General features: G+C 41.7%; 2 protein-coding genes across 10 annotated transcripts; one reads left to right on the top strand and one right to left on the bottom strand.

The window, feature by feature from the left end:
• Positions 1 to 23686: 23686 nt before the first annotated feature.
• ppp1r3aa (protein phosphatase 1, regulatory subunit 3Aa) lies at positions 23687 to 36278 on the bottom strand. 3 transcript variants are annotated; one of them, XM_035995863.1, is made up of 5 exons: positions 36049 to 36278; positions 31460 to 31515; positions 28536 to 28594; positions 28327 to 28418; positions 23687 to 27764 (listed from the first exon to the last, which is right to left on the bottom strand). In XM_035995863.1, exons 1-5 carry the CDS (start codon positions 36064 to 36066, stop codon positions 24519 to 24521), a joined length of 3471 nt encoding a protein of 1156 aa, XP_035851756.1. In that variant the 5' UTR covers positions 36067 to 36278; the 3' UTR covers positions 23687 to 24518. The 3 variants fall into 3 exon arrangements, with proteins under 3 accessions (XP_035851756.1, XP_031140735.1, XP_031140736.1); XM_031284875.2 differs by lacking the exon at positions 36049 to 36278 and adding an exon at positions 29466 to 30339 and having other exon boundaries at positions 31460 to 31529; XM_031284876.2 differs by lacking the exon at positions 36049 to 36278 and adding an exon at positions 29466 to 30339 and having other exon boundaries at positions 27642 to 27764; positions 28245 to 28418; positions 31460 to 31533.
• foxp2 (forkhead box P2) lies at positions 34649 to 141087 on the top strand. 7 transcript variants are annotated; one of them, XM_031284805.2, is made up of 20 exons: positions 34668 to 35049; positions 36296 to 36431; positions 44059 to 44125; positions 44852 to 44917; positions 77862 to 78048; positions 96651 to 96740; positions 107255 to 107392; positions 109225 to 109314; positions 111143 to 111329; positions 112533 to 112818; positions 114679 to 114783; positions 121097 to 121184; positions 122982 to 123065; positions 126729 to 126939; positions 128074 to 128177; positions 128360 to 128461; positions 130977 to 131098; positions 131394 to 131463; positions 132418 to 132743; positions 137329 to 141087. In XM_031284805.2, exons 5-20 carry the CDS (start codon positions 77872 to 77874, stop codon positions 137471 to 137473), a joined length of 2325 nt encoding a protein of 774 aa, XP_031140665.1. In that variant the 5' UTR covers positions 34668 to 35049; positions 36296 to 36431; positions 44059 to 44125; positions 44852 to 44917; positions 77862 to 77871; the 3' UTR covers positions 137474 to 141087. The 7 variants fall into 7 exon arrangements, with proteins under 7 accessions (XP_031140670.1, XP_031140666.1, XP_031140667.1 ...); XM_031284806.2 differs by lacking the exons at positions 36296 to 36431; positions 137329 to 141087 and adding an exon at positions 134076 to 135917 and having other exon boundaries at positions 34659 to 35049; XM_031284807.2 differs by lacking the exon at positions 36296 to 36431 and having other exon boundaries at positions 34666 to 35049; positions 128101 to 128177.
• The last annotated feature ends 3092 nt before the right edge of the window (positions 141088 to 144179 follow it).

Here is a 144179-nt window from a genome sequence, read left to right as displayed (position 1 = left end):
GAAGAGTATGACATTTAGACCTTGTGTGTTTGTGTGTGTGTGTGTGTGTGTGTGTGTGTGTGTGTGTGTGTGTGTGTATGTTTGTGTGTGTAACTGGTTTGTGTGCGGATATATTCATAGCAAGAGAGTGCTAAAACCTCCCTAGCCTTATTTCCAATGCCCAAATGTCAGTGAGTAAATGGCACATATTTCAGATTTCTCCTTGAATTCCATTATATATCATTTCACAAATTACTGTGCTATTATAAAGGACGGCCAATGCCCTCATTGCTAATGAGCTCTTTAGGGAAAGCAAGCCTCAGAAACAGACAAGGATTAAATAAAAATAATACCTTGTAATATACTCAAAGAAAAATGCAGCTTACAGGTTGGAAGGGAACACTTCAGAAACTGCATACATTGAGAGCACGATACAGCAAGTGCATCTAATTTATTTTCAAACCATGTTATGTATTGATAAGGGATATTTCTGTCATTCCAAACAAGATCCAAACTAACTCCGAACAGTGCTGTATTTCCTTTTTTAATAGAATATGACAGAATCTAACCCCTTTAATCATCACAATATTTTGCATAATCCATATTGAGTTATTGGTAAACATTTTGTGATTTCCTTCTTGTTATAAAGTTACTATATGCGGAATGGGGAGGTATTTACCTTTCTAGGGCAAAGTCACATTTGAAGTAACTGAACTTTGGCAAAAGCAGCTCTCCAAAGCTTTCATCCAATAATTATGTTATTGGTGAAAAAAAAAATAATAATAATAATAATAATAATTTAAGTGGAAAAAGTAGCAAAGTATTTTCAACTGCAGTATTTTAGAGACTCATTTCACACTACAGTTATTAACCAAAGATTAATGCCTTTCTTTGAAAGAGAGCCATTGGCTCAGGGTCACTGCCTTAGTTTAGTTTATACCTTTCATCCAGGGGCAAAGTATTACATAATCCTTTCTCTATCTGCCTCACATTGGACAGGCCTGGGCCTCTCCAGATGTCTGTGTCTGCATTTGTTTCACCATGTGCGTGCCAGTGTTCTTGTTTGGGTATATGTGCATGCTTGGACATCCACTGAGGCTACATAAGGTTCCCTAAGATGATGTCAGGAACACAGAGAGATGACTGATGTCAGGGATTTAATAACATAATCCCCACAACCTTATCATAACAGCAGGGTAGATGTCTTTGGAGTCTCATTTAAAAACAACAGAAAAATAAAGCCACACTATTTGTTTCCCCCTCACTTTCTTCTGCTAATTAATTTTCCCCTGCTGTCGCTGTGCCTTCATTTGTATGGCGTTGCCATCTCTGCCCGGAGGAAATATTTACAATGCAAAGAAATAATGACTCTTACTTTGCTTTGTCTGGTTAGTTTGTAAGCACTTTTGCTCCAATCTATACAAACATGATTTTGCACACAAGGCTTACATAGATTTTTGCAGAGTCCTGGCATTGATTGGAGATGCAATTTGCCAACCTCTGAAATCCTTCAGGCCAATTTCCATATACTTCTTGCTCGAATAACAAACAATGCAAACAATGAGTGGGGAGTGGAATTTGTAACAATTCTGTGCAGGAGAGAACAGTTTGTAGACAGAAGTGGAGTCTACTGCATTAACATAACAAAGCTGCTGTAGTGTCGCCTGTAGCCCTTACTGTGGCCTATAGTTTTATTCCTGCACAGCTGCATTGACATACATGTTATCATTGGTCTGCAATGACTTTTAAATCAATTAATACAGAGTTTGGAATGCTATGATTAAAATTGAAAGTAAACCTTATTAAACATTGTCGAGCTTGGGTGAATTATGCAGACAAACACAGCCTTATTGCATAAGTCATTATACAGCCTGAATGCCTGCAACCTTTTGATGCCAAGTGTTTGTATTATATAAAATCACAAAGCAGGCATGCATTCACAGAGTGGCATTTTCCTTCCCAAGAGTCATTCATTTGACACTGTCATGCATTTAATTCTTCTCACATGTCTGGGCCTCACTCTTGTGCCAGGCAAAATGAACCTAGAGAACATTCTTAGCCAACAGCTGTTGACCTTCCATCTGACCTGGGAGACTTGTGGGAACCTCTGGCACTCGGCCGAGTCAGCACACACTCACACACACAAACATACATCCACGGTTTGCACTTTTTTTCTGTGTGGGGAGAGATATCAGCCTGACTGAACGTTATTGAGACCCAGAGGACTACATGCACTCAGGCATGCACACACACACACACACACACACACACACACACACACACACACACACACACAGACAGAGGTACCTAGCGGAGTAGGCCGCAACCTTGAAAAAGCTCTGTTCCCCAGGGAGTTTCCCTGAATGGCCTGTTTGCAAGAGCAGAACAATTGCTCGTTCACTCTATCTTTTCATCCTTCCCTCCCTCCATCCTTGCTATCTATCCAGGGAAAAGAAAAATTGAAACCTTGATTTATGAGCCATGAGTTCAGTGGACAGATGTTTTCCTGGGACACTTCATTGGGACACTGGGACATATATTATGTAATAACAAAATACGGAAGTAAGGAAGCCAAGGAGGAACAAATTGTACTGCTGAGATTAATCTCTGTATATCATTTTAAAATAGATTTTAACTATTCCATAACTCAATATTGTTTTTGAACATGAACACAGTGAGATTTTTCCATATTCCATTTTATCGGTTTTCAGACCAACCAATAATAGCTGCTATTCATGAACACTGCCAATGGACTGTTTACCAAACCCCTGCCTCCCACAACCCAATTTTTCAATCGTAGCTTAGCGAATGTAACTCTGCACAGCTGGCCTTTTTGTTTATTTTGGAATTTATACTTTTATTTTTTTTATAATTTATTTTTTTGATACTCGGTATATAAAGAGTTTGGAGGGTTGTGTCCACGTGCACACCAATCGGGACATCAAACAGGGCTTGAGCACCTGCCCTTTTTCTTCCCTTAGAGAAGTGCCCTTATTTTGGGTGCTCTTTTAAAAAAATAAATGAATAGCCTATATATATATATATATATATATATATATATATAATATTCCTGTTTGCGCACACTTCCCTGTCAAACAAATATATTTATTGAATAAAAAATCTAAATATCAGGTCGGGAGATGAGACTTTGTTGAGCCCTCCCTCTCTCTCTCGCTCTCTCTCTCACTCTCTGCATCTCACACACACACACATACACACACGCAGCAGCTTCCAGTTCGTATCCCAGACAGCTGTGTTTCTCTTGGCTTGTGTTGAGGTGAGTGGTGATGAAGTCTAAGCTACCATTGCCTCGAGTTACAGATAATTAGCCAAAAGACAAAAAACAAATATAGTTAACTTGTCATGCCAACATGCATGAGCTACTAGCTAATGTAATAAGTTAGCTAAGGTTAAGCTACGGCATCATACAGATGCAAACAGACGCAGAGTAGTAGGTCTAAAACAAACTAAATGTGTATTTTGGAAGTAAAAGAAGACATGGAAGCAAAAAAGACCAAAATCTAAAAAATTGACCACTACATTAAAAAAGTGTCCTGCGTTAGGCTCTAACAATACATTTATATTTTATTTTTTTCATCATTGTTTTTTTCCTGTACAATTAACAAAATAGCAGCAACAGCCTCAGTTTAGTGTAAAGATTTTTGTTGATTTTGAGTGTTATTTATTTCAATAACATAAAAAAAAATGTAAATGATGTACTGCCATGTGCAAAATAAACAAACTATAAGTGAAACTATGTCCCTCTCCTTGGTGCAGTCAGTTATTTTAAATATATACTTGAAACTAGTAGCATAGAAAACATGAACATTGTGGCAGAGTTTCCTTTGCTGTTGCCTGCTCTTGTGATAAACCTGGTGAATACTAAAGAAGACCATGGTCTCTGTGTGAACTGATTACTTTATACAATTGCGTGAGTGTGAGGGAATTAAAATCAATTGGTAAGGAAGTCAGAGTATGTGTATTATTGTGTATTTGTGTATTAATTATTTGACTGTTTTTCGCTTCAGCCCCCTGCCCCCCAAAATGTCTGTGCACGTCCCTGGTTGTGTCCATTCTTTTTTGTGTGCTAAAAACATTTAAAAAGTCAGCTGGATACAAAGTTTTCAATCACTGGGAGAGTTTTAACAAAGGCCTGTGCTAGGCAATTACCGCTGGCAAAATCTGCAAGCAACAGTTAAACTACATTTAACTGTTTGCTGTAGCCTGTAGATTGACAGGTATACAGTGGCAACAGTAACCAGTTGCAGTGTTTTTCTTTTTTTACAAGCTTTACTACATGACTGCAAAATACACTGACTGTTGTATAGGCCTACATGACGACGAAACCCGGCAAGGAGGAAAAACTGTGAGGAGGATCTGTGGTTCCGCCACCAGCATCGATATCTTCACCCCATTCACATCGCTAAGCACCTTTGTAAAGGGTTCATCTCAAAAAGTAATGTAAGGTTATCTCCACCAAGGTACAATCCCAGCCATAATGAGACTCAAGCACTGCACAGAATAATAAGGGGTGGAATGCTAAGCTGGGCCCTCAGTTGGCAGCAAATCAGCTCTTACTCCCACATTTGCCATGTTAAGTGATGTCTTGCTGAAGAGGCTTGTTTGACAATCCTCATATCACGGGGTAAGACATTGGAGGGAGATAATATAGCTGCTGATGAGATCTGATCAGTCAAATGCAACATAATATATCATATCTACTGTAAGCCTTTAAAGCAGTCAAGGATCTTATTCTAGATTTGCCTCTGCTAGCTTTTGCATGATTCTCCTCTTTCACCTTTTCTCTACTGTCATGTTGATTTAGAACACATTCATGCTTCAGCTGTGTTAGACCACAGCAGAATGAATAAGCCCTCACTCGAGCTGTGATATGTTCTTCTCTCTCTCTCTCTCTCTCTCTCTCTCTCTCTCTCTCTCTCTCTCTCTCTCTCTCTCTCTCTCTCTCTCCCTCTCTCTCTCTCTCTCTCTCTCTCTCTCTCTCTCTCTCTCTCTCTCTCTCTGTTGCTGGCTAGGTTCTGTCCTTGGCTCAACCTGCCCCCAAAATGAGTATACATTTGCATGCATTAGGGCTCTCCTGTGGCTTGCCTTCTACCCGCTGAGCCGTCGAGTCTGATTAATGATCCGAATGTGCCACTTCTCACAGCAGCCGAGCAGACCGCCTGCCTGCTCTCACATCAAACATCCAAATGCGGGCAAAAATGTAGAATTTAATTTGCTACGAAAAAAGAAAAACAGATTCTTGCCTACATGCATGCAAACACACACAAATACAATATCTAACAGCATGAATGCACTTTTGTATGCTCACATGTATGCACATATAAGCATAAATATGTATGTCATGCAGGTACATACTGTACATCTCACAATTTGCATATTTAATTCCTGTGCTTTTTAGTAGTAATAAGAGAGAGTAATTAATCTTCACTTTCTGTATGAATGAACACACACTCACCTGCACAAAGGGCTGCCTCAGGCCATTAAGTTTTGAATATGATCACATAACTTTTCAATGATTCCTTGGGATCAGACCTTCATGGCAAGGGGCAGCAAAGTCTCAAATGCACTGCAGCAGGAGAACAGCGCTGGCCATATTGTACACTGGACAGAAGCCTGTAGCCTACATGTCATTTTGTAAAAACACATTGAGCATTAAATCTCTTTGATTCAGGGTGCTTGGCATTGAGAGTGGATGCAGCTGGAGAGTGAGGGGCTGGCGAAAGTCCAACAGTGCATTCGACCAGTGTACCATGACACAGCGTAACTGAGAAGAATGACATTTAAAGGGACTTTTTAGCCGTATTCACTCCACTTTATAAATTAACAGCCTGTATTTATTAAATAGTACATATTGTAGATCCCTTTTTTTTCACGATTCTTGCATGAACATTACCATATGATATTAAAGAACATAACCTATACGGTCTAGTCTGTAATACATGTAGATCCAGATTGGGCTTTTGAAATTTTTAAAACCATATCTAACGATGATACAAAACTACTAATACAATGTTAAATGTACAATAGCTGTATGGTGTTGAAGCTAAGAGGGAATTATATTACATTGTGAGCAAAACGACATGGGGAGTGTGGACCATGTCTTTGTCTTTGTTCATGTGTGTTTGCCTTATGTCTGTAGCAGCGTGGGTGAATCCTGACAAATTGACCAACTATGGCGGTCGTTTGGTACAGCCGCATGCGCTTCTGTGTTTATTAGCCGTTTGACATTTATTCCAAGGCAGAGGAGAGGAGGATTAAAGGGAAGAGGGAGAGTGAGAGAGGGAGGGAGATGTGAAGGACTTATGGTGAGGAAGGTTGGGGGTAGCCGTGGAAACCCTCCATGCGTGAGCTGCCATTGGCGGAGCGCTCGCCGTATTCCTGCTCAGGATTGCACTGTCTGGTGCATAGAAGACACCTCTCACGTTCTCTTCCTCCTTTCTCTCCTTCTCTCTTTTTCTCTTTTTTCCTGCTCTCTGAGTCAAGCTGTCTCCCACAAGCGATGCCCGTTTTCAAAATGAGGGCAGAGAGAACAAGAGAGGGAGGAACACAGATTTGAGAACAGAAGTCATGTATAAATACATTTCTTTTTTTAACTCGCACACATGCCAGTCTGTGGCTGTGTTTGTGGAGGTGAATGAGTGTTTTGTTTAGTGTCACTACCACAATGGTCACATCTCATTTCCCCTGTGTTTACATACATGTACAGTCCACTCAGCCTGTCAGGCTTGTGATCTCTCTCCCCTATCTCCAGTGTCACAAATACTGCCTGGTGAGCTTGGACTGAATTGAACCCTTTGTAATAGCAGTAAAAGTACTGTCTGTGATAATTTATGTGTGTGTGTGTGTGTGTGTGTGTGTGTGTGTGTGTGTGTGTGTGTGTGTGTGTGTGTGTGTGTGTGTGTGTGTGCGTGCGCGTGTGTGTGTGTGTGTGTGTGTGTGTGTGTGTGTGTGTGTGTGTGTGCGTGTGTGTGTGTGTGTGTGTGTGTGTGTGTGTGTGCGTGTGTGTGTGTGTGTGTGTGTGTGTGTGTGTGTGTGTGTGTGTGTGTGTGTGTGTTGGGCATGCTATTTGGTCAACACATATGCCAGTGCCTTCTGTGTATGTGTTTATGTGGATAAATATGTCATTAGAACAAAACAGCCTACTTTTTTATCATTACCTCCTCCATTTGCATTGGTGAAGGAAAAAAATATAAACACGGGTATTTCAGTCCCCATAGCTGAAAATAAAGTTGAAAAAAAGGAATTCAGCAGACTAAAATGGTCACTTAAGCCTGATGCACACTAGGATTTTTTTTAAATCTTAACTGATTTAAAAAAAAGTGGGAGACCACAGACGCAATGACACATTTAAATAATTTTTTATTATTTCTTTGAATGCACACACCAGACGATTCAGTCAAGACACAGGACCACGCTTGGCCTTCTCCTAAACCAGGGGTCTTCAATGTTTTTTAAGCCAAGGACCCCTTAACTGAAAGAGACGAATCAGGTTGCCCCCTACTACAGATACTGTGTAAAATGAAGAGCATATTAAACTGGGCCTACAATAACGTGTAGGTGGCCTAAAGCCTTCTTATACACCTTTTTAGTACATAGAATACTAAGCTTATAAAATATTAATTGTTGGCATGATTTTATAAATCATGTTTTAATGTTAAACATACATATGGCACAGTGAATCCTTAGGATTAACTATCTGTGGATGGCTACCTTAGAGACTACTTTACCCATAGGCCAGTAATCCTATCATCAATGTTTTTTTTTTTCCCACACATAGGCCGATTTATATTTGCTAATAATATGTTGGATTCATGTTGACAAAACATTATGCAAATTATTATACATTATACCATAATTTGGCGGCCCCCCTGCAGTAACTCTTAGGACCCCCTAGGGGTTCCGGACCCCCTGTTGAAGATCTCTGTCCTAAACGATTTCATAGCGCCGATTAATGGGCGTTGGGATCTCACAGAAACTCATGTCATCAAACATGACTTCAGAAGAAAACAAACATGGAGGAGACTGTAATCGTCAGATAGTTGCTCTTGTGTGTGCTACATTTTGCACCGAAAAACAAAAAAGCTGCCCGGCTCACGAGACAAAAGTTCTATTTGCGCTGTTGGCAGCCATGTTTCTGCTCTACATAAAGTAAGTACGCAACATCTGGTTGGTGACACTTTCCGGTCAGCTCGCTCTCATTATTTATTGCTGTTCCTTTCCTTTCGCTTCTTTCTGTCAAGCCCTTACACTACAGGATCATTTGGGCAGATAATATGTTCAGAACAGCCTTGAAGGGGGAACACCCCTGCGATTGTCAGGAGGGGCGAATCGGACCCAAAATCTGTCCAATTATCCTCTAGTGTGGGGCCAGCATTAGCTGAAATTGGTGACTATAGAGCGTTGTCATGGAAATAGGCATAGGTACAGTGCATGAGACTAAAATTGATCTGTTACCATGGCAAAGGCTTCATTTAGCCGAGCATTCCAGTCGCAGTTGTTTTAATCATGAAGCGCTCTGAAAATGCATGCCTCATAGTGCCTTTCACACATAAAACACACCCATTCCCAGTGATCAAGTATCTGCTACAGAATAATCATTATGATCCCGCACGCAGGATCCTTTCTGTCCATTCTAATTCTATGAGATGAACCTGCTAATCTTTGCTATCCTCCTTAATTTGCATCAAAGGCATATTTGATCAAAGGATAATTGGAATGGCACATCATACAAGACCTTACACTTTTATCATTATCTACTCATCAGAAAGGGCTGAAAAAAGAGGTGTTTGTAGTACAGCGAATGAAAGGGAACCTGAGGTCGTTGTTGATTCTGATGCAAGGCTTTGAGACTCGACCTGCCAATCATCTAAGGGACCTGAGGAGAAGTCAAAAGTCGTAGCCACCTTCACATTCCTTCATCACTATTCTGTATGTATCAGCTGCATTTTACTATGCTAGAAATGTTATGTTATGCCTTCAGCATAAGGGAATGCGAAGATGATTCTATGCATCTTTTCTTCTATTCCACAGATGGAACACTTGATGGTGAGGAAGAAGGACAAGACCTCTGTTACTGTAATTGAACCCAAAATGTGTGTAATGTGTCTTGTGGGGTGTATTGTTAATGTACGTGTGTGTGTGTGTGTGTGTGTGTGTGTGTGTGTGTGTGTGTGTGTGTGTGTGTGTGTGTGTGCGTGTGTGCGTGTGTGTGTGTGTGTGCATGTGTGTGTGTGCGTGTGTGTGTGTGCGTGTGTGTGTGTGTGTGTGTGTGTGTGTGTGTGTGTGTGTGTGCACACAGAAAGCAACAAAGCCTGCAGGAAGAAATAAATAAAGTAGGACTGGAAGAAAGAAAAGCAGGGAAGTGTGTGAAATCCAAGCATCTCTATTTCTATCGATTCAATGCAAAGACAGTCGCCATGGCAACACAGCAGTCCCAATGTAAGCGGCTTTTTCTCTCCGCCCCCTCTTGCTTTGCTGGCCGACAAGATATACAGGCACCCGCCGACGCTGGGTGATTATGATATGTTTTCTCTGAACAAGTGTTTACAGGCAGGCTGCATAGCTATCCATTCATTCCCATAAGTTAATCATTATTCATTCAGATGCAGCTTCTAATATACTGCTCCTATACTCAGAAAGGGTGTCAGTCTTTTTATTAAACCAGAGTTCACAAAGGGATATGAGGAACTAAAGTATACTCGGGGCTCAGTTGTGTGTCTGTGTGTTTTTATTGTTTGTGTATGTGTGTGTGTGTGTGTGTGTATGTGTGTGTGTGAGAGAGAGAGAGAGAGAGAGAGAGAGAGAGAGTGGAGAGGCAGTTATTCACATAAGCTGACAGCAGCAGGCTGAGGTGCTCTCGCCTGTCACTCAAACTAAAATCAATTGGTCTAAAAAGCAATGAGGGAAACTGGACTAAGGCAGGCTGCTCTCTCTCTCTTTCTCTCTCTCTCTCTCTCCCTCTCTCTCTCTCTCTCTCTCTCTCTCTCTCTCTTACAAACACACACCATATCCATTCCAACTCTCCTTTTTCTTTTTCTTCTACTGTATGGTCACACACATACCCCCACTTACAGTATACCACATACACACACACACACACCCATCTCACATTTCACTAGCCCCGTAGCTGGTGAACCATAACAGGCCTGTCTCCGCTTACTCTCTCCTTGTTAGTAGAGAGAGGGAGATTTAAAGAGGGAGAAGAGAGAAAGAGAACTACTATATTTTGGGCGGCACGGAAGAAAGTCTGTACGTGTGCATGCAAGTTCATGCACCTCAAGGAGAAAGATAATGGCTGCTTCCCATAGACATCATATCAGCTCAGTGAACAAAGACTTGATATACTTTAAGGGATATCCATGATAAAAAAAAAACTAAATATTGATGCATTCTATGTCCGTCCTTCTTTTCTATATCTGACTCTACGTCCTTGCAGACAAAAACCTCACACAGGTCAGAGATTGCTCTAGGAACATGTGTTACTATGGTAACTATAGGGCATGGGTGGCCAACCAGTTCAGCATAAAGAGCCACAAAAAACCCTGCAGTATAGCAAAAAGCCACACAACACATGCACATCCACACTACAACAGCAACAGTGACTTCCAGGTCTGATGACACATATTACATACGATACATAGCAGTTTTCATAGTTTTTTTTTCTTACTTAGATTGACTCAGTGGGAAACCTGACAGTCTTTGTTATCCACAATCCTTTTCAGGTCTTGCTAGAACTCGGTTGTGCCACTCGAAGCGACTCTTTCACTCGTTTGTCACTAAAGGGGCTTTCAAACAATCTGATTCAGCAGTGAAAGGGTTAATGAGGAAGGTGATCTGTGGCAGATTTTCTTTCCTCAGGTTGCAGAATTTGTCCACAAAAGTCTGCTGCATTATTTTTTATTTTAAAATAATTGGCAAATGTATTGGCAAGTGCATTCCATTTTTTTTGCACTTATCTGAAATGTTTCAAAAAGTAAAAAAAAAATAAATAAATAAAAATCCACCAATAACACAGCCCCCAGCCACACAGTAAGAGCCTCAAAGGAGCAGGCAAAGAGCCGCATACGGCTCAAGAGCCACAGGTTCGCCACCCCTGCTATAGGGTATGGTAAACCGTCCTGCCTCCTCTAACATCAGCATGCTAACATGCTCTGCAATGACAATGTTAACATGCTAATGTTTAGCAGGTAATGTTTACTGTGTTTACCATTTTAGTTTGACCTGATGGTGCCACTAGATGAAAAGTTAGGGAACTACCAAAGTCAGTCGTATTCATCCTCTGGGGACCATGTCTGTACAAAATTCCATGGCAATCCATCCAGTGGTGGTGGAGATATTTCAGTTCGGACCAAAGTGGTGAAAGGACTAACATTGCCATCCTAGAGCCCCCCCGCTAACACGGCTAAAAACTAATGGCAGGGTTTTTATAAAATTCACTTTAAATATCATGGTCCACTAAGGATTTTTTTTTTTGGTAATCCCCTTAAAAACATTTTTTTCCGGCAACAACAAAACCTGATCAAGCATTTGCCATGACATTTGTTGACATAATTTATGCGCCCCAGAAGATTCAGAATTTCCACTTTGAACAAGTCATCAGCTTTTCTTAGGCACCGTACAGCATTGCCATGAAATCTTTGTAAAGTGGATAAAATATTTTGATTTTAATGAATGCATGGCCTTTAATGTAGCAACATAAACGTGTTTTGCCTGTTTCTTGTCTATGTTTCCTATCTATCTATTTTAAATATAGAAAAATGTTTATTGTGTCCAACACTTTCATATAGGGTGTAATAAATATTTTGCCTCTCTGCCCCTACAACATGTACACGTGGGACAGATCAACAATCTGACAAAAATCCAGAGAAGCAAATATTTGCTTTTGAGTAAAAGACATTTAGCCAAATTGCTTGGTAAAAAACAGGTAATTACACAGACACAAAGAGAATTGTTCGTAGGCGAGAAAACTATTCATCACTTTGTGAAAGGATTCATTCTCAGATGAGCTTAAAAAATGAACAGGATGATGAGGTTACAAGAGTTTGTCTTGTTTTTCAAAAAGTATGGATTTTAGCTCCAGTGCCTGTGTGCGATTGTACACTAAATCATTTTCACAAAATAAAAACACAGACTTTCACAACATCCAATGAACTGCGATGAACTCCAGTAGCAGCAGAGAAATTGCTTTTTGTACTATAATTTGGCAAAAAACAGCAACTTTATTATCTATTGGTCTGTTGTAAAGGACACCATATTATTTGTATGTGCTGTGAAAGTACGGCACAATCTCTCTCTCACACACTCATTCATACACTCACTGATGAGGTAACATATCACTATATAGAAAATGTCCTTTCCTATCGCCTTGTTAGCTCTGGAGGCATGGTTACCAGCTCTCATGTTGTACTCTCAGTATGTGGCAGCGTGCATAAACCACAGCAGAGTGTGTGCTGTGTGTGTGATCTCCCATTGGGAGACCTGTAGGGAGAGCATGAATCAGACCCAGGGGACACGGGGCTCAGACAGGGCCTTCTACAAGGCATGTGTGTGTGTGTGTGTGTGTGTGTGTGTGTGTGTGTGTGTGTGTGCGCCTGTGTGTGTGCCTGTGTGTGAGTGTATGTGTGTGTGTGTGTGTGTGTGTGTGTGTGTGTGTGTGTGTGTGTGTGAGATGTGAGGTAGGGGGCAGAGGATGAATGCTTTTGACAAACATCTAATAAATCAGTGGAAAGAAAAGCATCAGGATGGGAGTGCGTCAATTGGATACCAAGACTGCTCTGGTTGATTGACAATGCTTATCACCAAAGTCAGTTGGCTTCATCCAATGAGGACCATGAATGTCCGAACAGAATTTCAATACAATCCGTCCAATAATTGTTAAGAAATTTCAGTCTGAGGTTAAAAAAATGTTGTCATCATTTTGTTGGATTTCTTACTGTGTTTATAGAACCCAGTACTTAAGAGATTTGAGTCACCATTACCCAACATTGCCATTCTTCCTGATAGGTGTATAGTAAAGGTGAGAGCTTATGTGCACAATGTTCAAGTGTGTGTGTGTGTGTGTGTGTGTGTGTGTGTGTGTGTGTGTGTGTGTGTGTGTGTGTGTGTGTGTGTGTGTGTGTGTGTGTGTGTGTGTGTGGATAGATAACAAATGTACCACAAGATGGATTCCATGTCCATGCAGCGTTAAACACAAGGTTATTAGACAGCAACTTGCACTGAGGACTTTAACACTGGGTAACACTGTACATGTGATTTAAGTCACACACACTCACATGCACCAAACATATTGTCATACAAATACACACACACATACTGTACAGTCTTACGCTGGTGATTTACGATAGCGGAGCTGTAAAAATCGACCGGATTCAGGGTCACCTCATACTCAGAGGCAATGTACCCATCTCATCCCTCCATCTGTCTTATCCTCCTTTCTCAACATCCTTTAAAATCCCCCTTTTCTGACATCCATCTGCTCTAACACCCCACATCTCCCATGTTTCCCCCCTGATTTTGTTCTTTCCATTTTTTCTTTCTTTCCCAACTCTTTCCTATTCTTTACCTCATTTTTCCACATGGATTGCAGATCCTCATAAATTATGTCTTTAGTTTACATCCTTCTGTCACAATCCTCTATCCCCAGCCCTCTCAATCCTTCTCCTCAACCCCTGGTAGTCTGTTCCATCTGTGTCTTACTCTCATCCCTTGTACATCGTTAACCTCATATTGCATGTGTGTGTGTGTGTGTGTGTGTGTGTGTGTGTGTGTGTGTGTGTGTGTTTGTTTGTGTGTGTGTTTACAGTAGCTATAGAAGTCTTGCGTGTCAAGTCAAGAGCTGCTGGGCGAATCAGTGGGAGAAAGGGAAGGTTGAAGAAAGAAATGGTGTAGTTGAGGAGAGAGGGAGGTTTGGGGAGGTGAAGTAGGGACACAAACAGAAAGAAAATTAGAGGAAATAGCTGGCAGCAAGAGCATCAAAAAAATGATTGGTGGTACGAGAGTGGACAAAATATTCCCTTTCAATATAAGGAAGTTAAACGTTTTAGTATTAATTGCACCACTGCAACACTTGTTGCTAAAAGTGATAGTTAAATTCACAATTTACTACAATGCCTTACACTGGGGAAAAAGTGCAATTTATGTCAATAGCATGATATGATTCAATCCTGCAAAAATAGCCTGCATGTGATGATCCTTGCAGAGTGGAATGCAAGGGTGAAATTAGGTAGCAACAGCAGCAACAGATGGGAAAAAAACAAGTTGAAATGAGGAAAAAGATTGACAAAAGAGAAAAGAAGGATTATGCTCATTGTTTTCCTCAAAAAGAGAGACAGATAGAGTGAGAGAGGGAGAAGGCTCCGTGATGAAAACCCATACGTGTGAGCCTTGCTGCCAACAATATGTTGGTTCTCAGCATGGTGCGTTTTTGTGTAATCCTAACTGCCCACACACGGCCATATAATACAGTACACAAGCACACATAGAATAAACACACATACTCTGCACATTCTGCAGCATTTCACACACCCATACAACCCGACGCCCACACATGCGAAAGGCATCGTTACGGGCACAGACGCACATGTGAAGTGAGGCTTTGCGCACACGTACACAAAGGGGTGCACAGAAACACACACTCAATATGGTACACAGGCACGAAACATGACACAGTTTACCTTGGCTTCAGACTCACTGAATGAATCACTCTGAAATCTGTCCCTTCTTTCCAAAACTCTCAGCCTCAAAATCACAATCTACTGTAAAGAGCAGGCAACAAAATCAGTGGATGATGCTGCTTTGTCTCTTTCACGAGTCATACAGAGGACAGAGGGTATTATACAACAAAAGTGAAAAAAATCTCCTTTTTCCAAAAATGATAAATGCATTGTTTAATTAATTTTTAGTGAATATGAACCAAGTTGTCAGTGGCATTTTTATCGGCTACACAACAGAAATGTGTGTCTTGGGCACAATGTATGGTTTCAAATATTCTCAAGAGGTTCAGAAACGTACAAGTGAATGACAATAGCTTTGCAGGCCCTTCCCCATGCAATTCCCATTTTACTACTTACTCTTATGGAAGCCTGAGGGCCTTTGAAATGAACAGACAGCGTAAGCTGTGTCTGAGTGATTTAACCCTTTTGTAAGACCAGCATCACAGACGGAATGAGGAAGGATCCAGAGAGAGAGAGAGAGAGAGAGATAGAGAAGGAGAATGAAAGTGAGTTATATGGTTCTGTCAAATGTTGCTCTGACATTTAGGTCAGGCCAATGCTCTAAATGGCATGCGGACAGATTTACTGAGGTCTTTCAGAGAGGCCGACTGCTTGTCTTCTGACTGTCACACACTGGTCATCGCTAAAGCTTTACTTAACCCTTTGTTACCTTTACTTACATGTCAGTGTAAAGATGTCTTTTTTCCTTCATTTATCTGAACGGACTCCTGAATAGCACTTTCTGAATCTAAATATTAGTTAAGCTTTGTATTAATTTGCATTACAGCTTTTTAATAAAGTGATATTGTTGCTCAGACAGTAGGATGCTCTCTTGGGATGTGCTGGTTTTGCATTCAAGTTGCAGGGCTGTGATAAGGTTCAGATCCTTCAGTTGCACAGTTGCTTTAAAAATGTTCACTCAGTCTAAAGTTTCTGTTCTTAAACTTAGGTGCTGGCAAATGTGGAGCAGCAAGCCTAAACCCAGCTAAACAGTCACTAGACTGAGATACATGTACTCAATGTAGCTGTGGGGACATACATTAGCTTAAGGGTTGTTTTTGCAGTTGGGTCAGTGGGACACAGATTAGAATGCTTAATATTTTATAAGCTATAACAGAGTGCAGTGAACTTTTAAAAGAGATAGATCCGTCCTCAAGTTTTTGTTTATTGGAGTAAGCTTCTACCCCAGTTCACTAGACACTACATTAGCGTTAAGTCATCAGTCAAAATGCTGGTGAAAACAGGCCTTTTTTTGGAAATGCATCGCTATAGAAACCGCTTTGGCATAATTTACTTTCTGCCAGCTGTAAAACACTGCAAGTGGAAAACAAACTGAGTCACTGTGGGCTGTGGAAGCTGGGACTGGACTAACCGAAGAGCACGAAGTAGATCAGAGAGTGCTTTGTGTGTGCCTGAAGATTTCTACTAACTCAAGATAGCCTATTTAAACAATGTTGACATACAAATAATGATGCCCTCTATGATAGTTCTGTGTCCATTACATTAGTCTCATATTTTCAACATCAAGATCTAATAGTGAAGAGATAATTCAGTGAAACTATTTCTAATTTGTTTCTTTGGTAGATGCAATGCAACATATTGACTAAACAATCATTAAAACAACATACAAGCAGAGGCTGAAACTATCATGAAGGACTATATGCGCAAAACCTAGCAGAATTACTGGGAGCTAAATGACACAGAAAGACATCTTTACGGTATTCAAAAACATGTAGGCGCTGGTGTAATACGGAGCGGGAGCCCAAGGGAAGAGATGGTCATTATCTGTGTGACATACAGGATTAAATCAAACACTCAATAGAAAAGGCAAGCACCCTACTGGACTATGCACATACTATATAAACAGGAAACTGTCAAACATGTACTGATAGATTGCAACAGGTACCATAAAGAAAGAAGAAAATTAATTTCAGGACTAATTGATTAAAAAACCAAAACACAATATTGCACTGGGGAATCTATTTGGAAAGACATCATGGAGAGTACGTAATCGTCTAATTAATTAGATTTATTAATTAAGAGTAACAGGAATAATAAAGAAATTTAGCTGTTGCTGTTATTTGTTTTGTTTTATGTTATTTCCTGCCAATCCACCGCTCCACATTCCAGTCCAGTGGGTTGGCGCTATTGCACCTATAAAGTGGATGTCAACCACCATTTAAACTCAAAGAAGAAGAAGAAGAAGAAGAAGAAGAAGAAGAAGAAGAAGAAGAAGAAGAAAAAGAAGAAGAAAAAAGAAGAAGAAGAAGAAGAAGATGGAGCAGAGAGAGCTGCATAATGGGTTGTTGGTAGCCTCAGTGTTGCTAGGCTCATGAGTTTCTGCCCTGTCTGTTTACAGTGTGTCAACTCCAGTTAGCTAGCCCCCAAAGCTCATGCTATGTGTTTTTCTGGCATGAGGGAAATAAGTTGGAATTGTCTTCTGACTTTTTTTACCATTTAACATTGTGCAAATGTTAACAAAGAAAATCTTTCTGTTGGGCCCAAAGTGCCCACATCCAAGAGCTTGACAGGACAGCTGCACTGTTTAAAGGTAGGATTTATACTTTATTAGAAGTACTTTCAAACCATACGTTCAAATTTTTCAAGAGAAAAGGCTTCAAGTGTGAAGACAAGCTTAACCGATGGGTTCCAGTCCAGACACCGGGCTAGCCTAATAACAAGCACCTGACTCCACTGATCAACACACATTTTCTGCTTATTGAGATGGTAAAATACAAAAATGATTCTTCTTCCTGATGACATGCTAAAACTAGTAACACCTTTGCGTTTCCTACAACAACAGGTCAATGTCTGCTGTAAAAAAAAGGCCAACATTAACTGAAGATTCGTCATTTAAAGGTATTTGTCCATATTTTGTCTGAGAGACTAAAAATTGCAACATGAAGACTTCACAAACATCTACTAGTCAGGCATTAAACCCATTTAGCTGTGTTGGCATTAAAACCGTCAATAGTAAACTAGAGAGAATCATAGTTTAAAAAAAGGATAGGGCATTAGTGTAAACCGCCCTAGAGGGTTCATACACAGACTTCCTATGTTGCCATCCTAAACATACACAAGTAGGTAAATCACAATAATAACAGTAAACTACAATGTGTTGTCTTTTGAATGTGGCTGGCTAAAATGTCAAAATGAAGTAAAATGCACTAACTTATTAATGCAGGCAAGAATAAAGAGGGAGTTTTGGAAGAATCTATACCTGACGTAGCTGAATAATCTGCATGCTGTATGTATAGGATGGATGTTTGGGCTGCTGACTATGTTTCAATATTGTTTGCTTTTGAGAGAAAGAAGTTAAAAAAGTGGGTTTCTGGCTTTGAAAATATTAACAAACAACATCTAGTGGCTGTGATGCTTGCAGAGAACAAAGAACTGCCTGGCACCGGGGTTTTTCTTCAAGGAGAGGGCCACCGAAGGGAAATCTTCTCAGGAATGGCATGTCTCCTTGCATTAGTTAGCTGAGTTGAAAACAGCTCACCATGATTCACTCCTTACAGCAAAAAAAAAAAGTCAATTTTTTACAAGCCACTTCACCTAGCCCTTGTGTTTTTTTCCAAGCAAAATGGGGTGAGATTATTTAGGCCAAAAGGAAAAAAAAAACATTTAGCGCATAGTATTTGTCATCCACTGCAGCTATCCAGAACCATGTGGAGGACATACTGTACAGAGCTCTCACTCACCCCTTCATCACACTTTTCTCTCCCTTAGTGCAATGCACTTTGTGACTTTGTTTTTAAAAGTGTTACATAATAAGTTTTCATATTATATGATTCCCTTTCTCAATGACTCATTGGGTGCTGCTGGGTACCAAAAGGTTCTCACTTATGCACTCTCTCCTTGTCACTCTCTTCTTACTATTACCTGTTTGGAGCCGTGACTAAATCTGATTAAAGCTCATGTTACAGTTATACAGCATTCCTCATGAGCGAAATATCTGCCCCTCCTCCTCCTCTCCTGCTTGTCTTCCTCCTCATTCTTTTCCCACACCTCCTCGTTGTGATGAAACAAACCCCACCAACAGCACTAAAGATGACAAACAGCTCTGTCATCTCATGGTAATGCTGCAAATGAAAGCAAAGGAAGTAATGAGTGCATAAAAGCACACTATATATGTGGAACCTGTTCTCTAAAAGTGGAATATATGTGTTTTAAATGCAACAGTAAATAAATAGTTTGGGAAATGAATTGAAATGAAACACATGTGTGGCTGTAATGATTGATAGTATGTGTCCCCCATCAATCAGTTGTACCTATCTTTAATCTGAACACATAAAATGTTAATAAACAGCTTTAGCCTTATGGTACCACTCCACTGCTTTATTCTCAGATGAATCCTCCAGCAGTCAGTATACTGCAATTAGTGTTGAATGGGAGGTGACGGTGTCCCACGCACGCACAGCTTTCAAATGCCAAGTGACAACAGCAGAAAGCCTGGCTGTCTCAGTGATGCAAGAGCCAGCAGACATCTGGCAATGTTGAGTTGCTAAGGGTAGACCGAGAAGGAGGCAAGGGATAAGGGCAGGCATGTAGGTCTGGTGAGAGAGAGAGGCTAAGATGGCAGGAGGGGGGGAGGTCTAGAGGAGATGAAGCTGGTAAGGTTGAGGGAGTGGAGCACAGAGCGCCGACAGGGAGGCTGCAAAGAAGGCGGAATGGAGAGATGGATGAATAAAAAGTGGTTCCCCAGACCGGGGAGAGTGCGGACGATGCAGTCTGTCTGGTCTCCAATCTGTCAGCAGACTGCCTCTGTTCCCCTCAGGCTGCCCAACACGGCCCTGCCTCATTTTGCGCTCTCATCCACTCACATCCCATGTCCTCATGCACCCTCTTGTCCCCGCCAGTGCACTTCCCTGCATAGTCGTTTTGCCAAAGGGCTACAAAATTGATTGTTATGCATTTGTTGCTTTCTAGGTCAGACTACTTATAGAGCAAAACTACATCTTTAAGTTTAGGATTATGCAGATGGTGTCAAATGTCTGCTTAAGGTGATCACACAATTCCTATATTATTTTAGTATCAACCAAATCCATCAGCCATGTTTTTTTTGTTTGTTTTTTTTGAGCATGTAGTGGATTCTTTGAAAAGTGGAGCTGCATTGTCATCTGCTGGAAGAAATGTAGCATTGCACCTAATATGTATGTATGTATGTATATATATATATATATATATATATATATCTCTTTTTTTTTTTTTTTCCACTGTAAGATGTTGGTGTACACTTAGTGTATCCAAAGTGTGTAAAAGTGTAATGACAAGATGCATTTTTTTATTATCATGGGTTGCCTTAGCGGTAGTAGTAGTGTTCTCTATATATGGAGCATAAATACTTTTTTGAACTACCTTTAAATCCATCCTGTACCCTTTCTTTCTTTTTTTTCTTTGCTGTTTAATGAAATTCCCCAAATGATCACAAGACAACTGTCGGAAGAAACAGTAAACACTTTAATCTCTAGAAGCTTTGATGACTGATGTTGGACCACAGGCAGCTTGTGTAGAATACTGATACAGGAATGCACTCCTGAGAATATCTCTCACATGATAGTGCGATCCTTATTATAGTTTGCCTCTCTGCCCTCGCATACGCACGTACACAGAGACATGTCATACCAACACAATCCTGTACATACACGGCATTACTGTGTAATGTGAGAATAAAGCATGGCGCATGGACATATGATGATAGGCTCTCATTTTAGTCAAGACTTTGATCACAAGGTTCAGGGTGTGATCCAGAGAGTCAACGTATCTCCCTCTGCCACCTCAGGGACCCCCAGCGGCCTCATTTAAACCAGGGTGGAATATATCTGAGGCTTTTTTTTTTTCTTGCTAAGAAAATATATCAATTAAAAAATGATTTGAATCGAATCAAGTTGTGGGTTTTAGCACCCATTTTTCCTAAAATGTATCTAAGAAAACTGTCCTTGTGGGGAGACAGTTCAAATTTCTTAAAGCGAATGAAAAACTTTCACTGAATGAAGTGCCACAATAGACATATAGAGAAGTAATTCTGCCCTTTTTTATGTTAATATCTTTTTGGTAAATGGTCAGCATTTATATAGACCCGCTCTATGCCCGCAAGTATATATAATTATAAATAAAGTAAATATAAATAAATTATATATTTATATTGCTAAACAGGTAAAAAGGCAGATAGAGTAGATGGCAATTTACCGTAGTTGCATGATTTGTGGATAATAAAGTTTCCTAACAGCTACCGAACACCTCACTGCCCTAGTGCAGCACTGATTTCTTCATAATCTTTCTGTTCATACATGCTGGCATGCAAATTTAGTCAATATAACCAATAGCCTTGCACCTCAGGCTAACCTCAGCTCATCAAGATTCTGTCCTTGATTCTCACTTTCTTTCTGTCACTGCTACTTTTTGTCTGCACACACTACATTAACTGTGCCAGGTTTGTACTGTGCCTCCTTTAGAGCAGTGCCCTATCAAGAGTAGCCTTCTGCTGTGCCCACACTGGCTTTTGGGCAGTTTGCTAAAGTTGACAGCATGGGATTGGAGCCAGCTTACAAAAGGTCAACATATCCCAGACAGGATCAAGTGACTTCTGACTATCGCACACAGTGTCACACAGGGAGACTTCTCTGCTTGTGGTGGATTAGCAGATAATATGTAAAGTGACACAACAGCCTCACCAGCACGGAATCGTCTGTAAAAAATATAGTAGCAGAATGAGAGTTGAGACTATTTATGTTGTCATTATTAGTTGTGAAGTGCATTATATTGTTTAATGCATTTCTGAATAGCCAAAATTTGCTCAAAAAATATTTTAATGTATTTTTTTTTCAGTACCATATAATCATGTTTTGTGTATTTTTATGCTTCTTCAGGGTTGGACGTGGCTACCATTTGGCATATTGCCATCCATCATATGCTTGCTGGACTGTTTTTCTCATCAGTAGATAAAGATGAAAGCATATGTAAGTAAGTACACACAACTGACAGACACTTTACCAAAACACCCATGGACACATGCATACACACAGAACTATTTCCACCCACTCCACGTTCTTGCAGATGTAGGAAAGTCTATTTCAAAATGTATTTAGTTACTGACAAAATAAAAAACATTCTTCTCCATTACTTTAACTCATCAGTGAAATATAATTAACTTAAAATTCCTGGCTTCGCAATGAACAGGCACTTTATATACTACATTGTGGGTGTGTAGAGTTAGCAACACATCTGAATTATCATCAAGGTTAACATCAGTTATCATAATTGAAAGGCCTTGTGTCCCTTAAAACATATATACAAAAACATTTATACAGTGTGCATATAATGCAGTTCTTGTTGTGGACACTGGTTGCACTTGCTAATCATCTGGTCATTTGTGTGTTACCACATGGACAACATGCTATGTCAAAACCATAGACTGTATATATTATACTACTACTACTACTACTAATATATACAGTCTATGGTCAAAACGGAAGAGTTTCCCAAATGGCCTGTATCCATTTAGAAAGGCATGTGGTAAAAGCAGTAAATTGGACATCCAATGTCAAAAGCCTGAATTTGATCCTATTGAATTACAGTATTAGCCTTGTTATATAGTGCTTTTAGTACATGAACAACATGAGCAGGGATGAAATTGACAATTTGCTATGTGAATTTCACTTAATTCCAACTCCTGTCTGCAGGCACTAAAATTGAAACGATAAATGACTCCTTAGAGACAGAGGCAAAGATGGGAGTCTGGTGTTCACTTTAAAGGCAGACTGCTCAGGTTCAAAGAGTTGATTTATCTAATAATCAGCATGTAATTCTGCTGAAACATCCTAAGATTATATCCTTCAAAGATCGCCATATTTCTGACCTTTTTCCTAAAGCTGCAAGTTCCTCAAAATGACTAAATTACCTTTTTATAGCAATCTCCCAAATCCAAGAACAAAGAACTGCTGACTGTTCCTCAGGTTTGCGAAGGGTGTCATCTCAAAGTCAGTGACTTATCTTACTGAAAGAGTATGTGGCGGTTAATACACAGTCTGAACAATTGCCAACAAGGATTGTAGTATGACCTTTTCCATTCACACTACAGTACATGTGACTGTAGATGCATACTGACCAGAGCATTCATTTCACTTATGACGTCTCAAAACACCATTGTATACCTTGTCTCCAAGGTATGGAGGGTCTGGCTAGTCCAGACAGCATTCCGGGATGGGAGAAAAACATGCTCTGGTTTATTGGCATTTCTTTAAACCAATCACAATCGTCTTGGGCGGCGCTAAGCTCCGCACTAAGCCGCTGCAAAATGGCCTCGGGAAGGAACTTGTTTTGGTGGAACATGTGTATGTTCAAAAGTTGTTTTAGTCGTGCGAGAGAAAACTCAGATTGGACAGATAGTCTAGCTAGCTGTACGGTTATATCCAGAACAAGTTGTTTACAGACTTATAGAGAAAGTTATTTTTAAAGGGTAATAATAACCTTGGGGGCTCTAAAAAGGAGTGAAATAAAAAATGATAAGATGTTAAAAGTAAAAGCTAAAGAAAATAAAATGGATAATATACTTTTTACATGCATGTCAAATACATTATAAAGCAGGCAATTTAACAAATTGAATTTGACCGTATCTGAAATTAGACCCTAACAACAGTAGAATCTTGCAAAAGGACTAAAAATGATCCTGTGTAATAAATAAAAGTTGAGTATAATGATAAAAGAATATGTGTTAATATGGGTAGATATTGTGTGCAAATAGATCTAGTTACTTTCTCTGCATTCATCAATAAACATTTTGATCTGAATCCAGTTATTTCCTGTTAAGTACCATGAAATAAATGTACAAATTGTTCCAAACTTTCCCTGCTGGTATCATTTTTTTCATGAGTGGGGCAACATTTTTTGTAACATTTAAAATATTGAATCTAAAAAAGTACAACATTACATTTTTAACAAAAAATGTATACTGGAAAAGACGAAAAAAAAGTTTTAAGTTGTTTTTCTTTTATTGAAGAAACGCAAGGAAAGAGAAATGTTTCAAATCTCCAATGCCCCACTGTTACAGACATCCTTTGTCTACAAGCATCAAACACATACACACTTTGTTCACATTTGGTGCATTGTAAAGTGGTATTGGGCCCGTAAACACTGCAAATATACACACATACACATAATTGTTTACACTCAATCAACACATTGAACAACACGTGCTTTCCCATAAAAAAAATCTAGTAGTTTTATTTAAATTTTAACGTTGAATTGCTCAAATTATATATTTGATATATTTGTTTGTTGATTTGATTACCAAAAACAGAACCTCTTCTGATTCACTAATTCAGTGGTTCCCAATTCTGGGTTAGGGACCAACACACGGGGTCGCAAGAAAAATTTAAGAGAGCCACAAGACATAACAGGAGAGGAATAAAGTGGAAAAAAACACATTTCTACTGTATCGAAATTCACTAACGAAAACACTCTTGTTGGTTGGTCTGGTTGAACTGGTTATAACTGGTAGACTTGCAACAAGTGACAAGGTGTCACAAGTAGACACTGCTTTGTTTGAAGGGGTCACAGGTGGAAAAAAGTTGGGAACCACTGCACTAAACTTAGAGTTAGAAACAACTAAATATAAAAACACACGGCCAAACACGCTACGAGTGATATGTGTAGCATTTTGTTTTAACGCACCGTTCTTGTAGCCTCCAATCATCCTCACAATGGTCTCACCAGTCTGAATAAACAGTATAAAGATATTGAAGGCATTACAGTTCGTTTAACAGTGATGTACTGATGTTTAAAAATGCTACATACAGCACTCTCGGCCTATCCCACCATCCCCTTGTTTGTCGCCACTCGATGTCTCTTCGACTTATAAAACCACCAGCACAATGAAAATACGTAGAGCGCAAATAATGCTGGGAAATCATACAGGAAAACAATTAGGAAGATTCCAACAATTAGAAGTCTGGTGATGTGACTGAGGGTGTATAACACACTCCCCCATACAACACTATCGGACTCTTTTAATTTGTCAGAGTACGAACTCAGATTTTTGTGAGATGGGTGGGCTGATCGACTAAAACTCTCCCTGTGGGCGACTACACAGTCTTCTATTTGTCTACCAGTCTCCGGAAGGGTGACTGGTCTTTCTTTTATTTGAGTGAAGTCTTCCTGATCCTTTGGAGAGCTTTGGGCTGATTCAGTCAATGACTGAGCAGCTAAAATGGGGGTGAGGTCTTGGCCGAGATGAACACTTGAATTTAAATCTGTCTGTGATTCTGAGAGGAAGTGAGTTTCTTCTGCTGTGGTGAGTAACTGACTCTCCTTTGGGGAGTATTCCTTGCTCCTAGTGGCTATGCTTTGCTCTAGGCCTTGACCAAGACTTAGGTTTTGATCTGTTGGTAGTTCTGTCAAGGAAAATACACCTGAATCAAAAGCATCATTGAAGTCATTCTCAAAAAGAGGATGGCAATCTTGTGTAATATCAGGTACATCTGCCAGCTTGCCCTCCGTTCCATCAACAATATCTGTGTCTCTATTAGAGGCCTGTTCTTTCTGACCGAACACCTCTTCCCAAATCCCCCTAACCAAATCTTCTCCAAATCTTTCTATGACCATCTCCTCCAATCCCGACTCTATCACTTCAAGTGCTGCAGTATTTTCTGCTGTAATAGGGTCTTTTGTTCCCTCTGACATTTTTTTATATTCAACATGTGGAGAGCACTCAACTTCTGCTGACAACTCCCGTCCTTTCAATTCAGCTGGTGCGTTCCTCCTCTCCCCCTGAGGGTTCTCCACATTACCCATCAACTCCCCCAGCACTTCTATTTTCAGCTTTCCAATACTCACCCTCTCATCTTTGTCTCTCTGACTCATATCTTCCTCTGTTCTTTCTAATGTCTCAGGTTGGTGTTGAAGTTCTGTTGAAGTGTCTTTCTTTGCAAAGTTCTTCTTCGCCGTAACTACTTCTGGGCTTATTTCACGACCTACGTCCTCTTTCTGACCCTTCATATCATCCTGGGTCCAGCTCATTTCTACCACCTCCATGGGCTTTGGTCTGCATTTATCTGTTGGGAAAGGCCTGCATGTATATTGGCCAAATTGGAAGACCTTTTTCATTTCCCTTGATTCCACGTTGTGTCTTATCTGTGCTGCTGGGTTTATTTCCTGTTGCTCCTCAATTATTCTATCACAACTCAAGCTTTTTCCTTCCTCAGTCATATTAGAGACTAATACACCTATTTCAGAGTTCAGTACATTTTCCTGTATTTGTGTCAGTGTTGAGTCATCCTGCTCTTTCTGAATGCACACCTCTTCTCCTGCTTTGATTGGCCTTGACTGTTTATTAAGTACTTCGGAAATTATTGCTGTGTTTCTCCTCTGCCATGATGAATTACGTTGTAAAGCTTTGCCATTATGTTCCTCATTTAATACCTGAACAGTTCCCACTTCTGCACCAATTAGTCTCTTTGTTTCATTGTCGCTTGTCGTACAATAGGAAGGTTCCACCTCTGTCTTTTTCAATACTTCCAAGTTTTTGTTATTTGATGCAACATCTTCGCTCTCTGATTCATCCAATTTGAATTCACTTGGAATTATTTGGCTTTGCTTGACATTTTCCTCAGACATTTGGCTTGCATTGGATTCATCTGCATTTGTCTGTGCAAGTCTTATTTCATTTTCATCGCTCTCATCCTCCTGTAATGGATTTTCACGGTTTTGCTTCAGCCTGAATTCCTCATGTTTCTTTTCATCTGCACACCACTGGGAGATTTCACACTCTTCTGTTTTGTGTGGCCTAAATATCTCCTCATCTGTAGATACTTTGTTTTCCGTACATTCATTCATGATCCCTTCCTCCACCCCTTGTCTGGATGTGGAAAAGACAAACCTCTCCACATCCTTTCTCCCCTTTCTGATTGTCCCCCTAAATGCCAGCGTGTCATCCGTCACATTGTGTGCGTCACCTGTAACCTCCCCTTTCCTGCTGGAAGAAAGACGCTCATCCAGCCTTGCTCCCTGTGAGATGCTATCAACAGCGGTGGCATTCTGAGACTCTGGCATTGCTGTCATATCTGTTGTCTGTGACTCCCCTGAGCTTGTTACTAAGTCAGCTGTGTGTGGTGTGAAGGGCTTATTTCTTCCTATTCCTTCTGCTCTTCCTATTATTCCTTCACTTTCCTGCTCCCAGATCGCATGCTTGTGACACTCAGTTGAACTGTCAACAGAGCCCTCGGACACAGCCGTTGCCCTCTTGAGGCAAAATGCCTGCAGAGTGTCTGTTACAGAGTTTGTCTGTGACCATTGGGATGCATCTTGTGTCGCTGTGTCATTTCTTGGGCTGCTGACACACGCCTCTGCTGGCTGGTGGTTTTCGGCGTTCAAGGTAACATTAGCCAATGATATTTTGCAAGTGTCTGACAGCAGCTGACATACAGCTGAGGTGTGTGCATGTAAGGTGGTGGGTGTATCCATGCCCACCTGAATTTCATACTCTTCACTGTTTGCTGCACATTGGGCATTGGGCTCTTTATCATTGGAGGGAGACACAGACGCTGCTGTCTGCAGCCACTCTGACTCTGGAACACCAGAATGGTCCGTACAGCTCGGCCCATTAAGAAATGCCTGCCATACATCGCACACCGAAGTTTCTTTATCGGTGGTATCATCTGTACCGTTACGACAGGTCTCCCACATATCATTGACAGAAGGTGCATCTTCTGTATTTTCCTCTGACGCTTTTGACAAGGTCTTTTTAGCTCTTCCAGGCCAGACGTCATGCATGTCAGCAGCCCCCCACTGATGGGCTCTGTCATTGTTCCAGTCCAGTGTAAGCAGAGGAATCTGGTGGTAGGTGAGCACCTGTGGACTCTCGTTGGATTGTTTCTTTTGGCATTTATGGTGAAAGCTGGCAGAGTCACCCCACGGAGTTGGCAAAGGCTGAGCAACTTTCTGGCCATTGGCTGAGTCATGTGAATAAGCCTTTGGTACTTGTTGCCTCCTTTGGGAGAGGAAGTCCTTCACACGTGCCAAACGTTCTGCTCTGTGTCTGCTTTTTATGCTATCCACCTGTCAAAAAGGCCAAAGATCAAGCCAAGTGTTAATGCTTGAACTACTTGAACTATAACCAGAGGCTACCAGTTTTGTTAGTCTTTAAGATCATCAGCTACTTTCCAAATACTGGCTTGTTGACAAAAATGAATGCAATGGCCCATTCATTTAGTATTCTTTGATATGTAACATTAATGTGAATCCTCAGCACAGCCTATTTTTGTTTACATCATCAGCTTTACTGCACCTTTACAAACAGGTTGCATTTATTAATAATGGTTTGCACATTTCAGACATGCTCTCATGTGTCAGGTTAGCTGACTTTCCATATCCTTCTGGGGCCCACTGAACACTGTGCAGTATGACATGCATCGTTGGCTCAGGCATCGTATCTTTGCAGGAACAACACACGTACTTTCTCACTTTGTATTTACAGTATATATCTGCAGCTAGAGACTAGCATTGATCGTGAGTTGTTTTGTTGCAAGCAGTATTTACTTCTGGGTGGTGTTGGTGTTTCATTTTTTTCCCAGACTTCAAGAAGAGTCTGTTCCTCCAAAAGATGATAAATGAACCTCACCAAGGGTTTGTGTTCTTCGTGGTATAGTAGTGATTGTATAGCGGTGCTGTCCTTTCTGTTAGCCTCTTCTGCTTTATGTGTGGCCTCAGCTTCTGCAAGAAAAGGACAAACACAAGGGTCAAAATTTGCTTGCACGCTTGCGTATACACACCCCTTCATTATATATATGTATACATGCACACTTACATAAAAACATTAAGTGTACACACCTGCAGCAGCTGGTGATGTGTCACTGGTCTCCATGGTCTTTTCCTCTACTCTTGCCCTCCTGTGGTTCAAAATGAAGTAGGAATAACATTACATAAGCTCACATATGTTTTACAGCTATTAAATCACATTCCGTTTCAGTGTTTCTTTCTTAGCTTTTTATATTCTGCTGTATTTTGAGGGGCTTCATTCCAAAATGCAGAATTTGTTTCAACAATTATTTGAATTCTGTTCACTCTGAACAGAGTTGTGATATGTGGGATGGTCAAACCATTCCAGCTTTTCAAATTCAAAGAGCCACCCTCATTGACACCCTCTTTCCACTAACCACCACAGTTTTTAATGTTGTAATGCGTTTCTCTGCTGTATTATCACATCTACATATCTTTTATACTGTGTCAAGTCAGTCCAGAATATGTATAAATACATAAGTAGTGTTTGTTCCTGAAGCAGAACATAGAAGCAATGTGTGAATTGGAGTCAAAGAGGATAAAGTCAGCGTATCTGGCTTCCTCTGCCATGGTGAGACGTCATGGAAACCTGGACAGACATCTGACCTTAAATGGGCAATATGTGTTCTGCAGTCCAAACATCCATTACTGAAAAGTTACATAATGGCTTACTGTAAACACACAGTTGACTAATGAGAGGAGCAGCACAGTTTAAATAGACACCCACACTGTGTAAAAATTCCTACCACAGCAAATTAGTTATTTAGGACTTTTTTTTGTTTCTGGTTGATTTGTGCAAGGCACAAAGCAAGAACTTGTAAATAGCTTTACTTCTATGAAAAGTTTGCACTGATGGATCCAAAATAACCCTCCATTTTATTTCAATATGGATTATATAATGGCATCTATTGTCCCAGGTGTGATGTGACTTCCTTTGGCAGTGGCATGTTTAAAAAAAGATTCAGCATTAGGTTCTCTCACCGGTTAGCTTTGAGACAGCTCCTCTTGCTCCTGTAGCTGCTACTCTCCTCTTGCACTAGAGGCCCATGCTCCTTTACATGTCCTTTCTGGTAGCAGAACAGCACATAGTTCATTTCCTTGTTATTAGCCCAAAAGGTGCCGACTGAAGTTTCATAACGTAGACAGACCTCTACTCTGATCTCCTCTCTCTCAGAGGGTGGTACCAGAGTATACTTAAAGGTAAACCTGTCTGTTTTCCTATCACTGGATCCAGGCACATACTCGGCCAACAGGTCAAAGTAGCTTGTCCAGCGATCCAGGCTCATCCGGACGTAGACAGACTTACTGAAGCAGAGGTTGACCACCCTGATGATGCCACGGAGTGTGGTGGTTCCCGGGAGGAGCTCGATGCTTTCGAGCTCAACCATCTGTGCTTGTAGCCTCTGTTCCAGCTCCTCTGGGGATGAGGGGACTATAAACAGACAGGACATGTAGTACTCCTCCAAGGGGTGTGTTGCCTCATTCTCAGGGGACTGGCTGGCTTCTACCTCCGTTACTTCAGCATTGTCAAACTCCTTAACCGACACAAGGTTGAGGCCAAATGCATCGGCGAATGACACCTTCCTCCGAATGACCTGTGGGGGCTCTGGTTCGGAGTCCTCCTCTGTTTCCTCGTCTGTGGTGGAACCCATGGCAGATAAGGCCTCCATTTCTCCCTCTTCCTGCTCCCTGTTGCTTTCCTCCTCCATAACAACCCCATCTTCTTCCAAGGGCTGGATGTTCAGACCCTCCATTATGTGCGTCGGTCTGAGAGGCAGCTGTTTGCCCGTTCTGCCGTCTGTCTGGCTTGGACGGTGGCACAGACCAGAGTGCCCCTAGCTTGGCTACAGTGAAACTGTAGAAGGGAGAGCAGGGAGAGGACGTGACTTGACAGATGGAGTTTGGTTACAGCTGAACATTGTGAGTCTGAGCCAGGCCTATTAATAGGACACATATAACTAGACCAGGCCATGCCAGTTATCCTCTCAGTTATCCTCACACAATATGTTTGCTAGTTACAAAATAAATAAAGGGAAATATAGCTTTTATAAAGCACTTTAAAGCAAAACTAGTATACAAACAGGTCCATGTTTGAAGTGTATTGAGTGGGTGTCTATATTTTGCTCCTTCGAATGTGGAATTATTCCAATATCCAGGTGAGACTGCCATTACCAGTATTACAGTATATAATTTTATTACCATTAGATCTAATCTGTGCATGCTCTCAGGAGTTAAGAATTACCACTTGCTAACAATATTCATTGGCTTGAACAATATTGTTTTTGTTTTCATTTGGTTGAACTGGATGTTGAATAAAATGCAGTTGCTTCTTCACTGTGCATGAGGCTGACATATCTCAACAACTATTGATTGCACTGCCATTACATTTGTACCTTTTGTTGATGTCTGAATGAATTGTCGTAACTTTGGTGATCCCTTAACTTTTCATCTAGCACCATCATCAGGTCAGAGTTTCAATTTCTTCAGATGATTGGTGTATGACCAAATACCTCTATAACTAATGACATCCCATCATCTTCAGCTGTACTTTGTGTTGAATGCTAAGTAGTCAATGTTAGCCTGCTAATATGCTAAACTAAGATTGTGAACATGGTAAACATCAGCATGTCACCATTGTCATTGTGAGCATGTTAGTATGCCGATACTAGCATTTAGCTCAAAAATACCGCTGTGCCTAAATTCAGCATCACGGAGCCGCTAGTGTAGCTCTTTGACAATTCAAGTGACATTAAAATGCTCTAATTTGTCACATATACTGTAATCAGTTACACACATGAGAGCTGCTGTCAAATATTGGCTATCTTTATCTAAGAAACTATTCAGTTATTGATTTTACAATGTAAACTATTAGTCACACTGTTTTGGAGAATTTACATAATGTTGTGCAGCAAGTTGAGTAGACTTTAACTGGTGTTGGCAGGAAGTAAAGTGTCCCCAGGACAATGTCACCCTACCTGCTGCAGGGGAAATGCTCTGGAGCTGATGGTGACCTCTGACGTCCATGTGCACACTACAAAAGAGAATAATAATAATAATAATAATAATAATAATAATAATAATAATAATAATAATAATAATAATAATAATAATAAAAATAAGAAGAAGAAGAAGAATTTCCCTGTTGAGATCAATAACGTCTTAAATTATTATTATTGCTGATACTGTGCTTGAAAGGACTTTGAGTTAAGCGAGTATTGACATCTGGGTTGAGTTATCTACAGATCCTCTCGTATCATTGCCATTGGAAGCAGCCTTCATTCTTTAGGTTCACTGCATCTTAGAACAGAAGACTGAAGATTATTCTGTTCTTAGTAGCGAATGGAGTTTGTGTGTGCCACTGTCTCGGATAGGAAATCCAACTAATCCTAGATATGCAGTGTAACTATACCCCCAAAATCCAGTTTATCTTGTAAATAGACTTTAGTGCTGGTTATACAATCCTTCACAGGTAGGTGAGCGGGTTTTTGTCCTCAAAGGGCCCTTTGTTCTATATTTTTAAGCCAAAGAGGTTCTCTTTTTACTTTTACTTGCAGTTTGGTCTTTAAATAGTATCAGAAATTCTCATTTGCAACTTTTGTAAAGGCATAGATGTATGAACGGTTGTTAAAAATGCTATATATTAGTTAAATTCTTGAATTTTAAATACTGTCAACATCAAATGCATACTGTAACAATGTAACAATGAATCCAAAAAGCACTCCGAAGCTACCATTCCCCCAACATGTGCTTTAGTTATTCTCTCTTTAAGTGTTCAAAATATCAGGAACAACTTACACAACAAACTGCTCATAAAAAAAAATGATCAAAAAGCTGAATCAAGTCTTTAATAGTATTAACAAAAATGTGTTTGCACCTGTTATTTTGTCGACCCTTTGCATTTATTAACAGGACGTGTGTGTCTAATGTACAGCAGATGGCACTATGTGATCATAGTAAAATACATGTACCTCAGACAAATGATGTTGAATTTTTCAGTTTGCACTTATTTTGTGATAATGAGTTTCAAGTGTGCAGATAGTGTTAGAGAAAAAAACATTCAATCTAAATTGAAAGGGAAAAAAAGAAAAGTTCTCCTGTGTTATTTACAATCCATTGTATCACGTGGTAGAATTGACCAGTAGGTGGCAGCATACCACCACAATTCCATTATCCTTGTTTTCCTTCCCATCCTCATCACTTCCGAGATGCTGTTTCCTCCTACTTTTTATTTGATGGATTTTTTTCATAATGGCAATTAGGATCTGTAACACAAACCAACACAAATATCCAATAGACCATCTTATTGCACTTTAGGCATTGCAATGCATATGCCTGTCCCGTATTTTTAACTGAACAATAGCCTACTTGTTTTTTTTTTATTACATCAAAATTTCACTGACTTTTTACATTTTTTTTAATCTAGGCCAATTTTAGGATATTTTGGATATATTGTATGGCAACGGTGCATCATATTCCGTGCCTGCACACCAATGTGGGAAAATAGTTTTAGGATTACCCTATTATATTAATATGAACAATTATAACTAATAAGGAGATGTCGAGTATTTTATGTTTTATTCATTAAAAAAAAACTCCGCTTAATTGACGCAATTTAAATTCACACTGGCACACTGAGTTAAACACACCGGCAGCATGCTGGTTTTTTCATTTAAAACAAAACAAATCTTATCCGTGCACAAATCCTATTTCTCACAATAAGTCAGTCATAATATAAATAACACGAAATATAGCATTTGACATGTTGACAGTAGAGAGAATAAGACAAGATACACTTCTCGCGTTTCTTACATTTTTTTAAAAAAAGTTGCCCCCCAACCCTTTCTATTTTTCAGTTGATGATAATCTGGTCATTCATTTCTTGACCGTGAACGTCTCAGCGGTTTGAGAAAAAAAAAAAAAAGAAAAGAAAAGAAAGACGAGACAGAATCAAGCAAAGCCTTTTAACTACTGCTGACTAGCTTTGGATCTACTATTAAATGCATTAATAGACTAAATTACCTTGTGAAGGTATGACAAGAATGGATAAGACAATTCCTTCATTCAAACAGTGCATCTAGCCTACTTATTCTTTTTGTAGGCTAATAAAGTAATTATTTAGCAGTGATTTTATTAGATAACATTTAGAATGAGGTATAGTTAGTCTATGCTCGTGTTTACATTAAAATACGTAGGCCTAATTGCATGTAATAACAACAATTTGTAAGATATTTACCATTATTGATTACCCATCGTTTTACTATATCACTTCCAGACGATTATTAAGTCTTTTTTTCCCCTCTGCAAACTGATTCAACTAATAAGGTGTATCTAAAATGTATTTAAAAATTAAGGCTGGTTTAAAATGTGTAGCCAAAAATTCCATTAGTGAGGTTGAACGTACAGTTTAAATCCGGACTTGAAGGATACTGAAGCTGTCCATGCTGTTTCCTGGTTTACACAATCTCACATTTTATCTTCATTTTACATCGATGTAGCCTACTTCGTCGGGATTCATTTTCACAACAGTGATTACATATTTCTTTTTTTGCAGAATTATAATAGTCTTAATAGCATAATGTGAGCGACGTAGTTTACTAAACAAATATGACAGGGAAAACGCACAACTTCCTATAAAACAAAATATGTTAAAGGTTAGAAAGGAAAACAATGTCGTTTGATGTCGGTCACTGTGTGGTCGCCATGGAGAAGGATATCACAGATAAAGGAAAAGTTCTTGTTGAAAAAAATTGCAGGAACACTACGGTAATATTTATATAGTGATTCTTTTTTCGTGTAGTTCCCACTTGCGGATGTCTTTGCATTAAAGCGACTTCTTGGTGATCTCATTCATATGAACGTTTCTCAGATACAGCAACTTATCTTTTGGTTGTAAGGACCGTCCCGTTACTGGAAGGTTACCGGTTGACTCCCCAACAACAATGCATTACCCTATCCTACTAGAAGCTTCCTTAACACACTACTCTCAGCCCTCTGATAAAAGCGGCCGCTTAGAGAAATAGGCAACCAGACCGTGATACGTTTGAAAAAGGAGAAACAAACTTTTTAAATTACTTTTGTGTTTACTTAGCAGGTGGCCCTGACGTCACACGGGGTCGCAGTACGCCCAAAAATAACAACACACCTCCGCGCACAAGCAAGTGCCTCCCCTGGGGGGGTTTCTAGTCCCAAATATACTTGCTTGCTGCGATACAGCTTGATGTGTGTGTTTGAATCGTAACGAAAAAAAAACAAGCCGCGTCTTCCTCGCATTGCGCGTCATTCAAACAGGACTCAGTGTACTGCTTTTCCCTCTGTTGCATTAGTAATAACAGCGGCGTTGACGGGAGACAGCAGGAGAGAGTGTGTGTGTCTCCGACAGCGGTGCCCAGCGGAGGAATATTGAGCTTTTTATTTACTCTGCAGCTTGTTGTTCATTTTTCCTGCGTTATGGTGAACTTGTACAGTCACGTGTGAAGATCTCTGCAAACATAGAGGACGACGACTTCTCACCTGGTGTGTCCCTTTGACTTTACCGCGAGGAGAATATACCTGCCATTTTTTTGTGGTAAGTTTGTCTTCTTGTGGTTAGCCTATTTCTCTCCGCACTCTTTGACTTTTTGAATTAGGAAGTGGACCGCCGGCCACAAGTTTGTTCTGTGTTATCTAGCGCTTAACTTGACTTGCAACATCATTATTTACTCGTTGCGCGTGGACTTTTGTCGTTCTTTTTAATTAGCGAGCAGCTGTTAACATATTTCACCTATATTTTAGTTCGGCTTTTTCATGTTGGACCTTCAGACAGCACTGTCCAAGCTTTGCCTGCTCTGAACGCTGAACACTGACTTTTGAAAATCCCACTTATTGTTTCCTATCTGCATTCTTTTTTTTTAACCTTTAGCCTAATTCAATGTATAAATGCGGCTTGCAAATTGTAGTCCATAAACGGTTTTTATTAACCACCAAGTGATAAATTACATATCTAAAGACGTATTGTAAAAGGTAATCTGTTCAGAAATGTGCTGAATTCGGTAATATTATTGATAACTGCCCTGTTAGAGTTTTATTTGATCTAAACGCGTCTTTAACAACATCTAATGTCAGATTATATCTCCATTAAATGTCATTAAAAGCCATTTTACTGCCTATTTAGTGTTTGCTGTAATGTATTGGTTATTGCTAAATTGCAGTAATTACTACAAACATATGTAAACGGTGAATAAATGATGTTACATACAAGTTGTTATATGTATATCACATATTAAATCGACATGACATATTACTTTTCTTATTTGTCATATAGGCAAGGATTACTGCAGTTCTTAAAATTCCTTTGGTGTTGTTGCCATGGCATTTCTATGTGTGACACAAGGGTTGCATATAGATTTAAAAGCATTTTTTTAATCTGTCCTCCATGTTTTTTAAAATAGCATTGTCACAGTTTCTTTAGCTCAAACACTAAAAATGAAATGCAATTAGATTCAGAGCATAGGCTGCAGTTGTTTATAATTATCAATGCTTTATCTGCATGATCAATATCTATGATTATCAGCAGTCAACACCTTACCGTGCTTGCTTGCTCCATTTTTATATTCCATCTTTTTTTGTCCAGAAACAAACAGGGATGCTGGTAGCATATCAGAATTCATGATGACTGATCTAAAATTCTAATTAAGCAAAACAGTAAAAGCTCATAAAAGCTTCTGCTGAGTTCCTCTATTTCACTCTCTGTGTCTTGCCACTGTTCTCTTGCAAATCACTGTGGCCCAAAAATCAATACATGTAACCTTTTTTTTTTTTTTTTTTGGTTAAAGAGAGACTAACGAGGTAGTGGGAGCTGCTGAACTCTTCGGGCCTGTCCTCTGATCAGCTTTCACCCCTGGATTAGCTGCATCGACCCTCCTTGTTCGAGCCGCAGGGTGCACAGGTGTTCCCTCCTCAGTTATGCAGGTGTGGGCCAGTTCCCCCCTCACTCAGCAGCTCTCACTCTTCAAAGGCCAGGCGGCAATAAATGCCCCTTGTGAAATATGGCATCGACAGTGCACAATCAACCCCTTTGTTGAAGTGCCCCTGTAATCATTTCTTAAAACAGGTTTAAATCAGTCCCTACCCTCTTGTTTACTTGTTGTCGGGGTGGTGTGTGCAGTAAGTAAGGCCACTTGATTTTGTAAAACAGGATGCATTTTTTTCTCCCAAGGCAGTGGGAGAGATTGAGAGAGACTTGCCATTAGTCTCCCTCCAACACTGACCGTTGTTGGGAGCAGTGCACTTATTACCCCGACTCTCCTTACTCTGCGTCCATTTTTTGATTGCCGCATTTATCATCGGGCGGTCGTGCTCTACATTATGGTAATAAGAAAACGAATGTCCTCTACAGGATTAATGTGTATACCCTGTCATACGTTTCAATCATTTATCAATGTTAAGATTTAGCTTTTAGCTCAATGAACACTGGTTGATGCGTGGTTTTATCTTAGGTACGGAAATTGTTGCTTCCAGCTGAGCTGATGTAGAAAATGCTTTGCAATTTGTTTTTGAAATCTGAGAGTCCTATGCAAACTTTGTGTGCATTTACTGTGAATGCAGAAACTGCTCAAACTGGCAATACAGGCAACATGCAAACTGGCAGATTTAGAATCAAATCCAATGTCCAGAAAGTGGATTTTCTGCACAGATCACATCAATACTGTTTTGAGTCAGAGTACTTCTTAGGCAATGAAACACTTTAAGATTAGCTTTTGAATTGCACCCATCCCCCAACACCTCTGTAATGAAACAGACTGCTCGCTCAACCCTTGAGGTGTTGCTGAATTTGGGGGGAAAATGGGTACGAAGAATTTAAAGGGAGTGGTGCACCAGCTTCATTTTTTCTAACCATCTCACAGAGCTCATCCATCCATGTACACAGTGTGCTTTCATATATAGCTAACTTGGTCCTGTTACTCATCTTAAAGGCAATTAAATGGCAAAAGCTCAGGTTTTATCCTGGTTAACTTCATAGAAATGTTTCCATGACAACCTCCATGCAAGTTAAAGCAACCAGAAGTGATCAAGTCCTTTTTTTCCCCCCTCCTCTCCTTCTCCCCCTCCCACCCACTTGGGTTCCCTCCCCCCTCTCCTGTAAGAATGGAATTTGTGTTGACAGTTTTGGCCTTTAATGGCACTTTTGTGCCACGCAAAAGTATTTGTTTACCAGGATCATATACTGCAAGCTGTCAGCTTGGGAGAGATTGACTTCTTAAGATAAAAGAGTGTATTACATGCTTAAGAGGCCACCCTTTTGCACTGTAATTATCCACATCACAGTAATGATGTTTTGTGTGCCACAGTTACTAAGAGTCTTGAGACAGCTCAGACTTTTTTAGTTACGCTCTAGGTCACTTCTTAAGCCTGACTCGACACTGTTGTGAGGGAGAAACGTTGTGACTCTTTGGCCGGAGAAAGCTGTGCAGGGTGGGGTCATGGGGATGAGGATTAGAAAAGAGATTGCAGGCTGCCCACACAAGGGTGAGATAGGAACTATCTGAGGAAAGAGTCCGTGACTAGCCATTTTGTTTCATCTCAGTTCATAGTCACATGTAGAATTTGTTTGAGTTTACTTTTATGGGTTTTATGTTTGCTTGGCCAAGTTCAAAAAGACTGCGGTTACATATTTACTTAGACCAAAACAATCAAGTGTCAAAATATCTTGCAAAGATTGTTTTACAAATATCATATCTTACGTCATCATACCTCCCTCCAAGGATTGTAAAGCCACAAAAAGTGTAGCTTTTGGCTGGTGTGTGTGTATAACCTCGCAGTGCGCAGGATTCTGAAATGGAAAAGGACATGCATGTTAAGTTCTAAAACAAACTTTTGGTTTGCTTACACAATATTTCTTTAAAGCTATGTAGGATAATTTATGCCTTTTCATAAGGTTTAGAGTTCACCTCTTGGCACCATAGTCTTGACGGTGACCTTGTAGTTTAATAGTCTCCTGTTGAGCTGACACTCCAAGCTGCCATAATAAGCTTGGCCTGCAACACTAACTGACTTGTCAGTCTGTTTGTCCAATAAACATATTTGAATCACAGTACACCAACAACAGCCACAGACCTTTGCTAGTTTTTTTTTTTTTTTTAACTGCCCTCAGTTTTTCCTTGTTCCTTGTTGAGTTAACAATTGCATGTTTACTTGCTGGTCAGTGTGGTGTGAAGGCATGGCAGCTCTTATTCAAGTCACGGTCAGATCGACAGTGTCCTGGTGTGAAAAAATGTGTTGGTTTTGGGGTCTTGCCCTGAATTAAAGATAGAGGGTCACTCGTGGTAAAAGGCAAGGTCACTGTTGCTGAGAATGCATTCAGCCTTCAGCCTGTCACTCGTAAACAGTCAAACCTCATGTGAGACAGCACCGTAGGCTAACTCAACAGTGGTAGCTAACTCAACCATTGTTCAAAGGGCCTTTATTAAGACATCTCTGGCATCTTTTAGTAATGACAACATCATTGTATTGTTAGTGGTAGGTGTGATAGATACTGTATGCTGCACATTTTACAATACAAGTAAAATGAGGAAAAACAAAGTTACACTTCTTTGGGTCAATTCCAACCTAATAAATGTCTGACAACCAGAGGGTAATGATCTGAAAAAAATGGATTAGTTTTTGAATGTATGCATGGCTAAGATAGCTGAGCTTTAGCCATAGATTATTTGTGTTTCTGACCAGGATACAGATACATCAATACTTAACAGTTAGTGTGTTATTATTACCTCTCCAAGGACCTTTCCTCTTTACCCAGAGAGAAAGAAGGAGAAAATGTTTATTTCAAACATTTTGTGAGAGGGGAAAAAACATGGGGGAAGGGGATTTGTGACAGTAACAGTTTTTGACAGGCACATTAGGCTGCAGAAAGAGCATCCAGCTCGAGGCTGAGGGCATATGGTGCTGCCTTCTGCCGGCGTCGCTCTAGACCAAGTTACAACACTCGCGCAGGGTCACGACTGTCTCAGGTTTGTTCCTTCTGTCTCCCTCGTCTAAATAAAAACAGTAGGAAAAATGGAAGTGGGGGGTTGGGTGGTGGTGGCGGCGGCAGTGTTGAGTGGGTTTGGCGGGCAGGGGTGTTGTACAGTAGCTGTGTCTTTCAGTAAAGGACAAAAGGAATGTTTCCAGTCGAGCCCTTTGGGCCAGGACACAATTTGGTCAAAAACATGGAGGAGAGTCGTTTGACATTTTCAGAGATGCATCGCTGTTGGTGTGCGTCGTTTCACGGCAACACATGCTCCAACACAATGTTTGTTTCTGGCATGGTGAATACACAGTTGCATAGAACATATTAACAGTTATCTAGTGACAAGCAAGTACAGTTTAGTGATTTAATCTCCTTTCACCATCTGAACACCCACCTCTTGGATGGCAACCCCTAATCCTACTCTAAACAATGACCGTGTTTTCACCACATTGGCGCTGTTAGGTTTTCTACTCTGTAATGTGGAGAGGATGGACTTGGATAATGTGTAGGATGACGCAGGGCTCTGGTCTGAAGACAGCGGATCGGTGGGAGGGTAATTACAGGCTACTGTGCGGCTCTCTGGATTTTCCCTAGATCACAGCTATAGGCCTCGAAGCTCAGCCTCCATTGCTACTCTCTGAGAACGAAATAAAATGGCCACAACATATGGAGGCAGCAAAACAATGGTTTATTTTTATGATATTTGATGAGTGGTTTTTAATTTAGATTGTCACTTCTGGCAAGCAGCAGGGCAGATGGTGCAGACTTGAGTGCCCATTAGAGCCTAAATACCTCCGGGCAGCTGTTGGTCATAAACTTTTTTTTTTGTTTTTTTTCATGCATGTTTTTATTTCTCTTTGCATTTTCTCTCTTTAACACAGCTTGGGTCAAGAGGAGTCAAACCTGTTACAACACCTGTTTCTGCATATGCAAATCTGTTGTTTTGTCATTTCATTAGGCAAGGCAAAAAGACAAGGGTCCCTTGTGGTTGCAAATGTGACTGGCACTGGGCCCAGTTGGCAGGCTACACAGCAGAAAGATGCTCGAGGCGGGGTGAGGGGAGGGACGAGATGTTGGGTTTCTTTAGGAAAGCAACTCAGCCATCGGATGCCTTCACATTACATCTCAATCTGGATTGGTTCCTAAATTTCTGACTCAAAGTTGTCTTGGAATTGAAGAAGGGCCCCCATTATGTGTCTTTGTTTTCACTAGCTGGAAGTGAATGACCAAAGGCATGCCCAGTAGCCCAAAACTGGCATACGCGTGTCTGGCACACGCAGCCCCCCCCCCCCCTTTCACTGTCCTCTTCTCTTTCCCTCCTCCTCCTCCCATTCTCATCCCTTCATCATCTGGCGCTCTCCCGCAGCGCTCGCCTCTTAACCACATGTGCCAGTGCCAGGCCTGCTCTTGCTCTGGGGCTAATTGTTCACTGGTAAACTGCATGCTTGTTGGTGGGGGTCTCCCCTTCATACAGGCACACAGCTACAAAGCAGGATGGTGGCTGTGGGTGGGTGGGGGGTACAGATCACGATCTCTCCATGCAGTTTATTTGCGCTGTATAAGTCTGAAGATTGTCGGTTGTAATCCGGCCTGTGCTCTGAATGCAAAAAATACACCATGAAATTAAAGGTTATTGCAGGAGCGTAATGCAAAAGCTCTGTTCAAGATTACCAAAGCTGTTTGCAGACCTGGGGAAAATGAGAAGGGGAGACAGCAGAGTATGCTTTTCGTTCCTGTTTTTGACAGTCAGTCCAAGACTCTCCCTCTGAGAACTGGATTGGTTTGTCATTTTTGAACAGATATTGATTAATATTCTTTGATTTGCCTGCAGTCCAGTTGTATAAAAAGCCCTTGGGACACTGCATTTAGATTGACTTTGTGAAGTGGTTGCTTAAAGTTTAAAATTACATGTTGAATTTTTGCTCAGTTTGGTCTTCTTTTCTAGTTGTCCAGTATTACTGACCTGTGGCCGAGTCCAGTCTAATCCATTGTTACTTGTTCTAATCTAGTGTTATTGTTGTCTTTTCCTGAGTGCCCTCCTCAGCCTAGACCAAAGACGTAGATGGATGGATGGAAAGACCTAGGACTAGTACCGGTGCTGAGTTAATCTCATCTGATAATTTAGGCCTTCATCCTCCTCCCTCTCCTGTCTTTTCTCCCCCTCTCTATCTTCCTCCTCCCTTCTCTACCATGGCTTGGTGGGTCTGATTTGTAGTTCTGCTCCTCTCTCACCACACAGACGGCATTAAAGCCAGGCCCCACAAGCCCCCTCTGATACGGGAGAGTTCATTAGAGATGTGCCTTTGATGGGCAGCCTTTTCATGTGACTACCGGTTTTTCAAATACCTTGATGTAGAAGCTTAAGAAGGCATTGTGCTGTAAGCCCTCCTTTTGATGCGACTTATTTAGATCTGCATAGTAAATCAGGGGGGAGTAAATAACCAGCCAACAGATGGAAGCAAGGAGATAAGGCACCAGCGAACAATCGCATTTGTATTTTGTTATGATGTTGACAGCAGCTAAAATTCACTAATCTAGAGCCACTGATCTGCATTTCAAAGAAATCTCATTTAGCAGCGGGGAGGATAAAGTTCCTCTCATTGTGTCTATTTTATTGCATTCTTCACTAATTTATCTGCCCACAGATTTAACGTGCAGGGCTTGGTGGTAGGAGCTGGCGTCCGCGCGTTGCATAGGGGGTCTTAAATACTGTGAAAGCGGTTACGTCTAGACTGTGAGCGGAGGGTAATTACACGTCTGACCATGAATAGAATGAGCTTGAAGACTCATCTTTCTTCGGGCGGGCCTGAATTGCTCGACTAACACTGATAAGGAGCATTTGGTCCCCAAAGAAATATTGCCAGTGACTTTCCATAATGCCCCCCTAACCCCCCCTTTTCCAACACCGAGGATGGTATTTACTTTTAAGATAAAGTTATTGTGTACAGTAATCTGACTTGTTAGCATAATGTCCTCTTTCATCGCAGGACCCTCCTTTTTCTGCAGTGTGGAAGTATTTGTGGTCCGGGTCTTAAATAGTTTATCTTGACTTAGTGCACGAGCGCTTTATGTAAATATCAGCCTATAGCATTATTAGGCCTTCATAAATACTTGAATGCATTTGCCATATTTATAAGTTGATAGAATGTACCAATGGTTTTGTATTTGGCATAAAGATACGTGTGGTATTTGTAAATCCCCACGAATTGGAGGTCATACAGACTAATAGCATTCCTAATGCTTTTCCAGTTAATAAAATATGACATCTGCACAGCCTAGAGGTGTTGTGATAGTGAAGTCTACTTAGCAGCAAATCATTTTAAGTAAAGGGGCGTTAACTTGAAAAAAAAATGTATATCTAAATTACATTTAAAACTCTCGGTTTTCTTTACTTCACTGTCAGGTTGACAGCTTTAGTTGTCCTGTGCAGCTAGGCTTTTTGCAAATCTCACTTTTTTCCCATCTTATTACTTTATATACATAGAACTAGATTTCTCAAATGTTGAAATTAATTGGGATTCTATATTATCCTAAACTTGTCAAACCTTTTCAACATACATTGCAGTGGTTGGTGCCCACCCCCACCTCGATCCCTCTTACCTCATTCTGAGTAAATGTTGCACAGCAATCTGTGCAACATTTTTCACAAACTCAAAACAGTGAAAAATTAAAGCAGTTGGCATGTTTTTTTTTCAGCTGTGCTCTTTGAGCTGAGGGCTTTTCATACAGTTCAGAGAGCACATTCCTTAGGATTCAGCAGTCGTTGGTTGCCTGTAGGGGTCATTGGAATTCTGGGAGAATAAAGGGAAGGGGGGGGGGGGAAGTCTTGTAGAGGAACGTCCAGGCCATTTTGTGCCCCTCATACCCCTGGCAGCAGAAATTTCCAGAGCAAGTCCAGAGCAATCTTTAGCTACAGTTGTGGTATTGTACACTCCTGCTGCAGTTGTGTGATTAACAGAAAAAAATCATCAATACTAATGTTCTCTAAATTATAGCGATGCATAGCATGTGTACTTAGATGTAGACAGCTAAATGGACCTACATGAGAAATCAATCGTGTCAGTTTAATAGTGTGATTTACTTGGCGTTAAGAGCTTGAGCCTTCCAGGCACTGCACCTTTTAACTTGAGAGAGTGAGGAGTGTGTGTGTGTGTCTGTGTGTGTGTGTGTGTGTGTGTGGGGGGGGGGGGGGGGGGGAGGGGGTGTGTGGCTTTTCTGTACTGTAAGTTGTCTGTTTGTGCACACACACACACACACTATACACACACTATATATATATATATATATATATATATATATATATATATATATATATATATATATATATATATATATATATATATATATATATATATATATATATATATATATATAAGCTCTCATGCTTCACTGCAAAATCCAGGTGCACTTTGTTGTTCCAAAGTTTATTGCTTCACCTACAAGCTGTACAGACAATGGTTATGCAAGACACCATCTAGCCCACACATGTCCACACCAGTACTGAATGTACTTAGGAAACATGAAAAAGATCAGCCTTTCATGAATAGCTTTTGGACTAATGTTATACTTTGCTGTTTTGTCTTATCTCAGATAGCTGACATCGCTGGACTCCTTCCACTCCTGTGACGGACAACAACCGCAAGTTCTCTCCCCTAGGGTGAGTATTTGAACATGGTCCATTCATGTCCACCTGTCAAAGAATCCTTAACCTTGATAAAGATTAGAGTAGCATTAACAATGTATTTTCAAGGATTGGTGTTAAAATGAATGAACAGTAACCTGCAGTGTATTCTCAAGATCATTCTTCTTTCCGAATAAAACTCTTCTAAGGCATGTCCTTTTTTGTTTTAATAAAACTACACTATTTTTTTTTTTTTTTTTTGTATTAAGACCCAACTGTGTCTATTGGTGGTGTTACAGTATTGTTAGCCCTACTGTGTTTGGGTGATTGTAGTGGCTATTGGAGGTCAAGGGGGCCCCACCCCCTCCTCAAATGTAACAAATCTTCATCTTGTCCACCTTGATAGAATTCCCCCTCCACTGGGCAACCTTTCAGTTGTGCCTGTTTGGTTTTCACACCCCAAGGATTTTCAATCTACTCTAGCTTAGAAGTTATGATATGCATTATGGCCGACAAATGTGGGCAAGCTTGGATATCAGTTTAAAAAAAAATAAAAAATATTTACTTTGTTGGTTGAGATTTGTAGCCGAGCAGAACCGAATTATCTGAACAGGGTTATATTAGCTCTAACCTGATGTTAGTGTACCTGGTATGTACTCTATACTGGCTATACAGAAACTAGAAGGCAGAGATACAACTTTGTTCAATGTACTGCTCATATTTGTTAGTCCGAACATCTATTTTCCCCTCTTTTCTTTTTAGGATGAAATATGCACACTCTGCGCCCGTAGAAAAAAGCAGACGATACACACTGTAAAGTCCAAAGTGGTAAGTGATAGCAGTTTTTACTGTCCTTGCATGCCTGGTATTGTGTTTTTCCCCAGATAGATGTGTCCACTGTAATGAGCCACATCAGTCATACCTGTTAGTGAGGTTTGGCTTCAGAGTAACACAATCCTGGGTGCTGAAATGACAAAATAGCACAGCCAGGTATGAGAAAAGTGTACCTGTTAGTACATGGACCCAACTTCATTGAGAACCGATCATCATTTAAAATGTTGTTGGGATGTGGGTGATTTGCGTACATTTCCCGTAGTAACTTATTTCAAATGCCAAGACAGATATTTGTATGCATTTCTCAAGCACAGTGTTGTTTTAGCTGAGCATTAAATAATACACGAGTGAAATGAGTGAAATATATGGGTGATATCAAATATTATCTGTTAATCAGCTAATATTAAAAACTCTTTGATTGATCCTGCATTATTGTAGTTCTGCAAAACTTGTTCATGGTCAACGATAGCTCCATTCTCCAAGCTAATGATACAAGATGGTGTATGTCACCAGTTCAGTCCACAAATGAGTGTGAGGAATCTCAGGTCACGTAATGGGAATCACCAATTATATTGCCATCATGACTAATGTGGCCATTCTATTGATTAGATCGCTCGTATATACTCATGCATCCATGCCGCACAAGTACGCACACGCGCACACACACACACACACACACACACACACACACACACACACACACACACACACACACACACACATTTCCAAACACTTTCATGGTGAGAAGAAACACAATACAACTTTTAAATTTTGTTGGTTTGAAAGTATGTCTGTGTGTGTGCGTGCGTGCGTGCATGCTTGTCAATGTTTGAATGGAATAATTTGCTACAGGTATGTTCCATGTGCTGTCACTCAACAATCAATGTTTAAATATACAAAATCAAAGTGAAATGTACTTTTTGGTTTAAAGCTGGAAATTGCTGTCCATTTGCTTTGAATCAGGCCATTGGTTTATTTACATATTCTACCCCAACCTAAGGTGTGAAATCTATTTATCAAAGTGCACTTCTCGTGAAGAAGCACCTTTGAGACACAGATTTGATTAAAGCGTACTGGCAGGAGTGAAGATGCTGGGTGGCTTGGCTGCAGAACCAAGTCCACCTCCCCAAGAGTCCTATCTTTTCAGAGTAAAGCAGAGTCTAGATTTCCTTTTCAGCCTAAAAGAGATTTAAATATTAGTTCTTAATTTGTGTAGTATTCAGTTAAATCTTCAAAGATGAACTCTTACTGCATATCTGCTGGCCTAAAAAAGTCCTTCTAATCATTGCAAAAAAGTGTAATTGCCCCAACACTGCAAGCCGTACTTCCAGTGTAGACATATATAAAAATCTACAGCAATTAAATATATCTTTGGCTGCTTTAAAGAAGCCACAGTTCGGACTGAATAGCCCTCTGCTCACATTTCCAGTTTGAAATTGATTTCTTGTCATAGATCAGAGACCTCTTGTCATTCCACTTCCAATCCTCAAATGGTTTCTCTGAGCCTGCTAACTGTCGTCCCTGTGAGTGGGCAAACAGGGGGAACCTCCACGGATCTTTACCCTGGGCACTCAGAGCAGTCGAGGGGGTAGAGGCAGAAATCAAAGGGACTTGGATCATTCCCCATTGCCAGCCTCCATTGTCTAGCTGATTTGGGATTGCTGGAGAAGGTGAAAACTGCGGGGTGGAGTGTGGGGGTGGATGGAGATCAGGCAAAGCAACCCCCTTTTTTTCTAATCTTTATCCACCATTAACCCCAGTGCCCCAGTGTGTGGCTGAGATCAGGGCCATTGGTCAATCCCCCATTCACTGCCACCCAGAATATTTTAAAGTTAAGCCCCCTCGCTTAACAAAAAAAGTCTTACTCATCAAAGGTTTACTCTCCCTTCTTTTGCTCACATTCCCAAGGATCTGCTGCCGTTCTTCATGCACCCTTCTCTCTATGGTCCACTGTTTTGTCTTCACACTTAGGCAAGGGGGAGGGAGAGAAGTTGGAAGTTTTGGAAGTTCCCCAAGTTTCCATATTTCGATTTAATAAGGTTTGGTTTGGGGTCTGATAGTGCCACGCTGTGAGAAAATTGGAGCAAAAATGGATTGACCAATGATGTCCTGCCCTTTGCTGATCTCTGGGATTAAGAGCTGTCCTGTTTTTAAATAGACTCCGCAATTGTACTTACATTATTTCTGCAGAGGAAATATTTTTCCCACCTGGAATGTATATTCCCAGCTTTTTTCTCCGGTTCTTTGCTGGTGAGAAGAACGCCTCATATGAAACCCATCACACATTGGAAAATATAACCATAACGAGGCTGAATTCAGTCCAGATCTCCTTCTCCTATATGAACATTTCAGATTCCTTCTCTATACTATATCTTTTCTTGGCAGGTGTCAGGTATTTATCTTTCACAGGTCTGATGTTAAAGAGAAATGACTGAGGGACAGAATAGAAAAACAATAGTGGATGTGGTGATGCAGGGCAGACGGTGAGGAGTGAAGAAAAGAGATTGCATGTAGAGTGTTTGTCCAGGGTGCACAGTTGCCATGAGAATGGAGGGATGGAGGGGAGGTGAGGAGGCTCAGAATAAGTATTGCTGTCATTTCTTGAGGAGAAAATAAAGAGGCTCAATGAGTCTATTGATCCTCATGGCTGCCTATGCTGTTCTCTCTTTATTTCACTTTCCCTCTTTTATCCAGTTGTTTTTGAAATGCCAAATCGTCATGCTATTTTGCAGAAGAATGTGATTTGGGAAATTATAATAGTAGGGGTGTGCAAAAAAATCGATTCATATTCGAATCGCAATTCAAGTTCTACCGATTTCAAAATCGATTCATAGAATTCCAAAAATCGATTCATATATTCATTTTTTTTTTTTTTAAATTGTATGTCTACTGCAATCACATGGGAAAAGTAACTACATTTACATACTGTGAATCGTTTTTTGAATCGAGAATCGTTTTTGAATCGATAAATCGATTTTGAATCGAATCGTGAGCCTAAAAATCGATATTGAATCGAATCGTGACATTTTCTGAATCGTGCACCACTATATAATAGGAAAAAAAGATACTTTTCCCCTCAGCAAACTTGGCCTTGGCATACTCTGAGGCCCCAGTAGTGTTGTAAATGTACACCTCATATTAGAGATGACTGATACTTTAGAAATGACTGATTGCAAATACTGCATGCACCAACTTCATGTCTATAAACGAGCAGGGATCGAGTGTTTCACATGTTATTCTTTCCCTGCAATTTAATTGGAGAAAGCTTGGGTGCGGAAGCTGGACTCGATGGCATCTCTCCAAGAGCCCGAGATTATTGTGAAACCCAACCCGAGGCAGGCATGACATCAGAGCAGCCTGACATTAGTTTGAACTCCTTATTTCAGGTGGGAAGAATTATGAGTGGCTTCACTCGCAGGTGATCGTGTCCAATGAATCGGTCGCACACAGTCGCACATTCTTCTCCCAAGGTCTACATGCTGATTGTCTTGACAGATTGAACTTGTGTGTTATCACCAGACTGTCACGCAGCCTCATTTTTCAGCCTGCACACATAGCCTTCAGTTTATGTTAGCCCTTCACAGTCCAGTGTTTTATAGGGATATTGTCATTATGACATAAACTAAATCTACACTATTTTAACCCTACAGGGACTGCATACTATGTTTCAGTGTATAGAACTATCTTGAGACAAATCAATGCTGAATTCTTAGTATTTGAGTATTTGATTTCCAAAACGTGACATGACAAACATTAGGTGAATACCGTCATATACTGTACGTTATCCACAGAAATTGGCTTCTAGGAAACACATCTGTGTTTTTGTTCTAAATCAACCTCAGAAGAAATTGTGGCAATGCGATTTTGGCTTCCTGTGGTGAAATAAGACTTGCATTCTTTAAGTAATCAGATACAAAGAAGGTTTGTATAAATGTAAATGCGATTGTTTGTTCTGTTCTGTTATGTATGGTATGAGATTTTGTGTCATGCATATTTAAATAGAATGACAACAGCATTCAAATTGTTTCACTCTTACATATAGTTCTTTGCATATTGTTTTAATTACATAGTGTCTAGGTGTGTCTAAACTACACTTTTATTATTATGAAAATAACACTTTTATTGTCTTTGACAATTAACATTCTTAAAGATTCCCTCCGCTCAAAAATGTTTTTCTTATGTTTATGTACCCTAAAATGCCTGACCTTGAATATACTGACTTGTATCTGTGCAAAGTCTGTCACAAGAGAGGTGTTTTGACATTCCTCTCCTGAGGGGGAGATCTCTGTGCACTTCCCTTAAATCTGAGATTTAAACGCAAGCTAGATTTCCTACGACACAGATTCAAAAGCCAAACAGTCTCTAATGTGCAAATGCCGGAAAAGAAACGCAGAGTGATCGGTACAGTACAGTACAGAGAGTGAAAACACACTGTCATTGTAGCTGTGTCAGCCACTGCAAGCTAACAAGCTAACAAACAACTAGGGCTGTGCTCGATTAAAGAAATTCTTAGTCGACTAACACTCATTCAATGGTATCGACTAATCGATTAGTTGATTTAATCGACAGATCTGTAAATCTGAGGTTCTCTGCAAAGAGTCATGCAAAAGCACCACTTTAATTCTTGTGTTTACCAGAGATGTGCTCGTACGTTTCTTGGAAATAAGTCATTCAGCATGAAAAAAGCATACAACATGACTAATCGACTAAAGAAATCTAAGTTTACTAAGACCAAAACGACCGATTAGTCGACTAATCGACTAAGAGGGAGCAGCCCTACAAACAACCAATAACAGATGCTAACTACACTTACTATTCTGATACATCTGTTAGTCGCCAATTTTGGTGCGCAACAGAGTCCTAATCTAAGTCTGGGTCTGACTGACGCCGGGTTCAGGCAGGACGCCAAAACTACCACTGCAGATTGGTTAACATGGGCACCAAAAGGAAACGGGCAGCGAGGATTCTCGCCACTCCCCCTCCTGTCTGAAACCTGTATTAGGCTTAAACAAATGGCTGAATCTCTCCCATTTTTCGAGCCATCTTGATGCACACTGCATTTCACCAGTCAACCTAGCGCAGGCAGCGTTGGTGGGAGGGGCCCCAGGCCAGATCCAGAATTTGTTAATGAGTGAGAGTTTTTTCCAGAATTCTTTTTTTACTTTTTATGTGGGAAAACCGTGTTAAACAAAATATTAATCATACCAGAGTATTTTTACATACTTTAAAACATGTCTGGAGTGGGACGTTAAAATTCCTTCAGATAATGCTATCCTCCACTGTAGCGCGCTCTCTCTCTCTCTCTCTCTCTCTCTCTCTCTCTCTCTCTCTCTCTCTCTCTCTCTCTCTCTCTCTCTCTCTCTCTCTCTCTCTCTCTCTCTTTCTCTTTTAAAGAAAATGTTTCAAATCAAACCACACGGTCACAGCTACTGAAAAAGCTTTTACTCCAGAGGCAACAAGCCAAGTCCTTTGTTCATAATGATCACTTGATCGCGGGCTGAAAAGGGATACAGGCGGCAGTGAAATCCTACAAGAGCTTGGAATCTGGCTTCCTCACCGCAAACCACAAGCCCAGACAGTGCAACTGTTACTACCTGGTTGGAGACGAAATGGGCAGAAAGCATCCCTGTATGTGTGTGGTGTGGAAAGCACACACACACACACACACACACACACACACACACACACACACACACACACACACACACACACACACACACACAGCATGCTCGATTTGGGTCATAGAGCTGACAGACAGTGGAATGTGAATGTGTGTATGTTGACAAACTCCACTGCACTCTGAATGGGGTTTGTGATTACACCTCATCATGCGTGCTGCATCGGTCCTGTCCCTGGCCCCCGATCCTTCTCCCTCTCTCTCTTCCCTTTCACTCCCTCTCTCTGCCCATTTCTTCCTCTCTCACCACACTGCCTCATGGGCAATCATGTGGTCACACTACCTGACTCCTTGCTGCTCAAGAGTGCAGTTGACAAAAACAGCCCGAGGCCCGTCATGTGGAAAAGATTCAGTTGGCACACAGCATACATTCTACCCCCCACCCTACAACTCCTCACTGTCTCCCACTAAGTAACTAAAGCACAAGGGTGTTTCCTTCCTCTGCTCACCTGTGAAGGGAAATAGCATGTCTTTCCTCCTGTCTGAGTGTGTGGGAGAGTGGGTATTTTTGTGGCCATGGCGCGTGGATGCCGCTTTAAACAGCCATGTGTGCACAAGTCCATAAGGGTATATGTGTGGGCTTTCGCCAAGCCGTCTCCCTCCCACACTCTGAGAGGTGCAGGCAGTTTCTCTTTGTCAGTTGAGTTGCACTCCTCATGTCATGTAACATAAAGCTGGCGGTCAGTGAGTGCTCTCAGCTGTCAGTCAGCTTGGTGGTCCTGGTCTGTCGAGCTGCTCACCTGTGTTTATTGGACAAGACCTGCTACTACCCAGGGAGAGCACCTTGTCTCCCTTTCGTTATTTTTCTTTCTCTCTCCCATGCTTTCACTTTGTTTTTGTCTATTTCCATCATTCTCTTTGTCCTTCTTCCTCACTCTTTCTCCCTGTCTCTCACCACAATATAGCTTTTTATTTAGCTTCTCTCTTTTTTCTTTTTTAAAATCCCCCGCTACCTTTCCTCCCAGTTCTTCTCCCCGCTGTCCTATGCAGTTTATTTTTGCTGGCTTTCTTCCCTGCTTCTCTATTTCTGCTATCCCTGCTGTCCGTTTTTTATTTTGTATTATTGTGGGACCTCTTTGTCAGTCCTTCGGTTTAAAGGCGTTCATCTCTGTTCATCTCTTCTCTGCACCTGGCTGAGCACACGCACGAGCATGCACACGCCGCCGCTAGACGACTGATTGAAACTTGTGTCTCAAAGTTGCTAATGTTCACTGAAGCATTATATTGTAGATAAAGTAAATAAACTAGGTTACCATGGGAGACATTTCTGGAATAGACTGCAGTGATCGGGCAGATGAGACACACACACACACACACACACACACACACACACACACGTAGCCTTGCGAGGCTTTCTCTCTTTCACATACACCCACATAAACAGGCACACATCAAGTAAATGGCTGAAAAGGAGTCAGTGGTGTTGAGGTATGAGCGGAGCATAGGGTGGGGAGATATTTTCTATGGCTCAGGAATTTCACAAGTTTAATGTTTTTTGAGGAGCTCTCTAGAAAAGTTGGATTCAAGGGCCTGCAGTCAAGGGTCGCTTATATTGTCAGTCCATAGCATACAGTCAGTATATAGTAACTTTATAATGCAAAGGTCATTTATTTTTTGCTATGTTAATTTCCCTGTGGCCATACTTAACCTGACCGCTTTAACAGATGTTGAAAGGTCTTTTAGGAAACGTTATTAACTTACCCACAGCCAAAGGTAGTCTCGATCATTTCAACTTCTTCCATTCACGTTCTCTTTACTCTGAACTTTGTAATATTACTTTTCTTTTTAGAAGTTCTTTCAAACCGTTGTCAGTCAGTTCAATTCAAATGGGTTTTGTTGGAAAGACTCATTAGCTAGGCTAGTTAGCATATTGCTTAAATGCAAGGGCTGACTCTTTGTGGCTACAGGGTTTTAAAGCGGCGTTCACTGAATGATCCCTCAGGTTAGAGTGCTCGCGAGGCAGTAAAGCCACACATCGAAAGGACACTGCATTCATATTTCCGCCTGGTATTATATAAAACTCCCTTGTATTCACCATGGTTCCATTCTGTGCAGTAAAGTGGTATAGGTGACATGGTAATACATTTGCATTGTGCTTGGTGATAAATACTCTACCAGGTCTTACTCACTCCGCTGCTTCCGAATGTGTCCGGACAGCGCCTGTATTGTCAAAGGCACTGGGGTCATTCAAAACTCAGTCTCCCTCCCTTCTGCCTTTTGTCAAATATTTCGGCGCGAGTGATAGTTTTCTCATTTATTTAGTGAATAGTTGGCGGGTGAAGAAGAAAGAGAGTTTTACATTATGGAAATGATGGAATGGGTTATAATCTCCCACATATTCATCACGGCAGACATTGGACCCTTGTGATACCGTCCTCCATTTGGCTATTGTTCCGGTTCTCTTTCCGCGTACTGTTCCCCTCAACGGGCAAAGCAGGCTTTAATCCTGTCGCTCTTTGGAATGACAATGTTTACTAGCTATCATTCAATAAGGAGCCAGGAGCATGACACACATCCCTCTGTCAGTAAATGCTGTGTGAATGTGCTCGAACCAGATACAAAAGAAAGGTATTGTTAGCCCTCTGAGGATAGGATGGAAGCATTAGGCTAGTTCGACAAAGTGATCTGGGTGCATGTTTTGTAACCTCCAAGACCTTTCGATCGTTATCGTTTTCGCCTGACTTCCCTGTCTCGCCCATACTTACTGTATACATTACATTAAAGTTATAAAAAAATAAGCCCTGAACAGGCCTTTGGATTTTGCCTGTCCATACAACAACACATTAACATGGCAATGTTGAGTAATTATTGCCTGTAAGTAGGGATTAGGGTTGTGGATGTTGACAGTAAATTGGCTTTCAAAGCGTGTGGATCAGACACATTCTTGCAAAGAGTGAAGGTGTCTGTATGTAACCTTCTTTCACATAACTCTTGTCATGTATTTACTGTTCACCAATAAATATGATCTTATTTTTTTCACTCACTTATCTCTTATTGTAAAGGACGCACAAGCGAGCTAATGAGATTTCTAAATATAAAAAAGAAGGAAAAAAAATCCAGGGAAGCTAAGATCTTTGTCTGGCTTTATTTTTCTCCGTTTTCTTTGCTCCCTCCAAATTGTTTTCCCTTCAAAGTCTTGACAGCATTTGGGATTAGTGCCATAGCTGCTAACAATCATTAGTGTGTTTTCACCATTGTGTCATGCACTGTTTTCTACCGTCACCACCTCCTGCATGTGTCTCCTCGCTTTCGTGCCGCGCAAGAAATGAAAAACAATCATCGCGACCTCCAGCGACCCCTCCTGACGCACAGACAGTTAAATGGTTTGTAAGACGTTTAATTACCAAATGGTATAATCGTTATTCATCTCATCATTAGATGTATGATATTAAGTGAATTGCCTCCCTTGGGTCCCTGTGTTTCACAGATCAATAGATTTAGATGGAGCTTGAAGGGGGTGGGGGAATGGGTGGGCAGTTAAAACACTTCTGAAGCCCCTGAAAAGAACACATGCATTGTTTGTGTGATGCACTGTGGTGACATTCCCTCATTTATTTATGAAATTAGCTTTTATATAGGTTTAATTATGCTAATGTCTATGTCTGCACCCAGGAATGGCAGTATGTCACTTTTTGTAATGGATTTACAGCTCCTGGGTTTATTTTGATGGTGGAAGGACATGAAACAATGGGCAAGGTTATGGCACCACAGACTTCCCATTGGCATAGTGCTTGCGTTTGCACTTTGGGACACTTTGTTGGTATCAAGCATTGTTTAAAGGCATTGTGAAGATTGCTAATGCAGCGTGTACACCTCTGAGGCCCGGTAGCCTGCAGCTTGATATCGCCTGTATTCCCAATGTGAATATGGCTGAGTGGTGATCGGGGACTTGCTGCACCACAAGCTGCTATTCACTGCAGCCGGCACTACTAGCCTGAGTTAATTGTCCATTATCTGCTATTATCTAAGCTCTACCCCTCTCTGTCTCTGTTATTCACTCTCACTCATGATTCTAGCCGCCACCACCAGTTTCACTCCCTCAATTTGCTGTATCTACTGCCTTTTCTCTCTCTCTACCTACTCTAGCAACCTTATACCAGTGTTGTAGCCAAGTCCTGGCAACTGAGTTCAAATAGTAATAATGATTCCCTTTGTTCCTGAGGTACCTTAAACAGGATTCTGAACATGAAGTCAGCAAAGCATCATGTTCATTTCTTGTCTTATCATCTCCCTACTTGATTGGGAGGTGCTTCTGTGTCTGATATTCCCATCCAGAGTAAAAGGTTTGAAGAATATCTTCTTGAAAAAATGTACAGAATGCATTTGAATTACAATTTTTAAAACGGTATGTTTAATAAGTATTGGATATCAGTGATCAAGACAAAGTCTCTTGTTTTGGATGAATAAATACTGTTAATTGACGTTTACAGAAGAAGAATCTTCTTCTCCTGCCTTTAGTTTGATAAGGTCGTAGATCAATCTGCTAAAGTGTTTGAGGAATCCTCAGAAATTTCACTTGATGGCACTGTTTTCCTTTTTGCTCCAGCTGAAGCAACAGGGCATGTTTTATGTATGCTGGGCACAATGTGAAAAGCCTGGCTGTGCCACAGATATGCATGTCTTTTCTTTCGCTTCCTGTCCCTGGGCACTGAAAAACATGTGGGAACACTGACAAACAATATGATCATGCATTATACAATTTTACAAATCATTACACTTTATATACCATGGTTAAAAAGATAGTACACATTGGCACAGTTACTGCACAGTAGTTCATACATTTTTTGTGTGTTTTGGAATATTTTCATTCTTTTTGCCTGATGCTTATTTTCCTTAAAATAAAAGTTGGAGGGTTTTTATTCTGAATCTTGAATCGTGCCTCCTTAAAACATGCAAAGTATATTTTATTGTAATTCTTTTAGAAAACTGTCACTATTCAGCAGTTTAAATTAATTAAATAGCATTCCTCCTGTGCTGCCAGGCGTTGCTTTAATAACTACATCAACATGATAAAAACTATAAGGCCTGGAGTGTTCCTGCAGTTCATTTCAGTCTCACACCTTCCTCTCAATAGACATGGGCCGGTTACCGGTTTCAAGGTATACCGAGGTTTGAAAAAGTCACGATTTCAAAACCACTAAAATTCATCTTAAGGTATGAGCTGTTTTTTATGAGTCTTTAAGGACAGAAAGTGCAGTTTAGAAATCCCTCTCCCTGCCAGTGTGCAGTGTGTTTCAAAATAAAATACATTGTGTTCAATGGAACCCAGACATTTAAAAAATAATACATTTATAGCTGTCACTGCAATACCGTGAAACCGTGATATTTTTGCTGAAGGTTATCATACTGTCAGAATCTCATACTGGCCCATGCCTACCTCTCATTTTAAAGGGCTTTATTGTTTGTTATAGTTTGGAGTTTAGAAATACAAATTACTAAAGCATTAAATTCATTTGAAAGGGAAAAATGGTTGCCCTTTGTCCATTACTCTCCCCGCTGTCTAACAGGGAGGGGGATTAAACTGAGTTTAAATAGAGGTTGGATGGATGGATTGGGGTGTGTAGGGTGGTGGGGGTCAAGATCATATTAAGTGCTCACAAAGCAAATGGCTCAGCATTAGGAAGTGTTGGTCTGGTGGCTCTGCCTCATGAGCAGCCTTTAAAGACGCAATATATCACAGTGGAAAAAAAACTAGAGCTTGTATTTCAGCATCGTGCGCATCATAAATAAAGGTGTGCCATGTATAATTGAGACTCGTGCATGGGGAACTCGGCTGGAGATGAGAAATGGAAATCTGTGTACTGGTAAATAGATAATCACACAAAAGTAATTGAGGTTTTCAAACCCCAATCTAGTCTGCCAGCAGGAGCTCGTTTGCATGTTAATCACGCCAGTGATTTCCCTTCATCACAGGGAAGTCCGTGCACACTTCCATAACCAGCTTTTAATTGCATTTAAAATGTCACAGAGGTGGAACACATGTAATTTAGCCAGAACTGTGTCCAAATTAATGGCTACTACTGAGACGCTCCATTGGACAGGGTTGGAAATGAGAGGCTGTCCATTGTTTGGGTCTTTATTAGAGATGCCTCCGTCTTCCAGTCTCTCCATGATAACATCTCTATAGCACCTTTTGAAGTGTATATCAAGACTTTAAAATGAAATCTGACAAGCATTTTGTGAACGACTTAACACTACAATAGATGCCAACTTCTTGCAAAATAAGCCAAATGGATGGACATTAAAAAAGGTGGAAAAAGAAACTTCAAAGGGAGAGACCACAAAGCCAAAGTGCTTGGTTTTAAATGGAGAAAGAAAGGGAGGAATAGTTAATTTCCTTTCATCACCAGGTGTTCTTTGGCGTATAAATTACCAAGATGATGTTTCCATAACACAGCTTAGGGCACTCCAGAGAGGGGAAACCTGCAAAACAGACCTATTTAATTTTTCATTGAGGTGGACCATCAGGAGCGATACGCCAATATTCCTCTTCCCCTTTTCCAGATGCCTTCTACACCACTGTATCTTACCAAAACCCAAGCCCCTCTTACTTGTATTTTTTTTTTAAATAGAAAAGATTCTGCCGAGACCTACATGAAAGGAAGGAACTGTTGAAATGTTAATTTTACCATCTGCTGTCGAGGCCTGCTACCTTTTTTTTTTTTGTGTGTGTGTGCATTTTCTTTTTTCCCCTTGCCTTCTTTAATTCCCAGTAGTTCTGTTCTGTTTCATGAATGTGCTGCTATTTTGGCTGTTTGAAGTCATGGGGTCTCTGCGAGCATGGCTTTGACTGGCTGGAAAATACAATGCCACATGGTGGCTGGTGGAGACTGTCCATTACTTTCCTGTTTTAAGCCCGGTCCCTCTCCTGGTAACCCTGTTTCTTATACCAGTCCCAAGGCTCCAGTTACGCTCCCATGCCCACCTCTAGTACAGTCTGTCAGTCTCTCTCGCTCGCTGACTTGGGCTTGCCCTTGCTCTCCCTCCTTCCTGAGTGTGCACGTCTTAAGGGACCTATTTAGTCTGTTTATCTTAATGCTGAGGATTTTAATCACTCGGTTACAAGACCCCTAGCACCTTTAGCTAATCAAAGTTTTTTCCCCCTCTCAGCACACATTATTGCTAGTTTTCCTGTAAGCTCAATAAACCCCAGCAAATCCAAGATAGAAATGCAATACTCAACAACTGTGTTTCTCCATCTCTGTTTCGTCCTGTCTACTCATCACAAAAGTTGACACTTTTAAAAGCAAAAGTATATTGCCAAGTTTGCTGTGAAGATTTTGCCAAATGGATAGATTCCATTGTGAGATTTGATAGTTGGCAATTAGGGTGAGACATCCTGTGTGCAGAGTTGCTTAGCATTTTCCTTGGCCGGGACCAGATTGTTTAGTCTGCTCTCATTGTGAGCTGTTTCTGAGCTGCAGTTGACGGTTGTTTGCAGAGCGCTGGGGGAAAATGTGAGAGGGGCCAGTGCCTTTCTCTATTTATTTATTTTCCCCGTCCTTGGAGCTGGAATCTGATTTGTGTTCATGTTTCTCTATTCTCTCTGAGCGGTTTTTAAGTGTGGCTGCTGAAATCTAGACTCTGTATGACCTCACTGCACGGCCTGTGTTTCATTAATGACCAGCCCTGTGGTTTGGGGAGAGGAATATTTTTCATATGACACCGCTTTGCATTAGCGTGGAGCGGCAGCTGCACAACCACAAAACCATCCAATTTTGTGGCTTTGAAAGGTGTGAAAAGTTCAGCTCCCTATAGCAAGCATTGCATTTATAATTATAGTCAGTGTATGCAAAAGTGCACGTATATGTGTCAAGGAGCGGAACTACTGAAGACTTGTAAAAAAAGAAGAAAAAAAAGTCACCTGCTAATGAAACATTTGTCTTTCATTCTCCTTGGCAACTCGTGAAGTAAATAGTGGAGATATGTTTAAGAGTGAGACGTTTACACACATGACATGCTACGTGCCTAAGAGAAGCCACCTAAAATAACAAGCAGAAATTCAAAGTGGAGTAAGTAGCATTTTGACAGCTTGATTCATTTGTAATAAATATTTAATTTCAACATGGTTTTATACTGTTCGGACCCTAAGAGTCCCTAATAGAAGCAAGTCTTTTAAGTCTTTTTTTTTCAAGTGCCACATCTGGCATAAGAGGTATTTTTTCGCAGATTGATTGATTTCCCAGCCTTTGGTGGAAGCGACTCACGCAAGCCACACAGCAATTGACTAAGAAGCATGCAACAATTCACAGACACAAGTAGCAAGCTGCTGCACCCCTCCCCTCCAAAAAAAAAAAAAAAAAAAAAACCAGACACTAGACTACTGTAACTCTGTTTTGTACCTTGCAGGATATTGAATATCCAAAAGGAAACCTCGGATTTGTCCCGTCCCAAAACAAAGAGCCCTTGTGCTGCCGCCCTCCTCTTTTCTTTCCTTCTCACTTTAAAACCAAACTGGTACTATCAAGATCATAATCACAACAAACACAACTTCTTTGAATACACAAGAAAGCATGTGTACATTTCCAGACAATTCTAGCCATTCGTCATGGTGCAATCCCATAGACCTGGCAGCATTAAGTGTTGTGTTGTCAGCTTGAAGGCAGGAGGGGCAATAGGGAGAGATTGAGGTTAGTCACCAAGGCTCAGGGAGAGTTTACAAAAGAAAAGATTACCTAATAGTCTTGCTATGCATTTGAAGTAGAGCCTGCTGTTTGTTTGGGGAGGTTCGGGGCTGGATGTGCAGGGAGTTGGTGATGGGTACTTTTAAGCTGTCAGAAACATCCCCTTTGCCATTCGTCTTCCGAAATAGACGGCAACTGGCTTCGACGGGGGCAAAAGGCAATACAGAGAGAAAGTTAATGATGTTTCGCAAAGTGGTGAAAATGTTGCCTCCAAGTATAATTGGGTGCCTTTGTGTAAATTAAAAGTCAGCCATGATGATAGCTTGACAAGTGTTTTAAGCCACTGATGCACGCTCCACACACTATTTTTGGGGCCTCGTATTGTGACATCTCTAATGAGTCTGCTTTCCACTTATATGTGTTTGTAAACAACAGTCTTGCAGGTTGTCACTGAGAATAAAGTTCTATATTTTGCTCTTGGCAGAAATGTATTCATATTCACAGCACAAACATCATCAACCAGCTGTAAACTACTTAATTACATGCCAAGACTGCATTAAACATATTGAAACATGGATACTTGTGTGCATCTGCAAGTAATTTATTTGATTTGCTATATAATTTTTCTTAGATTAAGCTCATTAAGAGAACACATTCAACCATAGTGTTGGAAAGGTACACCAATTTCTTGATAAAAGGTTGTGATCCATGCAGCATACTGTGAATATTTCACTAGATTAATCAATTTTGTGAACAATACACTTTTTCTTATTTCAATTTCCTGAAGCAATTTGTGGACAGTATAAGCCAAGCCACTCTGTTGATAACTTTTAAAAATGGCGTCGGCTGAATTTTCTTTTTTTTTAATTCCATAAATTGCAGTCTTTCCTGTGATTTTGAACAAACAGTTACAACTCTTGATTCTCTGAAATCCTTGCCAGCCTTTTTCTGTTTTGATAAATTGTACTTCTAGGCCTATTTTCAAAGGCATGAGCGATTGCTTTTTTGCCACTCAGAGCACTGAACCTGGACAGCTTTTAAAGGTAGTGAGTAGGTATGATAAGTGGCTCAATCCTTGTACTAAAGCATTTTTACTGAAGGTTTAATAGCTACTGTATAATGAATTATAATGTATTCTCTCCAATTGCAAATTTCCTTTAATATAGCTCTTCTGCTGTAGCAAAAAAGCCCATCAGAATATTATTGTGACCAGCTTTTTAAGAATACAAATCAATTGCATGATTTTAAGTAGTTAGATTCATACTTTTGAGGCAAATTTCCCCCAATGCCAAATGGAATGGTGCTTGTATAACCGGAATAGCTAACCAATTCAAGTAGTGACATCATGGTCAGCTCCAAGTCAACTGTATGTTTTAGTATAAAATACAATCGTTCATCCGAACATTTCAGCCTAGTTTAAACTCATTGAAAAGCAGTAGGCTTATGAATCATCTTGCTGTTCCAATTTAATGGAACCTTTCAATGACAGCATGTACCAGCACATCATCAAAGTGAAACTTCTAAAGTTCCGCTTAACTTGTTGCTGAAATAGTTTCTCGTTTTCAAGAAAATTGCAGCGCGCCAAGACCCAAGAAGTGTATCAGGGAATCTTCCCTGACGGAAAAATTGCCACTTGCATACTTGTCTTTGACCAAAGAGAAGCCCTCACCTACTCCAGGGGAACATGTGCTGTTTAGGAAGATATAAAGGAGTAATTTTATTACTCGGTACATCTCCCCTCAGAAGCCATTTCATTTCTCCTTTCAGCCTCCACAGAAGCCTTTATTTGATCTCATATTCCAGAGTATGACTGCCTCAAACCAGTCGGACTCCATTTATTTTCATTTGGAAAACACATTTAGTGTTGGAGGGGTGGCAGTGGATGGAAGTAGAGAGCAGGGTGTTCGGATGTGGAAGGGACTGAGGGAAGTTACTCTATCACATGCTAATGTCCTCCTGCAGGGATTTTTTCCGCTGTGCCTGATTGTTGGGAGCCAAACCTTATATTTCATTCTCCCAATTTGATCAGTGTGACTTTCTTTGGTGTAATCAAGAAAAATCTTTCAAATACATTCACTTCAAGTTTTCTCCTTCTCACAAAAACTTCCTTGCAAATAACTCTTAACTTTGCATCCATACAGTGAAATTGATACAGCTGGATACCCTTTACTCAGTGCTTTGAAACTGCAGATCATTGGAAAAGTGTGCCATTTATTAGACACCCCACTTAGGCAGCCCAGATGTAGCTGGTCACTTGAGAGGGAGACGTCCTCATAAACTCTGAGACTTTAGAGTGGGCACAACACCCAACTGTAGAGTCCAAATTAACGCCCCCACACACACCCTTCCTTAGACTCCACATCTTTGGCTATTTAACAAATCCTGTAACAGTGCAGCTGTCTGGAGGAGCCAAAACTGTATAATAAGTTTCCTAAAGATCTTTCTCCCTCTCTCTCCTATTTATCAGTGTCTTTGTCGGTCTCTCTGTCTGTGCCTGCAGCACCTATATCCTCTGCAGCCCGTGTCTGGTGACAGCGCAATGAAAACATTTTTGTGAAAGTGTCGTTTCAGTGCTCCGGAAGTCGCACTCAGCTAAATAGTTCCTTCTTTATGTCTTGTCTGTCTCTCTGTTTTTCTTCTTCTTTTTTTTTTTTGGTGGAGGCGGGATGGGGTGGGGGGTGGGGGGGTGATATTGTAGCCTCCACTGGGCTCAGTTCCACACAATGAATTACCTCCAGATGTAATTCCTATCCCCCGCCTTATGCCCTCAAATTAGTGGCTAGTAAAAATTAGGTTTGAATTAGCCGCAGTGTGGAGAATAGAAGAGTTTGAAATTTCCATATAATCAGTTTATTATTCTTTGCTGGAATGCCGTTTTCCTGAATTAATTTGATCAGGTTTTTTTTTTTAGGTGTTATCGGTGTCGAGTTGAATGGTGTTTTAGTCATGAATGGATAGCCAATGTGTCACCAGTAAGTCAGAGGTAATCAGAGGACTCTGAAGTCCACTCTCCAGCAGAACGCTCCATGCATCAATAGCTTCTGGAGATCATTCCCAAACTTTTCTCCATTATCTAATTCACGGTCGGTGTTTCATTTTTCTGTCATCCCGCATGGAAGTATTTTTCATTGCTACTTGCAAACACATTGACAGGATTCCTTTGACCTGAGATCGCGGTTGTTGCATAGCATATACAGGTGTTGTGCTCTTTTGACTGCTAGTGGAGCTTGTCTTGCTGCCATTCAACTGTGTAGCCATGGTTCTGGGAAAGATAATGTCTTTGGCAGAGCTGAAGCTGTGGGATTCTCAGACACTACAGATCACTGTCATAACTGGGTTTCAGATGAATCGCTAACAGGAAATCTGAATGTGTGAAACAACAATTGTATCTCACTTTTTTTATCTGTTCCTTCATCTTGATGACATCAGTGGCCAGGAACATAACAAAAAAACTCAGTAGCATGTAGTTTTTCTGTGAGAAGGAATTAATTTGAACTGCAGCCACCTACTGCATGATATCTACTACTGTGAAAAAGGGGGAAGTTGCCATGCTCTGCTCTTTCATCTAATTCCAATCTGCTGTATAACAGGTAAACTGCTGTGAGCCGCACTTGCTTGTTTAAATTTACCCTGCTCAGCCGAGCCTTTGATTTCAGCAACTCGTTTAATTCAAATATGCTTTTGAAGAAAAGCTATTTTTTTTTTAGGAAGGGGGGAGTAGGGCATCGGAGGCAGCTGTGATGGTGGGAAAATAAGAGGAGGCGCAGGAGGGCCAATTTAACGTGGAGTGTCTGTCGCTAGTCTACCAGCTCCTTCGTTTCAAGAGGCCCGGTCAGCTTGAACTGTCTGACTTCTGTCATTTCGATCTCTTTTTATTTTTCTGCTGTAATGTATACTTTAATTCCCGCCCGCCTGCTGTCTGTGTGTAGCAGCGGCGTCTGCAGAAGCAGCTGGAGGGGAGGTGCAGGTATCATTAAGCCTTGGAGAGGCACCAGCGGAACGCTGCTGAGTGCTATACGTGGCTCCTTGCAGCGCATGTTGATATTTCTGGGCCCAGTGAATGTACAGCCTGGTTTATTTTCAATAGGAACCCGAGGCCGGGCTTGGCCAGAGCCCCGGCTGCTTACTCGGGCTGTTGATATTGAGTCAAGCAAACACTCTCTCAGGGATGTCCTGTTGGGCACTCAGCCAAAGTCGCAAATGGAAGTCACATGTGGAGACTCCCAAGGCAATGAGGCCTCAATTCACACCCATCGCCGCTACTTTTATTTTTCCTTATATAAGTTTTATTTGTATATGTATATTTTATACTTGTATATATAGTTATTTTGTAGACCAGATCACCAAGCCTTACATTTGTCTTATTCACTGCTTTAGAAATGGTATGTTTCTGAGAAGAACTGCAATTTTCAAACAACAAACAAAACAGAATCACCATATTTATTATTGTGATTGCAGTAATCAGGCCCCTCTTTATCTTTTTTTTTTTTATTATTCACTGCTCTCATTTTTTTTGCAGTGAAATACATATGCAAATATATTTGGACATTGTCATTATCAGCCACTTAATAGGCATTTCATTAGGGATTTTCTGAATGCACGGTGCAGGGCAAGTTGCCATGGATACCCTGGTGCTTAAGTACAGTATATTAAAATGGTGCTGCCTTTCAACCACTTATATAATCACCGGTCCGTAATGGTCTCTGCTCTCTGGCCATAAGCAACATATCATGTGATCAACATTGCCCAGGACTAAAAAGAGCCCTACCCCCTCATTATGCCTTATTTGGCTTTTTATTTATTTATCTGTAGGCAGGACTAAGTGGCTCATGAATTGTGCTTGTGGAACATTTGTGTGGCAACTAATGAATGGTGCTGATGTGTGTGCTCTATGCCATGTGTGTGGTGTTTTGCTCTTTGGATTCAGTGGTTATCACTGTGTGGGAGTTTTTAAGGGCAGTTGAGCATATTTTAACAGACAGTAAAATCACTTCATTTTGTCTGACTAGCTCTTAAATGTGAGAATGGACGAGGGAGGAGGAAAGTCAAATGGATAACCTTCCAATGCATCATTGATGCTCTTGGCACTTGGGCTTCAATAAAAACAACACTCAGTCAGAGAAAAGCCACAGTCTTTGTCTCCCTGCGCCATTCTCTTTGTCTTTTGTCCTCATTCCACTTGTGTATATTTAAAAGGTCATGCATGCTTTTAATTTAAACACGTACAAAGTGTATTTCTATTCTAAATTTCACTCATTTCTATCACTAGCGTGCACGTTTCCATCTAATAGTTGTTAAAGGCTTAATAAGGAGTGATTCACATGGCTGAAGGCTGGGCTGCTTCTGACTGACGAGCCTCATGGCTCTTCGTACCACTGAAGTGATGGTGGCAGAAGTGACGAGGGAAACCTGTTATGGGCGCTTGACTTTGTCAAATGCACCAGAGGCAATGCACTTAACGGTGGCTTTAATTGAAAATTAATAGTTAGTGGTAGTGTGTGTGTGTGTGTGTGTGTGTGTGTGTGTGTGTGTGTGTGTGTGTAAACTGTGAAAATGATAGCAGTGCCGGGAGAAGGGAAGCAACATCCGTCGCCATCGTTGTCGCTGCGTTGCACTGCATCACAGATCCACTGCTCCCCCACTGCTGCTGCTCCTGCCAGGGTTGGTAACCAGCTGCTGCCACCCTCACCCCTCCCCACTGTACCCATTACACACGTCTATCTGTCTTTCTCCTTTCCCTGTTCTGCTGCCACCACATCAGGACGCTGGTGGGCCTGTTTGTCTCCGTTGACCTTGGCAGCGGAAAGCACTGGAAGAAGAGACGTAGGGAATAAATACCTGAAGGGAGGAGGCGCACAATTGTCACAGATGTGTAGAAATAGGCATAGCACTCCCCCTAGTGAAGTGAATGTTTCTAAGGCCAGGGGCCTCTTGTTTGTCTTTTCCAGTGAGGCACTCTGAGTAGTTTATTAAAGGGGCTAAAGGAGCTTTCTATCCTGAAGCCCTTATCGCTGAAAGAGAAATGGGGAAATTACTGGCATAATGTGGATGCTTAGAGCAATTAACAGCAGTTGTTTTATGTTAGCCCCCTTTGCCTCTCTCTGTCACTGTTTTTTTTTCTCTCTTGCTTGCTTTTGCACTCTTGTCATCCCCTCTCTCTATTTCTCTCACTTGCTTCAACTCCCGCTGTCTCTCTCACTCTGCCATGATTGTTTAGTGTTTACCCTCCCTGCCTCAGAGCTCAGGGAGTTGACACTAATGAAAATGCTACATCTTTTGGTCTGTGTTGGTCTCTAAATAATGATATCATACGGCTGAAATATGCTCCAGCGGAGCCTGGGAGATAATGTGCTATTCAGAGCCTGTTAAATCATGCCAGTGCACCGCTCAGAGCTGCAAGTTCAAGTGGTTTTTACCCCACGCTAGGGGCTACATCTTTTCCTAAATAAATCTGTCATAGTTGCCCTGGGTGCCTCTCTTTAAAACATAAAAGTTCTTGCACTCTCAATAACCTCTTACTGTTGCTGCCTGTATGCCTGCATGTGTGTGTCTGTTAGTGTATATCTCTGAATTCAATTTTGGAGTTGCATCTCTGCCAGATTTAGTTGTGTGTTTGTATTTGATTCTATGTATATGGCACAAACTTATGTCGGCAGAAAAAAAAAGAGTCCCTTCTTGTATTAAATCTCTCAGGCCCATGTGGCAGAGCGAGCTGGTGGCAGATGGACTGGCTTTCTGCATCTGTTGTGTGCAGACTGGGGGCTTTGTACTCCTCTCTCCTGGGGAAGACCGAGCCTTTCTTCTTGCCAGTAGATTCCTGTCTGTTGGAGCGACTAAGAAAAACATCTGTGGCATGCAAGGGAGAGAGAGAGGGGAGGAAAGGAGAAAGAGAGAGAGAATAACAAAATTGACAAAAGGATTGGCAAACACCATTAGCCCTAAATGTTCCAGCTCATTGCCTGTTTTACATTGTTTACTGTAGGGGAAACATGTTGATACATCATATTAAAGCACATCTGAGCCCAGCCCGGCTTAATTCAGCTCGCTTCAGGTTTTGGTCGGCTTCTTTAGCAGGCAGTGGGGGCCGGCTGTTTTGCGGTCCCAGTTAGAGATACTGAACTAATTCATTAGGAGAAACTTGTTCAAATAACTGAATCCTCATGTAAGACATCTGCGCAGACACGTTTGCCTTTTATCAAGTGGTAAACCAAGCTTAAAAAACTGTGGCTGAGGGTGAAAGCTGTGAAATGTTTGTCAGCTTGTATGTTTCACTTCTTTTTTTTTTAAATAAGATATTTAAACCCTCCCCATAGACTTAGTCTGACCTGGCGTATTGTTTCATGCTTAAAAAGTTATTTAGAGTGTAGACAGTGGTGGTAGCATATTGGCAAAAGACTCTCAAAAAGCATCATCTTAGTATTTTGTCAAGAAAAAGTGAGGGAGCATTCGGCATGTGGAGGTCTCCCGAGTTCTAAACCTTTGTGGTCTCCCTCCCCTTTCAGATTCCTCTACAAAACGCCTATTCTGAACCCCCCTTATACACACACACACACACACACACACACACACACACACACACACACACACACACACACACACAGTTACACCCCCCTCACCATTCCTTTGCCAACTCTCGCCACCCTCGGCCCCCACCTCTCCGCTCCCCGCAACCAGCCCCCGTACCCCACCGATCAAGCCACTGGTTTTTGTATACTATTGGTCCTCAGGCGTCAAAACAATCCAGTGGGGCTGCCTCACTTGTTTTAATTAGGCAGCACTGAAACGGCAACTGTCTCTCAGACGTGACCAGGCAGAGGTGCTCTCCCCTCGCACTACTGTAAATACCGCTGTAAATACTTCTCTGCTGATGTCTTTGACAGTAAGCGTCAGCTAGCTTCTCTTTACTTTTTTCCACCTTTTCTTCCCCACTTTTGATGCTCTGATTTCTACTAGTGGCATTTTCCCCCTCTCTTCTTTTTTGATACACATTAATGCTTCCAGGCTTCTGAGAATACTTCTTCAAATGCTTTTTACCGGAGCGAGTGGATTTCTCACTTATTGTTTTAAAGGTAGGTCATTTTATCTGTCACTCTCTCCCTCTCTCTTTTGCTGTCTATTTATGACTTTGTTTGGATGTGTACTTGTGGTACCGTAGCACTGCTTTGTGATAGCATGTTACTTGGTAACGCATGGATGTGATATGGCTAATTGTTTTTAAGAGCCCTATACACTCTTTGCCAGAGCACGGTGTGGAGGCTACCGACTGCCGCTGAGCCCTTCACTAATCCCATTCAGACTCTTTACATCTACACATGCACACACACACACACACACACACACACACACACACACACACACACACACACACACCCCACACACACACAATTTGACATGCACACAATCAGAGCTGAAAAGAAAATCACTGAACTGTGCTAGAATAAAGCCAGACACACATACCTTAGCGCAAACTCACATCTCGCCGCGGCGTCCTCCAGCCCTTCGTCTGTCTCTGTTTCCCTCTCATCTTAGCGATGCCGGGTACATAGAGCAGAGTAAAGAGCCAGTCGGGCAGGTTGTCTGTAAGAGTGTGTGTGTGTGTGTGTGTGTGTGTGTGTGTGTGTACTTTCACAAGAGAGAGAGAGAGAGAGAGAAACAGAGAGTGTTCAGAGAAGCAGATTTGCGATTAGAGCAAAAGCAGCGCGAGCTGCCCGGTAAGCATGCAGCCGATGTGCAAGGGGAGAGGCGGCGAGCATCCTGCAAGTAGTCACAGCCCTTCCCGTGTGAAGATCCCCTCACACACACTCTCATTCACACACAGGATCCACCCACACACACAGTCTACTTTACGCAGACACACATGCTCTTACACATATGCACCCAAATGCACAGAATTTTTCTTTTTTCTTTATACTTGTAAAAAGTAAGTTAATATAAATAAATATGATCAGATTTGAAGGTCATTCCCTAAATTAAATGGCAGGAAAATAGAGATCTAACTAATAATTGCCTTGTCTACCACTTTCAATAAAATGGGGAATGAAATGATTTGTAGTGTTTTCCAGTAATTGTGATATATTTCATCAGCGGCAGGCATAAGAAATGATGGTGTAATTATTTCCAGTGTAGAGAGAAAAAGAAGCCACCGTGTCTCTGTCATAAATTTCCATTTTGTACACTACCCCCCCCCCCCCCCTTTCATTCACACTCATGCTCACACACATACACACTCTCTCACTCACACACACACACACACACACACACTCTCTCCCTCTGCTGTCCCCTCTCCCACTCTTTTCCTTCTTTCCCCCAACTCTAGCCTTTCCTATCAGGCCTGCATGTCCGACCCGCACAGGGGGCCCCGGTCGATAATTGCCCCGGTGACAACTGGAAATGATAGAATAATTGTCAGGAGAAGCGTCTGGGCTTTCTTTTTTTTTAATGGGGCGAGGGTGATTTAAGTATGCATGAATGGCACGGTGGTGGTGAGGTGGCGAGTGAGGGAGAGCAGAGGAGAGAGAGGGAGCGGGGGGATCTGGGGCGGGGGCTGGGTGGTGGCTGGGGTGGCTGTCTTGTTTATGATGCCATCCCCCATAAACACAGCTGAAGTGATGACACAGATAGTGTTGCCTCTCCACGGGGTGACACCAGTCGACTTGCGGCCGTTGCTGCTAGACACCCTCGGCGGTGGCAGAGGCAAGCACTCTGTTCCCTGGTCAAGCTCTCTGGCACTCCTCACCTTCAGGTAAAAAAAAAAAAAAAAAAAAAGTCAGGCAGACTCTGTCCATCCATCCATCTATCATCCATCCATCCATCCACCCATCAATCCTCTGTCATCCGTAGTCGACTCCAACCTCTTGGCTGTGTTTAACGGTTGTGTTTTATCGCCGGGCTGTGTCTCCTGCCTTCCCCGCTGGTCGTCACACTGTGTAACTGTGCAGCCTTGGTCTGCGGGCTCTGTTAATCTACTGCTTAATTAGTGCTGATGAATGGCTCAGTGTGTGTGTGTGTGTGTGTGTGTGTGTGTGTGTGTGTGTGTGTGTGTGTGTGTACAAGTGAGTCTGTGCACTGATGTGGCTTTGTGTTTGTGTGTTTGTATGAGTGTATGCATGTGTGAACTCACTTGCTGTGGTATTTTGTGCTCTTTTCGGGTGTTGCTACTTGCTTTCTATGCTAATCATTGATCATTAAAATCAAGAGGACAGAGATTCACTACTACGGTTAAACATAATCAAAGGGCACATCCACTGTATAACCTTTCATAAGCTAATAACAATCCAATATTAATCAGATGCAGATGTGTGTTTTGAGAGGGCAAAGCTTTTACTTGAAGTTTGACTTATTTGTTTTTCTCCTATCTCTCTCTATCTTGGTGTAGAAAAAGAATCTTTGGAACAGATGTAGTTTGAAGAGGAGAGAGGTCACAAGACTGATAATCGGTGAAGCACTAATTATCTTTATCAAAGACAAGTGGGATAATTTGTTTACTTAAATATTGATGAGGGTGAGCAAGGCATGGTATTGGGCTATTGTGGGCATATTATTAACATTTCATAGGGCTTTGTGCAGGAATGCGAAAGGGACTCCTCTTCATAATTTAATACCCTAATGCATAATGAGCTATGTGATTAGTTCACATGGAGAATTGGCCAAACTCCATTTTGAAGGCAGATAATTTACATTGTTCTCCAGAGTCTGACATATAATAGGTTATTTAGCGCAATAAAATTAAATGCTACACATTTTATATTTCAGCTTACAAATCCCCCTGGCAATATTTCGTTTTGAGTCTTCTTTTTCTGTTTTTTTTTCTCACTTCTTTCCACGTCTGTCCTCATTTTGTAAAAAAGCCGAAGAGGGAACTGAATTGTAAAATTGTTTAACTAAAACACATGTTTACCTACATGTTTTATTTAGAATGCACACTGGCCAATTAACACTGTTCATTAGCAGAGTCGCGTTATTTGTTTTGAAAGTTTAACCAATCACTTTGTTATGCTAATTGTGATGTAATTTAATTTGAGTTCCCGTAATGATGATGCCGCTATTATCCACATAAATGATGCAGTTAAGCAGCACGGCCTCATTTGCATGTGCTTGAAGGGAGAGAGGCTGAAAGGAGCCAGCTCCCGTATCACTCTGCTTTAATTTTCCAGCTCTGTTCACTCCTGCCCTATGGGTCTTCCTGGCCTGTCGCTGGCTACTGATGATCAGCACTTTTATCTGAATTCTTTTTTAATGACAGAGGCCTTTATTTGTCTGCTAACAGATTCCTAAAACTGCAGTGTAGAGACATTAAATAATGGAAATATGAGACTATTAAAAAATGCAAATGATTATTTATTAGTCAATGTATCAAACAGTAAGTGTAAAGTTGATTTGTGTGCCCCCACCACACACAGATGCATGCCCCTTCACATTTTCATTGGGTCTGTTTTGGATTGTTGAGGGGGGGGGGAGTGGCTTCTTGAATTTAATATTTCCAAATCACAGTGGTGCTTTGTTGGCAAGGGCTTTTTAATTTTTTAATCTGTTGATTCCATCATCATCTTTGGCATGGACGTTATTCAGATGTGACTTGTATAGCCGGGTGTGTTTTCAAAACGGAGAGGTGCAGCTGAGCTGTCAGGCAGTACACACTGTCAACCAGTCTCTGCATATTTTTGTAAAATCAATTTCTTAATCCTAAGAGGAGCAAGGCGATCCTTTCTTCTGAGCAGTTTTAAAGTCCCCAACCGGGCATGGAGAAAGTGTGACTAAGCCGGTGTTAAAGACTGCCCATTATCTATTTTGTCGTGGGTTAGACTTTGGTAATTTTCCTGTGGAAAGATTATTTTTCTCCTGACCAGGCCCCCCCCCCCCCCGTTATGCTCCTAATTGGTTACATAAATCTTGTCTGGTATGAATGAGGAATGTTGCGGTGTTGTCAACTGCAATCTTCACCCTTATTTACCAATTCATTAAGATCTATCGATGCAGGACTGCTGAGGGGGAATGACAACATAAATCAGAGCTGGAGACATAATGGCCCTAATCAACCAGAAATAACTGGAAACGTCACAATGAGCTATGTCTCTGTAGCTGTGCCGGCCGTGGCTTGCTCCCTGCGCCTGTCTGCTGGATCTGCCGCGCTGTGGGGAGGACCGGAGAGTCAGGCCATCCAACTGTCATTAGTTCCTCCGATTTTTCTCCCCTCGACAAGGCACCAGACCAGTGTAAAGAATTTGTCCATTTTCTCCTTTTTGTTTTCCAACTCTTGCTCCATGTCAAAGCAGCTCAGTCCTGATCGTTCAGGTGGAGAATAAAAGGTCTTTTCTGAGTGGAATACTTCCACGCATGAGGTCTATAAATACAGTGAGGTCGGAAGTACCCTGCATTCACCGGCGCACCTCCTCTACTCTTGGTAAAGATGATTGGACGAGACAATAAGGCCTCCCCTCTTTATAGGTCAATTAGCCCTGATTAGGTGGGCCGAGTTAATTAATGGAATTGGCAAATATGCAAATGAGTGCCGACTGATCAGCTTTCGTCACTGTCTTCCTCTGCCACAGCGACGGGGCTGCCTCCTGCTTCAGCAGAATGAGGTGCCTGATGGGTAACGTGTAAATGATATGGGACGAGCCTAAATGCAGGAGAGAACTAGTTTCTCTCCTCCTCTTTTACTCTTTCTGCGAGGGGTGTGCTGCGCTACAGCAATATATTTAAGAAGTATGCATTTATTGCTGCAGTGGTGTTTTTTGTCGGAAAAGGAAATTGATAAACTGTAAATTATATTTCCTCTTATAATATTTCTCCACTTTTTTACTGAGTGATTCATTGTTGATTTTAATTTAACATTTTCATGTTAGCCTACCATACCCTTTTTTTTATTATTATTATTATTAGTAATTGGCTAGCCCATGTACAATAACTGTTTTGCCATTGTCATTTTTCAGAGCTGGTTGTATTCATATAAAATGAATTTGTATTAACATACTATCATGCACACTATTCATGAGTGCCTCTTGCATTTGATTCATGAAGACATTGTGCAAGACCGTACAATTGAACACGCACTTCACACCCTTTCCTCTGGTTTTCTTTGTCATTTTTTTGCTTTTCTGTACTCCACAAACACTGACTCTGACACACACTCACACTCCATTCAGGGACACTTACACACTCTGGCAAATAGTCTGTCTTTTATCTTATTCTGTCTCATCTCCTTATTGTAAATAGAAGAGAATTAAGTTCTGAACATTCTTGACTGAATGTCTCCTATCACAGAACTACGATTTATTGTCAGCTCAAATGAAGAATTGAAATATGACTGAGGCTTTCTCAATGTAGGGCTCATTGGACAGGAGATAACCACATTTGATTCTGTTGCTTTGAATAATGTTAATCCCGGAAAAAGCAAAGTCCATTATTCATATTCATCTCTTTTCATTTGTCCCCACTCCTGATTTTGTAAATATGATTTCTTCAGCCCCCTTTTTTCCAAAGCAATCTTCATTCACCGGTGAAACACTTTTGAAATTCCTCTATCTGAGAGAAGAAACCATTACCATACCCAGGTTTATAAGAAGTAGTCATTAATGCTCCTTTATGGTGGCCCTTTAGTGCCAAAAAGGAAGCTTTTAATTCTAAGGCACGGCAGCCTGGCTTGCCTTACTTAATCCGGGGGACTGGGTTTTGTCGAACGTAGCTCTCCAAGTGGTCGTTTTTCCATCTGCGACTCCAAACTCACAGCTTGTAGCTGAAGGCTGTAATAAACTGCTTGTGGTCTCCCTCTGCAGTGACTACTTGCAACCAAGAAAAAAAATACAGTGCACACCCAAGTACAAATAAGCATGTGATCATAATTAAAGATTCTTTGAAGGCATTGATTTATGCTATGCCTTGCAGACATTTATGCAATCTGATTAAGTTATTTTAAACTTCTTTGCTCTCCATTATTTGGTCTTAGATTACATTTATCATTTTGAAATGCAGTGGGTTTTAAGGACCAATTTTTTAGTCAGCACATATGTGGCATTTTGATTTATTAAGCAATCTGAAGTGTTGAATATGTGAGCCCTTGCCCTTGCCCAGTTACTTCTTTATTTTGTATGCATAGTAACTTATGGCAATGATGAATTAATTTCACTCAAGCACAGAATCTGTGATTATTTTAAATGGTAACCATATCTCGACTTGATCAGAGAGCTGTGAGGAGTCAGCAGACTGTGAAATGTAATTTCTATTATTATTTTTTTTATTTTGATCTCACAAACCGAAAGAATTCCAGCCAGCCACCTGAAATGTGAACTGATAATGAACGGACATCTGGGATCACAGATTTACAGTTTAATTTTTTTTTTCTTCCTTTCTTTTTTGTCTTCCTGATGAAAATATTTTGCATATATGCACATGCGTATAAAATGAGGGGACAGATCAGTGTTCTAGATAGAGACACAGTGGAGAACATCCTCACACTGAAAATGGATAGGCCAGAGATTTTGAACGAAAACCAGTGTCAAGCCCGTTGTGTGTTAACTATGTAATATGTGTGCGTGTGTGTGTGTGTGTGTGTGTGTGTGTGTGTGTGTGTGTGTTAAATTCTCCAGTGTTCCCCAGACAGTGTTGGAGCACAGCAGACAGCTGTGTATTCCCACTAGATGGATGGCCAGTGTCATAGTGTGTGTTTACTGCACATGATAGAGCGGGAGACAGGCCAGGTAATGAGGCTACATTAAGGGCTTTTAGAGCTCACAAACAAAGATGGAGGGCTGCTTCTCTCCCCTTTAATGATAGGTGTGTGTTTAGTGTGTATGTGCAAAAGACCGAGAGAGAGTGTGTGTGTGTGTGTGTGTGTGTGTGTGTGTGTGTGTGTGTGTGTGTGTGTGTGTGTGTGCATGAGGCAATGAAAGGCTCAATTCTCCCTACACCTTTGTTGTGTCACTTCTCGGAAGAAAGAGGAGAAATTCTCCCAATCTCTGGGCCAATGCGTCGTCAGGACCCTTTATCAGATTCCGTACCTGATGGAAGAGACAGATTTGCGTAGTGCAAGATTCAAGAGTAAATGTTTGCTCAAGCTGAAGAGGAATAGCAAGCAAGGCTATGGTTGCACAAGAAATGAGACAAAAGCTGGAGTTGGTCTAAAGCTTTGCAAATAAAGTGTCTGTCTTGTGTCTATCTTTGCTTCATCAGGAAATGCCTTTCTTTCTGTTGAGCCTCCACCTTAATAGAAATGTTGGGAGCCATCAGCGATCGTTGACGACAGTAAATTTGGAGAGTGCAGAGTTATCTCGGTCTCCCACTATCTTTGCACCACCCCACAACCTAAACACTTAGTATCACTATCATCTCCTTTCCCAAAGCTATACATCTACAGAATTACCAGAGTATTACCAGGGCAATAACAGCCTTCCTCTCTGTTTCCGATCACGATAATAAGTGGTCTAGCTTTTCCCTCATTGGAAGATTATGGCTTGAGGAAATAGCATCAAATAGCGGGTGTGTTGAAATGCAGGACACCGGCAATTTATAGGATGTCAAACACACACGTACGGGCAAGCCGGCAGCCTCACTCATGCGGCATTAAAGCTGCCTGCACCGCCGCAGATCAGAGCCAGGGCCCCAGTCGATATTGTAGCTGGGGGGGTGGCGTGGCTCCTTCCGACCCAGTTGGTTTAGGACAAACTGAGCCAGGGTCAGGGCTAGTATCCCTCAGGGAGAGGGTACAGGGCATGGTGGACCTGTGGTAGGCACACACAATGTAGATACACGCATGCATATAGTCACACCCTCAGGTGCCAAGTATTGTCACTATCTGTCTTTCTTGAGTTGTGTGTGTGTGTGTGTGTGTGTGTGTGTGTGTGTGTCTCTGTCTCTCTCTCTCTCTCTCTCTCTCTCTCTCTCTCTCTCTCTCTCTCTCTCTGTGACAGGTCTATCACCCTCACAGTCAGATCCGCAGCTCAGTAGCCCGCTCATCATCGCAGCCTGGCTGTGTTTCTAATTGACATTCTAATTGGCAGATTTGAATGCCGCCTTTAGATGGCTAATTAATTTATCTCACCGCTGTCATTAAGGTTAAAGCACCATCTGATCTCTGCGAATATACTTTGCATATATCTGCATTATCATTATGTTGCAGTTAGACATATTGCACAGATTTTATTTTGGAGGAGGGTGAGAAGATTATGGCTCTGAGATCAAGCCGGGTGTTGGGCTTTTATTGTTTGTGTATGAAATTCAAATTATGCTGCATGATTTTTTTTTTTATTTATTTATTTTTTTACTCAAGCTATGATTCCTAATTTCTTATTTGTATCCATTTTTCTTTTTATTATATTAATGTTTAATACATCAGTAAATCACATTAAAAGCTAATTTGATTGGTTTGTTAATATCAAAGTAGCAATTTTCCTTGGAGTTCCATTGCATTGCATTCAGATGTTATTAAAAAAAATGTATTTCCTTATCTCATATATCTTCAAGTTTTCTGAACATCCATCGCCGGTCCAAGAAAGAAAGCAGAAAAAAAGAGAGATCCAGGCTCCATTAGAATGTTCATAAAATTGTAGTAAAGGCAATCAGACAGTCTTTCTCTGAATATTTTAAACATTGGGCATGTAAAATTTATGCCTAATTTGAATACTTATTAGCTGGCTGATCCTGGCTGCAGCCTTGAGTTTCTTATGCTGAGATTCATCACCGGATTGGATGTCACATTGTGCCAGTCTTTCCCCTCCACCACCACTTTCCTCCCTCCCTCCTACTCACTTTCCTTTTCTCTCTCTTCCACTTGCATTCTTTTCATCTGTCTCTCTCTGTCACCCACCCCGTCTGTACCTCCCCTGTCTTTTTTCTGTGTCTCTCTCCATCAGTAGTGAGCGGTGCGGTGTTTAACAGGGGCCTGTTTGTTCACAAGCGCGCCTTGTCCTGGCCTCTCCCTATTTACTTGTGTCCCGGGCAGCTGTCGCCCTGCTCTGTGTAACAGCTCAGCCCTGTTTGTTCTCCCTGCCTGGATCCTGTTTATCCTGGCTGTGGACATCCTTTAAGGCCTGTCCTGTATCTGCCCCTCGTCAAACACACACACACACACACACACACACACACACACACACGTGTATACACACTTCTATTAAAACGGTATTTACTGGCCAAAGAATAAACACAGTACCCATGTGGGCTGGGCACATATGCTCACAAAAACACATGCACACACACAATCATAATCATGACCCTCTTATGTTGCATGGATGTGGATTATCTGGCAGTGGGTTGCTCTTGCACCCTAAAACTGTGTTTTTAAATATGAAAGTGGCAAAACTAATGTTAAATAAGTAATGACATGCTACGCAACCTTTGAAAGCAAACTTCCTATATAAGGTATTGAAAGTTGCTACAGTATTTTTTTTATCCTTTAAAATGTTCGTTGTCTAAAATTTTAATTTTAAATATTAGAGACATTTTTTTTTCTAAATACAGACAGCGTAAACTCCCTGATTCTGGAGTGCATTTTGAGCCTTTGAGTGTCTTTTATTTATTGTGAGAATGTCGGCTTCTCTCTGCCCCAGTGAAGGTACAGAGCATTAAATGCAGGGGAAAATGATAAAACATTTATTACTGGAGAGAGAGGAGGTAATATGCATAATTTATGCTGTTTTTAGCACAATCATTAGTGATATTCGTGATAGGATTTTTTCCTTTTCTTTCCTCCTTTTTTCCTCTCTCTTTCACCACTTTTACATATCTAATAGATGCCGAGAGAATGAATTCAATAACTATATTTATTGTTAAAATTGTTATCTTGCATTGTAGATCTCCCACCACAAAGTCTAATTGCAGCTTGGTTTAATTGTGTGGTTTTTTAAATATCCGAAATAAATGAATATATAACGTTTGATTAAAGAATAGGGGGGAAAGGAATCAAGCCAATGAATGACATACGAGCATCGTGTCTCCATGGAAGCCTGTGTGGCAGATTTTATTTAGCCACAGCACAGATGACAAACCCATTATAGTGTTCATCACCAGCCCTGCACCATGTGATTTGGTGCCTCCTCCTCCTCCCCGGCACCAAATTTTAATTTTGCATGATTAGCTTTGCGTCATTAGCCAACTTCATTCAGATGCGACACACTAAAAGACTGACAGCTTCAACATGTCAAATATTATAGTAGTGCCCGTGCTTCTGTTTTTCTGTCTGTGTTGCCTGGCTGTCCTGAAGTGTGAGGGAGATATTAAGAATTAAGCATATGCTCATTTGAGAATGGCATATTTGTTCAAGCATATTTTTTATCTTAATTTCCTGCAAATGTATTTTTATTAATAATAATGAAGACAAAAATAATACAACTTTTTTCTTAAAGCCAGATGCTTAGATTTATGCCTTTTTAATCTTATGGATAAAAACATTTGCCACATTTAGGTACCCCTCCCATTTTTTAAATAGCACCAGGACGTGCATCTCTTTGTATTGCTTCATTTACACAATGAATGCATAATTGCTCCTCCTGCATCCCCCCTCCCTCTTCTTTAAATGCTTTAATTTGCAGAGGGGGACTGAGGGCTTGATAATGGAAGCGTTAAAAAAAAAAAAAAAAAAAAGGAGGGAAAAAGGGGGGAATTGTAACAAGAAGAGCCCTAACCGGTGCCTCTTAATCACTTCTAGGTTTTAAATCATGATGATGCAGGAGTCGGCCACAGAGACAATAAGCAACAGTTCAATGAGTCAAAATGGAATGAGCACCCTAAGCAGCAGCCAATTAGAGGCTGGCAGTAGAGATGGGAGATCAAGCGCTGGTGACACGAGCAGCGAAGTAAGCACAGTCGAGCTGCTGCATCTGCAACAACAGCAGGTAAGTTGTGTTTCTCCCCCGTCTCGTCTCTCTGCCGCTCTCTCTCTCTCTCACTCTGTTTTGCCCTCGCTCTCCCACTCTGCTCTCTGCTCAGGCAGCGCTGGGGTTTTCTACACAGACAGGAGGCACAACGAAATATGTTGTATTTTTTGTATTGTTTGTGTTTTTTAGTAAAAAAAAAAAAAAAAAAAAAAGAAGCTTGTTTATCTAATCGGCTGTTTGTGTTGTTGGTAAATTTTCTCGGTAGTTTGTTGTGCTGTCGGCATGTTTTGCCTGAAGCTGTTGCCTGTAGAGTGATGAAAATGTTTTGCAATGATGTTTTTGTTGGTTTTTTATATATATATATATATATATATATATATATATATATATGTGTGTGTGTGTTTTTACAATTTATATTTATAGAGAACTCGTTGCAGCAACGTGAGGCCATGTGAGAGAGTTAGAGAGCGTGTGTGTGTGTGTGTGTGTGTGTCAGTAAGTGTGCATGAGAGAGAGACCGAGAAAGGGAAAGAATGTGTGCGTTGGAGCATCGTACCGACCAGTTTGGGTAGTGTGTATGTGCGTGTGTGTATGTCATGGCAGCACTGTATCCACCAGAGGGCCTCCTAACTCGGCACTAGTTGGAGGCTCACACACAGATGCAGGCGCTCTAATCACAGTACCAACAGCGGCAGAGGAACCTTTTGACCGGGACACTTTGGAAAGACTAATTTGCATGCAGTCTCTCTGTCTCACTTTCCCTCAACTAGACTGTCACTTAGATTTTTTAGACCACGCTTTGAGATCATTCCCTCTATGACTCACTTGATAATATTGTTCCCTTCTGTTGGTTATTCATTGTTTTGTTTTAACAGAATTATTTTGGGTTAAAGGCACCACCAACTAATATATCTGTTGCTCCGTTTTCAATCTGTTTAACTTTTCCTTCTTCATATCCATGTTGTATTGTACTGGCTCTATTCTTCTCAGTCAGAGCAAGTTGTGTGGTGAATAAACTGCAGGGGGGGTGTAAGGGGTAGTGGTTGGGGGGCAGGAGTTGTGAAAGTCAGTCGCCAGCAGAGTAAAGGAGTCAAGTGTCTCTCGTGTCTTTTCACTGTGAATGATGGCTTTGACAGTTTGCCAAAAGAGCAGTGGGAGATGAGGTCAGAGGGCCACGCTTTGGGGTGGATGGGGGACACCGCCGCAGGTTGGTAATGATGCGTGCTATCCTTTTTGTTTGATGGAAATTTTTGTGTGTGTGTGTGTGTGTGTGTGTGTGTGTGTGTGTGTGTGTGTGTGTGTGTGTGTGTGTGCGTTTGGAGGCAGCTGAAAGCCTGTGGTCAGTTTGGTTAGGGCAATACAATAGATGCGACTTGTTTCTGTGTGTCTGCATCTGTATGTGTGCAGAGAGGGGGTATTTGCTGTAGCAAAATGCCCCCAAACGCCACCTCCTTCACCCCACCCCATTCCAACTCAACACCCATCCTCCATCCACAGCACAACCCCAGTGGTCCTGCTGGTGGCTGCAGTGGCATCATAGCGCTGTGGCCTAACCCCCCATTTATCACCCTCTTCCTACACACACACACACACACACACACATACACACACGCACGCACACACACACACACACACACACACACACACACACACACACACACACACACACACACACACCTGATTGGGGTCAATTCTCTCCCTTTCTCAGTCATCACTCTTTTACATTTGAAGGTGTTGGGTATAGGACTGCTTTCTATCTGTGTTGATACTCTCTGCAGATAGAGGGTAAAATAGAAAGAGATAGAGACCACGATAAGAAAATACTGTTCAACTGTTGTACCATAGGACACCACTGTCATGCATTACATTGCGCTAGAAAGAAGCGATAATTTGTTTGTTTTTTACATTTTTAATATTGCAATTTTTTTTTAATTGTATCTTAATGAAATTGCCTACATCTAAACACTTAGAGTTATATGATCCAACATTCCTAAGATTAGTCTAACTAACATAAGCAGAGAAATGTGAATATGTGTATGTAAATGTTAACTCAACGAAGCTGAGCCGTAAAAAAAAAAAAAAAAAGGCTCTGAGAGAGAAAAGCGACGTAAGCATAAAGTGTCTAGTTAAGTCTCTGAGATGGACGTATGGCTAAGAGCTCGTAGGGTTGGGGGGGGGGTCGTATGACAGTGTGTGCCTTGTAAAGAGGCCAGCCCAAGCCTTCTCCCAACCCAGAGACAGACACATTGAAATGAGCAGTCCAGCTAACAGGTCTCTGGAGGCTTTTTAAAACAGGGCCCCTGTGCTGTTAACTTCACACACACTTCCTGTGGCGTGCTCACACTGCATCTCTTTGGAGAGAGAGCGCAGTCCGACGAAAGATGAAGGGGTTTTTTTATGCATTTGTTAGCACAGAGCTGTGCTATTTTGCAGTTGTTAGTGTGCTCATCTGCAGAAGGGGATGTTGGCAGGTGTGTATAAGTGAATGACAGTGTGCAAGTGTGTGTATGAAGCATGCATTTGTGTGGTCATTTATGCATGCGTCCATCCATGTTTGCACTTTTCTTTCTTTTTTGCACCTGTGTGCAGCTCAGAAATTCCACTCCATGTCTGCTCTGAGTCCATTTTGAAGGAAGGCTGTTGGGTGTAATTTTCCACCCATATTTGGAATGACATTGAGTGGTCCAGTGGGTATAGAAGCTCCAGTCTCTCATCACGCTGCTGGGGGGATGATTAATAATAAGCACTGATGAATTCTCCACTGTCCCTGTGGGTTCTGCCATTACCTAGCAGCTCCAAAATACCACCTGCAGCTATAATTAGAAAAGCAGCATCTTAAGGTCTCGTTGCCTCAGATTCGGCCAAAGGCTTATAGGACACAGATCAGGACTGATTTACACAGGAGCAATTTTTCCATATTCAAATATTGATAGTTGAGTTTTTTTCCTCAAGACAAAGAATGCACTTGTTTTTTATTTTATTTCATTGCAAATCCTGTATACAATCTGTATTGTTGTTTATACAGGTATTGTGTTCAATGGGAAAGACACACACTCGGTTATCCATGTATCTGAATAATAACCGTTGTGTCACAATTGAATTTCCAGCCCCCTAATTTCTGTCAGGGTTTCATCACCCCATTCCCAAGGTTGTCTAAATAGACCTAATTTGATTTGAGATCACAGATTAGATACCCACTGTATCTGATTGCAATTTGCCAGCTCTGATGCCGATATGTATCAGAGCAAATGATAAATGTTGCTCAGCCCTAATTACTATGCTAAAATGATCACTTTAAAAGCTCCCATGTTAAAAAAAAAAATGTGTTGAGTTCACATTACCAATCAATTTATCATTGGCTGTAGTCATCTCTTGTAGTTTTAATATTATATGCTGCTATGTATGTACATGAGAGCTATGCATTGATCTTTGGATCTATAGCATATTGTCCCATAATGAGGCTGTTAGTTGATTACAGTGGTCTGTAGACTTAATCCTGCCAGGGTTATCAGTTGGATTGATGAGCCAATACTCAGGACAACTGCCGCCCCTCTAGATGGTCTCACTACCGTACGGAGTGTATTGATATTCAGAGCAAGATGGAGGCTCCGGCTCATCTATTGTGGCCGGGTCAGTCGTTTTAACCGAAGACCTCTGGATAGCTATGGGGACAAACTTCTGTCACTACAACCTACTACTCATCCAGATCACTGACTCATTAAACTCAGCCACGGAAAATGGTTGCTTTAGAGATTCAAATCTTTTGTCCCAAATTATACATTTTGCTTTTAGTTGTTTATACCTGTCATTTCATGAAACTTTTTTTTATGTTTTACTTTTTATTTGCATGTGAAATGTTTGTTTGTGAGGAGTGTAATTTATTTACTTTTACACTAAAATGCAGTTTACAAGAGACTTGTAGAGGTTGACATGTTGGTAAACTGGTTAGGTATGCATTTCAGTGTTTTCCTCAGGCACATGATGCAGCAAAATGCAAACTATCCAAACTCATTTAAATGACTGCAGCATTTTGACATAAATTACAATAAGTGCACCAAGGTGCCATCTTACTTCCAGGCTACCCCTGTCGCTACACTAGAGCTAGGCAGTGGTCCAACTTGAGAGTGACAGCAATTAACCTGCCTTCCTAGCTGTTTAGCTGGAGGAAATAGAAGGGATGAGAAATCTGACAGCAAGTGATGGGTAATATTTAGGGTTTAGGGGCAAATGAAATTCTCCCCAAAATGAAAGTCATTAGGGAGAAAGTTACCCCACAGACAAAGTGTGTGTGTGTGTGTGTGTGTGTGTGTGTGTGTGTGTGTGTGTGTGTGTGTGTGTGTGTGTGTGTGTGTGTGTGTGTGTGTGTGTGTGTGTGTGCGCGCGCACGCGCTAATTTGACAGACGTGAGCTCACCTCCCTCTTATAACAACTCAAGTTTGTTGTTTAGTGTAGTTAAATACTTAAATACTGACACACAATGTTTACCATCACCTCTCACAAACAAGCCTCAGCCTCAAGCATCTTTCTCTCTTTGCCCTTCACCTGCCTCTCTGTCTTTCTCTCCATACTGTATTTGAGAAGACACACACACACACACACACACACACACACGCACACACACACCTAAGATGCAAATCTGGGCTTTGCCCTTGAGCATAATTTAAAGGCCTAATCACCCAGACTATCCCTTTGGATGGAAAAGGGAAGGAGGGAGGGAGGATGGTGTCTCTCATTTGCACCCTTACACAAAGGAGCTCATTAGGTTTATCTTTCAGGCCTGAGATTGCCCCACTCAACTGTGTAAATAAGACACTGGCCCTGGCCTGATGCATCAATCACCTCTCAGGACAGGAGACAGACCTCTGCAGAAATATGAACGATTTCATAAAGGAGCCTTTTGTTAACCGTCATCATCCATGTGAAGATAAGGGTTTTCTGTAAAGGCTAGAGAAGCATTAGGGAAGCAGCATGTACTGTATGTCTTTGTAAAATTATTTCCCCTTTCAGTGAAAAGACAGCTCTTCCCTGGCAATCCTTGTGTCTGACTTATTTACAATGAAAGCCATCCTTCTTTTTTATTTCAAGCCTGGCTATCGGCAGACAGTCCCTACAGGATAGTACATACAGGCCTGTGATATATAGGCCTGTAGTTTCCCCCTTTGCGATGACACTAAAGATATAGGGTGTGAATGACAGCATAGCTACTGTTTGCTCACCCTTCCCCAGACAAAACACAGTATTATTCTATTATCTATCGAGACGCAACTTCTTCCTCCTCCTCTACCTTTTTTTTCCCTTGAAACGTGGGCTGTCCATCTATGTTTAAGACACATTACATGCAGTCTTCTGGAATGTACAGTGGCGCTTTCCCAGTAACTCCATTTCGCACAGGAGTCCCCTGAGAGCATGGCCAAATGTCAAGCTGCAAGGCTTGAAAGAGAGACGAAGAGAAAGGGACCGAGCGAGCGAGCAATGTAGGAATTGAGAAGAGAGGATGAGAGATATAGACAGAGTGAAATGTGCTCGAAATAAACACTTATGGCTATTTTATGCTCAAGCAATTGGGAGCTGTGGAGTAGGAAGTGTGGTCTACAGGTCAAGGGGCAGCACAGGTTGAAAAAGACACATCACAGTGTGTGTGTGTGTGTGTGTGTGTGTGTGTGTGTGTGTGTTTACAGGATATTAGATCAATGCCACAGAGGTCACTTGCTGTGAGAAGCTTCTTTTTTTTGGCTCATATGACATTATATTTAAAGTAAAACAGAAACCACATGTACATTCACATTTTCATATATTTTAATAGTGAATGCAAATAATGGAAGCCAGTTGCCATCATTAAATCTGGATCAGGCCTTTTGTTTGACCTGACACATTCTTTCCTGTGTAGCGCATTAGCCCAGTGATAAATGAACTGGGTCAGGGTTAACCACCTCAGTGTAAATAAGAGGCAGCCATTCAGTAACACCAATAGTCCTGCAGTCTCCAGCCAACCTAGTGCAGGCCAGGATCAATGGCCACTTCACAACTCATTTCCTTTTACGCCTCCCTAACTGCCCCGCTCCAGCTCTGGGAAATAAATGGCACTGGATCTATAAGGCCACTCACACAAACACATATACAGGCATGCATACACACTCATACAAACACACACTCGCACATAGGCACATACCATGAGTGGACTGAGCAATTGCTCCAGCTCAATACTCTCCGCAATAATTTATTTGCAAACTGCCTTGGTGGTGAATGGTGTATCATCTTTCGTGGCCTCACAATCGAAAACAGGCATTCTGTCATTGTTTGTTGCCACTCCCCTGTCATTGGCTTAAACAGAGTACCAGTCGTTAATATGGTGGGGTGGAGTGTTACTGTCACCCGCAGCCTGAAAATACACATGTAAATGGCCCTGTTTTCCTCTAATGTGGAGTTAACAGGAGGATAGAGAAAACACGTGTGGAGGGGGGGTGCTTTCCAATGCATACAAGGTAACGCAATGCTGTCTGCTTTTTCTGTAAATGGTTCCCTTCCCCCCAAAAAAGGCAAGTGGCTTATAGTCATTTGATAGGCCACGACACCGCTATCCATTTAACAGAGCTTAAAAATCCTACATATGCATATGCCGGGCTGTCTTAAGCTGACAACCAAAAGACAGGATTTGCTAGAAGGCAGCTTTGGAGTGTTGTGAATTTAACAAGCATGTCTAGTATTACAGTTCCTCTCCGCTTTAGCCATGAATAGTAACAAATCAGACTCTGAAACGCATGCCTGATGGTTTGTTGTGTGTATCCCCCTCCCCTTCTCTAACTAATATTAAAATGACTTTGAATCTGGTTAAGAAGATGACTAGCAAAAAGTAGTAGCATCTTTAATGTCACCGGTGCTCTCTTTCTCTAAGGCGACCAAAATCTCAGCTAACAGATTCCAGCTATCAGCACAGTTTTTTTTTGTTGTTGTACTGGTTAACACTCTCCGATCACCTTCATTCCTGACCCATTTTCGAATATATAAATGGCTGCATCCTTCTCCCATGTTGTTTGTAGTTGTAACACTACCAGGCTGCAAGGGGAGATGCTCTTTACGCATTGCCTTCAAACACTGTATACATATGTAAGAGAGCCTCTTCACAGCTTTTCATACAAATGCAGTAAATAAGCTCAGGCCGTGGGGAATTGAAGGCTTCAAACAGACGAACTGACTGACATGTCACTTAGCGCTGGCTTTGGCTCTCTTCACTGCAGGCTTTAGAGCTGAAGCTGCTGGGTTTTATTGTGTATCAGCCAAGGTCAGGCCCTCACTTTGCTGTCATCATTTACAACTTAATAATAATATCACACATTATTTGCTATATGTTTAAATGTAGGGAATTAGAGCAAACAGTTTGGCATAAGGAGAGGTGATTTATGAATAAAACTAAATCCACTTCCAATCAAGTCCTTTTGGAGGATACACTGAACATTTGTTTTGGGAAGATACAGAGAATAAGATGTACTCTAGCAGGAGGTTAATGATGGAAGTCACACTAGGAATCCACTGCAGCAGAGATAGACAGGCCCACCTCTCTCCAGCCTATGGTCCCGCTCAAACAGCCTGCCATTCCTCATCAAGACCTAACCACTGCTTATTTACCCACACTGTGGGACTTAACTCGCCCGAATTGATCAGTGATAGCACTGAAAAGCTGCTTGTTCCACCCTGATAAAAGTGACGCCCATGAGCATATGCAGAACATGCTTTGTGGGCTAGGCGCAGCACTTCAAGCTTGACTAGACACTAAGCTGATATTGGTTTCACGCTTGAGTCCATGGTGCAAAATCTTCCAATTGAAACCCAGAGATTTGATTGTTTCTGCGTATGCATTTATCAGAAGTTTACATGATAAATATACATTAGCCTGGTGGCTTGGCCATGCGTGGTATTGTTTCAGCGATACTATTCTTCATGCATTCCTTTCCACCTGTTTGGACTTCATCATCCAATTCGGTGTGAACCCTGAAAATCATAATTTGCACATAACCTCAAATGGATTTATTGGACTTTTGTGCATCGTTAGTCCTTCCTAGAATTTTTGTCACAGAGAGGAAATACTTCTTTGTTGGCACAAGTTTGAAATGTGTGAGGAGAGATTCCCTCTCAAAATCACTGAAAACTGCATGTTTTTCTTTTCACTCTTTCCATATTCTTTATGTTAATGTGTGTGCTAATAGGCTTGTGTGTGTACCATGACATATTTCTCCCAGTCAAAAGTTGTGGTCCCTACAATATGTGTAAAATAACCCCCATCCCCCTCTTGGCTTAGTCCTGACTTAATTTTGTAATGCCTTCACTGCAGTCCTAAATTATATGTCATTTATCTTTCATACAAATTTCAACCAGAGGTTTTATTTTCTTAATAGCCACTGTAATTGTTCTGTCCTTGTACGGAGTGCTATGAAGGGAGTGATTCTGCTTTTGGCACATTTATCAAAGCCCAAAAAAAAAGAAAATGCAGAAAGGAGGCCCTTTTTCTAGCCAGACTAAGTGTGCGACAGAGTGATACATTTTCTTGTTAGGAGAAATTACATCCACTAACTTGAGCTACTTCAGCATGAAATTGAAAAAGGAGCATTTCTTTTGAATTTCCATTCTTGATTCAATGAAAGATGTAGATCAGCCCTTTGGAAAAGGGCGGGGAACAAGAATGAAACTAAAGAAGTATGACTCTGCTTACGCTAGCTTGTTCTTAGAAGCGTGATATAGGATGCTGTTGGAAAAGGCTTTGTTTATAAAAGTAAGGCTCAGTCAGGCTGGTGGCAGATTAAAGAAAAAAATGTTTTACATCTCTCTCTCCCTCCCTCTTTGTCTGTCTGTGTGTGTGTGTGTGTGTGTGTGTGTGTGTGTGTGTGTGTGTGTATATGTCGTATACATTTATGTATTCACACACAACCCTTATGCATATCACTGGGACTCTCCAAGCCTCTTTGCCTACCTTACCCCAGTCACAGTCTGTGCTCGTGATAGCTCCCTCTCTCTATTTCTTTCTCACTTTTCACACACACACACACACACACACACACACACACACACATTTCACCAGACCCAGCTCAGTCTAGCAGCCTGTTCTGGTGAGGTTGGTGGTAGTGATGGTGGGGTGGAACACTGATTGATAGACGCTGGGTGTCAGAGTGGAAGGCAGATAACTATATCTTCTACAGCTCATTTAAAGGTCAAACACACATCGCTGTAATTGGAATATTCACAAGACAACCACAAAGGTACAATGCCGGGTAGAGGGAAGAAAGGGAGGAGGAGCACAGGAAAAGATAGGTGTTACATAAGCAAAGCGATTGAGAGAGGAGAGAGGGAGTGAATGTGATCCATGGCCCCTTCTACAGGCAGATGTAGTGGCTATTTATTGAGTTGATCTTTAGGGGAAGGGTGGCATTCATTGAAAGATAAACAACCCGCAATGGAGAGCAATCCTCACTGAGGTGACTGGGGGCTAATGGCAGGACAAAACTATGTAATGGCCATTATGTAAAGCCATAAACTGTTGTGTGACAATGTGACAGTTGTGTTAACTGGTAGAGTTGGGCATCGTTTGGATTTTAACGACTCTGATTCCAATTGTGATTCTTCCTTTCAATTCCAGTTCTTATCAATTCTCGATTCTGATTCTTTGAGGGGTGGAGTTGAAACGGGTCACATGCTCATTTCACAAATTAGAGGAAAGTTTTATTTTTATTCAATGGTGGGTTGCAGTTTTACAGCTTTTTCAACATAAAATAAAGCCACACTAGAGCGCTGCTTACTGTGCTCCATGGCTGCAACACAACAAGAGCCTGGCCGGTACGGAAACCCAAACTTGCGCATGTTAAATTTGGAACCCATGATCAGATTTGAAACCAAATCCTCCAAACGATCCCAAACGATTCCAATAAAGAAACAATTCCACTGGAATCATAATTTGTGAAACAATTAATAGTAGGAATCGGTTCTCGATGCCCAACCCTATTAATCGGTATCTATAAGCTCAACACAATTGTCGGAAAAGTAAACACTGGAGAATGTCCCATTTACAGTATGTGCAAATAGATGTTTTGTTATATGTCACTACAGCTGCAGGCCACATTCAGGGTTAGCCATGCAGCGGGTGAGGTAAGGTCTTTTACAGCTAAGGTCAGGGTGTTCTCTCATCGACCCCAGAACAGGGGAGCAATTAGACTCAGCACTTAACCTGAGCTTTGCAGGACGAGACAGACAGACACTCATACTATTGACCTGCAACAGCAGAGCCCCCAAGACAGGATCTGATGTGCACACATGCACCCGCATCCAGATACACATGCACTAAGCAGGCACACAGGCTTGGTTTGCTTGTGTCAGTGCACATGCACACACAAACAGTGTGGATTTTAAGTAACAACAGCCCCTATTTTACCCAATTTTGGTTGGCATATAGCTGGATGACAGTGGCACTTAGCTTTCCTGTTTTTCCTAATCATTGTTTTGTGTTCCTGTGTAGGCTTTAAATGTCTGTGCCGTGTACACGCTGTGTGTGTCTTTATCAGTGGTTTAATGAAGGGTAAACACATTTAAATGCACTTTACCTACCCAGGATGCAGCAACCTTTTATTTACCACTATAGCCCTGGTCTTTATGTTTGTGCACATGTCTCATATGCACACATTTGTGTCAGCACATTCATCTTTTCTACAGCATCTATTGGTATTGGCATTCTGCACAAAACAACAACTTCTGCGGCGACGACGGCTGCTTGTTCTCTGGTGCAACAGTCAGATTGCTAGTCGCCTCTGGCCATGTTTTTGGAGTGGGAGCCTCTTAATAAGGCCTTGTCAACAAAGACAGACACAAGCTCCATGAAACAACTTTATTTTGTGTCTGATCTGCTGACAGGAATGATGAGAAAGCCCTAGTTTGTGCAGAAATACAGCTGTGTTCAAGCTCACAGAATAGCTACAGTAGGCATATAGATCACCATTTTTTATATAGTGCCCTACTCTCATATATAGTAGATATGTTTGAGTATGTTACCTTATGATATCACGCTTACTCAATTTGAAAGTGTTCAGATAAGCTATGTATTGTTTATAAGCAAGTTTATAAGGTAGAAGCAATTGAGGTCTTCTTCCCATCCCACAATTCCAGTTTTTCCACTTGGCTCAGCCCCTTTTCCAAATGAGGTATGCCTGGCCTAAATGCAACATTTCATATCTGGTATTCATCCAGCTGTGTGACCTCCACTCGCCTGGAACTGTGAAAAGGAAAGGGATCATAATCACCTGAAGAGGAAATCAAGCGCTTCAGGAGAGAGAAAGAGTGTGTAATAGAGAGAGAATGTGTGTATTTGTGTTTTTTGTGTGACTGCAGGGTTGGGAGGGTGGACTGCACAGTTGAACACTCATACCTCATGCCAGCTTCGCTTTTGCGAAGAGAACACTTGACCTCTCACACATACACTGCCCACCTCAAACAAACATATACACACACACACACACACACACACACACACACACAAAGACACCCACCACACTCTCTCTCCTCTCCCTTCTTCCACCCACACAAATGCCTTCCCCGGTCTCTTCTCTCTCTGTCTTTCTCTATTTTTCTTCTTCTCTGTCTCTTTGTGATACAGTACATTGTGGGAGCTCTCAGTCGTCGGGCTCTAAAGGACTTCCAAGAGCAGCAGTAGATAAAGAGTGTTGCTGAATGGGCCTGCTGTCACCTTATCTAAACGTAGCGATACAGCACAGGTCGAAGTAAAGACTTTGCTAAAGCCACCAGCTGAGACAGAGCACCAGGGTAATAGGGGCGTTGTGGGGTAAATTGAATTGAAGTGATGAAGCATGGAAGAGATGCACTGAGACAATGGACAGAAGAATGGCTGAAGAACCGAACCAGTTATGACATCTGTATGTGATAAGTATGGTCAGGTCTTTCCAACCTGATAAAAATGGTAAAAAAAAAAAAAAAAATTCACTGTGACAAGGCAGTCTTGTTTTAAATTCCACCTCAGTTTGGGGGTTCTGTGTTAAAGTTCAGATTGAAGGTAGCTGAAAACAATTACTCTCCCATGCTAGAACAGATAAATCATTGTATTTGCACAGAATATCCATGGTGACAACAGCAGGAGGTGGGATGTCAGTGAATGTTAGCGGTTGCAGTGAATGACAGCAGGCCATGCTCTTGCATATTATTGCTGGCACGGCCTCCCAACGTCTCAGCGTACACGTACACATTGGTGCATATGCACTCTTCAACTCCCTCTCTCAGACATAAACACACACTTTTATCTCTGATGGGCAAAACAGACCCGTGTTTTGTCTTTGTTAGTGGAAAAATAAGAGTGAGGTTACACAATGGAGCTAGACACACCCGAGCCCCTCCTACCGCCACCACCACTTTTTCCTCCTATACAAGCTTTCTTCCTGGGGTAGGAGCGAGCAAATTCATCTTGTCAATCCTCCGGGGAGGGTGTAGCTATGCAGCTCTGTTTACTGTGGCAGAAAGTTAATATAAATTTTCATCAGTGGGGGAGGTTTACACATATGATTCTATTTGTCCTTCATTATTAGCACCTGAGTCTGAGGCTGGGTAGGCGTAATTGTCTACAGACACAGGCCAAATAGATGCAAGGGAAAGGCAAATAAGCACACCCCAAAATAATTTGATGCTTGTGTGTTACAATCCTCCACCCTAGGAATTCTTAATCTAGAGAATCAATAAACAAGGGGTGAGCGCCGTGGGAGAGAGGGGGGTAGGAAGACAGAAGGATGAGAGGAAGAAATGAATAATGTGATATGAGCTATGAGGTGAGAGGGGAGGGAGGAGGAGGAGAGAGAAAGAAGTTGAGTTGAATTCAAAGTGCAGTGAAGAGGTGGAAAGGAGTTGAAGAGAGCAAACGATCAATATGGAAGGTTTTCTTGCCAAACACCTATTATCCACTTTAGAAAAAAGAGACCACAACACAGTAAATGAGCACAAGACAGATTTTCGTTTTGGGATGAAGCACTTTATATGTAGAGCCAGTGGAAGTTGAAATAGCTGTGAACTACTGAGATAGAGATAGCAGAGTGGGACACAGAAGCCCATTGTTCTGCTGGATAGCTTTACCTCCATCCTGAGGCCCAAGCAGAATCTCCATGGACCTCTCCCTACCTTTCTCTCTCTCCCTCTCTTGTTCACTGCAGACTGTTGATTTATTGAGTCATACATTATAATGCTCATTACTCCTACATGCTTTCCAAATTCTCTTTTTCTCTCTTCCTCTCAGGTTTCTCTCATTCTTTCTAGTTTCTCATGGAAGCACCATCTGAGAAACCAACAATACTGTAGTTTTTTGTTGGGAAACTGCATTTTGGTGGCCCTCTTGCCACTATCCCAGCAGTTATTGGACCCAGACAATCCACATTTTAGGAATAGGAAGGTAGCTTGGGTGACGCTGAAATGTGGCTGATTTTGATGTTAGTCAAGTTTTACATGTCAGTCAAGCAAATATGCTCTGTAATATACCCTCTTTTTAAATCAAAATCTTTTTAGTAGCGCACCTTCAGGCACTTTCCCATTAGCTTCAACTTTCAGCACTTCCATTTGTGTTTGACATGAACAAAATCCAATCACACACAGTCACATTGTAACAGCCTTATGTCAACATTTGCATCTGTTTCTTTGCATTCCTGCAACTTCTCCAGCTGGTATCTGTGTATGCTACTGCATTTCATTTTTTTATTTCCTTTCTTAGTACTCAACCAAGCAAAGGTGACTGAATCCAGGTGTGTATTGTGCTCTCTGTGGGCCTTGTGGAGGCGATAAGGGAACTGAGTCTGGAGCCATTGTTGAGGCACTGGTTCTGACCTTTATAAACGGATAGGAGTCTCTTTACTCCTGTGGCTGAGTTACTTAAGGTGAAGGTGATCAATAGCAACCATAGAAGACCACGCAGATCAAGCATTTACCAGATTTATAAAACAAATTTAGTAACTGCATTAATTTAGCTGTGAGTGTTCAAAGATCATCAGAAATGGTTCTCACCAAACTAACAGACAGTGTTTACTAAAAAAACAAAGACATGGAGCAACACCAATCTTAGGTTTTAGCTCTAATAGGCACATACTGTAATGTCAGTTGTGCGATTGAACTACTGTGTCAGGACAGTCTCTCTGATGTCAATGCCACCCAGCTGCATGAAGCCATTTTAGGGCCTCTGCTGTTCCACCGATGTTCCCTGGTCGCACATTGCTTGTTTTCACAAAATCAGGAACTCACTTTTGTATTCAGACATTGTATGGGACATCTTATCCTTCTCCCCTTCTCTTCTCATTTGTCTATCCTCTCCAGCCAGCCCCTCCAAATCCGTATCCATCCATCCATCTGCCTTGAATCCACTTATATAAGAAGATACGGTGTAAATATTTTGATGCGGAGTGTCGGCGCATATCTCCCCTGCCAGCGGGCCGGCAGCCTCAGTCCAATCAGCCATGTTTGTTTGTTCAGCTTAAACTGTTTGTGCCTTGTTTTCTGTGGCATGTGACTCCCTCCAGCTTGAATAAAGTGTCACACTTTTTCTTTTTTGCCTTTTTTCCCCTCCCCCCTCCTTCAGCGTCTGTTTCCTGGAAGCGAAGATAGATAAGCCTGTGTGTGTGTGTGTGTGTGTGTGTGTGTGTGTGTGTGTGTGTGTGTGTGTGTGTGTGTGTGTGTGTGTGTTTGTGTTTGTGTGTGTGTATGGGAGTTGTCAAAGCTGTCAGCATGACTGGATGTGTTTTGGCCTACAGCCTAGTGTTGAACAGCAGCCCTTTACTCCCTACAACAAACACACATATACACACACACACACACACACACACACACACACACACCAAACATCTGTTCTGCACACTACAGTAAGACTTATGTTATCATGATGCAACCCATTTTTTATTGATCAACAGTTGATAGGCCATGTTTACAGCTACCATCTGGAACATGGCAACATCCTGTAGAGGCCACAGCGCTGTGAAGACGTACCTGTTGAGGGTAGCTTATTTCATACCAATGTTGTCTTTCCAATATCTGCTATATCCCCTAATAACAACAACTCCCAACGTGACCCAAGCCAGAAAGTGAACTACACTTTCCAGTCTGCCCCTCAGATATATCCCCCTCAGATATATCCAATTCCAATGTCATGGCTACATATCGTGCAGTGGATGGCTTATTTCTTGCATGCACCCCATCTCCACCACACCAAATAAGCAATCTGGAGATTTATAATGGTTTGGCCCAGTATTGCAGGGCCTGCTAATGTACAGTATTTCATGCTTGTTTAAGATCTTTGCATGCTCCTTACAAAGGTGCATTGTGATAGGTGTTCCTTATTACCCTGTTCTGTATAGAGTCTAAATACTGGGGCTGAGAGAGTGCAGGATAGTCGGAGAGAGGGAGAGGGATGAATGGATGGCTGATATGTTTTTTTTTTCTTCCTCTCTGTCAGTCTCTTCTCACTCTCTCCCTCTCCAGTGATCTCTGCATGCCTATTAATGTAGCAGAGGAATGCCTGTGTAAACATTCTTGTTTCTTAGTCCGTTTCGCATAATAGTTGCCTGTATCGCCTTTCTCCTGACCTCACTATCTGAAACCAATTACACCAGATCCATTTGGGCTGAATCTTATTTTCATAAGGATCCCCGTGTCGCGGTCTTGGTCGCTCTGTGTGTTATTTTCCCTCCTCTTATTTTTTTTTTTTCCTCTCTTCCAACCTCAGTGATGGATATCAACATCAAATATGCTTCTGAGTGCCTTGTTATTTATATAGCAGGGCCCAGCTCTTTCTCTCGCCCTCTGTCTGGCTTGCTCTCTCATTCTGAAGAATGTGTCACATTGTGCTGTTTATACAATGTGTGCATTAATAGACTGGGGATGTCATTTTTTCTTGCATAGCAACCCAGGTTAAATAGACGGTGTGCCTGCACTCGTCTGTGTTTTTGTCCGCTCCGGCAGCTCTTCAGCAAACTTTTGATGACTTTCCTTGGCATTTTGTGCTTTTTTGTGCTTTGAGATGAGCTTCAGCTTGCCATCTCTGTGGAGTGGGAAGTGGGTGGCACAAATTGGTGCTTTTTACTGTAATGGCTGAATACTCAGAGCCAGTGTAAGTGAGCGGACAGGACTTTATTTTTTTTTTTATTATCTCTTACCTTACACCGTCACAGACTCAGACAAATAGCTAACCCCACTTCCACGGAAGAGGTGACAGGCAGTTTCAGGCATGACAAACCACTCTGGAAAAGTTTGTTGATAAGGCCTGCATTATGTTTGGAGTAGTACTCTTTATGCAGTCTGAGCAGACTTCTTTTCTAATAAGCCAGGTGCAGTTGATCTCTCTGCTTCACCTCTGTGCGTCACCTCTCATACCTGCACCTCCCTCGATATTTACCTGGCATGGATATTGGAAGTGCAGTTAAAAACATCTCTTTCTTTGTACTCTTGACCATGTGTAATATATCGAGTGGCTCTCTTGACTTTCGATAAAAACGCAGCGAGTCATTATTGATTCACACATGGATAAACATTTCCTCCTGACCGCTACCTTGGGTTGCACTCATCAAGCAGCCTCCCCTCTAACTACTGTGTGCAGGACTCAATAAACCTTATAATTACTTTGATTCACCAATCATGGTGAGATTAATTAGGCCCTGTGTTTTTATGAGCAAAGTGATTACCGGCATTCAAGGAATTTGTTTTGTCTTTTGCCTTCCAATAACAGGAAGCGAAAGTCAAGCAATGTTTGTTTCCCATCCAGTTTGGGAAAAGTCCACAAGAAACAAAGCGTCATGTGGCTGTGTGAGCCTGCCTACTGCAGGTGTTGATGTGTACTTTAGTGTGTGCCGCAGGCAACTTTTTGTATGTGCGTGTGTGAGTGTTCTAAAGAAAGGACATGGCTCAGCTTACAGATGTCACATTACACACACACTCACACTCACACACATATAACCCGGTGGCGACTAGGCTCCTCTTACCAAGGAGACAGATCAATGCAGTTAGGACCCAGTGCCAGTGTAATGTGTTTGTTTACCTTAGTTCAGAAAGCCTGGCTCCTCCTGAGCACCGAGACAGACAGACCCCCCCCCCCCCTCACAACCACCACCACTTCTTCAAGCATCCCCCCACCCCTCCCCCTCTGTCTTTTCATAATTGATCAGGAGGTGGCTGAGATCCCTGAGGGGTAAAGACATGGCAACTTTTTTTTCTCCTCATTTTTTTCTCTCTCTCTCTCTCTCTCTCTCTCTCTCTCTCTCTCTCTCTCTCCCCCCGTCTTTTCCTCTTGTTTGCTCAGGATCTCAATGTACTAGTTCAAACATTGTTCCCACCAGCTGGCAGAGCTGCGCCATATGCACGCCCTGTCAAGGCAGCTGTTGTCATGGATACTGGCAAGCACCAGAAAATAAAATAAGCACCCCTGATTCCTGAGGAAGTGTCACTCTCCGTCTGAGTTTTATTTATTTTTTTTGTATTTCTTGCTTCTCCTCCTACTGGTCCTCTTCTTTTTTCATCAAAAAAAGAAACACCTGTGAAGTTGTTGTGTTGTGTGTGTGTGTATACGTGTGTTTTTCTTTTTCTTTTTCTCCTCTCCCACTTGATGCTCGTGGGCCTAAAGAATACAAGGTATACGGCGGCTGTGTGGAGCAGCAGCAGTAGTAGCAGCTGTGCACAATGTTCTTTTCTGCCAGACTCTTTCATCCATCTGCTCTTGAAGAATTGGAGTGAAGCTGCTAGCCCAGCTGCCACCGTACCTGTGAAGCTGGAGCTTGCTCGTCACACACATCCAGTACACACACACACAGCCAGGCGGGAGGGGATCTGTAATCCCATCAAACCCTAGAGAAATAAATTACGCCACATCCCAGCCTCTCTGATTCTTATCATCTCCATGTCTGGCAAACACATCAAACAGTGATGATGACAGATTTAACAATTTAAAATTTATGATTTGTCAATTTTTTTTCTTGCCATGTGTAAACAGTTGGGAACGAATTCCATCAGGCTGGGAATGGTCTATCTTTCTCTATGTACCTGTCCATCGTTCTTTCCATCCATCGCCCATCCTCTTCTCATAAGCATCGCATAGTGTGAAACCTGGGCTCCTAGTTAATTCACTCTAAATGTAATCTGATGTTGATTTTGTCAACTTTAATTACAGCTCCCAGGGACACTTCACATGGTGCTGCCTCTACTTCAAATTGATATTATGAATATGCAAATTTGGTGGTAATTTGCAGAGAGAAGTGGGTATTTCAGTTGAGCACACACTAGACAGGTCAATTCTACTGACGCCCTGTCTTTTTTTCAGCCCACCACCCCCTCCACTCTCTTCTTCAGGGGTGCTCTAGACAAACTGTATTTATCCTTGATCACAGCTCTGTGAATTGTTACTAAAACGTACCTCCAACGTAGTGTTAACCACGTCAGAATGTGTTGCGGAAAATAGCATTTGATGTTTGACAGGTTTTTCACTCAGAGATGACTGTTTTGTCCCTGAAAATGTGAATTACCTCTGCTGTCAGCTTCAGGGAAATCTAATATTTTATGTTCAGTGTCTCTTTTTCTCTCTTTTTTTTCATACTGTCTTTTGTCTTTTGTTCCTCTCTTCGCAGGCCCTACAAGCAGCAAGGCAATTACTCTTGCAGCAGCCAGGCAGTGGCCTGAAATCTCCAAAGAGCCAGGACAAGCAGCGTCCACTGCAGGTAAAGCAGCTCCCCGTCTAATCTCTTAAGTCCATCCATAATACATGCTCCTCCGAAAAGAAGATTTCCTCTGTTCCACAAGTGTGTTTGATTTGCCAACGCAATCCTCGGACCTGCCATTGGAATCCTAAAGCTGGACAAGCCAGTCCCCAGGAGGCTAAGCGTCACATAGACACAAGAAAAACACAGCACAGATAGATCTCAGAGAGCAAAGTTTCATCCTTTCGCCATCTGTTCAGTATACATTTTATTTGTCAGTGAGGCCTCCATCGAAGTGGACAATAATTAATAGTATATCCAAAGGCTGTATAGTAGGATGACAAATTATTTGATCTGTATGCTTTTCTACACTCGATCCATGGTATTGTTGACACAGGAAGTTCCAGAGGTTAGTTATTATTTGAAACGTCGGCCTGACTAGTGGGTTACAGAGACAGCTCATTTTAACTTGCCTGTCATTTTTCACTTTTCACAACTAATTTATTTATTGATTATTAGAGCTGTCTATTTCTGTTGTCAGTGGTTTGGAAAAGGTCACACATATGCATGCACACACACACACACACACACACACACACACACACTCACATGCACGCGCGCACACACACACACACACACACACACACACACACACACACACACACACACACAACCAAACCGTTGCACACCTACACCACACTCACACATATATACACATTAACACATAGGCTGCAGTCCTCTTTCTTCCTAATGTTAAGATTTTTCTCACTACCGAGTCTTTTCCTTCTGCTTGTTTAAGCCAACAAGACAGTTAGTTAGTTTTTCCTGCCTCAAATTATGTAAGGCCCCTTGACATCTGCTCCATGTTTTATTATTAGTATTTTTTTATTTAATTTATTTTTAGCCTGTTTGAAATTGAAGTGTGGGAGTTTGTGCCCTCCACTCAGCTAATAAGTACTATCAAGGAGCAATGGTTTACCTCATTAGGGGCTCTGTGCATTTCATTAATGTCAGGAAAATTGGCGTTAACCTCACCCGTTGATATTTTCAGAGTCTAACAATGGCGACACCTTCAATTGGAGTCACACCCCTGTGTACCTAATTACGTACTGGCGAAAAGATAAGGTTGGCAAAGACTCAGTCATGCTTTTGCATTTAAATAATTCAACTCAACCTCATCAAGAGTGTTAATAGTATCAGTATATTCACACATAATGATAACGGAATTATAAATACATTTTTTAAGGGTTTTTATTTATTTGAGTGTACAGTATATTTTGGTATGTATTTAGCTGTGTGTGTGTGTGGGGGGGGGGATAATTGTCAATTAAACAATAGCTCTCTGTAGCTTATTGCTAGGGTCCATTGCACTTTTTCTATTTGAGGTTCTGTATGCCAAAGCGAAAAGATTCAAACAAATGGGATCCTGATCTACAAATACCTGCATAGTCACCAAGTACAATACAGACTTGACAGGAGGAACAATATTGAATGAGAGCAGTGTGGGTACATGATAACCGTCAGCCCATGTCCATGCCCCTGCCTCTAATAACACCAGCAGATGGTAAATATTGAATATTTACATTTGCTTACTCCATCCTTGCCTCGTGTTGGCGATATGAATCAATATGAATCAGAGGGCCTGCCGATCGGCCCGTCCTCAGCTCCCAACTAATCCATCTGTTGATCCAGCCTTTATTAACATCCTCACCTCTTTGTTCCAAAAAGTCTCCATGCAGAGAGTCACAGGAGAGGCACTGCTGACTCTCCCAGAGATACACACTAGCACAAACAGGGCTCATTTTTACAGTGGAAATATGCTGCCCTTGAATCCACTCATTTCAAATGACATTTTAGCTGTAATACTCCAGAGTGCAAATATCAGTATAAAGCAGTAGAAACTCTGACTTGATTAAAAAAGCCTTGTTTTGCTATTCTTATTGTTCTATGTCTTCTCTCTTTTCTATTTTTGTCTTGAGGGAGTTTACACAATAAAGTTGCATTATTTACCTAGATTATGAGGCCACAATGGGTGCTATAGTGCAATATTTTATTAGCTTCACAACTTGATAAGACTCCATGGCAATCAAGCTGCATGTTTTCCACTGGAGGAAGCTGGCGGATTGATCCCCTTGTATGAATAGTGCAGTAGAAAGTGAGGAAAGGATTAATATTACCATGACATCCTGCTTATGGTAGAGATACTGATAAATCCTCTGCCAGTCTTTTTTCCTCTTGTTCTCCCATCTTTGGTATTTAAGAGCGGGAAATGATCCATAGATCATGGCATGTAAATTATTTAGTACACAAGCATCTAAGTGCCTCAGCTTGCAGTTTTAATTACGCGTATTAGCGGCTAAAGGCTCTCGCCTGACTAATTCTATCTGCTCGCTCATCGCTGCTGCTCAGGAGTTGATGATGCGGAGGCAGGCAGCTTTGGCATTCACATGCATGCACACATAAAAAAAAAAAAAAACTGTCCCACAAACACACATACAAACACACACACAAGCTGCTTCTCCACATTTGCGTAATGTGACAGGTCTATTATTACACAGTAAGCCCACGGGAGCACTCAATAAACACCTATTTCTCCCTGTAAATCCCTCTTCCTCTGCCATGCTGCTTACACGGCTCTCCCAAGGCACACAACACCCTCTCGTCTCTGCTCCATTCTCCTCTGCTCCTCGCTCTCCTCCTCTCTGTGGCAATATCCCCCCTCTGAAAGGCATTTATACACTGACATTTGGAATACAAATAAAGAAATGCGGACAAGGAGAGGCGGAGAGGATTACAGTGGCCTATGAATCTGACAGTTGTTTCACTCGCTCACACACACACACACACACACACACACACACACACACACACACACACACACACACGTGCATAATGCATCTACACATACAACAACTCATACACAAGCACAGTGACAGTTACTTAAAGTTTTTACATTGCCAGAAGTGACTTTATGCAACTCTCGTTTGTTAGTGGCTCTAATGATCATTATTTATAAGGAACAGGGCAGAGCTGGATTTAAAGCAGCTTGACACCTGGTGGGTGAGCAGGTTTTAAATGACTAGAAATCCCACGAAATAAACTGTAACCACACCAGGTATTCAGGCGACCCAAACACACAAGACTATCTTACCACATCTCCTCCTAACATGTCGCCGTGAGGCTCTAATTGTGACACAACCACCACCTCTATATGTCAGGGGGCACATATAAAACAGCTAGAATGACCCCCTAACTCTGTCTCGTGAGTGTGTCAGATGGGGGCTTGACAGTGTGAAGGTACCCCCTGACCCCTCCTCCCAGTAGTTAAAGCGTAACTCTCGCCATATGCAACCTAGGGTCTTTTTGTGAATGTACAGGAGTCAAACTTTCGTTTAAAAGCATATTAAGGACGGAATCACCACTTTTAAGATTTACCGTTTTTTCGGTCAAATGGCCTTTTGAATGGGAGTGCTAGGGGCACTTTTATGCTAGCCTCAAAATAGCTATTTTTAAAACACTAAGAAGGCTCGACAAAACATGAAACTTTGCTCCAAGTATCACCAGGGGCTCTACACCTTAATGAAAGCATTGACAACATTGTTTGTGTACCCAGAGTTTACTAAAAAAGGTTTTGAGCAACTCACGTTAGCTGTTGTTGTTTACACTATCCGCCATTTCCCAGTCAAAAATAGGCAATCTCCGAATGCAATGAATGGACTCCATAGGAGGAAATGTCATTCTTATATGAGGCTCCTTTTTCAACTACAAGGTCAATATTGTGTTTCACTAACGACAAAACAACGAATTATCCATGCATTTATATGGAACTAAGCTTTTGGAGCTTTCCATCTTTACTCCCTCGACTATTTTTGACTGGCTCGATAGACGGCGACCGGAAGAACAACAGCTACAGTGAGTTGCTCAAAACCTTTCTTTTTAGTAAACTCTGGGTACACAAACAATGTTGCCAATGCTTTCGTTAAGGTGTAGAGCCCCTGGTGATTCTTGGAGCAATAAATGGCTAGCATAAAAGTGCCCCTAGCACTCCCATTCAAAAGGCCATTTGACCAAAAAACGAAAATACGGTAAATCTTAAAAGTGCCGATTCCGTCCTAAGTATGCTTTTAAACGAAAGTTTGACTCCTGTACATTCACAAAAAGACCCCAGGTTGAATTTTGGCAAGAGTTACATTTTAACATCCAATTCTTAACCATGCAAAACCTGACAGCTTACCACGGGCAAGTGTTGCAACTGCTGCTCTGCCCCTTTCACACTATCAAGCTATGAATACCTTTTTACAAGACTAATAAACTCAGTCCCATCTGTGTAATGCTCTGCTCTAACTAGGAATGAAAAATATTTAAGGTTTTATAGTTGGTTTATAGATTGGGAGAGATGTTGGTGTAGCCCTGTTTTCTGTGAATTCTACAGCTTTCTTGCCCAGGCCAGTCAGATTGGTTGTGGGCACTGGGCCATCCTAAGTGTCACACTTTTAAAGGTCAGGTCCACACATTCTCACAACTGAGCCTCGATAGCAGAACTCATCTGCTTATTGGCTTTCATCCGGAACACACACACACACACACACACACACACACACACACACACACACACACACATACACACACACACACACACACACTCTCAACCACACACAGATGCAGAGAAAAGGGCTACGACGCTAGGCTTGAGTATAGGTTAGTTGACTCCAGTGTGCGTGGTTAAAGGATGGTAGTTCACATTTACATTTATGAATATATCTTTCCACTGCATCCCCTCTGGTTGCATCTGAAAATAGAGAAAAATTATCACTGCGAAGGGGAAAAAAAGGGGGAAAAATATTATGTTATTCATGAGGAAAACTTCTGTTGACTGAGAGAGAAAAGAGAAAAAAAACGTCAGCACATTTTAAGTCAAACACCCTTGGTTACTGCTTTTGTAACCAGAAAACAAGATTTTTTTTTTCTCACTCCCCATCTCCCTCCCCACCTCTCTTTCTTTCCCTGCATTTACAACACCTACAGGACAAGATTGCTAAATTGCGAGGACAGAGCAGGTTCATCATTGTGATGCAAAAGAAGTTGAAATGCAACCCTAAGGCGAGGTAGCTGAGTTTGGGGGATCAAGAGAAAGTGAGAGGGAGGGAAGGATAAAGAAAAAAAGTAGCTCAGACCTTTGATGTAGCAGCAACAAATTTACCTTGTGACAGAAGATACATGGGTGCAATAAACGAGTTATACCAGCCCTTACACATGCAATCAGATGATTCTGGCCAGGGTGTTAATTGGATCCTAACCGGCAGATCTGATACGCCTGGGCCCCGGTGGTGAGGGGAAAGCCTTTCCAAGTGATGAACTATAATTCACTGAGCTGCTTGAAGCACTTGTAATTTACTGTGTGTCACTGATGAAGAGGCTGATCCAGTGGAGGCCATATTACCTGCAACATCAGAGGGAAGTGTCGTTCCCCCCCCCCCCCCTCGCTCTCACTTGTACTCTCTCTCACTTTCTTTCTATTCCAGCAGTCTCCTCTCGCTGCACTTTTTTTATTCTCTCCCCCTCTATCTGTCGCTCCCATTTACTCTTGAAATATGTGCACCTGCAGGGTGGAATCAGTCGGGAGTGAATTGAGCCAGTTTAATGATAAAGGTGTATCTTGTGTACTGATAATGACACAAACAATGTGCACAAGCAATGTCACACAGCTACAGTGTTGTACACTACATTCGAGGGGCTTAATCAATGACTATCTGCATTTAGAGATAAATCAATATGGAAATTGTGCTAAGCCCGTCCCAATCTCCTCAGGCATTTTTATTAGAGGCTTTTGCATGATGGGTCTTTATGTTATGATAAATTGCACTTCCCAAGCACTGCTGCCAAACTGCTATGGAAATTGATTTAGGAAAACATCCAGTAATCTACTTAGCTTCAGTCCTGACAATCTAGAGTATTGATCTCCCTAAGCTGAAAACACGTGTGTGTGTGTGTGTGTGTGTGTGTGTGTGTGTGTGTGTGTGTGTGTGTGTGTGTGTGTGTGTGTGTGGCTCCTATGTGATTTTTACATAGTAAACACACATGTACTTTTTGAAGACCACACACTTGAACTTCACAGTGAGGCCCTCACCAGGCCAGCTGCCCTGTAGCCCTGGTGGTCCTCAAGTGGAGAGTCCCAGCTATCAATAATCGTGTGGCCATATTTGGCAGTAATTGGCTAGTAAATGAGAAGTGTCAGCCGAAAGGGGGTTGAGAGGTCAGAAGTCCAAATGCTATGAGGGGGGTCTGAGTTTGAGCCCCCTGGGATGCTCAGATTGAGATGAAATAGGGGTGGGGGATGGCGGTAGAAGGGGTTTCTCCCTTTTTTTTCTCTGGATTTCTTTCTGTCTCTTCCTGTGTGTGAAATGAAGCTGGTGGCTTAATTAGCAGTGACTCTCCCTGCCAAGGATCCACAGTAATTACCGACTAGGACCCTTCCATTTCTCATTGCCATTATCTTAAGCGGTGTCTGTAGCGCAGCCCAGTCCCCCGTCCAGTGCTACAGGAACAACCTCTGTCGTTGATAACCGCCCCGTGTTCGTTGCCCCAGAAATGTTTATGGCCGACATCTAATCACCAGTTTCCCCTCTGCTTATTACTGCTAAGTGAATAAAATCAAATAAAAGGAATTCCTCTCTGCTGGACTTTAATTGTTTAAGTTTGAACTCTGATACACCATTTATCTCCTGATTTTGGTAATTTGAGTCTATAAAAAAGTCATTGCTGTATAGATAAAACGCCTAACTGTGGAGGGGGTGTAATTGCTGAAAGAGCATTTGTCCAGATAGTTCGAGTCAGACTTACTGTGTTAGCCAGCAGCATACAGCGGAGGTGTGGTGTTTTGTATTTAATGGCAGAATGCCCACTTAAGTCAAACATAACGAGAGACTTGGGTGCCAGCTTTGCCTGGAAGAAATACCTGAGCTCTCTCCGTGGAAGAACTTGACCTTTTGCGAGGCATTGGACAGGCTGGTTACAGACTGCGGGTGTGACAAGAGTGGTGTAATGATCTGCTTGTTCTGGTGAGGGCCCCACCAGTGTTTTCACATCAGGAGCCAATTTAAAGGTCTTTTTTTTTGCTCTCCAACTTTGAGGGCGAACCACATGGCTTCAAAGTTAATGTCAATACAGCTCATCGTTCTCTTTAAGACAGGGCACATAAACAAACAGGGTTCAAATGGTGAACACAGTTAAAAACAAGCATATTTCTTCCAAATGTTTGCAAAGCAGTGGTTACAATCAAATGACTTGTTCAAAAGTAATTTGCAAACTGTTCTCTTCCATCCAAATGTGCTCTATTAAAAACAGGAGAAGCACCTTTTCTGTTATTAAGGTCCCCAATGGCCACATCAGCTGCAGCTAATTTCAAATGATTTAGTAAATCCCATTAATATTTTTTTGTGCACCAGTGTTGGAAATATATCCTTTTGGATTACAGAGAAACAGAGACACAGCCCAATTGGATACCATGGCGCCTCTTCTATGAGAGTCTATTCGCGGTGTGTGTGTGTGTGTGTGTGTGGATGTTTACGCCACTGCCATCGTCTAGTAAATGCTCATTAATTTTATCCCTTCGTGGTAAAATCATTTCTATGAGAGGCAATTCAGCCTCCTGTTCCTTTCAATTCACCGCTCACGTCAATCAAGCCCTCGTGCAGTATCCTGCAAAATGGAGGTGTTATATTCCTGCAATTATCATGTCATATACTCGAAAATGTAAATGAACGTGTGTGTAAAATTAAATTTATGGGTTGTCAGTGAAGAATAAGAACCAGGAGAGCAATTACTTATCTGCTTTCATCTTGGAGCCTCTGATACGTCAAGCAGAAAAGCATGCAGTTAAATGCTGGAATTAGCATTGTGCTGCACTTCACAATGGGCCAGTGCCTTTTCTCCCCTCTCTTTCTTCCTCCTGCCTTTTCTCCATTTTCCTTTACCTCTTTTTATTTGGAGCACCGGAGAAATGAACATGATTACCACACATTATGTCTCTTAAAAAGCTAACGAAAAGTGTAAAAGGAGCTTCCGTATTTCATAATCTGGTTGTTTGCCATTTTTTTTTCTGCTGTTCTTTGTTGAAGTCTTGTTTGGATTTACAAATTGTTGCTGAAGCAGCATTATTCATGTACATGTATCTTAATGCTTCTATTTTACCACTTACACAATGAAGAAACAGTAAGAAAAAGGAATTTATATTTAATTCCACATTATGTATGCATGTGCATACATTTGTGCTAAATCCTACATGTCTAAGCCTGCATCCCTTTTGTGAACCAAAACATCTTTGTGCTAGCATCCAATTAATAGTCTTAATGAGTGCATCACTCATGTTGTTTCTCAGCTGCACTCGTCCCATTGTCACGGCATCCAACACAAAACCGGGAGTGACTGCGGGGGTAATTACTTACCAAGCAAATGTACCTTTAAGGGTTAATAACATTGAAGGTGTAAGCACAGCATTTGCATAATTACACATGGACTGTTTAATTTGCAACTTTTGACGGCTTTTGTTCAGCACCTCGCTTATTGTGAATGCATTTTCTTTTGGCACTCTTGCATGGAGGAGTCCAGAGAAGAAAAGAGATATACCACAACATCCTCCTCCTCCTCCTCCACCTCTTCCACCTTAGATGGAGTCCCTTCTCTCTAAGACCCTAATGAACAATGGAGGCAGGATTTGTTTGAATATGAATATGAATGTGCAGCGGGGCCGGCTGGAAGTTGACCTTCAGCTGTGATTTTCAGTTCATCAGGATTAGTCAAGGCGGGCGATCAGGAGCCACTAATGCATAATGACTTCTAAAATGAAAAATGTGTAGTGACCATGCAAATGTCTCAGCTAATCAAAGAGGGGGGAAAACCTGGGGTGGGGGGTAGGCATTGAGGAGAGGAGAGCTAAACAAGGACGTGTCAAGGCCTGACAGAGAGAGAGAGAGAGGGAGGAAGGAGAGACATGCATGGAAAGTAATCAAGGCAGCTTGATTAGCTGGCAATGAGGACAGGGATGTCTTATTGGCCCCTTGACACGCCATATAGGCTAGCTACTGTCATGGCCGCTCCATGCCAAACACTGTCGCAATTAGCGTCAGCGAAGGTGTTACTACATGTTGATATTTTAATTGTGTTATAAAGCTTGTCTCTCATCTTGAATCATTGTTGACAAGATGCAGCATTCAGCCCCACAAAAAATGTAACAGTGGTACATTGGTTTGCTAGAAGCTGATAGAATTACATTTTAAAGGTCATATAGGGAAGGAAGATGTGATTTGAGTCACTTCAATCAGTCAAGTGAAGCGAGTCTACACTAGTCGTATTTAGTCAAGGAGAATCAACTGGTGAACCATTGTGTTGTTGCAGTGTATTGGATACTAACTTATTCACTTATGTTGATTTAGTTTTTCCCAAACGCCACTGAAAAGTCAACATCATTGAACACAGTATTTCTTTTTTTTTTTTTCGTTACAAAATTGTTACATTTTTAAGCAGCCACAAGGAGCCGAAACTCCATAATCTGAGTGTTAGCCCACACTCGGCTGTGAGAATGTGCGAACACAATCAAAGACCAGAGAGAAACGTATCCTCTTGATCTGCCGTCTCAGAAGTCGCTCACGCTGCCGTCTTAGAAGAATTTTGTGGAAATACAGGATATGTATCTTTGTTTTGTTTTGGTGAAGTTCTTCTACTGGATTTTGACAGCTTGTATTTTAATGATTATCTCCTAAAAATGACATACATATTTCAACAAGGTGTGTCGACAGAGAGAAAGAAACAATTGTGCTTTTGGCTGCTTTTGTGAGAATGTAAAACTCCAAAAACCTTGTTCACTGCAGAAGGTATCTAGTAAAGAACCTCAATGCTACATAAACGGAAGTCTTTTTTTCCATATCCCCCCCCCAAACATAAAATATTGCCCAGGGTTGAACCCCCAACCTCCAAGCCACGACCCACCTTCATCATGCTGATGTGTCCGCTTCATCAGTGTAGTTTTAATCAACTTTAGAGTTGTGCATTTTCACGCTGTTCCACAACAGAAGCACTGACAGGCACGCTAAAGTGGGGGAGTTCAAGGGTCCTGCTAATTAAGGTCTCCGTCTATTTAAATCTCTTACTTTTCCCAGCGGGGTGGAGGCAGAGCAAAATAAGATGAGCAACACAAAGGCACAGCACCCATCTGTCCTTCAGCATCTCTTCTAGGCTGCCAAGCGTCACGGCCATGGGAGGCCTGCTCTCCCTACCTCTCAGTCACCAATTACCACACTCCCAGTAGATCCATGCCAGTAGGCCTGACGCACGTCTCCGATGCTCTATTTTTCCAACTTTTCTCCTTTTTTCACTCATCCCTCTATCCATTTCACACCTATGCTTTCATTGTTTACCCTTCTCTCCTCTCTTTCTCACCCTCTCTCTTGTTCATCACCCCTCTTTCTACCTTTTTCTTTTCTTACTTTCTCCGTTCTGCTTCTCATGCCACCCCTTCCTCTCTCACCCTCCCTGTCCAGGTTCCAGTGTCAGTGGCCATGATGAGTCCCCAGGTGATCACGCCGCAACAGATGCAGCAGATCCTCCAGCAGCAGGTGCTCTCCCCCCAACAGCTCCAGGCCCTGCTCCAACAGCAGCAGGCTGTAATGCTGCAGCAGGTACACACACTCACACTTGAATGCATGCACCCTCCGACAAACATTTAGGGACAAACACTGTGGCAGCATGCAGACGTACGTGCACCTGGATGCAAGCCGTGTCCCATCAGAAGTAGGCTGTAGATGCACACAAACAGACACCGAGAAGTATGCATGATTTCCCACACCTACACACTCACAAAGCGGCACACATACATTCACTTACAATGACCTGCAGAGACACTACACACTCATTAAAACTTAAAACACCCTCATTTGGCATTACGGTCTGATGTGTGTGCAAACATACACCTTAACACGTGTACCCCTCACACAACCCTGAGTCACTCCTGTGCTCCAGTGTATAGCATCCACCAGTCGCTCGTGCCAACTCACAACAGCCCTGTGTCCTTGACACGCTTAGCAAGAGGAATCTGAAACTGACGTACATGTTCATGTCACCTCTAATTAACAGTCTCGAGTGTGTCGCTGGTTCAATTCCCTGACAAGCATTCATCAGGGACTGAGATAGTAGGGCAAAGTTGGGTTGAACACCAAGAGCTGAATGATAGGTGACGGATGATGTAATATTTGGAAACAGCTTGAGAAAGCACACACTTGGCACAGTCTCGTGTCAGAGTTTAAATTCATTTCTCATTCATAGATTTGATTAAGGGAGAGAGAATTGTTTAATTAAGAATGTCAGTCATTTTGATTATTCCTCTTCATTAAGAGCACTCAGACTCCAGATTTGGTTTCAGAACAGTAGTATGCTTTAGCACTGCCTTTTTCACAGCAACCAAAGACACTTACAATGGTACACTTAACATGTTTAGTTTACATGTTGTTTGTACAGTGTTATAAATATTACATGGACGGTCTTAACATTGCAAAGTTCATAATTTTGAATGGAAGCTGTCATACAGAACATTAAGCATTTATAGTCCTAACTCAACAGAAATCACATGGTCAAAACCTGTACTTAGTCTGCATAGAGTGAAGTTCTGTTGTTGATTTATGTTGATTAAGTGACTACAGTAAGAGTTGTAAAACATGCTCCAAGGACTTAATATTAGCGTCTCTAAAACCATGTGGATATGTCTGTGTTCAGTTAGTGGAGAAATGGACCAAGCATTCCGCTGGCCTGCTTCATGGACTTCTTTCAGGCCAAAACACCATCTGAAGATTATATTAAATAAAACAGAAATTATTGTCTAAATAGCTGTCATAGTATGTGTGTTAAAGGTATCAGTTCAATGTAGCAAACCTGTTTCTGAGACGGTTTATTCTGTTTATTTCAGCTACTCCAAGGGAAGCCAGTGCACTCTGGCAGCCAAATGTGTAGTTAATATGATGAATTGTTGCCCCCTACAGAACTGTGGGACTATTAAAAGTCCATATGGAGAGGACTGTTAAAGACAGCTACGATACAAATGCCAAAAGCAGTAGAAAATGTTATTTATAATGTGCAACAGTTTCAGAGCTGAAAAAGTGCAGGCTTAGGAGATGATGTCTAGTTAATTGTAAGGTACCTACTTTGGGGGGGGGGGGGTTGCAAGCAATTTGAATTAGTTATACATCCCCAAAATGGCATAAAGTCTGAGTAATATCATCATCAACATTGAAAATAAATCCTGGAGCAACCCTCCTTCATGGCCTATGAATATAACAGCATTATTAAGGGCTATAACTGTACATGAGACCATTTGGAGATGTGGACTTAGACAAATATGTATATTCACTCATTCTCTTACTCTTTACTCTTTTCTGTGTGCGTGTGCGCGCGTGTGTGTGTGTGTGTGTGTGTGTGTGTGTGCGTGTGCGTGTGCGTGTGCGTGTGTGTGTGTGTGCAGCAACACCTGCAAGAGTTTTATAAAAAACAACAGGAGCAGCTTCATCTGCAGCTTCTCCAGCAGCAGCACCCTGGCAAGCAGGCTAAAGAGGTAGGTACACCACATACAAACATCATTATCATTAACACCACACAATCAATGATTAACATTTGATTGAAGTCTGTAAATCCATTCTCATTTTGTCAACCATGAGCACACCTTTCCTTTTGTTTATTAACTTCAGATGATTTCTGGTTTTATAATTACATTACATTATAACAAAATCAACTGGTTCATTTGCTTTTGGTGAGTAGACAAAACCCCCCAAACAAGTGACATTCACACACAGACACTGATTTCTAGAAAGAAGACCAGAGACAAAGGTCCTGGGTCCAACTCGTTAAGAACTGTTTCTGTGGCCATACAAACACACATAAACATATACACCACCACTAAAGTTACAGTGTACGCCTCTCATAAATCACAGTGACAGGCAGCCAGTCGACAGACATGGCTTTGTCTCCTTCTCTCTGGCTATCAGAGAAGAGGAGATGAGCATAACAGCCTTAGCCACATTTTGTAGCCGTTGTGTAGCGTCACGCGGCGTTGAACCCTGAGATACCGTCCACGGCCACATCCAGGCAAATACTGTACGTGTGGAAGCAGTTAAATTGATCAGAAAAAGGTATCACATAGACACAATTTATTTTCTCTCTCTCTCTCAGTGTGTTGCACATCTCAGTGTCTCCTCAAGCAGCCCATTATGCTGCCCCTACAGGAAGCCGCAACTGACCTCCCGGCGGCTTTGTTTCTGTTTGGATTTGTGAATTTCAGGGGCCCCGCCATCAAATATGGAATAGAAATTGCTCCCTTATTTCTCTTGAGGCAGGGTGGGGGCAAGTAGGGGGGACAAACTGCCTTTCTTCCATCACTCCATTATGCAGCCTGTTTTCCAGTGAGCGCATCACAAGTTTTACTCCCCCCACCTCCATGCTTTTCCAGGTCCACCATGGTACACACATACAGAAACATGTGAGCATGACATGCTGTATGCACATACACATGTATATTGGAGAGGAAAGCAAATACTGACATACATCTACACTAGAAAGACTGAATATACTGCATCAAATGTGTGTACATAGTGTGCACTTAGAGCCAATTATTACCTGAGTTTTTTTTTTAGATTTAATGCTTCTGTTTCTCCCAAATATTCACTCCCTCTCTGACTTGTTTTGCCGCGGTGACACGAGTTTGATGTTTTTCATTTTGTTGTTGTTTTTGTTTTGCACAGGGCTTACGCAATTGCCTGTCTGGCCCAGTCATAAACAAGTCTGTGAAGCAGGCAAGCGTTGTGCATGTGTGTGCATATGTGTGTTTTTGCACTTGTGTCTATGCATTCACACACATGTGATGCTGCAAATCTCCTCACTCTGCCAACTCCCTCTGGCCACATAAGCTGAAACAGACAATCGGTGAAGGCGGGACAATTAACTATCAGGGGTGGTGGTGGAGGGGTGGTGGGATGGGGGATTATACCAGAGGCTTAGTATCATACACAATCACAAGCTACATACACTGACTGGCTTGAGAGTTGGTATATCAGCACAGCTGTGTGTGTGTGCGCGTGCAGACATTAGCACACACAAAGAGAGGAGAAGGCTGTGAGAACACTGTGGTACAGCCCAAAAAACAGGAGGGAAGACTAAGTGAGCAGAGAAAGAGGGAGAGCGTGCAGAGAGGCAGAAGAAGAGAGGTATAGCTAAGGTCACGGCAGAGGAGAGTGAGTGCAGACTCTCCGCACACACAGCACAAACACTGCTCCGTCTTCTCTCCTCTCCCACTCTCTGTTGTTAATTTGTCTGTAATTTTCCCTCCCTCCTCTTCTCATCTCTTTGCTCCTCTCCTGCTCCTCTCTTCCGCCTCCTCCTCTCTATAGCAACAGCAGCAGCAGCAGCAGCAGCAGCTGGCCGCCCAGCAGCTCGTCTTCCAGCAGCAGCTCCTGCAGATGCAGCAGCTCCAGCAGCAGCAGCACCTGCTCAACATGCAGCGGCAGGGCCTTCTCTCGCTGCCTGGGCCCGCTCCCGGCCAAGCTGCCCTGCCCGGACAAACCCTGCCCCAGTCAGGTAAGAGGAAGAGGAGGGCCGGTAGAAGAGAGGAGAGGCAGTGGGAGGAAGAGGGAGGAGGCACTGTAGTTGGTTTAATCTTGAGCATGTGACTTGCAACAGTGGTGGTCACATGCTTCCTGTGTTTTATCTGCAGGTGTAAGTGTCATTGTCCCTTCCTGCTGTCACATTTCCATCTTACATCTTACTTCCATCTTCTGTCTTCCCATCCTGCCTGTTTTTGTTTTTCTCATTGGTATGCACCTGTGTCCCCCCTGCGTTATCTCAAAGTATGTCTGTCTGTATGCCTTCCCCTCATTGGTATGCTCTTCTGCCATCCACTTTGTCCCTAACTCTCCACATGATTGTTTTGTTTAGTCTTTCATTCTCACACTTCCATTCTCTCTCTTCTTGTCTGATTGTGGCTTTCTTTGTCTACCTCTGTTTCTCTCTCAGCTCTGCCTCTGTTTGTTGTTTTTCCATCTCTGTTTCTATTCCCCCGTTCCCCAACGCCCTCTATCCTTCCCTGGTTGTTGTTGTTGTTGTTGTTGTTGTTGATGTTGTTGTTTATTGCCTTCACTGAGAGCCAGGGTGAAGAGAAAGAGATGAATAAAAGGACAGAGAGAAAGAGAGAGGAGAGAGCAGGCTTCATTTTCTTCTCCTTAGCCAAGTAAACACCTATGTTTGTTGTTAAAATGGCGCAGGCAGAAAACAACAGGCAGGAAGATGTTAGAAGGAAATCAATTAGTTAGCCAAGCTGAAAACAGCAGTGTACAATGCTTGTTTATCTCAGATGGAACATGCACACACTCATTGTCATCAATGTTTTATAGTTCTTCCTCGTTGAAAACACACAAGTCTTTAGACTGAGGACTACACAAGTGATCTGTTAACAGGTTAAAATCAGTATCTAACTGGGCAGAGAAGCAGAAGAACACACTTGGTTTTATTGAGCAGTACAGTTTGAGTTCAAATTCAGGTCTGCAGTAAAGCAGTACAAAATGAAGGCCTTGAGTCTTGCAGTGTTATACTAACTTTATAACTTTTCTGATTGTTTAACGTTTGCTAGAGTTTGCATTTAGTTGAGCAGCCTTATTGATACCAAATACTGTACACGTTAAGTTCAATTGTCCCTTCCTCCTCTTCCTTTCCTCTCCCCTTCTCCCTTCTCTGTCTTTGTTTCCCTGTCTTTTCTCTTTTTCCTCTCCGTCTTGATTTCTGCAGCTGGCCTAAGCCCCGCAGAGCTCCAGCAGTTGTGGAAGGATGTGACCGGAGGCGGCGCTCACAGCATGGAGGACAACGGAATCAAACACAGCAACAGTGGCAACGGCAACGGCGGGGGTGGCGGCGGTTTAGACCTCTCCACCAACAACTCTTCCTCAACTACCTCCTCCTCTAATCCCGCCAAAGCATCACCGCCCATCTCTCACCATTCCATCGCCAATGGACAGTCCCCCGCCCTCAACCACAGAAGAGAGAGGGAAAGGGAACGGGAAAGGGAGCGAGAGAGGTAAAATAATTGAAATGTCATCCACCCATCTGTTTATGATCCAGCACCAAGGAAAAAGGCAGAGAAGATGAAAAGTTTGCTCCCCGTCACACAAGCTTGTTGTTTTTGTGCCATGATTAGATGTAGGAACACATCAGAACGCCGCACTGCCATCCAGAGGGTTTGTCCTCGTTTAAAATAACAACATTGTTACAAGAGGGAAAACATGATGTTTTGTTTATTTGTTCAATAGTTTATTAGTGTCTTGGTAATATTCAAAAAATAAGAGCCTTGTTCTCCCAGGGGACAACGCGTGCCATTGAACGCACTTAGCTTGCACACAGATATCAAAAGCAGGGAGAGGAAGCCATGCAGGCAGGCACACTTACAACAAGCCTCTCTGGCAGGCAAGACAAGGTAACCTCCTTGTACATTAAGTATTTAGTGCTTTCTCTCTTTTTTTCTCTTTTGAAAATTACCTTCTTTGCCTGCTTGTCATGTAAACAGAATACGTGATGCCTTGAGTGGCGTTTCCAGGATGTTTATCCTTGTGATGGCGTCTTTTATAAATGCACCCAGCACCAAAACACTGACTGTTCACATATCTGCCTATCTGGCCCATGCATTATTCAAAGGCTTTTCTTGGGCGATATTATAATAAGGACTTAGAGAAGCGGTGTGTGTGTCTGTGTGGATGCTTGGTAGAGACTCACACTGAAGGTGGAAGTGCTATGTAATTGGTTTAAAGTAGATGCTATCTCTCCAGTACCACTGAAGGTAGGCTTGAAAAAGATACCTTCAGAAGGAAGACAGAGAGAAAGAGAGAGGTAGGGAGGGAATGAGAAGAGAAGGAAGAAGGCAAAAAAAAAAAAATGTTTTATCTGTCTGTGTCCCGAGGGGTGTGTGGTGTCTCATAATGATCGAACAAGGAGTATTGTCAGGAGCACTGCTTACTAACATGCCACAGATCGATGTGGGGAAAACCCCTCTGTAAAACACAGTGTGAGCTCTGCCAGCACTAACACACACGCACACACATATTCATGGGCCACACACAGGCATGCATGCACATAGTAGTAGTCGGCGACCACACACATAAATGCACAGGCATAACCTATAAGCAGACAAACACACACACACATACTGTACACAACCCACTCTCATTCACATTTTCACACACAGACGGACGCACACACCAGTGCCAAGCCTAAAGGTTAAACTGTCATCTTTAATAGGATGTGCTGTCTAGGCAGGGTCGTAACTTATTTGGGTGCCATTTGAAAAACGCCAGAGCACCCCTGCCCCCATTGTCCTCAAAGAACATAAGTTACACAGAGTATTAATCTCCTGATGAAAATTATATGGCTGTCTGGATTTTTTATGTTTACTTGAAAGCATCCACCCCTCCTCCCCATAATGGCTTTACAAGATGGGATGGTGGCTGTGGTGGAGACGAAGCTACAGCTCACTCTAGGTTTCCTTTGGGGATGATGGCTCACACATTAGTCTACACTGTCTCTAATATAGTTTTATATTGTAATTGTTTAGAGTGATTGGAGATGAATAGTTAAATATGATAGCACACTGAATTATTCCTCGCATCTGGGTTTTCAAAGGTTTCCTGTTTTAGTCGTCCTCTGTTTGTTTCGCTTTCACTCTGTCTCTCCTTTTTAACCCTGGTTATTGAATAATTCAACTGAACTGACATGTTTTGACCCCTTTCTTGCTAATTTGGAACCTGACATGCACAAACCTCCTCAATCCTTTGCGGATTGTGTGATGAACTCGATGCTACCTTCCCCCTTCTTAATCCGACCTCCCTCCCTGGTCTTCTCCTTTTCACTTTCTTGTTTGTTTATTTTCTCTCCTGTCTTTTTCTAGTTCACTACATGAAGAAAGTGGAGGGACCCACCCCCTGTATGGCCATGGCGTGTGTAAGTGGCCCGGCTGTGAGAACATCTGCGAGGACTATGGACAGTTTTTGAAGTAAGAGCACACTGCAGTGACATAGATGTTATCCCAGAGATGATGTCTGCTCACCTCTCCCTGTTAACACCATGTGGGATGTTGTGTGTCTGTACTAGAATTTCTATTTTATTGTGAAAGACACAAAAGTTATCCCCTACACCACAGCACCTCCTTTCTGTGGGTACAGATGGGCCCAATCAAAAAAAAAAAACATCACTGCTTTTCAAAGAGCGCATTTTGACCTTCCAGACAGCCAGTTGACAGGGTTCAGCTCTAGCAGCGCAGATCCATAACAAATCTCCTTCCTGGCGTGGAAGGACCTGATAGGTTTGTGAAAAAGCATCAAAAGCTAATGGCAACTTGCACGGCCGCACACTTACCTCCACAACAAAGGCCCCTATTCACTGTTGTCATGGTGCAGGCGCCAGAGTGAATTAACTCTCCATGCTCCATCAACAATTTAGTTAATTAGCTCATTTGTAATTGGCCGGCTTTGTTGCCAGGATGTTAGTGGAGGAACATCAAAGGAAGAAGGTGTTTGCAGCACTGCCGATTACAGGTTATCACATTGCCACTCACCGAGAGTCTCTCTCCCTCTCTCTCTCTTTCTCTCTCTCTCTTTCTCACTATCACTCTTTCCCTGGCTCCCTGCTCTCACACAGAGAAGAAAAGAAAGGGAAAGCTTTAATTTGAATATTCTAATTAGATTTGTAATTAACTGTGAAATAACGATCTGGCGAGTGTTTTTCACGTGCTGTAAATGTCCATGTGAATTCGCATAAACTATTGAAATCGGGACATTGTTCCGGCGTATTTTCCGAATTATGCATTTCTCTACAGTGGTGTCTGTAATAAGTTGCAGAAAGCTGAAAAATGTACAGATACAAGAAACTAGTCCACCCATGGGGGAGCTGCTGTAGGATTTAGGTCAGACGTTTGCTAATTCTGCAGCAGCTTGTGAATTAAAGCTAAAAGGTGTATCTGTGAAATGAAATAACTCTAATAAAAAGAGTGTTTACCAGTCTTTGAAAGAGGCAGCCAGACATGACATTAAGCTGCATTTTCACACTCTATCAACACATACAATGCACTCAAAGGAACCGCAATTGACAGCGATGGATTTAAATGAATCAGAGGTGAATACATATTCCAACTATTGCCTGAAAAGTGTGTCTGCTGATCCCCTGTGGAAAATGTGCCACATGCATGTCAATGTCAATATCAGTTTTCTACAGCGCACATAGCACATCCATAGGCATCATCTAGTATAATTTTAGAAGCCGTGTAAATGAAAAGCCAAGTTGCTGTGTGCAATGCATTGTTCAACCTGGACTACATGTGCACAAGTCCAGGTAGAAGAGTTTGCCTTGCAGCTTGGGAACAAAAGTGCGTGTGAGGATGCAAGCCTGTATCAGATTAGCAGGTTTTCTGATATCTTGTCCTATCACCTCAGTACACTTACTTAAAGAAGACACCAGTCTATCCCTCTGCACTGTACGCTCTGTTCACACGCAAACAAAACCTAAGTCTGTGTGCTCTAAGGATACTGTGGTAGGTAGCTTAGCTCGGTTATTTAGGCAAGGGACACAGATACACTGTATAAAGCCATGTGCCTGTGAATCCGGTAAGCTGATAAGCCAATGCAAAAGGATGCACGGTTGTAAAGACAAACTGAGAGAGCGAGAAAGACAGAAGGAGAGAAAACTGGTAGATTTCGAACTTTAAAGCGAGAGCACAGGTTGGCAGACGGTTTTGTAAGAACACTTGCCAGAACATTGGCTGCTACAAAACAGAACAGTTTCTTGGTTCAGCTCCCCCCCTCCACCGATCCCTGCAAGTCAGAGGCTGGCTCTATACTGTAACCCAGCCAGCACATGAAAACAGGCACCAACAAAGAAGGCAGACTCGTCATCAGAACAAAGATGGCTGCTCGGTGGCGTGCCTCGGAGCAGTGATTGTTGGTGTCAGAGGGAGTCTTTTTATGTTTCCGGAGATGCCAGTCGGCTACACACACACACACACACACGATGCGCACATGCACACACACACACACACACACACACACACACACACACACACACACACACACACACACACAGGCACAGTTTAAATGGGGTTACATAAAGCGGGTGTCAGATTTAGATGACAGCTTAGATGTTGGTAGTTGGGAGTAGGTTACGTGGGCGGAGGGAGGGGGGTACACAAGTCAAGCTGGCATCTCATAGCTCGCTGTAGGAGTTCAGCTCAGCAGCGGTGACACGTTTAGTCATCTATTGTTTTGTTGCATGAAGAAACTTGTCAAGATCAGCATTTAATAGCTCTTCAGTGTGCTTTTAAGTGTTCTCACCTGGAAAAGGTAGCCGCGAGGTGGCTGGCACCCTGAATTAGCTCTCTGAAGTTCAAAATGAAATAATATTGCTTGGGAATGTTTTGTGTGTGTGTGTGTGTGTGTGTGTGTGTGTGTGTGTGTGTGTGTGTGTGTGTGTGTGTGTGTGTGTGTGTGTGTGTGTGTGTGTGTGTGTGTGTGTGTGTGTGTGTGTGTGTGTGTGTGTGTGAGATGTGTGAGATGTGTGTGAGATGTGTGTTATATTGTTATATACATTTGATCATTTGCATAGCTGTATAAAACCATGCATGTACAAAACCTGCTACTTTACATACTGCAGCTTTTGTATAGACCACACTTTTCATTGAACTCACTCCTGATTTCATGCTTCTCCCAGCCAAAAAAACAAACAAACTTGATTATCATCCAGTTTCTTCTCCAATATATACATGTCTTGTCCCCCCTCTTTTGGCCTTTCACCTTGTATATCAATATCCTCCCACTTCAATAAGATAAAGTCTTATCTATAGATAAACGGATATGTGCGTTGCCCCCCCCCCCCCCACACACACACACACACACACTCACACACACACACACACACACACACACACACACACACACACACACACACACACACACACACAAATACACACATACTTAACTCTTCCACTCTCTGTTACCCTCCTGCTCTCCTTATTACTGGCAGGAAGGCAGGCTCCATGTTAAAATGGCAAGCTCAGCCACCAACGTGAACGTTGGTGTCTGTAACCCACTGCTAATTAAACCCACAAGGCAGCAGCCAAGTGTCTTCGTCTCTATGTAATGTACACACACACTGGTGGAGGCAGGCAGGCAGGCCCCTGGCCCCTGGATAGCTGAGCTCCCCTCTACCCCTCCACATGTCTGCTGCACTGTGACAAGACCTTTAAAACGGAGGGCATTACTTATGCACCACCACCACCATGGTGTGTGTGTGTGTGTGTGTGTGTGTGTGTGTGTGTGTGTGTGTGTGTGTGTGTGCGCGCGCGCGCATGCATGCTTGTGTATATTCTCTTGTTTATGCATGCCAGTAAGTGTACAATGTGTGTGTGCGTATGCCTCTTTTCTTTGTATATGTACATGTGTGTGTGTATATTAGTTTGACGGAATTTGGTATTGGTGTGTGTAACATGTACAGTAGACAGTTAGGGGACCGAACTTGCTGTTCTCTGCTGGGCCTTTGAAGCCCTTGATAATACACACAGACAATTAGCAGAAGTGTATCATCCATATATGCCGGCTTGAGTAGATTTATTATTGGGCCCTTAGTGGACGTTGATGGCCTATACATATTCATATACACAGCTGTGGGGAAAAACCTTTGAGATGTTTAGTTACCTTCTCTTTAAGAGAAGAGAGAAACTGCAGCATCCATTAAAATAAAGAAATCTTTATCTAGGATAAAAATAAATTTGCTCTGACTTCTCTACCTTTGCTAGATCTCCATCCTTTCTTCCCTGTTCTCGCATGGCCTTCATCACACGAGTAGTTCCCTCTTCAAGGAAGAAATCAATGTTCCTCTAAAATGAGGCATGAACAGTAAACATAAACAGTAGCCAGTTAGGCCTGACAGTGAGACATGTATCCTCCACTTCTAGGTTTTATTTTATATTACACCTGGATGCTACAGTTAAGGTGTGTTAGTCTGACTCTTTCTTAGTTTCAGTTTATCTATTAACACCTACAAATTATTAAGATTTATAATTACAAGCAACCAAAAAAGGCAGCAAGGATCAGAGCTACAGCATAATGACAGTATAGAAAAACAACATACTAAGGAGAAGGGATGGAGGGAGATAATATAAGAGATGAGATAAATGGGATTTGTATGTAATTAGAGAAAACCTCTCAGTATATAAGGTGTTCTTTCATTATTGTTTTCTGTCTGTTCGTCTGTGTACCCTCCTTATATTTTGGTCTGTGTGTGGCATTAATACACAGTAGGACATGCTGCCATTTAAATATTTCATAAATGCAGTAGTTGTATTATGTATGCAGTATGTAGTAATCTGACTGTAATCGCCTTGCTAACTGGCCAGCAAAAATAACTGGCTGGAGGCCTTGACACAAATACACACACATACACGCACACATACACACACACACACACACACACACACACACACACACACACACACACACACATTGACAAAATAGAAGAAAAACAAGCTGCTTGTCAATGAGAGGCTAACTTAATAAAGATCCCTCCCCCCTCTCTCTTTTTTTTTTTTTGTAATGAGGTATCTTCAGGGACAGCGAGCAGCCCGCTCAGTGCTTTTGAAGCAGCTGTAATTCATGACACACGCCATACATCAAGTGCATAAGATAGCATTATGGGCAGTGAAATGAAAAGGGTATTTGCAACATTAGTTCCCTCATCCTGCAAGGGACGTGATTAAATGATTAATGTAATGCCCCCCTTTTGCATGCGCATTCTGAAACAGCAATTAGGCACAGGGCTGGAGAAATCCACCAGTTCGTCCCTCCCCTCTCCACCACTATCCCTCATCCGTCCCACTCCCCACCTCTCCTTTTTTAATGCTACCTCATTCCTGATTTATAATGAAAAATTCTGAGCATTAGACCTGAAATGGTTACAAAAGTATAAGCAGGGATGAGATGGAATGGGTTTTAAACGTGTGTAATTGAAAGGTACAAAGCTACTGTGATTACAAATGTTCTATTCAGCTTTTGATTGGCAGGCCAAGACAAGCCGGCTCAGTGAGTTCTTGTTTTGCACATTGCTGATAAACAAGAAGATGGGGGTTTGGAAGAGAATATAGGAATATGTGGTGGGAGTGTGTATTTGTGTGTGTGTGTGTGTGTGTGTGTGTGTGTGTGTGTGTGTGTGTGTGTGTGTGTGTGTGTGTGTGTGTGTGTGTGTGTGTGCGTGCGTGTGTGTGTGTGTGTGTGCGTGTGTGCGCGCGCGCACACACTTTTTGTGTGCCACTCAGTGTTTGTGCAAGTTCATGATAATGTAAGCGGGTGTGTGTGTGTGTTTTTAGATAAAGCAAAAGCCAGAGAGAGAGAGAGCGAGAGAAAGATTTTGTACTCCCTCTAATGCACTGGAGGCAGCGCTGTAAATGATCATTGAAGGGTCTGCAAGCTAACCTATAATTACTGGAGATAAAGTGGCAGCTCTGGCATTTCATAAGCATGCCTCCTCAAAGCTTGCTTTGTGAGTTTGTCACCAATGATCATTTAGATAGAGGCTCATTACCCAGCATCACAACACTTTAGAAACCCCTTTTTGCCCCGTGTGTGTGTGTGTGTGTGTGTGTGTGTGTGTGTGTGTGTGTGTGTGTGTGTGTGTGCATATGTGTGCTTTACCAGGAATAAAGGTCTATCTTAATGGCGAGGTTCTTTTGTGCCCCACAGACGAAATCCAATCAAGACAAAAACCCTCATTGACTGTTATGGCTGTCTGGCTGCCTTTTTCTTCTAATGAGGCGAACACACCAGATACATTTAATATGTCTGCTGCTGGATAATGCACCTTCAGTTGGAAGAGCTGCTTTTGTGTGTCAAATGTTGCTGGTGTTAAATTGTATGTATTGTTTTCGGTAAACGAAGGAGACAAAGCCCTTCTGCTGGGCTGGCATCTTTTATTCTCTGTAGAAAGGAGCGCTCAGGGTGGTACTGAAGTTAGCCATCGGAACTGGCGCAGGCCTATTGTCATGTTAAACATGGCACCACACACCATCATGTTACTTCTAATTACCTCATTTCAGAGTGGAACAATGGTCCCTAACGTTATCCTATAGATAATTGTCCTAGTATAGAAATATTATCATTAAAACAAAACAGTGGTGAAGTTGATACTGTAATTATCATCCTCCACAATTTTGATCATGGTGAAAATGAATAGAATTTGAATTCTGCTTGCTTTGATACCAATTTTAAAGTTGGCATGTAACATATTTCTCTCTCTCTCTCTCTTTCTGTCCCTCCCTCCACCTCCAGGCACCTAAACAGTGAACATGCCCTGGATGATCGGAGCACAGCCCAGTGTAGAGTGCAAATGCAAGTCGTACAGCAGCTGGAAATACAAGTAAGTTTTCTGTCAAGTAATACAGATCAAAAACACACCTCAGTGGAGAGTTGGAAAAAAGCTATATGTATTTTTACATTTTTACCATTGTCACATTCTACTAAAGTGAACTCATTTCTCATTTAAAGTCACTTATCATCCAGTCAAAACACATTTTTTGAAAGTTATGTGAGTGAGAGAAAGGCCATACTGTGGGCTGCTTAATACTTTCAGACAAGCAGGACCTGCTGAATTCAACAAAGCCACTAAACAAAGGAATCCTCAGGCCTTGCAACGAAAGCCATTATGGCTGTTTTAATTGAATTAAGCGTGTGCTTTATTTTCTCTGCTTTATTTTTTTTTTTTCCTCTCTTTCTCTTTCCAATTAATAGCAAGCGCATCTCTCTCGGTCTGCTGTGTTAATTAACTGCACTTTGCACCTGAAGAAAGCTCAAAAGGAGGGAACTATTTTCAGTAGGTGGAGCATGACCTTATTAAGAAGTCATGCTGCCTAGATAATGAGAGCGCTGATTGAGTGACGTTATTACTCAGCACTGCCGACAACCGCTGCTCTTCCTTTAGAAACAAATAGATATGCATGTTTTAAACTAAGCTCAAACAAAGTGCCAGCTGGAAATATTTCAGTCTGCCAGTTGAAACCAGACCACCATAGCATATTTTGGGTCAGATATAAAGGTTACTAAAATGGGTTAGATACTCTACTACTTACATAGAGATCCAACTGTAACTTGTGTTCTCTCCCTCCCTTGCTCTCTACCAGAGTGCTAAGGCCTGCCTGAAGCCAAGTATTTCCTCCTGCACATAGTTATTTTCTAGTCTGATAAACAGTTTGGATTTAATTGTTAGGCATCTGGTCTTAAAACTAAAGTAATTCTGTTCGCTTGTAAAAAAAAAAACAAAAAAAAAAACAAAGAACTAGAAAAAACTGGATTTATGTTCTTTATTTCATTTCTTTTTCATTTTCTGTTTTGTTTTTCATTGAAACACAAAGCTGTGGAAGCTTGTGCTTTACAGTGTGACCAATTACAGCAGTGCACTTGTGTTGTCTGTCCTGTCTCTTCTCTCCCTTTTCTTTCGTTCCTTACTCCCACCATCCCTTTATCCTCTTTTTTTCTACGAGAGCCGTCACTTGTAATGAGGCCCAGCTCTGTGTATGCGTTCACCTCTGTGTGTGTGTGTGTGTGTGTGTGCACGCCTACTTGCTTGTCTGTATCTCTGTGTGTGTGTGTGTGTGTGTGTGTGTGTGTGTGTGTATTAAGAGTGTGGTGTGGGGGTGTTGAACCTTTCACATGGTCCAGTCCCTGTCACTCCCTGTGAATTAGATTGATGATAGGCGATGGCTGGGGCCACTAACTGGACCGGGGAGGCGGGGCCGCCTGGCACCCTGTTTGGAAGACCCCTTCACCTCTCAGCAGCTGCTGGCTGCGCTCCATCCCCTAACAGTGTCCACAGGACTTTGAGCAGACACTCAGGACCACCTAATTTATGGCCCAACTAGCTTGTTACTGTCAGAGTCTCGCTGACCTAAATCTTGCTATTGACAAAAAGATGAAATGCTATTTGTTTTGCCTGACCTGTCTGCGCCCTCTCCTTCCCCCAGTCTCTCTAATTCTCCTTACATCACCAGCAGAACTGTTGTCTCTTTCTCGCTTGGTTTATATGAAACCTTTTCTTTCTTCTCACTCTACCACCCTGATCTTATGTCTCATACTCTTTATTCTCATGTCTATTCCTCTCCTCTTTTTTCCTCTCCTCTAATCGACTCTAATGTACTCTCTCCTTCTCCTCTCTTAACAGCTTTCTAAAGAACGTGAGCGTCTTCAGGCGATGATGGCCCACTTGCACATGCGGCCCTCGGAACCCAAGTCATCTCCCAAACCAGTGAGTGCATATTGCTCTGGCTACCGTAAACAGGCTGTAAAAGAGGCCCCCACACAGAAAATGAACAGTTTAACCACCCGGCAGTTGTGCCGAGTGAGTGACAGCAGATGAAAGGGGGGAATGGGATTTGTAATACCTAGTTATATCTGTTTCTTATCAGGTATTGTGCGGCATGAGAGGACAATAGAGTTTGGAAGTGTATTAAATGGCAGAGCAGTGGAGCCCTTGGCTAAAATGCAGGGTCATTTCTTTGTGATAGATATAATAGCCAAAACAACCTGTTGGCTGCTGATGACTGTTTGGCTCGGTGGCCCCAACAGCACTCAAAAATGAAATGAGAGAGGAGAAGATATGTCATTTTAACAACAAACACCTGAAAATTACAGCTGAGTGGTGAAGACGGTGTGATGTTGACATAAATACCCGCAGTGCTGCTGAAAGTGGGTACAGAGAAAAAAGTATCCAAATTGTGAAAGGGGTCATAGAAGAAAGAAAATCATGTCATTCTGTATTTTCTTTCTCTTGCCTTTTACTTTTAGATTGAATGATTATAAATGCATTCCTCCCAACCAGCATTTGAATTTAATATTAGGATGATGCATTTTCGCAAACACTGTTTCTGACTATTTCTCCAGTTTTAGCCGTTTTGAAACATTTGAGAGCAAAACATTGTTAGCGTGTTTCTGCTGCTTAGTAAGTGCCTACTTTCAACAGAATAATTTTCCTCATCACCTCTCATCATAGAATGTAGATAATCACAAGATAGCATAATTATCCCATAATTTCATCAGGAATCAAACTCCCATTTTATTATTCAATCTCTCTCTCTCTCTCTCTCTCTCTCTCTCTCTCTCTCTCTCTCTCTCTCTCTCTCTGTCTGTAGCTTTTTTTTTAATCTTCAAAACTCCAGCAGCTTGGTTCCATCTCGTCCAATAAAGAATTTGCAGCCTATAATCCATGCCTGAAAATGAATGAATGATGCTAATGAAGTATTGCATTACATAAAGCACACATGAAAGAGCAGCTAATTGCATTTGATGGTGGGGGCAATTCAGACAGAATTCTTAAACGAACAGTTAAGTCCTCAGTTTTAAGGCTCCCCCTGTTTTTTTAAGGGGAGGCAAGATGAAGCTTTGGTGTGGGAGAACAACATTGTGTGTGTGTGTGTGTGTGTGTGTGTGTGTGTGTGTGTGTGTGTGTGTGTGTGTGTGTGTGTGGCAAAAGTGTATAGACATAACAAAAGAGAGATGGTTGGTGGATTTCAAATGGCAGCATGGATTTACGCCCAGCAGAATTGTAGGTGCAGGATCGAAACAGCCGAGACATTTGATAAATGTGAGTCGTCTGTGTTAGCCTATCAGGGCTGGAAATAAGTCCTATTTTTTCATTAGTGAAGCCCAAGAACAACCAATGGCAGACGAATACAAGACACCGGTGCACTGTCTCCAATATGACCCCATTTATTCTCTGAATCGCACTTCATTAAATGCTACCTTTTGGCCATGCCATGGATGGATGAGAATCAAAGTTAGCAAGGCTGCAAGTTCTGAATAATAAGATCTCTCTCTCACCCTCTCTACCTTGAGTGTGTATTCAGATGAGCGAGAGGCGACAAAGTGCTCACTACTCCATCCGTTTGACTGTAATCAATTCTGTTTTGCAAAAGAAATGGGATTGCATGCCTGCAAACATGTCACGCTTGTTGCTGTGTCTCGTAGGTGAAGAGGCTGCAAAAAGGACAGGAAATGATGTTTTAACATTATAAATATACATGCCCATACGCACACACAAAGGCATTTTTTCTGAATTTAGTTTGCATATTTTGAGGTGTTTTCTGCCATTTGGTATGTGAGTGTTTATCACATTCCCCTTTGAGGAAATTGCTGTTGGTATTCCACAGGTCAGTGTCTGGTTTAGGTGTGTGTTGCAGGATGCAGGGAGTGAACAATCATATTACACACATGCACTGTCATGACCTCAACAACTGTGAATTAAATGGCAATTGCGTACTTCCATGAAATGAATCAATATTAGTGGTCAAATGTGTGGTGTGTGTCAAATAGAACAGAAAACATAGTTAACAGAAAAAGACTTAGTACTATTATTAATTGTTTGCTAAAAACAATGCCCAGTACATGACTTTAATAATTGTTTTAGGTAGATATTTCTGAGAATTGGCTGTGTATAGTCAATCAGACCTATTGATATGTAGATGTACAGTATAAACTTTCCGTAACCTCCCAACTCTCATCCTCTGTACTCATCTGAGGCCTGAATATGCAGCCAGCCCTTGTCCCAGCACATCACTGTAGCAGCTCATTACAACTAAGTGGGCATATAATTATCATCTGAAAACCCCTACATCCACCAGAGTATGTCAAACTTGACATTTTATCGTATTTATCAACACGTGCCACAAATGACCGCCGATACCTTCTCTTCAGCCTTCGCTCCTCCATCTCTCAGTGCCTTTGGCCCCCCCTTTCTCTTCCTTCTTTTAAGTCTGTTTTAATTCAAACTCTCGCATCGAATGCATTCCACTTGTAGACTCACAATTAAGGCAATTTGGTTTGAATATGTAACGATGTCATTACCATTCCAACTAAATTAGCGCAGAGACTAAAAGGTCAGTTAGGAATTTTCCATTCGGTTAGAGCCTCTCACATGAGATTTGGGAAGCAAACGCAATAGTGGTGGTAAAGCCAGACGATTTGCGAGCACAGTTGGCATTTGTGCCAGAGGTGACTAACACTCTCTGGTCCCTAATGAAGGAGTGGAGGAGACAAAAACAGATGGATTGTGAGTGTGTCTGGTTATACTTCCTAATGCGCTGGAAGTCTCACTGAAATAGGAGGGATAAATCAACTATAACTGTAAAAATGGCTTCCAGTTGTGTTGTTGACATAGACTGTATATATTATACAGTCTATGGTTGTTGAGGATATTTCATCAGCTTGATCAGTATTAGTCTTGTATGAATAGGCAATCAACAGGGTTTATCTAGCAGGGTTATTACTCTCTCTCTCACTGCACAATCCACTCACGGGTTCTACTTGTAATAGCAAGAGTTTTGGTTGTGATGTTGCTGCCAATATGTATTACAACAGGGCCACAGTAGTAACTTAGGTTCACCCTTTCATAACAAAGTGGAACATAATGTCATGGGTTGGGGGTTGTGGTTCTGGACCAGGGTTGAGTAAACCCCTGTAGCCTAATTCACACCAACAGCGAACAAGGTTTTTACTAGCTCATTGTTTCAGTGTGAAAGGATTATGGGTGGTTGTAGTGGGGGGAGATAGAGAGGAGGGAGGGAGTGATAAATAGAGAGATAAAGAGCGATGGGGCCGGGATAACACGGAGGCTGATCGTTGGATAATCTTGAACAGCGTGCTCTAATTAGAATTCTTATGATACAATTTGGTGGTTGTAATTAGTGGAGATGGGCTGGCTCCTCTCCACGAGCCTTGTTAGTGGAAACACAGCTGTGTTAGAGAGGAGGAGAGCAGACACTCAGCTCTGTCAGAGAAACCACAAAATAATGCCTTCCTCTCTCTCTCTCTCTCTCTCTCTCTCTCTCTCTCTCCCTCTCTCCCTCCCTCTGCCTGCTACTTGTATCGGTCTCTTTTCCACTCTCCACCCGCGCTCTATCCTCCTCCACCCCAGCTCAACTTGGTCTCCAGCGTCACCATGTCCAAGAACCTGCCCTCAATATCGCCTCCCAACTTACCTCAGACACCAACCACGCCCACAGCACCTATCACACCCATGGCTGCCATGCCCCAGGTGCCATCAGTACTGGGAGGAGCAAACGTCCCCAGTATGGGAGCCATGCGCAGACGCCACTCGGACAAATACTCCATGCCTCTTTCGTCAGGTAGGACCAACTACTCAGCGCTGAACACGACACAGATACACAAATGTGTTCAGTCAGCGCCGACAATTCACTTTCAAGCAAATCTGTTCACATTATGTTTGATTACGTGTGAATCCCTAGAAAAAGGCTACATAAAAGTCTTTTGTAGATTTTTGTATTCCTAGGAAATTCACCAAATTGCTTGAATAAAATGTGAATTGAGCCTCACACACACACACACACACACACACACACACACACACACACACACACACTGATACATAAGACATTGGGGTATGAGGATGATCTTAGCTTACATTCTGATTCTGTTTCTGAATTGTGTCCCTGATTTGACTTAAAATTCAAGTCAGAATTTGTCAACTTGAACACAAAAATGTTGAATGAATGAACTTCTATTCAAATTTAACACCATTATAGTGTTGACTTAGCAAATGATATGTTCCCCCAACACTGCACTATTAATAGTACTCAACCCATAATGGTGTTGTAGTATTTTTTTTTAACACACATAGCTAGCATGTGAATACACACACAGCCACACACACACACACACACACACACACACACACACACACACACGTACACTGACATAAACAAACACACACAAGCACAGAGGCGTGTTGGTCTTACCAATGTGAGACGTCTGGTGGGTTTATAAAAGCAAGCCTGTGTTTAATCACTCTATATGTAAATAGACAAGAACTTCCTCTGTGCATTAATATTACATGAATGTTAATTAAGTTCAAATAATGGTGAAAAAAATACAATATTTATTACATTAAGACATTCCATGTATTAAGCTTTGCATTTTAAACGGTCCGTCTTTGATGTTTATATTTACTCTCTCTGTGTTTAGTGTGAAGACACATCAATTATTCAACTTCACCCTAACTAACTACACGGATCTCATTTTATGGATGTATTAGTGTTTAAGATCTCTCACGAGAGAGATTAATTAAAAATGCATTTTGTTAGACATAGAAAATGCTGATTTGATGTGCCCCATCTAACCCACCCACACCACCCTTCTCTTTCTTTCCCCTTCTCCCCTTTTCTCTCTCCCCCCTTTTTAATTTGATGAAACCTTGAGTAAATGCAATACCTAAAGGAATTAAAATTTACCAATTATTTCAGGTGGTGACACAGTATTTATTTTTCCAGAGATTGCCCCAAACTACGAGTTTTATAAGAACGCAGATGTCAGACCGCCATTTACTTATGCAACCCTCATAAGACAGGTGAGTGGGAAATAAATTAACTTTGCCTGATTAGATTCAAATTAATTGCTGCATGAATCATGGCAGCTCTCGCAATCCGTTGTGTGTGTGTGTGTGTGTGTGTGTGTGTGTGTGTGTGTGTGTGTGTGTTTCAGTTACGTGGTCTCGTTAGTAAACCATTATTTGATGTCATCTCATTTCAGGCTATCATGGACTCTGCCGACATGCAGTTAACGCTTAATGAAATCTACAGCTGGTTCACACGCACGTTCGCCTACTTCAGACGCAATGCTGCGACTTGGAAGGTAACCTTGATGAACCCTCAGCCCCCACGCAACCCTCCACCTCCACCTTGCTGTGCCCTTTCACTCCTCTTACCATAAAAACCACACCTTCCTCTCGCTAAAGGCAAAAAACAAAACCTTAAGAAAGCGTAGAATTTTTACCCAGCACCGAGCGATTAGTACTCCTCTCCATTTCTCTTAAATAGAGCCCATTCTTCTTCTTATTTATTTTATTCTCCATTCCGCCTTTTCTGTTTGGAAATGACAGCTAAAGGAATTATTCTGCCTCAGATATCGTTTTCTAATTCGGTGCAATTAATAGCGGAGGCTTGGCGTAGAGAGGAGAGGGCTGTGATGCACTAATTATACAGCAGCCACTCCATCATCAGCACCTTTTGTTAAGAGAGACACCCAACCTCCTACTCCAGAAACCACCTTCTCTCGCATATCATTGGTTAATTTGGAGGAAAGATGGCGGTTGGCCTGTTAACCACCTCTCAGCTGTGTGAAGCAGGAAGACCAAAGATGCATGGTCACAGAAACTCACATGTACACAAACACATAAACTGTGTCCAAGAGAGGGGTTAAAGGTGTGTTCATGTGGAATTAAAGCAGGGAGGAAAGTGAGAATCGGCCTGTCATGGAGGGAGAACTCTTTATTTACCCACACAAAAGGGCCCATTTGTATATCTGTCCCGACTACTTTATTGTCCTGTCTGCCTCCACAAAGATGGTAAAAAATGTCTTTCCTGCAGCACATGTTTTAACCACAAGTGTGTCTGCCTGCTGATAAAGAAAGCCTCTCTGAGCGTCAGTGTTTTATCCCGTGGCCCCTGCAAGTCATTCGTTAGCCGCCTTTAGCCTTTGTGGCTGCACAGAGGACTGGAGGGAAAACTCAACCAGCCGCTCATCAGTATGCAAGACATGGCGCAGCACTAGATTTAGCAAAGTGAATTAATTTGGATTTGGGATGCAAATGAGCACATGGGCGTGTGATCACCAATTCAGGAGGGCACGCAAAAAGATCTGTGCCCTTTTTCTTGTTTGTTAGGTACAGTGCGCGCCATGTTTTGCTGTGTAATAATGTTATGACACGATGTGTTCTCAGAGGTCTTGCGGCTGTTTGCAGCACAAAACAACAACACAACCACACAGCCACATGCATATGTACCATTGTAAATGCTTTTTTTTCTTTCTCGGTTTCCTGAAAAAAAAGCTTCTCTGTTCCTGCGATACAAAAAGCAATGATATCACAATGACATTAGAGCCCGCATAATGACCAAGGTGATCTATTCACATCTACAGCTCCACAATTCCCTTTGTAAGCATTAGTGGGATGATCAGCGATGGGCTTGTCATTTGATTAACAGAGATAATTTGTTTTTGTTTTTTTTTAAAGAAGAGAAGAAAGAAAAAATGAAAGGTAGTTTAATATTTTAGCTTCTTCTCATCAGCTCAAAAGAGGGATCTGCCCCCCCCCCCCATCACACACACACACACACACACACACACACACACACACACATACACTTTCCTCTCTCTCTTCTTCTCTCACCCAGAAGCTTATTAGTTCTTACTATATAGCATGCATAATAAAACTGCTCATTTGCTCATTAATATTAAAATTATCATATTCAGAGCCATGGGCATTAAGATCAATCAAATCCTGGGATTTTCAGGTCAGATGCGAGATCTGCTTATGAGTTTTTTTTTTTCTTTTTTTTTTTTTTTTGAATCCATTTTTCCTGGAGAAAGAGCAGTACACACCAAGCTACGGGAGATGATAAATATGAGAAGCAGGGATATTAAAGCCAAGGTTATTATTTGTAGAGTCTGATGCTGATGTTTTAATTATGGTCATATTAATATAAAAGGGCTTTTTTCTCGTATGGTTTTCCTTATTTTGTAATTAATGAAAACACCTTACTGGTGTATTGTATGAAAGATATGTCCTGTTTCAATTTAAATACAGCTTTGATAATACATCTGAGAGATAATTGTGTCATGTATTCGACACCCGATGTGACACTACATGCAGAATATTTGGACATATAGATGTCAGATACAGTTCACCTTAATCCTACTTATTATTGCATGCTCACACAATCTCTTAAACACACATACACACACTGACACAGGGGCCTCCTGATGACTGTCTTTTTTCTTGCAATACTGTCATCTTTAAAGCGACGTGTCCATTAAGAGAAATGCTTTTCTGGAGCAGAAAGGGTTACTGACATCACCATTATCAAGGCCGGCATTACCACTTCTGTCACCACCATAAGCCATTCGCTATGCTGATTACCTCCTTTTAGCCTACTTACTCTGATTGATATGTACTGTGTGCAGGACTTGTAAGAGCATTCGCTCTCACTCAATTTTTACTAATTAAATCAATGGTGCGTGAATGTTAAGAATTTCTTCAAAATGCAAGAAAAATCAATTTCCAAGCCTTCGTTTTTTTCTTGATGGTTAATGAATGAATATGATTCGTTTTACCTCATCCCTCTGACCTGTGTGCCACGTCTCTCTGCAGAACGCTGTTCGCCACAACCTCAGTCTGCACAAGTGCTTTGTGCGTGTGGAGAACGTGAAGGGGGCGGTGTGGACCGTAGATGAGATGGAGTACCAGAAACGCAGGTCGCAGAAGATCACAGGGTACAAATTCTTTCACCTCTCCTTACATCTAGATCTAAAGGTCGATGACATCTAGGGGATCAGAGAGCCCAAATTCTGTCTTCTCTTCTTCTCAAACACACCTCTCTTTGTCTCCCTTTTTACGGCAATTTCTTACTGTCGCTTTAATTATACCCACTGTATAGGCTTCCTGCTATGCAATTTGTTCTTTAGTTACTAATAGCTGATATATTTTCTGTTTAAATTGACAACATTATTATGTAAGTTACAGCATGAACTAATGTCTTTTTTGTTTGTCTGTTTCCTTCCGATGTAGAAGCCCATCACTTGTCAAGAACCTGCCCTCCAGTCTTGGCTATGGAAGTGCACTAAACGCCAGCTTACAGGTATGAACCAAAAGCCTCGGAGAACCTCTGACTCCCCAGCTGCCTGTTTATTTGACTGACAGGCAAGACTACTGCCTGTCCGATTGTCCAATTGAGTGACTGAATGGTCACCGTGAACAATAGAGCTCCACATTAGTACGCACACACATAAGAGCAGGCAAGTTTTTTTTCTAACTCAGGCTTCTGCCTCTTTCTCTGCTTTCTGTATCTCTTCTCTCACACCTTCCTCTCTCTCATCTTTCTCCTTCTCCCTCTCTTTCCTGAACACCGTCAGTCTCAGAAGGCCACCCTGTGGTCGAAACAGGAAGCAACTCTCCCTCTTTCTTTTTGTTCTTTTTCCCTCCTTTCAGCTGTGGCAGCCACCCCAGATTGATAGTGGCATGTGCAAATGCAAGGGCATGTGCATTAATATTTATCTAAGCTGTCATAAATGATTTGGCTTCATAGTGTACGCTGGCGAGGTGCTCATGGCAAAAACTTTAAAAATTTAATCACTGTATATAACTTTAATGCGCAGCAGGCGAAAGTGTCAGGAGTTTTTATTATTTTGATATAAGTTTTGGGCGACTTTTTTTTAATAGCCACACCGCACAAGGGCATATGAACGGCAGCTGGGGGGAGGTAGTTGTCAGCAAAGTGTCACAGGGGGAAAAATAGCCTGCAACAGAATAAAAAACTTTAGCATGAGACAACTGTGTTTTAATAATTACTATGTTAAATCTTATCATTCTCTCACCTGCCACATTTACCTCTTGTATTAAGCTTGCCCTCTCTCCTTCCATACACCTTACCTGCCTCCTTCCCGTTACACTCTTGAACACTTCTACCCGTTTTGACATGATTATGCCCTCATAAGCTTCCTCCATCTTCATTCACCCCTTAATGTAATACTCCCAACCTTCCTTTAAACTCTTATCCTCAATGTGTCTTTCTCCTTTTGCCTCTGTCCTGCAGGCTGCCCTGGCAGAGACCTCCCTGCCTTTGCTGGGGACCCCCGGCCTAATGACCAGCGGCTCCACGATGGGAGGCAGCTGCCACGGCCTCCTCGGTGGAGACCCGTCCATCCTGACGGGCGGAAGTCCGCCCGGGCTGTTGGGAGCGAGTCCACCCGGACTTTTGGGCGGGAGTCCACCGGGACTGATGGGTGGCAGCCCCCCAGGTAGGCTGAGCGGCAGCCCCCCCACCCTGTTGCATTCCGCCCACGAGGGTCTCAATGGCTCACTCGACCATCTGGACACCAACGGACACGGCAGCCCCCGATACTCCCCACCAGTACACATGTGAGTTCCTACAGATTACTTACCCCTGCAACCTATACTGCATATATGTGTGTAGTACTGTATGCATTGCTGCTACACACAAGCATGAATGCATACTTACATGATAATTAGGGCTCATTATTTTTTATTTTATTTTTTTAATATAATTTCTTGGTGTTAATTTGATTATAATGAAAAATTACAACAAAGTTGTCAAACGAAAATAAGAATGTTAACCAACAAAGTGAACCCATTAACCCAGAATCCCTTCTTGCTCACTCACTGCAGTATTTGAGAAATAATTGTATCATACACAGACTCACACAGACACGCACATCTCACGTTTTTATGAGTACCTAGCCGAGAATGCAAGCACATGTTCAACCCCCCCACCTCCGCTCCTACACTGAATTCACTCGCTGTCCTTATGCCCTTTGTTAGTTTAATTGCCTGATATTTAACCCACAGTACCACTATGTTCTTCAGTATGCCACGACCCGAGGGCAAGGTTCAGTTTCCATTATGTATTATATCATAAGCAGACTTCCCCCTCTGTCTCTGCTGTGGTAATTTCAATGGCACTTTGCTAATACCTGAGGTGAGCCTGACGTTTTGATAACAGTTAGTTCTAATTCTATAAATAGGCTCTATTACACATTCATCTTTAATTACACCACTGTCTGCATTACAGGGGTTTGGCTGCTATATGTTAATGCAAGACTGTACCTATTCGTATTGAGCAAGTGTAACATTAATTATTTTAAATAAATCTCTCCCTTTCTCATCTCTTTTTAATGGAGCTGAGAGAGAAAGAGTGTTTACATTTTTTTTTTTTTTGTATCTCGCATGAGTTTTAGGAATGTCTGAAATAACCTGAGCCAGTGATGTCACACGGGTCTGCGTGAGTGCTCATTGTGGTGAAAGTAGCATGCAGGGAAACACACACACTCTCATAAGGCACATTCTGAGACAAACAGAAATTACACGTTCATGATTCTCATCCACTGTCCATCAGAGCTCATGTTTCAAAGTCAGCCGACATTAGCTAACCACTTCAGTAATGGATAAAGGATGCCCTCAGGCTCCGTGCCTCTCTTTGAGTGTATCTGTGAGAACAGAACAGTGTTTGCTTAGCCCTACCAGACGTCTATACATTAATCTATTCGGCCGTGTTTACCCCTCTCTGAAATGGGGTGTTAAGTGGAGCAAATCTGCCCAGCTCGAGACAGAATCCCAGTGTTACCACTCCCTCAGTTCATTTAACTTTTAGTAACCGGACAGTATTGACTTTCTCTTTCTTTCTGGCTTGCTTGCTTTCTCTTCTCTCTGGCTATGCCTCTTTGACACCAACAGTGAGTGGCTATGGAGGAGGAGATGCATCCATCCATCCTTCTCTGCCTCCCTCCCTGCCTCCATCTGCCTTTACACAGCCACGACAGTCTCAAAATGGAAGAAATGTGTTTTTCATGACTGGCTTTTCCAGGATGTTGTTTAAATAATGGAGTGGCTTGTAGCACTAAACTAAATAGTACATCGCCTTAAAGGCTTTTCTCAAGAGAGGACTCCTCAGCACAACCAAGTCAGTCCAACAATTAGACAAACCACTCCTTCCCCTCAGCATCTGAAGGTTAATGCTATCTGCTTAACCACAAACCAGATTGCCCCATGCTGAGTGTGTGCGTGTGTTTGCACTTGTGTGTATGCATGTGCAATGCACTCATGCACACCCTAAGGACTATGCTTAAAAGAAATAGTACTGTACGCCAGGAAAGACTCTGGCACTGTAAATTCAGGGTTTCCAATGTGAGCAAATTAGCAACTTCACACAAGAAGAAAATGACCAGAGTAGAATATTTATTTCTAGAAACCAACGTCATGCTGTACTCAGATAAAAGCGGGAAAATAATCTATTTAATATCACTATATTTTGTCTTGCGGTGTCACATCTAATTGTTTGGTAACCACCCCTCTTTGATGTTAGTTAATGAATCACAGTGAGATGTTATGAATGTCTTTGAATGCCCCCTCAGTCCTCACCCCTGCCTTCGCCTGCCTTTCCTGCCCCACACCACCTTTCCTGTCCCCCACCCTACCATTAGGCCCATGGACTAATGACCTTATTTGCATCCCTGACATACCTCCGCATGATTGCTGGTGCTAATCTCCAATTGATGGGAGAGCAGGCATCTCGAGAGCACACACACATACACGCAGAACATCACATATTTATTTCACCACAAAGTCCAGCGTTTACTCCTGAGTGACTCAATAGTGGTAGCTAGCCATTAAGTACTAAATGGCTCATCCACATATTTTAATAAAGTGTCAGAAAGCTCAGGCCTGTGAATATGGTCTTGCATATTTTTCTTCAAAGCTCACACAAACAACTTATGAGCTGTATATCAAAATAACAGAGGAGAACATTGGTAAGCAATATATACAGATTTAATGCATGGTGTATAATGCACTATATACTGTATGTAGTTGTAAGCAGAGTAGTGTTATTAATGCATTTGTCAACTATAGTTTTCACTTCTCTTATGGGCTCCCATAAGCGCAGGCTGGTATGTAAACAGATAATACATGAAAACAGTTGTAATAACATGACATTTTTATTCGTACAAACTGCAATTGTTGACAAATGCTGTAATAATTACTTATCACTTCCTTATAGTTGGTACAACTACGTTTCTAATGTGTTATAAACCATTTATTCAATGTTTGTATACTGCTTATAAATGCAAAATAGAGGGACTTAAAGTAAAGTGTTACCATGTACTTTTATCCTTAATCATTTTGGTGATGGTTTCAATGTTAGGCTTAGGAAAATAGCAAAGATAACTAGATATACAAAACAAAAATTCAAACAAATGTTTTATCATTTAGTCTATAAAATGCCATCAAATAGGTTTGTCCAAGTCCAAAACGGAAATATTAATATCAATAAAGGTAGCCAATACCCACATGAAAAGCTGAAGACAGAGAATGTTTGGCATTTTTGCTTCATAAATCCTGTCAATGCTGTTGTTGATAAATTGTCTGCATGTGAAGTTTCCCAATGGTTTCAGCACTAGTTAAATTGGATCTGAGACCTCTTAGCTTACCTGTAAGGACAAGAAAGAATTAAAATGAGTACGGTCTGATAATACTGCATTTTACAAAACAACAACAGAAATGAATTCACTTCTTAATAAAAAAAAGAGTCTTTTCATTCAGCAGAGATGGTGTGTTTCTGTTTGTGTAACCTCCATGCCTCCATGAATCTGAGGGGCAGAAACAGAACTATTCATCGCTCCGCTTGCATCCTGCTAAGTCGGCCTCCTCTCTTCATCCCACCACATCAGCATTAATTTGCAGTGTTTGGCTCTGAATATTAAAGTCATCTGTACCTTTTAAAATTCCTTTCAAATTCAAAGCCCCCCCTTCCACTGATGCAGGCAACCCAGGAGAGAGGCTATGAGACGCGTCCTAACGTACCACCACTTGATAAGTCTCCCTCTCTCTCCCCTCTCTCCTCTTTTAAAGTCTAGGGGGATATTCTGATGCATCCAATGTGTCAGAAATAATTAGGTTTTGTCAGATTTATCATCGTGGCACAAACCCCTTTCCCAGACTAGGGCCCCAGATCATGTTATGCCTTGTTTGTGTGTGACAGCATTATTATTCTTTTTAGTCGCCCAACACTTTTCTTCTTCCGCCCACTCCTCTGTTGTTCTGAAGGCAGAGGCGTCCTGCTCACTGCTGCTGCTTCCTGCCCAGCGCTTATTGACAGTGGCTAAAGATATTCATCCATTTAGAGTTAAAAACATGTATCATGGTGTCCGAGCAAACTGCCGGGCTGAAGTTGATTAATGGCAGAACCTAGCTGCCGGTTTTTCCTCTTGAGGAGCGACATGCACATCCCCTGCATATTAACGAGTGGCTGCGCTTTCCATTAACTAGATAAAAAAGCCTCTCCTCTGCCTTTGCTCCAGGGGGCTCAGGGATGAGAAATTCTCCATTATTTATCATGTGGCCTGTCCCCCCCCCCACCCCCCACCCCCTTTTTCCTTTTTCATGTATTTCAACCTGGTGTCATCAGTAAACTTTTAAATGCCAAACATGTCTGGAACATCACAGCTTATCAGCCTTACAGGGGCCATGTTTTTCATGCAATTTTCATGCGCTTACTTACAGTAGACGTGAGGCATCATGTCGAATTAGCGTCTCGCAAACAACATGGTTGTTACCCTGACTAGATAATGCATGTAAGGGCTGTTATACGCCTGTTTTTTGATACAGCAAAATATTTATCTGTGAGCTGAACACCACATTTTGTATTCCATGTGCAGAAGAGGGAATTAAAGACTAGATACCCTTTCTCTCTTTGCTCAGTATTATTTTATAATGGTAATAATTAGCATTTCTATATTTTCTTATTGTTTAATTTTGCAGGTCATTTAATAAAAATAATAATAATCCATCAGATTTATATAAGGCTTTTCTAGGTACAAAATCACCTCATTTCAAATGACGTGCGGGGGTCAAACAAGTGCTATTGGCTGCAGGAATTTGTCACAAAACGTAACCAAATCTGACATTTATCGGCAATGTGATTGTGTCACAGGCCACCCATTCACGTGAAGGAGGAGCCACTTAACATGGATGACGACGACTGTCCGATGTCACTGGTGACGACAGCCAATCACAGTCCAGAGCTGGACGATGACCGGGAGCTGGAGGAAGGGAACTTATCGGAAGACCTGGAATGACTAGGATACAGTTTTTGGTCGACGTTTCCCTTCCCCCAGCCGCACTGTTTCTTTCACACAGACCTCCTGCAAAACCAGAAACCACTCCACAGTCCAAGCAACCACAGCTGACTCTCTCTTCTGTCTCTCTCACCACTGGGACTATTTATTGAGCATGCATCCAGAAGGAGACCGGTCCAAAGGAACTCTTCGTTGCAGCCCTTTGGGATCCCCAAACATGACAGGCATGAGATGTCTGATTAAAAGAATTAACTCTTTGAGACCTATTTCATTAGAGATGGCGTGGCCACATACAGTACAAGGATGATGGACTCATGGATGGGGGGGGGGGACATGAAACAAATGAGCAAATCGTGTTCCGTTGAAAACTAGCGGCCTCATATACTGCCAAAAAGGAAGACGTTTTATGTTTGTGAATAATCCAAGCCCCAGTAGTTGTTAATGTCTAGAGACAATTGCTGGTTCAATTCAAGTTGTTGCTCTGTTATCATTTGCACAGGAGTAGTCTCAGAAATTTGTGTCACTGCCTGTATGTTGCTACTATTATGAAAACCAGTATATAATTTTAGCTTCTTTTTTTTTTTTTTTAACCATCGTTTATTTCAAAATCTGATTTTAGACACCACCAATTGTATATGCCATTCCCTGAATCACACCAGTAACAGAACTGCGGTACCAAGACTATTGTTGCAGCTGTCCAGAAAAAAAAGAAAAAAGAAAAAAAGTTGGCTTCCAGTCTATTATCTGTTTGTGATTGAAAGTAAAAAAAAAAACAAAAAAAAAAAAAACTGGAAATTAAGTTGGGAGGAAAATAATAGTTTGTATAAAGCACCATTTACAAAACAAATGCATTTCCGCATAATTGCTGTTCTCCTTACCTCCTCGTTCTAAAGCTTTGTCTACCTGCAAACAGTCACAGGCAACAGCTAGAAACCAAAGCCAACACTAGCAATGGCCAATAGCTTATAGACAGAAGCCACCAAACTCCTCTTGGTCCGTCTTCTGTGACTTTAAACTAGTACAAAGAGAAGCTTTTGTTCCGCAAACTACCTTCGACTAACCTCTGGGATTGTTCCATTTAGCCCTATACAAAGATGATCACGAGAAAGAGAGAGGGGGAAATACATGCTGATTTTGATGTGTAATTTGATAACTTATAGAAGTCCACTTTGGAGATTTTCTGCCAGACGTACTGTAGGTAGAAAAGTGATGTGATATTTGAACTGCAGGCATTTTGTGCTGGTGATTTGACTGGTAGAGAGCAGCTAACTGTAAAAGTGGATCATGACCAAAACGAAACATTTGTGTATTCAATGGAAGTGCAGAAGCATTGTGTTGTTTTGCATATATTTTTACTTTTTGTTATGCATTACACATCAGACGTCATTGTTTTGTTTTATTTTCATGATTTTTTTCTAACCTGGTAAATATGTAATGTTCTAAGTGGGACTGTCAAAATAATGTCACGTCTTATTTCCGTGGCGGTTTTGTTCCGAGCCGCGTCGAAACTGAAACTGAAAACATCGCTAACCAAACATGAAAAATATCTAGTGAAGCCAAATAAGTCATAATTTCAAGTTGATATGAAATGGCTTGGTTACCATGTAAAAGCAAATAATAATAGCCATTTCAGAAGAGGATATCTAAGGTGAAAGTTAACCTTTTCTAGGTGATATTTGCTTTAACGTCATCGAATACACTTTGTGTGGTTCATAGCTTCTAATTTATATATAGATACAACTGGTGTTAGCACTGATGTACTCTGTATAGGTAACCAGCTTTTTATAACACACTTGGTATTTAACCAGACTAAAGAGAAGTAGTTATTGTGGACTACGGCCCATCATTTCCTTCACAGCTAATGTCATCTAGAAAAGTGTTGTTGCTTTAAAGGTCATTTCTGTTTTCAGTAAACCAAAGTTACACAAAATTCTGCCTCCTCTTGTATGGGATAAAGAAATGCTAAAACAACCACACGCACACATACACACTGTCAGAGACTAGCATACCTGCGCACGAACAGACACACAGACACAGACCCCGAGCTTTTGGTCTGCCAACCTTCTTGTTTTTCGGTTTAGCTCTCCAGCTGCAGAAAATGTATGCTGTCAAAGAACCGACGAGTTGCTTTGTATTGTGCTGTAACGACCAAAATGGAAACACTGTGCATATGTTGTTTTCAAGTGTGGTGCCAAGCCAAGGAATTGGCTGTAAGAGCTTAAAACACAGACACGTGCAGTACTGTACAAACACGCAGCATGTGAAGTACACACACACACACACACCCATGCCAGTTCCACGTCAAGAGGGTACTGGGCCCAGGAACAAAGCTTATCCCTTCAATACTTAGCTGGAGTCAGCAAAACGACTTGAAGACGACGTTCTTAATAATCTTATCACACCAAATAAAAAGGACACTTCGTCTTTCTAAAAAAAAAAGAAAAAAAAAGGGTTCTCCCACTCACCCAAAAAGGCTTTCTAAAAGCTTCTACCTCTGCACAAGAAATTCAGAACAATTATGACAGATTGCACGAGTTATTAGAATGCCACAAGAGCTGTACTTTACTACGCTTGTCTCATAGGACGTGGCTCAAACCAACGTTTACATTCCCTGCGTCAAGATATGGAAGATTTGCATTGTAATAGGTTGTCCTCAAACATTTGTAGAATGATAATGTATAGATTACCTGTAAGGGAATATTGTGTTTTAAAAATGCATGTCTAAAAATCATTTGATGGACTGGAAACAAGAACCAATAAAAAGAATATAATAAAAATCATCGGGACGATGGCCTAAATGTACGTACAATGCATAGGAGTGCGTTACCTCAGATATACTGTTTTGGGAGGGATAAAACCTGTCAGCCACAGAATGCATATTACCTGTAGATTTGCATGGGTTTTGTATAAATTAAGTAAAAAAAAAAAATGTCTAAAATAGTTGCTTGCACATAATACCAGAAAGACCTCCAGAACTGCGATCTGCTCCTCCACTAGATTTTAGGATTGTCTGGATTTTCTGGGTTGATTTTGTCTGTATTTTGATAACTGTGCATACTTATGTAAAAAAATGTTGGTGGACCCATAAATTTACCAGACTTTTTTCTAAGAGGAAAAAAAATCTCAGTGTTTCTTTTCTGACTTAACTGAATTTTTACTGTTTCTCTCATTGCTCGCTAAGAATAGCAAACCTGCTTTTTCTGCATCTGCTTTGCGTAGCTGTAAGGCTTAACCTAATGTGTGTATTTATTGCTTGTACCTCTGTGCATACTTTATGAAGCATTATGTCTGGCAGTTGAGTCATGTATCCTTTCTACTGCTATCCTTCTCTAATAATTGGGAATATGATCCCCCTATGTATACAGTAAATTGGGACTGTAGCAAACATATGTTTATGTAATTGGTGAAAACTTTTCTTTGTTTTCATTTCCTTTTGATCGAGATTCAACTACTTTTTTTGATACTTTTCATTACTGTGTACTGTGTCCATACGTTAAAGGTTCTCTGACATTAGAAGGTCATGGTTGAGAATTGTAACAGACGTTATTATTTTCTGTATTCATGGCATTTCACTGCTGAATAAAATAAAGGACCAAAACTTGGAAATTTGAAAAGCAGCTGTCTACGTCCAGCATCAGAGAGTACATTTTTTCCCTCCACTGTTACACATATATCTTTAATTCTACAAAGGCACAGCCATGAAAATTTAGCACACTTTTAACGTTTCAGGAGCTGCTTCTTCAGAGATGTGAAGGAAGGGCTTGGAAAAAAAGAAAACAATTAAAGTTTAATGTATATGTTACAAGGCTTTGTTCCAGCTTCCAGCACCTAGAGTCTTGTTTAGACGAGCGGGACAAGGCACTGCATTGCCCACCCCTCTGGACCTGTAATGGGTTTAGCCTTTGTATGATTCAAGCCCACTGCTTTCATGTACCACAAAACTTGTCCCAGTACTGCTGTGTACCTTTGAAAGGCTTTTGTAAGAAGTGACTTACCCAACTATAGGCTCCATTTCTTGGCAACATACTGAAAAAGTGGTTTTGGCACAAACCACATTGTTAAGTCTATCTGAAAAAAATATCTGCCTTATTACCATCGAGGTTCTGCATCATGTAGAGAAAACAAAGATGTGAAATGTCATCCATTTTCCATCCATCTTCAAGACAGCAGTTTCCTCCTGACACTTCAAAAGAAAAAGATAAAACACGCCTTTTAGCCTTTCGATTGATGGATGTTGACTGATAAAACGCTATGACAGGCCGTGTGGCTATATCAACTCCAGCAGGCCTATCACACCTTGTCGGTCATGGAGCAGCCACACACTGACACCCTCATTGAGATTCCAACTGAATCTACCATGACCAATAGGTTGCCCATTAGCTCCTCTGTATGCCGAGAGCCTTCTACACGTTCCAAAGGGTGCTCTGGGACATCGTGGGGCCCTTTGAATCATGTCCGCTGGTCATTTAATCGTAACGCTGATGCATGTTCTTTTTCCTTACCATATGATGTCCCATGAGAGGTCAGAACAACAGCGTTTTTCATAAAGGCGCACAGACATATTTCCCTTTCTCTTCCCCAATGACAGTCCCAGGCATCAGCCATGGCAGACTCCTGTTATCTCCTCAGCAATGGCGTTCCAGAGCATTAGCTAGCTCGCAAGGCACTCGTCTTCTGTGCTATTTATGCACTTGGAAGTGTTTGTGAATTCAAGTGAGGGATCGCATACGGAGTGCAACAAGGGCCGCTGTGTACTACACAACATCAGAGAGAGCTCCGGCATTAAAGTGTGAGAGCGCCTGCTATAGACCCTTCTTTCAAAGGCCATGAAATAATAATGGGTTGTGGTTAGAGAGGTATCCGTGAGTCACACTGGCTGCTTTTCATAAAGTGGAGTTATTTACAGTATGATGAATAAAAGAAAGGGTAGCTGGTGGTGCAAGCTTTTTCCACATGAATGGTGGGGAGAAAAGAAGTCCCTTTAATATACAGTGGCAGAGTGTATACTAGCGGAGTGGTTGGGAAACAGAGAATGCACTGAAATTTGAGTTAATCTTTTGAAAAAGTGAGTGTATTGGAAGCTTTAATGCAATAGTTCAACATTTTTGGAAATAAGCTAATTCACTTTGAGACTAAGGTGAGAAGATCGATACCGTTATGTTTGTACTGTAAATATGACGCTACAGCCAGTTAACTTAGCTTAGCATAAAGACTGGAAAAAGCTAGCTAAGATAGTGCTGCTAATAGGCAGATTTTGTCACCTTTGGATGGAGCCAGGCTAGCTGTTTTCCCCTGTTTCCAGTCGTAATGCTAAGCTAAGCTAATTGGCTGCTGGTTGTAGCTTGAGTGTGGTATCAATCTTCTCGTCCAACTCTCGGGATAAAGCGCATGAGCATGTTTCGTGCAAACTATTCCTTGAACTTGCTGACATAATAGATCTCAGTATATCTCAGCATAATGTCTTACATCCTGCCCTTCTGAATTAGATCCTGGCATCATTCATTTCATCTCCAACACTGACCAATTAGGTCAATTTATGAACCGTCCCCTTGTGGGATTGGGTGGTAAATATCTCCAGTCTCGCAGTTTATTGATTAAGAGTGCAGACTCTCTCGCTCTCTCTTTTTGTCTTTTTCTTCCTCTCCCCACCCCTTCTGACCTGACGATGCGTGTCAGCTCCATAGAAGACCCTCGTCCCCAGGCTGCAAAATTGCCTGCTAAATAGTCCGAGGCAATGGCAACGCTAATTGAGATCATCATTATTATAATTGCGAGCCCTGAAAAGCGCGTCTTAAATAATTTGCATTGCTCTCAAGTTGATATTGGACGCAGTGCAAAAATAATTGCATAGCTTGGAGGCATGATGCTTGATTCGGTGGTGGGCGAGGGGACTCTTGCGCCCGCTCCCTGCCCCACCCGGCTTCCAGTAACCGCCCAGCCGGTGCCGAGTTGGGTGCCACGAGGCGTTGGTTTCCATGTCAGATGCCTTCAGACGAGTCACGTGTTTGTCGCAACAGTAACGGTGGAGTTTTTGGTACTTTTTTAGCCAGGTTATGATTTGGCCCAATTTTATGTAAAAAATCTTCCTCGTTAAGACCTCACAGTCAGCAAATTTCCCCGCAAAGTCCCCAAGACTTTCAAACAAGAACAAAAATTCCCATGAGATCAGACTTCTTTAATGCTTGTCCCAGTGTTGTGTTTTCCACTGGTCACTGTGTTTTAATGTAAACTGAATCCACACGTCTGATTTTCCACTCTGTCTAAAGGAGCTGCTGAGATAGACAAAAAAATTGTGTGACCCCGATACATAAAACTTCACTCATCATTACATCAGAAAGACCTGACGTAAAGGTACTTTTCACTTTGTGTAGATGTGATGTGCAGGCACCGGTGTAATGTATGCAAGAGAAATGCCTATTTCTCCAACTGAAACAAGGGATTAACCCAACAAAATGGTGAGAAACTGCTGATATTCATGAATTCTTGCCTGTGGCTTTATCTACCACACACACACACACACACACGTGTACACACACACACACACACACACACACACAAACACACACACACGCACACACACATCCTATCAGGTTCCCTCTCCCCGTCTCACTCACACACACACACACACACACACACACACACACAAGCACAGAGAGACTTGACAATGAGACTAATGAATATGATATGGAAACATGATATAGCTCAT

Source organism: Sander lucioperca, chromosome 20, assembly GCF_008315115.2.
Source record: "Sander lucioperca isolate FBNREF2018 chromosome 20, SLUC_FBN_1.2, whole genome shotgun sequence".
NCBI classification, from domain to species: domain Eukaryota; kingdom Metazoa; phylum Chordata; class Actinopteri; order Perciformes; family Percidae; genus Sander; species Sander lucioperca.
Note: the sequence above shows the minus strand (reverse complement) of the source record. Positions and strands in the feature narration are given on the sequence as shown.

What these genes read in the sequence shown, in the direction of transcription:
- ppp1r3aa (XM_031284875.2), bottom strand. Translation starts at nt 30,238, where the DNA reads ATGGAGGGTCTGAACATCCAGCCCTTGGAAGAAGATGGGGTTGTTATG. An exon ending in AGCTGTCTCAAAGCTAACCG is followed by an intron (nt 28,595 to 29,465) that starts GTGAGAGAACCT and finishes TTTGAACCACAG; the next exon opens with GAGGGCAAGAGTAGAGGAAA. An exon ending in CACATCACCAGCTGCTGCAG is followed by an intron (nt 28,419 to 28,535) that starts GTGTGTACACTT and finishes CTTTTCTTGCAG; the next exon opens with AAGCTGAGGCCACACATAAA.
- foxp2 (XM_031284804.2), top strand. Translation starts at nt 77,872, where the DNA reads ATGATGATGCAGGAGTCGGCCACAGAGACAATAAGCAACAGTTCAATG. An exon ending in ACAAGCAGCGTCCACTGCAG is followed by an intron (nt 96,741 to 107,254) that starts GTAAAGCAGCTC and finishes CTCCCTGTCCAG; the next exon opens with GTTCCAGTGTCAGTGGCCAT. An exon ending in TACTCCCCACCAGTACACAT is followed by an intron (nt 132,744 to 137,328) that starts GTGAGTTCCTAC and finishes ATTGTGTCACAG; the next exon opens with GCCACCCATTCACGTGAAGG.